Source organism: Nyctereutes procyonoides, unplaced genomic scaffold (genome assembly GCF_905146905.1).
Source record: "Nyctereutes procyonoides isolate TBG_1078 unplaced genomic scaffold, NYPRO_anot_genome, whole genome shotgun sequence".
In the NCBI taxonomy this organism is placed as follows: Eukaryota; Metazoa; Chordata; class Mammalia; order Carnivora; family Canidae; genus Nyctereutes; species Nyctereutes procyonoides.
Window position 1 is genome coordinate 33,581,574 of NW_026575140.1, and position 120,328 is coordinate 33,701,901.

The following is a 120,328-nucleotide window of genomic DNA, read 5'->3' on the forward strand; positions in this document are numbered from 1 at the left end:
AACACCCAGTGCTCATCCCGTCAAGTGTCCCCCTCCGTGCCCGTCACCCATTCACCCCCACCCCCCGCCCTCCTCCCCTTCCACCACCCCTAGTTCATTTCCCAGAGTTAGGAGTCTTTATGTTCTGTGTCCCTTTCTGATATCTCCCACACATTTCTTCTCCCTTCCCTTATAAATAACAGGTAGGGATCCCTGGGTGGCGCAGCGGTTTGGCGCCTGCCTTTGGCCCAGGGCGCGATCCTGGAGACCCGGGATCGAATCCCACGTCGGGCTCCCGGTGCACGGAGCCTGCTTCTCCCTCTGCCTGTGTCTCTGCCTCTCTCTCTCTCTCTCTGTGACTATCATAAGTAAATAAAAAAAAATTAAAAAAAAATAAAAACCCTTTAAAAAAAATAACAGGTATAGGGACACCTGGGTGACTCAGCGGTTGAGCACCTGCCTTTGGCCCAGGGCGTGATCCTGGAGTCCCCGGATCGAGTCCCACATCGGGCTTCCTGCAGGTAGCCTGCTTCTCCCTCTGCCTGTGTCTCTGCCTCTCTCTGTGTGTCTCTCATGAATAAATAAATACATAATCTTTAAAAAAATAAGTTATTTTACCAGCAAAAATAGGTTTAAGAATAGCAGAGAATTGCAATTTGGGACAAACAAGCCGCAGGAAACAACCGTAGGCTAGTCCACCAGGGGAGAGAAACATCTTTTATGGAGAAAGTTGGGAAGATTTGTTTTGCAGCTCAGACCCTTTGGAGAAGAGCAAGAGTTCTCAGTGATGATGGATTCTCATTGGCTGAGCTGCTGACCTACTAAGTTGCTTGAAGGAGATACAGTGCCCGGGGATCCCTGGGTGGCTCAGCGGTTGAGAGCCTGCCTTCGGCCCAGGGGTGACCCTGGAGACCCCGGATGGAGACCCAGGATCGAGACCCGCGTTGGGATCCCTGCATGGAGCCTGCTTTTCCCTCTGCCCCTCTCTCTCTCTCTCTCTCTGTCTCATAAATAAATAAATAAAATCTTAAAAAAAAAAAAAAGGAGATACAGTGCCCTTCCTCTCCTGATGCGGCCTCTGACCATTCTGCCTGTGATTGATGTCTAGTAGTAGGATGCCAGAGCCCCCCTCTTCTACACACCTGACTGCAATTTTAGTAAGGTTTCTTGTTAATTTCTACAGCTGGCTTAAATTTTCTCAGGCAGGCACTTAAAGGGGGTGGGTGGGTTAGGGTCATTTTAGGAATGTGGCCTGGAGCTGCTAGGAACTATGTTAGTGTTTAAGTCTTTGTAGGCCGAGGTTGAGGCCTAGTAGAGAAGTGGGCTCAGAGGAGCAGGACTAGAGTTTGGTGACGAAGAATATCTTTGTCACTATGTCATGGTTGTATTAGGATGATTGAATGGGGGTGTGTGAACCTTGCTTCCACAAATGCCCAATAAATGTTATTTCATTTTAAAAATGTCATTTCATTTATTCATTCTGGCATTGTCCACATTAATGGGCTTCACTGCCTCACTGCCCAGGTTACACTTCAATCATCCCAATTTTATGATCAACAATTAGATTGCAAAAATATTTGTGAATGTCAGTCTCTAGCTTCTGCTCCCACTACCCACCCAAACTGCTTTTGCCGAGGTCAGCAGTGGCCCTGATGAGTTCTTTCTGGGTGGATCAATAAAGAGTATTCAGTGAATACTCTCTCCCCCACCTCCCACTTGTTAATGACCCAAAAGTCACTAACAATCCACACCTCCAACCAGTAGCTGGACTGTTGGGTGATCCAGAAATAAAATTCTTTCTTTTTAAAGTCATTGGTGCTTGCTGGGGTCACCACTGTGTCCACTAAAATTTAAACAAAAATGGACTCTCATTTCCTTCCTGGGTTTAGTGGGAATCTCTAAGTTCCCCTCTGTGACCTAAAAGGTTAATTGGAGTTTACATCAGTCCTAGTCATTTTTCATCCCTTGCCTTGCTTCCAATGAATTAATTCAGGTTGTCCCTTTTCTATATATTACTGGACACAATTCCAATTCCTTCACTCCTTAAAGAATAACAGACACAGACTGTGTGAGAAAGAAAGGCTGGGGAGCAACTTTGGGTCTCAACTTCTCACACTTCATGAGGTTAATGCTAACTGTTATAGACTGAATTAGGTGTCCCCCTAAATTCATATGTTGAAGTCCTACTCTCTAGTATGTCACAATGGGACTGTGTCTGGAGATAGGAACTTTAAAAAAGTAATTAAGTTAAAATGAGGTCATTAGGGTAAAACTTAATCTAATAATATGACTGATGTCCTTATAAGTAAAGGAAATTTGGACACAGATAGGAATAGAAGACAGACCATGTAAGACAGAGGGAGAAGATGGCCATTTAGAAGGCAAGGAGAGGCCTCAGGCAAAATCAACCCTATTGAGGCCTTCATCTCAGACTTCCAGCTTCTAGAACTGTGAAAAAATGAATTTCTGTTGTTTAAGCCACCCAATCTATAGTACTTCATTGTGCAGCACTAGTAAACTAATATACCAATAAAAGAATTCCTTTTGTTAAGAGGAAATCTGGTGCCTGGTTTTTAAAATAACAAGGTGTCCCTCTTCCTCTATATTATTATTGTTCCTGAGACTCCAGGGAAGATCAACAGAGGAGCAATGGGGATAGGATGAAAGTGGTAATAACGATATGGCCATAGATAATAACATTTTGTCTCCTTTTTAATCCTGTTGGGTTTTTTAAAAGATTTTATTTATTTATTCATGAGAGACACAGAGAGAGAGAGAGAGGCAGAGACACAGGCAGAGGGAGAAGCAGGCTCCATGCAGGGAGCCCAATGCAGGACTCAATCCTGGGACTCCAGGATCACGCCCTGGGCTGAAGGGAGGCGCTAAACCGCTGAGCCACCCAGGCATTCCAAATCCTGCTGGTTGTAAGCAGAAATAATTCCTCAGTAATCCTTTTTTTTTGTTTTTTTTTTTGAAGATTTTATTTATTTATTTATTTATTTATTTATTTATTTGAGAGAGAGAGCACAAGTGGGGCGAGGGGTACAGGGAGAAGCAGACTCCCTGCTGAGCAGAGAGTCTGATGCAGAGCTCCATCCTGGAACCCTAGGATCATGACCTGAACAAAAGGCAGTTTAACTGATTGAGCCACTCAGGTGCACCCCTCAGTAATCTCTCCTGAACTATAGTTATAGTTTTAAAAGAATATACACAAAGCACTCACATTCCTGTGGAAATGTCTTTAATGGAGAACAATTGACAATGTATCAGAATTATAAATTATCTCCCTTTTGATCCACAAATTCCAATTTTAGGAATTTCACTTATAGATATACCCACACAGGTATGCAATGGCACATGCACAAAATTATTTATTGCAGCATGTGGCATATACTAGCAAAAGACTTGGGGTGCCTGGGTGGCTCGGTTGAGCATCTGCCTTCAGCTTGGGTTGTGATCCTGGGGTCCTGGGATCACGCCCCACATAGGACTCCCTGCTCAGTGAGGAGTCTGCTTCTCTCTCTATCCCTATCCCCTGCTCATGCTTCTCTTTCTCTCAAATAAATAAAATCTTTAAAAAACATAGCAAAAGATTGAAAACAATCTTAACATGCATCAACAGGGGACTGGTTAAATAAAGTATGGTACTTCCGTAAACTGAGCACTAGGCAGTTATGAAAAAAAAAAACCACACAAGAAGCTCTTTATGTACTGATATAATCTTCAAAATCTGTTGTTGTATGAAAAATTCAAGATGTGAAATAGCATGTAAAGAAAGCTAAAATTTGTGTTATAGAGGGAGATAACATTACTGAGGTGTGCATGTATGTATTTGGTTGTGGTTACATAAAATATTTCTACAATGAGGAGAGGAACTGGGAAACTGGGAATAGGGGTAGGAGGGAGAATTTTGAGTTTGACTTTTTGTCTTTTTTGAATCTTAATTCCTGTGTTTAGTATTATTTACCTCAAAAATAAAATGAAAACAAAACATGACAAAAATTAAATACATGATACAATAAAAATAAAATACACAAAGTCAAAATATTCAAACAGTACAGATGGATATGAAATTAAAAGAAAAATGCCCCTCCTTCATACTGTATGCATTTAAAAGAATGTTTATTGGTGTTTATTTTTTTTTAAGAGTTTATTTATTGGGGATCCCTGGGTGGCTCAGTGTTTAGCGCCTGCCTTTGGCCTAGGGTGTGATTCTGGAGTCCTAGGATCAAGTCCCACCTCAGACTCCCTGCATGGAGCCTGCTTCTCCCTCTGCCTATGTCTCTACCTCTCTCTCTGTCAGGAAGAATTAATAAACTCCCCTATGGGGAGCTTGATGCTGAACTCAGTCCCAGGACTCCAGGATCAGGCCCTGAGCCAAAGGCAGATGCTCAATCACTGAGCCACTCAGGCGTCCCTTAAAGAATGTTTATTTTATTTTATCCAGCATTTCTGGGTGTTTCTTGGCAGGATAATTTTTTTTAAAGATTTATTTATTTGTGTGAGGGGGAGCACACATGTCAGTGGAGGTGGGGTTAGGGGGGCAGAGGGATAAGGAGAGAATCCTGAGCAGACTCCCCACTGAGCAAGGAGCCCAACATGGGGCTCCATTCCAGGATCCTAAGATCATGACCCAAACCAAAACCAAGAGCCAACTGCTCAACCAACAGAGCCATCCAGGGTCCTTGGCAGGAGAATTTTTTGATTATCTAGTCCTCCACACTGAAAATGAAAATGTTCTTTCCTAACATTTCCAGCAACTTTTATTTTCTTACTAGTGTCTTTCCACTTCCATGGGCTTCTACTTTGAAACCAATATCCAGGGGACAGCCAGGTTTTGTTACATAATAATTAATCTGATCTTGAGACTTCTTGTTCTGTTGGGTTGGTAGCCCTGTCTTATTTACCAGTTACATCGCTAACTTTATTGGATAATCAGAATTTCAAAAAAGAACTATGCACTTAGTAAAAGCTTCTTCAGTGCTTGCTTTGTGCTAGGGATTTTGCTCTAGGGATAGGCAGGAAAGGGGGGGGGGATTCTTTGACCCTTCTCTGAGCAGCCAGGGATTTTACTAAATGGACCTACTCCTGGGCCAGTAGTTCTTTACCTAGTGTTGGGGGAGGAGAACTCCTTAGAATCACCTGGAAGGATATTTCTAAATGTTGATGCCTAGGCTTCCCAGAGGCTCTGATTTGGTACAAAATGGGGTCTGGATATGGATGTTTTGAACCTATGGTGATTTTTATTGGAGGTGGTATGGTGAGTATAATAATAATTTCTATAAGGCCTTTTGAAATCATGAAAATATCCTGTGAACTCAAGGTCCATTTGGTTCCATTTCCCTCCTGGGGTAAGGCTGCCTCCCACAGTATCCCTGAGGCCAGTCAGTCTCAATTTGAATACATCTCTTCACCCAGAGACAGGGAACTCAACCCCCACAGAGGCAGCATGTTGCAGCCTCAGAACATTTTTGTTTGCCCCAAGTCCTTCCTTTGATCTTTCCTTTGGTCCTTCCTTTGGTCCTTCCTTGTAGCGACCCTGTTTTCCCCTCCTGCCCAATGGTTTCTCTGCCAAGGAATTTCTGTGAAATGAACACCTGGCCTTGCAGTCCTAGGAACAATGATAGGTGGTTTCCTAGGAGTGAACTTCCAGCTATTCTGATGCCTTATGTCCCAGAGATCCATAAGGAGCTTTTATCACAGACCCTAACAACAGGAAGGTGCCTCTTTACACATACACATACCCTTCTAATTTTTTTGTGGTAGTTATGTCCTAAAAGTTGCTGTGAACATTAAATTAGTGATTACTGGGAAGCCTGGGTGTCTCAGTGGTTGAGCATCTGCTTTCGGCTCAAGTTGTGATCCTGGGGTTCTGGGATTGAGTCGCACATCAGGCTCCCTGCAGGGAGCCTGCTTCTCCCTCTACCTATGTCTCTGCCTCTCTCTATGTGTCTCTCATGAATAAATAAAAAAATAAATTATAAAAAAATAAATTAGTAAATACTGAACCATTGCTCTTAGGAAAAACACAGAGTTAGACTTTTGGATGTCTCTGGTTTTGTCAGCCTATCCATACATAACCTTCCTTGTTTTATGTTCTGTTTAACGGCACCTTATTTGTTATATATTGTTGATTCGTTAACATTGAACTCAAGGCCTCTATAACTCATGTCCGAACTAAGTTTATCTAACACCTATTTTCTTCATAAGGTATATCATACTTTTTTTTTAAGCAATTAACTATCTTGGTTTAATTAATCATATTTCATAGAAGCTGAAAACACTAATTTCTCCTTTATTTTAATAACTAAAAGCCTACAAATTACAATCTGCAAAATACTATATTAAAGAGTCCTTGGGGCACCTAGGTGGCTCAGTTAAGCGGCTGCCTTTGGCTGAGGTCATGATCCCAGGGTCCTGGATGGAGCTGCCACCACCACCACCACCACCACCACCATCATCATCATCATCATCATTGGGCTCCCTACTCTGCAGGGAGCCTCCTTCTTCCTCTCCTGCTCCCCCTGAGTGTGTGCACTTTCTCAACTAAATAAATAAAATCTTTAAAAATATTAAATTTTCATCTTCAATGAAATGAGCTTGGAAATAACATAAATTCCAAGACACCAATACTACAGTTTTCGGATTCACAGTAAGATACACAGAATTACATCTGTAATTAATATGAATGCCAACATTTCAAACAATAATTTCTGTTACATGGCAAACAAAATCAAGAAAGCAACCATCAAACAAAGGAGACCCATAGCTTCAGCCAATGTCAATCTCAGAATAGCATATGAGATTAGCTGCTACTTCAGTGAAAGGTTTTTGGCATAACCAATGATGAGGCTGCCAAAGACTGGCCCAATACCAGCTCCAGAACCACCCACTCTCACTGTTGCAGCACCAGCACCCGTACATTTGGCAGCAGTACCAATGTTTCCGCAGATCCCACGTTTACCTGTGTGCTACTGGCTTGGGACATACTACTACTATAAATTAGGAGTCCCTGCAGGGAACCTGTACTACATAAACTATTGGCAAAGACAAATCTCATTTCTGGGCATAATTTGCTAGAGTGAAACAAGAGTGAGTTTCAGATATTGACAAGGGTGGTCACATAACTAGTGAATGAATTTTGGTTATTTTATTTTGTATTTTTTTAAAAGATTTTATTTATTTAGAGACAGACACAGAGACACAGGCAGAGGGAGAAGCAGGGAGCCCGACGTGGGACTCGATCCCGGGTCTCCAGGATCACGCCCTGGGCCGAAGGCGCTGCTAAACCGCTGAGCCACCCGGGCTGCCCCAATTTGGGTTATTTTAGATACGGTAAATTAGCAATTAACTATCTTGGTTTAATCATATTTCATAGAAGCTGAAAACACCACACTCTTGCTGGTGTACGGCCCTAGGGGTTTAACACCTGCACTGACTCAGGATGCAGAACAATTACAACACTCGACAGATCTATCTCAGGCCAACCCCTGCTCTCAAGTCAGTCTCAGGCGCTGCTTCAGGCCACACTCCCTCTCATCATAGAGGACTTAAACCCAAATGGCTGTACTAGGTTATAAAGTGTTTTTCCGATGTTTGATACGGACTTGATCCCCCACCGCCAGGTGGGCCGGCGACCAGCATCCAGCGGGCAGGGAACTACGCAACACTCCCCTCCCTCAAAAGAGCGCGCCCTTCCGGCGCCTCTACGCACGCGCAGGCCCCCCCCCCTTTTTTTTCTCTTTCTCTCCTCACCGCGCGTGTCCCTCTGCCCCTCCCCGCCTCTTGCCCCGCCCCTCGCCGCTTCGCCCCGCCCCTCGCCGCCTCCCGCCCTGCCCCTCGCCGCCTCCCGCCCCGCCCCTCGCCGCCCCGCCCCTCGCCGCCTCCCGCCCCGCCCCTCACCCCCTCCTGCCCTGCCCGCTGGCTCGGAGCGATCGCCCGCGTCGCCGCAGCCTCAGTCTGTGCGCGCGCACCTCAGCTGCTCCCGGGCCGACCGCACTCGCCTCCGTCTGAGCCATGCCTGTGCCCTCTCGATTTGGGGCCCTGCGCCGGGTGTTCGTGGTGGGGGTTGGGATGACCAAGGTAAACGAGCCGCAGACCCCTGGAGGCGGGCTCCCTGGTCGGCTCTGGTCGGCAGAGGCCGAGGAGTCGGGGGGCCCCCGGGTGACCGGGAAGCGAGGAAGGGCAGATCAGGGCCTGGCGCTGTCCGGTGGTTTGTCCTTCCTCCCGGGAGGGGGTCGCAGGCATCCCACTGCCCAGCTTCGGCGTCTTGACTCTTGGCTACTCGGATGACTTGTGGTTTAGAATTGTCTCTGAACTATGACAATGTTTGGGGGTTGTTCCTGCGGCCATTTCCCCCCCTTTGTCCTTCCCTTTTCTCCCTGGATCAGAGGTGCTGAAATACACCCCAACATGACCCAAAATCCACACCTCCTTTGATTCTGAGTGAAATTCCAAGTGTGTGGACTGGACGAGGCAAGATCTTCCTTACCCTGGGAAGGAAAGCAGGCAGGGAATCCCCCCGCCCCCCCCCCCCCCCGTATACCCAGGAGACTCCCTTGTAGGATCCTTTTACATTAGAAGTGAAGATGAGGAGGAGAAACACTTAAAGTTCAGTATGTTGGCACAAGAACATTAGCTAAGTTGGCACAAGCGGCAGGTTTTCTGGATCCTCCGACCGCCTTTCTGTTCCGCAGGTGGTACTGTGCTTGGTTCTTAGGAAGCCAGGGGCTCCCAGTCTTGTTTCTTGGTCCCCCCACTGCTTTCACGTTCTGGTCATGCCACACTGCTGTTCGTTTCACCCCACACTGCTTTACATCTCTCCTGCTTTGCTTCTCTTGTTCTCACTCGGTGGCGCCTGAGACTGACTTGAGAGCAGGGGTTGGCCGGAAACCAGACTCTCACTGTACTTGGCTGACTTCAGATCTTCTCCAAAAAGTCTCTGATCCTTCTGACTTTCGAGGAGAGCCCTGCCTGTACTTACCTTTGCTTTGGTGCAGATATCCCCAGCTTCTGGAAAGCTCAAGTTATATCGCTTCACCTTCACAAAAGACCTATGCTATACCTTATTTTCATTAACTGAAATTCGAAGAGGATCTTTGGTTTTAGAAAAAGGCAAAAAGTGAAAATAGCATCCAGCATTTGTTTTGCAGGGAGTTGTTAACAGAGGCAGAGAGCACTCCAAACAGCAGCCAGAGTGGAACTGTCAAGCTCCTTCCTTGGAAATATCCTCAACATCTCAGCCTTAAGCTGCCATAGCTTTGAACTGCCTCTGTGAGCCTCTGTGCTTTATCTTGATTTATTTGGTGTGTTCGTTATCAAGATGTGTCCTAAGGTATCCGCAAAGCCTAGAGGTTATGTTTTGGGGTCTGAGAACACTCAAAAAATTTTCCATTAAGTTAATGGTAATTCCTTCTTTATGACATTTCAGTTGATAGCAGGGGAAACCTATACTTATTATATTATACTGAGGTTCTCTATTTATATGTTCATATTCTTCCTTAGCATGTAAATTCCTCCAGGGTGAGTACCATGTCTAGTTTGTTGCTGAATATGTAGCACCTGGAAAATGCCTGGTGCTAAAGATCCTGAATGTTAGTTGGACAGTACTAAATGGATATGCTTTGAAAAGAGAAAGAAGAGAAAGAGAGTTTCTTTTTTTTTTTTAAGATTTTATTTATTTATTTGACAGAGAGATAGACCCAGAGAGCACAAGTGTAGGTGGGAGCAATGGCAGAGGGAGAAGGAGAAGCAGGTCCCCCACTGAGCAGAGAGCTCGACGACGTGGGGCTTGACGTGGGGCTTGACATGGGGCTCGACGTAGGGTTCAATCCCAGGACCCCGGGATCATGACCCGAGCTGAGCTGAAGGTAGACCACTTGAGCCACACAGGCGCCCCTGAAAGAGAGTTTCTAAGTAGAAGTGCTCTTCCTGAGAAAACAGCCTAAAATCTTACCAAATGGGGTGAGAGTACATAATTTGATCAAAACATATAAGTAGAAAAGTCAACTAATCATTATGAAGCAGATACTTGGAGCTCATCCCATTGTTTCATAGGAGAGGGGACTTCTAATATAGGTGGACAGTAAAAGCCTTTTCAGTATGATATTGATGTAGTCAGATCCTGCGTTGGCTGTTGAGTATCTGATTATATTGGCTGTAGAGAGAAGCACAGAACTTTCTAACCCTCTGAGAAGGAGTTTGTTTCTTTTTCGAAGTTAAGAGGTGGGGGTGTGGGCGGTATTAGTTACAGTCCTGAGGGAAGAGACTGGGAATGTGAAGTGGAGGAAGACCTATAGATTTAAAAAGAATCAAAAGACCCACAAAATTTTGATAAACGGGCAAGACTAAACTGTACTGTCTACAGATAAACATTTGGATGATAAAATTATGAAATATCATAAGGAAGTGATTACGGTAAGAGCACAATAACTACCTTGAGGATAGAATGGAGATTAAGTTTGAGACTGAGAGCTTAGAAGAGTTTCTGCAATAGAAGGCAAAGTTCAGTTTTTTGGTCTGGGTCGTAGTGTCAAAGAAGGAAAAATAGACGCTAGGTAAAGCATCAGGACAGATTTCAGTCAGTAATATACTATTGGGAAAGGGAAGGTCCAGTGTGAACTGAATTCAATATTGATTAATTCAGAGGTGACTGGCTGTTTTAAAGGGGAAATGAGGGAATAGAGAGTGAATTGGAGCTCAGTAGGGAAGTGAAAACTTATAAGTAGTGGGAAGGGGGGGCTTGGTCTATGTGGAATCCATCTGGATTTGCTAACTGGTGCTTATTCAAACTTAGGCTCCTCCTCTCCCACAGAGACTTGGAGACAGAGAAGTATCTTCTGGTGTTTGTGGGAAAAATAGTAACTTCTTTTCAGTAGCATTGAGGCACTTTAAGTAGGGCTAGGGTCATCTAGGGATGTGAGCTGTTAGAAACTGTTAGTGTTTAAGTCTTTATAGACCAGAGTGGAGGCTTAGTCAAAAGGGCTCAGAGGAGTGTGGCTAGGGTAGAACCGGAGAAGAGAATCTTTGTCAGTGGTTCCAAGAATGTTTGCCTTAACAATAATTCCCTAAGATATGTTTATACATACATACATACATATACACACACACACACACTTTTATTACTTAAAAATAAAAACCTTTTAAAAAGGCTAAAACTTTATTTTTTTAGATTTTATTTATGCATTTGAGAGACACACACAGAAACAGATGGAGAGGACGAGCAGAGAGAGAGGGGAAGCAGACTTTCTGCTGAATGGGGAGTCTGATGCAGGGCTCTATCCCAGGACCACAGACAGGGCTTATCCCAGGACCCTGAGATCATGACCTGAGCTGAAGTCAGATGCTTAACCAACTAAGTAAGCCACGCAGGCACTCCTAAAACTTACTTTTTTTTTTTTTTTTACTATTACTTCTTAAAGCCTATTTATTTATTTATTTATTTATTTATTTATTTATTTATTTATTTATAAGTGGTCTCTACACCCAATGTGGGGCTTGAACTCACAACCCCGAGATCAAGAGTCTCATGTTCTACTGACTGAGCCAGCCAGGTGCCCCCAAAAGATTAAAACTCTTAAGGCAGTTGGGGGCACCTGGGTGGCTCAGTGGTTGAATGTCTGCCTTCTGCTCAGGTCGTGATCCCAGAGTCCTGGGATCGAGTCCTGCATTGGGTTCCCTGCTCAGTGGGAAGCCTGCTTCTCCCTCTGCCTATATCTCTGGCTCTCTGTGTCTCTCATGAATAAATAAATAAAATTTAAAAAAAATGAATGAGGCAGTTGATAACTCAAGAAAAAGAAAATTGTCCCATAAAGGAAGTGTAACCATAGCACACAACTTGGCCCAGTGTTAAATATTTACTTAATAAGGTAAACACTGAGTACTGATTTAATAAAAAATTATTCAGTTGTGTAAGCGGGATGGGGGATGTGTAAATGTGTATGTGCGGGGGCCTAAGAGACCTAATCTCCACTGGCCCTTATTGGAGATTGTGGTATAATTTCTTAAATTGATAAAGATATAATAGAATAGAATATTTATAAACGCAGCAGTTTATAGAAGAAAAAATATCTAAGAGTTAAAAGTGGATGTTTGGGGAAAAAGTAAGACTAGTGTGTGGAGAGTAGTCAAACAGGATTGCCATTTTTTATTTTAAGCCTTATTATAAGCCTCATGGTGCTTTTTGTTTGTTTGTTTTGCATTTATTTGATTAAAAAAAACATGCTAAGAAAATAGAACATTACCAGCACTTCAGAAATCTCCTTTTTGCTCTTTTTCAGTCACTGGCTCCTCACCTGCAAAGGCTTACCATTATCCTGACTTCTCACCTTTAACACTGTAGATTAGTAAGGACAAAGAACATGATATCAGAGTCCAGGAACATGATAGACGCTTAGTATGTTTTTGTTAAATTTAATAGATGAATGAATTTTTGCAGGGCTCTGTTGTGAGAAAAATCTAACTATATTTCTTCTATTTATTATCTCCTATATTTCTAGTTCCAGAAGCCTGGACTTGAGAATTTAGACTACCCTGACTTGGCAAAAGAAGCAGGTAATAAAATTTAGATCTTTGAACATTAGAGTTATTATATAGTCTATCTTGGTTGTAGAGCAGCCTTGCAACCATAAAAAGGAGCCTCAGTCAAGGAAGAGGAATCTATATAGGCAATTGCTACTGATTCATTAGAAAGGACAAAGGGCAAAGAGTTTGGGCATTCTTTGCTAGATAGCCAGGGCAAACAGTGGCCTGATATTATGTACTGTCCAACTGTTTGCTGGGACATCGAAGGGCTCTGTGGGAGTGTCCCGCCACCCCACATTCCCCCCTCCCCCAGTAATGATATTCATAGTTTTGTCCTTTAGATGTGCAGTGGACCTACAGAGATGAGTAAGACAAGGACCTTGCCATTAAGGTGCTTTAAGACTTTGGGATTTAATGTATTTATAGTTACGTGTACAGTTAGGACAGAAGATGTTAAGTATCAAAAAGCAGGTGTGAAAAAGTAGTAGCTTAGAGGAAGAAATAGAGGAAGAAATAGTTACTTCTGAATGGAGGGATCTGAGATGACTTGATGAAGGATTTGTCATTTGAATTGAACAGGGACTATTTAGAGGTAGATCTACTCTGGGAAAACTCTAAACTTAGTTTTGACTCACCTAAAGCAAATACTCAAAGCACTCTTTGATAAAACCTTTTTGTTTTTATAGGCCAGAAGGCTTTAGCTGATGCACAGATCCCTTATTCGGTAGTGGAACAGGCATGTATTGGCTACGTTTATGGTATGTGGTAAACTATATATTTTTTAAATGTTTCACCTAATCTAGCAGCAGCTTCATGAACAATTCAGAGGCATTTGTGAATTTTAACCCTCTAAACTCAGAATTCAGAGTCTTATTCCCATCATTCCTAGATTACCATTATGTGCCAGCCTAGTTAGCATATGTTTTTTTGCTATTGTTTATTGCCAAAACAGGAGGTAAATTAAAATACATTATCTTTGAAAAAGAAAAAAATTACCCATAGTTCTACCATGTAAAGATAATAACTGTTTAGAAGATAATATTTGCTCTTTTGTGACCTTAAAATTTGTATTTATTGACTTTTTTGTATTCAAGAAAATTTCTTCGTTAAACTTTTTCCTATTTAGGAAAACAGTATACACTAATTGTAAAACAAAAACAAAAACAAAACCCAACAAAAAACAGGAACACAATAAAACACAAGAAAAAAGTCACCTGTAATCCCATTGTCCAGTCCAGAAATTATTACCATTAATTTTTTGATGTAATCCGTTAGTGAATATGAATGCATGTAATTATGCATGCACATGGAATTTTCTCTGAAAGAAAACAAGATCAGTTAAATGTCTGTCTTGGGCTCTGGTGATGATCGCAGGGTCCTGGGATCAAGACAGGCTCTCTGCTCAGCAGGGAGCCTGCTTCTCCCTCTCCTCTGCCTACCACTCACCCTGCTTGTGCTTGTGCTCCCCCCTCCTGTCAAATAAATAAGTAAAAACATAAGAAAAAGAAAATAAATAAAATAAAACATGGAAAAAAGTTGTAGTCAAATTGAGTCTATGTGAGGCATGGCTTTGAAGCAATCCTTTGAAAGAAGAAAGAAAAGAAAAAGGAAGAAGAAGAAAGAAGAAGAAGAAGAAGGAAGAAGAAGGAAGAAGAAGAAGAAGAGGAGGAGGAAGAGGAAGAAGAGGAAGAGGACGAAGAAGAAGAAGAAGAAGAAGAAGAAGAAGAAGAAGAAGAAGAAGAAGAAGAATTAAAAGAGAAAGAAAGAAAATAAGATCTTGGAGCACTTAGCTGGCTCACTTAAAAGAGCATGCAACTCTTAATCTCTGGGTTGTGAGTTTGAGCCCCATGTTGGGTGTAGAGATTACTTAAATAAATAAAATTTTAAAAAAAAGAAAAAAAAAAGAGAAGATCCCAGCATACATACCTTTGGTAATCTACTTTTCTATTTTCTCATCTTCCCCATTAAGTCTTTCTTTATATTATTATTAATATTTTTTCGATTAATTTTTTTTCTGGAGTAGATAAAATATTTACATGGTACAAAAATACCAAAAATGGATGGTTATATAGTGGAAATTCTCACTCTTATTCCTGTTTCCCTGTCGCATGGTTCCCTTCCCTTAGATAGCCAATTTCACTAATTTCTAGTCTTTTCAGAGGTGATTTGTACATATACAAGTGGGTGTATGTAAGTTCCCCTTTCCCCTTTCTTTTGTTACACACATAGTAGCATAATAAACACACTATTTTGTATCTTGATTTTTTTTTTTTTTTACTTAGTAGTTCTTGGCTACTGCTCCAAATTGTATCATAAAGAGCTTCCTTGGTCTTTCTCTTTTTATGATAGCATAAAATTCCATTGCACAGATGTATCATATAATCCACTGCCTGTTTTGTTTGTTTTGTTTAAAGAGAGTGTGCATGCACTCATATGCACTAGAGCAGGGAGGGGCAGAGTGAGAGGAAGAAAGAGAACTTTTTTTTTTTAAGATTTTTTATCTATTTACGAGAGAGAGATAGAGAGAGAGAGAGAGAGAGAGAGAGAGAGAGAGAGAGAGAATGTGCAAGAGAAAGTACAAGCAGGGACGCCTGGGTGGCTCAGCGATTGGGTGTCTGCCTTTGCCTCAGGGCATGATCCCAGGATCCGGAATCGAATCCCACATCCGGCTCCTTGCGTGGACCCTGCTCCTCCCTCTGCCTATATCTCTGCCTCTCTCTGTGTGTCTCTCATGAATAAATAGTCTTTAAAAAAAAAAGAGAAAGAGAGAGAGAGAGAAAGTACAAGCAGAGGGGAGGAGTAGAGAGAGAGGGAGAGCCCCGTGCGGGATCATGACCTGAGCCGAAGGCAGATGCTTAACCAACTGCCCAGGTGCCCAATCCACTGCATTTTAATGGACAATTAGAATGCCCAGTCTTTTTGTAGCATTTTAGTTTATTTTTTTAAGTTTTATTTTATTTTTTATTTTTATTTATTTATTTATGAGACACACACACACACAGAGGCAGAGACACAGGCAGAGGGAGAAGCAGGCTCCATGCAGGGAGCCCGATGCGGGACTCGATCCCGCAACTCCAGGATCACGCCCTGAGCGGAAGGCAGACGCTTAACCGCTGAGTTACCCGGACGTCCCTTTTGTAGCATTTTTTTTTCTTTTGTAGCATTTTTAATGATTGCATGATTTTCTAGTTTTGGGGATTTACTACAGTTTATTTACTAGTTGTAATGATATCCTGTTCTTGGACATTTTATGTATTTATTGGACATTTAAAATTGTTTCTAATTTCTACTTATAAAAGGCTATAGTAAGCATTACTGTAGATGAATCTTTGTGCTTATTTGTGATTATTATTATTATTATTAGTTTTTGGAGATTTCAAGGTATAAAGAGAATCCTCAAAAGGAAATTTATTAGGTCAAAGGGGTTCACAATGTACTTATTCAAAAGAAGGTCCTGAACCTTGCTGTTTTCTCTGAAGACTTTTTTTAAAGATTTTATTTATTTATTCATAGACACACACACACACACACACACACACACACAGAGGCAGAGACACAGGCAGAGGGAGAAGCAGGCTCCATGCAGGGAGCCCGATGCGGGACTCGATCCCGCAACTCCAGGATCACGCCCTGAGCGGAAGGCAGACGCTTAACCGCTGAGTTACCCGGACGTCCCTTTTGTAGCATTTTTTTTTCTTTTGTAGCATTTTTAATGATTGCATGATTTTCTAGTTTTGGGGATTTACTACAGTTTATTTACTAGTTGTAATGATATCCTGTTCTTGGACATTTTATGTATTTATTGGACATTTAAAATTGTTTCTAATTTCTACTTATAAAAGGCTATAGTAAGCATTACTGTAGATGAATCTTTGTGCTTATTTGTGATTATTATTATTATTATTAGTTTTTGGAGATTTCAAGGTATAAAGAGAATCCTCAAAAGGAAATTTATTAGGTCAAAGGGGTTCACAATGTACTTATTCAAAAGAAGGTCCTGAACCTTGCTGTTTTCTCTGAAGACTTTTTTTTAAAGATTTTATTTATTTATTCATAGACACACACACACACACACACACACACACACAGAGGCAGAGACAAGCAGAGGGAGAAGCAGGCTCCATGCAGGGAGCCCAATGTGGGACTCAATCCCGGGTCTCCAGGATCACACCCCAGGCTGCAGGCAATGCTAAACCGCTGCACCACAGGGGCTGCCCATCCCTAACGACTTCTTGGAGAGTCTGTACCTTCAGGTGTTCCTATCATATGGCTCCAGCATGCCTGCCTTGGTGTCCATGTGACTTGGGAAAGGGAGTCAAAAGTGTATTCAGCTTGCATCACTGTTTTTGTGGAGCACCCTGCCATATAGGATCTTTTAAACTTTTTGAAGTTGTAGAACCTTTATATGAAGAGAAAATCATAGCCTTTTAATCAATTGGTGTTGTTTTAAAGATTTATATCTGAAGTATAAATGAAACATTGCTTCCTTTATCATGTAGTCCTAGCCAGTTTGAATTGTTTGCTATTACTTGGTCATTTCTCTACTCTCCTACATCTGTAACACGTAAAGAAAGTATACATATACCGTGTTTTGAGGACTTTTTATATTTGGAACGTAAGTAATGCTTAATTCTAAAACTGTTTCTGAATAAGATGTCAGTAGTTTACTGTTGTGCCTAAGCACGTGTGTCTGTGCTAGGCAAAGGCATAACACTGAAAAAAAAAAAAAACCCTAATATGGTATCATGTGTTACATTGCAGCTTCATAAATTCCCATGTTGCAGATATTACAGTTTTTGTTTCTTTTATTATACAGGTGACTCTACCTGTGGGCAGAGGTCTATCTATCACAGTTTGGGACTGACTGGAATTCCTATAATAAATGTCAACAATAACTGTGCCACTGGTTCTACTGCTTTGTTTATGGCCCGGCATCTGATTCAGGGTGGTAAGGATCACTTATTTGTCTGGTGTGCTTAAATAGATAAGAGGTTATTGCCCCCACCTTTCATCAGTTCTCTTTTCCCTTTCCTTTCCTTTTTCCTTTTTTTGCCTTTCTCCTCTCCTTTACTTCTCCTTTCCCCTTTCCTTCCTTTCAGTAGGCTCTGTTCCCAACATGTAGTCCAAGACAGGGCTTGAACTCACAACTCTGAGATCAGGACCTGAGCTGAGGGGCACCTGGTGGCTCAGCCATTGAACGTCTGCCTTCGGCTCAGGGCATGATCCTGGGATCGAGTCCCACATTGGGCTCCTTGCTAGAAGCCTGCTTCTCTCTCTGCCTATGTCTCTGCCTCTCTCTCTCTCTCTCTCACTCTTTGTGCCTCTCATGAATAAATAAAAAAATTGAAAAGATTTTGATTAGGATCCTTTAAACATTTTTAAAATTTTCTTTAGTATTGTAAAATTCAAAATTAGCTGTTTATTTTTCATTGAACCATATTTCCATATTAATAAAAAGTTTTGTTAGCATATTGGGAATCAAAGGAAAAATTAATACTTTCCTAATTTTTCCTCTTACTGAGAATCATGTAGGGGCACCTGGATGGCTCAGTCCATTAGGTATCTACCTTTGGCTCAGGTTGTGATCCCAGGATCCTGGGATTGAGAGCCTGCACTGGGCTCCCTGCTGGGTGGGGAGTCTCCTCCTTCTTCCCCTCTGTCCCTCCTCCCTGCTTGTGCTCTCTCTTGGTCTCTTTGTCTCAAATAAATAAATAAATAAAATCTTAAAAAAAATAGAATCATGTAAGAATTTTCCCTAATTTTTTGCTTATTAAACATTTTGTAGGGTTACAGCATCTTTTTCCATTTTATATAAATTCCTTAAAGTACTTAATGATACTTTGCTAGGTGTCTGAAAATTTAATTTTCCCTAATAGTTACATTTTCTTTCAAGGTGTGGCAGATTGTGTCTTGGCTCTTGGGTTTGAGAAGATGGAGAAGGGAGCCATTTTAGTAAATGTGAGTCTTATTTACTGTTATTCTGGAGTTGTTATAACACAGTGAGAATACTTTGCCCATCTGACTATTGTAAATAGAACCTGTTAAAAAGCAATATAAAGCATAATTTGGCATAGTTATTAAATGAGCTGATACAATTCACAATCTGAAAAATGACATTGGATACATATGCGTAAATTCTGGTATATTAGAGCCGTAAAGAATCAGAGAGATAATTTCGTTTAACTTTTTTTTTTTTTTAAGGAATTTTCTGGAGGAACAGTTTTTTTTTTAAATTTTTATTTATTTATGAGAGTCACACAGAGAGAGAGGCAGAGACACAGGCAGAGGGAGAAGCAGGCTCCATGCACCGGGAGCCCGACATGGGATTCGATCCTGGGTCTCCAGGATCGCGCCCTGGGCCAAAGGCAGGCGCCAAACCGCTGCGCCACCCAGGGATCCCTCATTCTGTAAATTTTTGTTGTTGTGTTTCCATTTTCATTCATCTTAAGATACTTTTTTATTTCTTTTTTTTATTTCTTTGACCCTTTGTTCAGTAGCGTGTTAATTTCCACTTGTTTGTGAATTTTTAGTTTTCTTCTTGTAGTTGATTTCTACTTTTAAACAATTGTGGTTGGAAAAGATGCTTGATGATTTCAGTCTTCTTAAATTTATTAAGACTTGTTTTGTGGCCTACCACATGATTTATTCTGGAGAATATTCCATGTGTACCACAGAAGAATGTATATTCTGTTGCTTCTGGGTGGAATGTTCTGTATATGTCTGTTAAGTCCATCTGGTCCAATGTTTCCTTATTGATTTTCTGTCTGCATAATCTATCTATTGATACAAGGAGGGTATTAAAGTTCTCTATACAATACTATTCCTGCATTGCTGTCCACTTCTCTCTTTAGGTCTGTTGACATTTGGTTTATGTATTTAGGTGCTCCTGTCTTAGGTGTATGAATAATTACAAATATTATGTTGTCTTGTTGGATTGACCCCTTTGTCATTGGGTGGCTGGTTTTGAGGTTTTAAAGCTGACTTAAAATAATAAGACCAAACATAATTATACTTTAATAAGTATATCAACATGTGAATCTGGAGGACAGCCAAAATAATGAAGTGTTTTTCTTTAGATTGAATATTTGAAAAAAAAAAGATTGAATATTTGAATCTTATGTGTAACAAATAGAAGTAAGTTTTAGTTTATCCTGTTTAATGACCTTTGTCACTTATTTTAGTCTTTAAGTCTGTTTTATCTGATATAACTATAGCAATCTCAGCTTTCTTTTGGTTTTCACTTGCATAGAAAGTCTTTTTCCATCCCTTTACTTTTTTTAATGCACATTTTAAAAATTTAAATTCAATTAATTAGCATGTAATGTATTATTGGTGTCAGTGGTAGAGGTCAGTGATTCATCAGTCTTATATAACACCTGGTACTCATTACATCATATGCCCTCCTTAATGTCCATCACTCAGTTACCCCATCTCTCCACCTCCTCCCCTCCAGTGATCCTCAGTTTGTTTCCAATGATTAAGAGTCTTTTATGGTTTGTCTCCCTCTCTGATTTTGTCTTGTTTTATTTTTTCCTCTCTTCCCGTATGATCTTCTGTTTTGTTTCTTAAATTCCACATATGAGTGAGATGATATGATAATTGTCTTTCTCTGATTGACTTATTTTGCTTAGCATAATATCCTCTAGTTCCATCCACTCCATCCCTTTACTTTTAATCTGTGTGTCTTTACATCTAAAGTGATTCTCTTATAGGCAGCATATGGATGGGTCTTGTCTTTTTATTCATTCAGCCACTCTGTCTCTTGATTGGAGAATTATTTTATTTATATTTAAAGTAATTATTGATAAGTATGGGCTTACTGACATTTTTTTTTAAAAAGATTTTATTTATTTATTTTGAGAAAGAGAGAGGGAGAGAGTGAGAGTGCATGGACAGGGAGGAGTGGCAGACAGAGATGGAGAAGCAGACTCCTTGCTGAGTAGGGAACCTGATGTGGGGCTTGATTCCATGACCCTGAGATCCTGACCTGAGCCAAAAACCAAGAGTTGGATGCTCAACTGACTGAGCCACCTAGGTACCCCTGTTTTTTTTTTTTTTAAGTTTTATTTTTTTAAATAATCACTACACTCAACATGGGGCTTAGACTCATGACCTCAAGATTAGGAGTTGCATGCTCTTCTGACTGAACTAGCTAGGCGTCCCTAAAACTAGAGCCATTGTTAGAAAAAGAGTTGAAGATAACTTTTAGCCTATTCATTGAAGATTATACTATTTATCTAATTTATGAGGTCAATCTGATTCAGTTCTCTGTTGAAACATTAAAGGATCTCTATAAAAAATTAGATATAGAATCTCTTAGTAATCATGAGAATGGCACAGAATAGGCATTCAAATCAATAAGAGCTATTTCCCTTTTTCCCTCAGGAAACATTTCAAGAAAGTGGAAAATGTTAGGTTGGGTCTAAAGACAATAAGAGATAATAATTATGTGAAATGATTATATCACAAATAAGGATAATTATAATAATAAAACAAAGATAATAAAAGAGAGGGAAAGATGGATCTTTCTGGGTATGGGACAAAGCATCATATGCCAAGTCATAGTTGGAATGATCATAATATGATATGTTCAGGGGCACATGGCTGACTTAGTCGGTAGAGCATGTAACTCTTGATCTCAGAGTTGTGGGTTCATGCCCTGAGTTAGGAATGGAGCCTACAAAAAAAAAAATAATAATATGTTCAGGAGATAGTTTGAAAAACTAGATTGGAGGGTAGCAGCCGGAGAACAGTACAAAATAAGATTATTAGGTGAGTCCCTAATAGGAGTACCTAGCATTTATGATATATGAAAAATAGATTTTTTTCTTAAGTGGTGAATGATAAATACCTTGATAACTTTTATTTGAAAATTATTAAAAACCACATCGGGGTCTAGAGTTTTCTCTATGGGAAAGTTTTTAACCTTTTAAGTTCAGTATATTTCTTCAGTAAATATATTACTATTTGGGTGTTTGTTGTTGTTGTTGTTGTTGTTGTTGTTGTAGTTTTTGAGGGCTTTGATAATGCCCTTTCAGGAATTTATCGATTTCATCTAAATTGTTGAATTTATTGACAAAAAGTTGATCATATTATTCTCATAGTACACTTTAGAGTAAGATCTTTGGATATGTCCTTGCTCTTTCTCTGATGTTGTTAATCTTTGTCTTCTCTCCTTTTCCCGTGATCAGTAAAATAAAAGTGTTTACCAATTTTATTGATTTTGTTAGAGTACCAGCTTTTACTGTCGTTGATTTTTCTCAATTTTTTCTCTTTTCTAGTTCATTCTGCTAATTTCTATTCATTCTATTTCATTCTGTTCACTTTCTAGTTAGATCTGTGATCCTTAATATTTCCTTTTTCTTACATTAGGTTTAACTTGCTCTTTATTTTTATAGTCTATTAAGTTGGAAGCTTAGGTCATTGCTTTTAAATGTGTCCTTTTTTCAAATGTAGGTATTTGATGCTGTAGAGTTTTTTAAAACGTTGCTTAAGGTCCTAGGACTTTGGGATCATGACCTGAGCCGAAGGCAGCTGCTTAACCAACTGAACCACATAGGCACCCCAAAGCTCACAACTCTTGTTTTCAGCTCAAGTCATGATTTCAGGACCCTGGGACTAAGCCCTGCGTCAGGGTCCACACTCAGCATGGAGTCTGCTGCTTAAGATTTTCTCTCCTTCCTACTGCCCCTCCCCATACCAAGCTCTCTCTCTCTCTCAAATAAATAAAAGAAATCTTAAAAAAAACCCAAAAACCTCTTGTGCAGCAAACCACACATTTTTTTTATAAAAAAAAAAGTCATACTTTTCATTTATTTCAAGTTATTTTAAAATTTCCAAAAAAAAAAAAAGGGATGCTGAGTGGCCCGGTCTGTCAGGCATCTGCCTTCAGCTCAGGCTGTGATCCCAGGATCCTGGGATAGAGACCTGTGTAGGGCTCTTCTCCCTGTAACCCTCCCCACCTCTTGTGTTCTCTCTCTCTCTCTCTCTCAAATAAATAAAATCTTTGAAAAAAATTTTACCCCAAAAAATAAAAAGAGAGAGGTAAACCAGGAAACACTCTTAACCCAAATAGAGAACAAACCCAAAAGAGAACTAATACCAAATAGAGAACAAACTGATGATTACCAGTGTGGAGCTGGGTGAGGGGGATGGGTTTAACGGGTGATGGTTATTAAGGGGGGCACTGGGTGTTGTATGTAAGTGATGAATCACTAAATTCTACAACTGAAACTAATATTACACTGTATATTAACTAACTGGAATCTAAAGACTTGAAAAAAAATTTCCATTGTGATTTTTCTCTCACCCGTGTGTTAGAAGTGTATTACATGGGACCCCTGGGTGGCTCAGCGGTTGAGCATCTGCCTTTGGCTCAGGGTGTGATCCCAGTTCTGGGATCGAGTCCCACATCGGGCTCCCTGCAAGGAGCCTACTTCTCCCTCTGTCTGTATCTCTGCCTCTCTGAGACTCTCAAGAATAAATAAATAACATCTTTAAAAAAGAAAAAAAAAGTGTGTTGCTTAATTTTTAAATATTTGGGCATTTTTCAGATATCCTTCTGTTATTTCTGTTTTAAATCTCTGTGGTCAGAGAATATACTTTTTAATTTACTGAGACTTACTGTTTGGCTCAGGATATGGTCTATTTTGATTAATAGTCTTTGTGCACTTGAAATACATATATATTCTGATGTTATTGGGTGGAGTGTTTTATAAAAGCTAAATTACATTGGTTGTTAATATTGATCAAATCTTCTATATTCTGGGACGCCTGGGTGGCTCAGTGATTTAGCGCCTGCCTTGGGCCCGGGGCATGATCTTGGAGTCCTGGCATCTGAGCTCACATTGGGCTCCCTGCATGGAGCCTGCTTCTCCCTCTGCCTGTGTCTCTGCCTTTCTCTCTGTGTCTCTCTCTCTGTGTGCATCTCTCATGTATAAATAAATAAAATCTTAAAATAAATCTTCTATATCCTTATTGATATTTCTGTCTGCTTGTTCTATCAGTTATTGAGGGGGTTATTGAGCTCTTCTGCAAATCTGTGAATTTGTCTATTTCTTTCAGTTGTATCAGTTTTTGTCTCATGTATTTTGAAGCTCTGCTATAAGATATATTAATATTTAGGATTGTTAGGTACTTGATAAATTGACTCCATCATTGTGGGATAACCATCTTTTATCCCTTATAATGGTTCTTGATTTTAGATCTATTTTGTCTGATATTAATATAGGCATTTCAGCTTTCTGTTGAATATAATTAGAATAGTATGCCTTTTCCCATCCTTTTGCCTATTTCTGTCTTTATGTGTTTTTTTTTAAATATTTTATTTATTCATGAGAGACAGAGGGAGGCAGAGACATAAGCAGAGGGTGAAGTAGGCTCCATGTGGGGAGCCCAGGATCACACCCTGATCCAAAGGCAGATGCTCAATCACTGAGCCACCCAGGGATCCCTTTTTTTTTTTTAAGATTTTATTTATTTTGTCTTTATGTTTCAATTAGATTTTTTTTAAATTTTTATTTATTTATGATAGTCACAGAGAGAGAGAGAGAGAGAGAGAGGCAGAGACATAAGCAGAGAGAAGCAGGCTCCATGCACCGGGAACCCGACGTGGGATTCGATCCCGGGTCTCTAGGATCGTGCCCTGGGCCAAAGGCAGGCACTAAACTGCTGCGCCACCCAGGGATCCCTGAATTAGATTTTTAAAAAAGATTTTATGGGGATCCCTGGGTGGCACAGCGGTTTGGCACCTGCCTTTGGCCCAGGGCGCGCGATCCTAGAGACCCGGGATCGAATCCCACGTTGGGTTCCCGGTGCATGGAGCCTGCTTCTCTCTCTGCTTATGTCTCTGCCTCTCTCTCTCTCTGTGTGTGTGACTATCATAAATAAATAAAGAAAAAAATATTTAAAAAAATAAAAAAAAAAGATTTTATTTATTCATGACACACACACACACACACACACACACAGAGCAAGAGTTGGAGACATAGGCAGAGGGAGAAGCAGGCTCCCCATGGGGAGCCTGATGTGGGACGCCATACCAGGACCCTGGCTGGGATCACCACCTGAGCTGAAGACAGATGCTCAACCAGTGAGCCAGCCAGGTGTCCCTGAATTAATTTTTTTTTAAGTTGAGGTATAATTGACATACACAGTTACATTAGTTTCAAGTATACAACATAATGATTCAATATTTGCATATATTGTGAGATGATCACCACAATAAATCTAGTTAACATTTGCCACCAAACATAGTTATTGACATTTTTTTTGAGCGCCAAATGAGCATTTATTTGGGATTAAAGAATTGCAGTGTGGGGAGCGTAGATTGAAGTAAATACCCAAATAGGATTCCCACTTGTAGGGTGAAAGCAACAGGTTTTTAGAGGAAGAAGAAGGGGACAATTACCTGAGTTGAATAAAAGAAGGAAAACAAGTTTTCTATGCATGTTTACAAGGCAAATTACTCCAGGTCATACATTAACTGTCGACTTTTTTTCCAGAAAGTTCATAACCTCCAGTCTAATGATGAAAGTCTGTTCTTTTGACCTCTCAAACATTTGCTTAAAATAATGACTATTTTGTCCAGAACGTTTTAGACAGTTCAAGCGAATGCAGATAAAGTGTTTTCTCTACCGTGGCTGCTCCAACTCCATTTTAAAACGGCTCTAGTCCTGTCAGTTTTCCACAAGATCATGAGGCAGATAGACTATTTTTTCTTATGATGAGAACTTTTAAGGACTTTTAAGATTTACAGTCTTAGCAGTTTTTGAATATGCAATGCAGTATTATTGACTAGAGTTACCATGTTGTACATTATATTCCATGACTTTTTGAAAGAATTTATTTTTAATTAATCTCTACACTCAATGTGTGTCCGGAACTGAGATCAGGAGTTGCATGCTGTACTAACTGAGCCAACCAGGCACATCCTCAATGACTTTTTAATTTTATACTGGAAGTTTGTACCTTTTGACTCCCTTCATCTATTTTGCCTACCTTCTACCTCTTGCCTCTGACAACTACCAGTCTGTTCTCTGTATCTATGAGCATATTTAATTAATTAATTAATTTTTAAAGATTTATTTATTTGAAAGCAAGAGCATGCACACATATGTGAGCAGTGGGGAGGGACAGAAGGGGAGGGAGAGAATCTCAAACAGACTTCCTGCTGAACATGGAGCCAAGCACATAGCCTGATCTTGTGACCCTGAGATCATGACCTGAGCTGAAATCGAGTCAGATACTTAACTGACTGAGCCACCCAGATGCACATTATTTATTTTCTTGGATTCCACATATAATCAAGATCATATTTGTCATTCTCTGGCTAGTAACACTTAGCATAATGTCTCAAGGTCCATCCATGTTATCGTAAATGGCAAGATTTTATTCTTCTTATTGCTTTTTAAGTTATCTCCTCTACACCCAATATGAGACTTGAATTCACAACCCTGAGATCATGAGTTGCATGCTCTCCTGACTAAGTCAGCCAGGTGACCCAAGATTTCATTTTTTTCATAGCTGAATAATATTCCATTTTATATTTATTCCCCTCCTGCTCTTTCTTTCTTCTTCTTTCTTTCTTCTTTCTTTCTTTCTTTTCTTTCTTTCAAGTTTTAAAAGTGTATTTGAGAGAGAGATAGTGGGGAAAGAGGCAGTGGGGAGGGAGAGAGAATCTTTTTTTTTTTAAAGATTTTTAAAATTTATTTATTCATGAGAGATACACACAGAGAGAGAGGTAGAGACATAGCCAGAGGGAGAAGCAGGCTCCATGTAGGGAGCCCGATGTGGGACTGGATCTCGGGTCTCCAGGATCACACCCTGGGCTGAAGGCAGTGCTAAACCGTGAGCCACCCGGGCTGCCCTGGAAGAGAGAATCTTAAGCAGACTCCTTGCTGATCATGGAGCCCACTGTAGGACTCGATCTCATGACCTCAGGATCATGACCCTGAGATCACGACCTGAGTGAAAACTGAGAGTCAGACACAACTGACTGTGCCACCTACATGCCCCCACCCTGCATTTTCTTTATCCATTCATCCATTGATGGGCATTTAGATTATTTCCATATCTTGGCTGTTGTAAATAATGCTGCAGGAAACAACATGGGGATGCATATAATTTTTAGAGTTATGTGTTTTTGTTTTCTTTAGATAAATACACAGAAGTAGCATTTCTGAATCATATGGTAGTTCTGTTTTTAATTTTTTGAGGAACTTCCATGCCTTTTTTTATAGTGGCTGAAATTTACATGTGTACCAATAGAGCATAAAGGTTCCTTTTTCTCCATGTCCTCACACTTGCGATTTCTCGTCTTTTTAATAAAAGCTATGCCAAGTGGTATCTTGTGGTTTTTGAATTAGATTTTTGTAGGCAACATATAGTTGGGTCTTGCTTTTTAACAATATATCAATCTCTGCTTTTAATTGGGCTTTTAATATCCTTTTCATTTACTGTGGTTATTGATATATAGAGTTTAAATTAGTGGGGTTTTTTAATAAAGATTTTATTTATTTATTCATGAAGAAATACAGAGAGAGAGGCAGAGACATAGGCAGAGGGAGAAGCAGGACCCCTGCAGGGAGCCTGATGCGGGACTTGATCCAGGACCCCAGGGTCATGATTTGAGCCAAAGGCAGATGCTCAACCAGTGAGCCACACAGGTGCCCCAAATTAGTGTTTTGTTGAAACTGATACTGGCTCATACCAGCTTGCAAGATCTGATTTTGCATATCTCTTTTCATCTTTGCTTTAAGTGATTTAAACTACCTATAGTGGAAATATTTATACCAAAAAAATTGGTAAATCCATCAATTAGGTCTCTCCCACCTTTGTGATCCTGCTATTAAACATTTACTAGGACAACATAATTTAAATCTATTATCTTGCTGCTTGTCTTCTTTCTGTTCAATATCTTCTTTGTTCTTTTTTTCTGTCTTCTGAGATTTTTTTTTTGTAATTTCGCTTTAGTTGTTATATAAGCTCATTAACTATATCTCTAATGTTTTGTCCTGCTTTTAGGATTTCTAGTGTATATCTTTTTTTTCCTATTCAACAAAAATTTTTCTTATTTTTCTCCAGTAGAATATTTTTAGTTTCAAAACACAGTAAATACAATAATTTAACTTTTCAAAAGATGTTTTAGGGGAGGGGCAAGATGGCGGAAGAGCAGGGTCCCCAAATCACCTGTCCCCACCAAAATACCTAGATAACCTTCAAATCATCCTGAAAATCTACGAATTCGGTCTGAGATCTAAAGAGAGACCAGCTGGAATGCTACAGTGAGAAGAGTCCGCGCTTCTATCAAGGTAGGAAACGGGGAAAAAGAAATAAAGGAACAAAAGGCCTCCGAGGGGGAGGGGCCCCGCGAGGAGACGGGCTGAGGCCGGGGCGAGTGTCCCCAGGACAAGAGAGCCCCGTCCCGGAGGAGCAGGAGCTGCACCAACCTTCCCGGGCGGGCGGAAAGGGGCTCGCAGGGAGCTGGGGCAGGACCCAGGAGGGCGGGGATGCCCTCGGGCTCCCGGGGACACTAACAGACACCTGCGCCCCGGGGGAGTGCTCCGAGCTCCCTAAGGGCTGCAGCGCGCACGGAGGGACCGACCGGAGCAGCTCGGAGGGGCTCGGGCGGCGGCTCCGCGGAGGGGGCTGCGGGGCGGGAGCGCGAATCCACCAGCGCAGGCCCCGGAGCACAGGGCGCCGGGACACAGCCCAGGATCCGGCCTCCCCCGGGACAGGCAGAGGCCGGGAGGGCCCAGGACAGCGAGGACGCTCCTGCCCCGAGCCGAGCAGATCAGCGGCCCCGCCCCGGAGCCTCCAGGCCCTGCGGACGGAGAACCGAGAGCCCCGAGCCCCGTAGTTCCTGCGGAGGCTGAATCCAGGCTTCCAGAGTTGCCATAGCAACTGCTGCTGTTCCTCCTGGGGCCCCACGGGGTAAACAACCCCCGCTGAGCCCTGCAGCAGGCAGGGGCTGAGCAGCTCCCCCAAGTGCTAACACCTGAGAATCAGCACAGCAGGCCCCTCCCCCAGAAGACCAGCTGGACGGACCAGTGATACTCCCCCGTGTTCCAATACAACTTGTTTTTGGCCACTCTGCACTGAGCAAAATGACTAGAAGGAAAACCTCACCTCAAAAGAAAGAATCAGAAACAGCCCTCGCTCCCACAGAGTTACAAAATCTGGATTACACTTCAATGTCAGAAAGCCAATTCAGAAGCACTATTATACAGCTACTGGTGGCTCTAGAAAAAAGCATTAAGGACTCACGAGACTTCATGACTGCAGAATTTAGATCCAATCAGGCAGAAATTAAAAATCAATTGAATGAGATGCAATCCAAACTAGAAGTCCTAACGATGAGGGTTAACGAGGTGGAAGAACGAGTGAGTGACATAGAAGACAAGTTAATGGCAAAGAGGGAAACTGAGGAAAAAAGAGACAGACAATTAAAAGACCATGAAGACAGATTAAGGCAAATAAATGACAGCCTGAGGAAGAAAAACCTACGTTTAATTGGGGTTCCCGAGGGCGCCGAAAGGGACAGAGGGCCAGAATATGTATTTGAACAAATCCTAGCTGAAAACTTTCCCAATCTGGGAAGGGAAACAGGCATTCAGATCCAGGAAATAGAGAGATCCCCCCCTAAAATCAATAAAAACCGTTCAACACCTCGACATCTAATAGTGAAGCTTGCAAATTCCAAAGATAAAGAGAAGATCCTTAAAGCAACAAGAGACAAGAAGTCCCTGACTTTCATGGGGAGGAATATTAGGGTAACAGCAGACCTCTCCACAGAGACCTGGCAGGCCAGAAAGGGCTGGCAGGATATATTCAGGGTCCTAAATGAGAAGAACATGCAACCAAGAATACTTTATCCAGCAAGGCTCTCATTCAAAATGGAAGGAGAGATAAAGAGCTTCCAAGACAGGCAGGAACTGAAAGAATATGTGACCTCCAAACCAGCTCTGCAAGAAATTTTAAGGGGGACTCTTAAAACTCCCCTTTAAGAAGAAGTTCAAGTAACTCTGAACGTGAATGGGCTTAATGACCCCATCAAAAGGCGCAGAGTTTCAGACTGGATAAAAAAACAGGACACATCTATTTGCTGTCTACAAGAGACTCATTTTAGACAGAAGGACACCTACAACCTGAAAATAAAAGGTTGGAGAACCATTTACCATTCAAATGGTTCTCAAAATATACCCTAAAAACTACAGAACACTTCTGAAAGAAATTGAGGAAGACACAAAGAGATGGAAAAATATTCCATGCTCATGGATTGGCAGAATTAATATTGTGAAAATGTCAATGTTACCCAGGGCAATTTACACGTATAATGCAATCCCTATCAAAATACCATGGACTTTCTTCAGAGACTTAGAACAAATTATTTTAAGATTTGTGTGGAATCAGAAAAGACCCCAAACAGCCAGGGGAATTTTAAAAAAAGAAAACCATATCTGGGGGCATCACAATGCCAGATTTCAGGTTGTACTACAAAGCTGTGTTCATCAAGACAGTGTGGTACTGGCACAAAAACAGACATATAGATCAATGGAACAGAACAGAGAACCCAGAAGTGGACCCTGAACTTTATGCTCAACTAATATACGATAAAGGAGGAAAGACGATCCACTGGAAGAAAGACAGTCTCTTCAATAAATGGTGCTGGGAAAATTGGACATCCACATGCAGAAGAATGAAACTGGACCACTCTCTTGCACCATACACAAAGATAAACTCAAAATGGATGAAAGATCTAAATGTGAGACAAGATTCCATCAAAATCCCAGAGAAGAACTCAGGCAACACCCTTTTTGAACTTGGCCACAGTAACCGGAGAAGGACAAACAGTGTATGTTCTCATTCATTTGGGGAATATGAATAATAGCGAAAGGGAATATAAGGGAAGGGAGAAGAAATGTGTGAGAAATATCAGAAAGGGAGACAGAACATAAAGACTTCTAACTCTGGGAAACGAACTAGGGGTGGTGGAGGGGGAGGAGGGTGGGGGGTGGGGTGAATGGGTGACGGGCACTGAGGGGTACACTTGACGGGATGAGCACTGGGTGTTATTCTGTATGTTGGTAAATTGAACACCAATAAAAATTAATTTATAAAAAAAAAGATGTTTTAATTTTAATCATCTGATGTTTATCATGACAAGTCCACTCCTTAATCCCTATCACCTGTTTCACTCACCCTTGCATCCACCTCCTCTCTGTTAACTATCAGTTTGCTCTCTACAGTTAAGAATCTGTTTCTTGATTTCTCTCTCTCTTTTTTTCCCCTTTGCTTCTCTATTTTGTTTCTTAAATTCCACAAATGAGTAAAATCCTATGGTACTTGTCTTTCTCTGACTTATTTCACTTAACATTTTACTCTAGCTCCATCCGTGTCATTGCAAATGGCAAGATTTCATTCTTTTTTATGGCCAAATGATATTCCATTGTGTGTGTGTGTATCAAATTTTCTTTATCCATCATTTGATGGACACTCAGGCTCTTTCCATATCTTGGCTGTTGTAAACAGTGCTGCATAAACATAGGGATGCATGTATCCCTTCAGATTAGTGTTTCTGTATTCTTTGGGTAAATTCCCAGTAGTGTTGGATCATAAAGTAGTTTTATTTTTAACTTTTGAAGGAACTTCCATACTGTTTTCCACAGTGGCTGCACTGGTTTGCATCCCTACCAACAGTGCAAGAGGGTTGCTTTTTCTCCACATCTTTGCAAATATCTGTTACTTGTGTTTTTGATTTTAGCCATTCTGACAGATGTGAGGTGATATCTTATTGTACTTTTGATTTGCATTTCCCTGATGATAAATGATAATAAGCATCTTTTTCATCTGTCTGTTTGCCATCTGTCTGTCTTCCTTGGAGAAATGTCTGTTTCTATCTTTTGCCCATTTTTTAATTGGATTATTTGTTTTTTGGGGTGTTAAGTTTTATAAGTTCTTTTATACTTTGGATATTGACCCTTTATCAGATATGATATTTGCAATTTTTTTTCCCATTCCATAAGTTCCTTTTAGTTTTGTTGATTGTTTCTTTTGCTGTACTTTTGTTTCCCTTGTCTCAGGGGACTTTCTAGAAAAAAAAGTTATTATGGCTGATGTTGGTAAAATTATTGCTTGTGCTCTTTCCTAGGATTTTTATGGTTTCAGATCACATATTTGGGTCCTTAATCCACTTTGAATTTATTTTTGTGTATAGTGTAAGAAAGTGGTATAGTTTCATCTTTTGCATGTTGCTGTCCAGTTTTCCCAACACACTGTCTTTTTCCCATTGGAAATTCTTTCCTGCTTTGTCAGAGATTAATTGGCCATATAGGGACGCCTGGGTTGCTCAGTGGTTGAGTGTCTGCCTTTGGCTCAGGGCGTGATCCCGGGATCTGGGATTGAGTCCCACATCAGGCTCCTTGTATGGAGCCTGCTTCTCCCTCTGGCTAGGTCTTTGCCCCCACCCCCTCTATCTGTGTCTCTCATGAATAAATAAATAAAATCTTTAAGAAAAATAAATAATTGGACATATAATTATGGGTTTATTTCTGGGTTTTCTATTCTGATCTATTGATCTATGTTTTTGTGCCAGTGTCACACTATTTTGTTGACTACTGCTTTGTAATGTAACTTGAAGTCCATAATTGTGATGTCTTCAGCTTTGCTTTTCTTTTTCAAGATTGTTTTAGGTATTTAGGGTCTTTTGGGGTCCCATACAAATTTTTAGATTGTTTGTTCTAAGTCTGTGAAAAACACTGGTGGTATTTTGACAGGAATTGCATTAAATGTGTGGATTGCTTTAAGTAGAATAGACATTTTAACAATATTTGTTCTTTCAATTCATAAGCATGGAATGTATTTCCATATCTTTTCTTTTCTTAAGATTTTATTTATTTATTTGAAAGAGAGAGAGAATGAGAGGAGGAGAGGAGGGAGAGGAGAGGGACAAGCTGACTCCATGCTGAGCACAGAGCCCAATGCAGGGCTTGATCTCAGGATCCCGGACACTTAACTGATTGAGCCACCCAGGCACCCCATGTCTGTCCATTTCTTTGTGTCATCTTAAATTTCTTTCATCAGTGTTTTACAGTTTTCAGAGTACAGGTTTTTCACCTCTTTGGATAGGTTTATTCCTAAGTATATTCTTATTTTTGGTGCAATTGTAAATGGGATTGTTTTCTCAGTTTCTCTTTCTGCTCCTTCATTATTGGTGTAAAGAAATGCAACAGATTTCTTGATGTTGATTTTGTATCCTGTGACTTTACTGAATTTGTTTATCAGTTCTAGCAGTTTTTTTTGTGGAGTCTTTCAAGCTTTTGATATATAGTGTCATGTCATCTGCAAATAGTGAAAGTTTTACTGATATGGATTCCTTTTATTTCTTTTTGTTGTCTGATTGCTGTGGCTAGCACTTCCAGTACTATGTTGAGTAGAAGTGTGGACGTCAGTGTCTTGTTCCTGACTTTAGGATGATGTTAGCTGTGGGTTTTTCATAGAAGGCCTTTATTATGTTAAGGTATGTTCCCTTTAAACCTACTTTGTTGAAGGCTTTTGTCATGATTGGATGTTGTACTTTGTCAATTTTTTTTTCTGCATCTATTGAAATGATCATATGGTTCTTATCCTTTCTCTTACTGATGTGATGTGTCACGATGATTGATTTGTGGATATTAAACCACTCTTGTAACCCAAGAATAAAGCCCAACTGATTGTAGTGAATTATTTTTTTAACGTATTCTTGGAGCACCATATATACCTTTAACTTATTCACAGACCACCTTTGAGTAGTATTGTGACTGTACACTATAGTATTATAAGAACCTTATAAAGTATTTTTTGTTTGCTTCTTCCTAGAAGCACATTTTACATCTCTCTCTCTCTCTCTCCCCCCCCTCTATATATACACACACACACACATATATATGTAATAAACTCTACAACAGTTATTGAATTTACCTTAGTCAATTTTTTTATTTTATTTTATTATTTTTTTAAATTTTTTTAAATTTTTATTTATTTATGATAGTCACACACACACACACAGAGAGAGAGAGAGGCAGAGACACAGGCAGAGGGAGAAGCAGGCTCCATGCACCGGGAGCCCGACGTGGGATTCGATCCCGGGTCTCCAGGATCGCGCCCTGGGCCAAAGGCAGGCGCTAAACCGCTGCGCCACCCAGGGATCCCAATTTTTTTATTTTTTAAAGATAATTTTAAAGTAGTTTTAAAGGTAACTTGAATTATCCACATAGTTATCATTTTCAGTGCTCTTTATTCCTTTATATTGATTCATATTTCCTTCTAGGGTCATTTTCTGTTTGCTTGAAGAATTTTCTTTAACATTTTGTATAGTGCTGGTTTGCTGGTGATGAATTCTCTTAGCTTTTGTATGTTTTAATAAATGTTTATTTATCTTATTTTTTGAAAGATATATTCGGTGGGTACAGAATTCTAATTTAGCATTACTTTTTAAAAAATTTTAGTGCTTTGGGCAGCCCCAGTGGCGCAGCGGTTTAGCGCCGCCTGCAGCTTGGGGTGTGATCCTGGAGACCGAAGATCGAGTCCCACATCGGGCTCCCTGCATGGAACCTGCTTCTCCCTCTACTTGTGTCTCTGCCTCTCTGCCTGCCTCTCTCTCTCTCTCTGCCTCTGAATAAATTAAAAAAATAAATAAATAAAAAATAAAAAATTTTAGTGTTTAAGGATATTGGCTTTCATTTTTTGTGATGTAAAGTCTGCTATCCTTCTTTTTCTGTTGTTGTTCCTATATTCTTTTTTTTTTTTTAAAGTAGGCTCCATGCCCAGTGTGGAGCCTAGTGTGGGGCTTGAACTCACGACCCTGAGATCAAGACCTGAGCTGAAGTCAGGAGTCCCTTACTTAACCAACTGAGCCACCCAGGCACCCCGAATTATTCCTATATTCTTAATATATCTTTTTCTCTGGTTGCTTTTGAGATTTTTTTTATCACTGATTTTAACCAATTTTATTATAATGTACTTTGATGAAATTTTTTTAAAGATTTTATTTATTTGAGAGAGAGCCAGAAAACACAAGTAGAGGGAGCAGGAGACTGGAGAGGGAGAAGCAGGCTTCCCACTGAGCAGTGAGCTGGATGGAGGCTAAATCTTAGGACCCTGAACTAAAGACAGATGCTTAACTGACTGAGCCACCCCCATACCCCCTTTGTTGAACTTTTATCATGTTTTTTGTGCTTGGTGTTAGTTGAGGTTCTTGGATATGTGGGTTATAGTCTTCGACAGATTTGGAAAAATTTCAGCCATTATGTCTTTGATTTTTTTTTTTATTTACTTGAGAGAGAGATAGTGAGCATGAGTGGGGGGAGGAGCAGTGGGAGAGGGGCAAGCTGACTGAGTGCTGAGCATGGAGATGATGCAGTACTCAGTTTCATGACCCTGAGATCATGACCTGAGCTAAAATCAAGAGTCAGATGCTTAACTAACTTAGCCACCCAGATGTCTCTAGCCATTATGTCTTAAAATATTTTTCTTCTGACTTCTCCTTCTCTCCATCTTCTCTTTTTCTGGAACTCCAATGACACATTTACTAAACTTGATTGTTGTTCTGTGACTCACTGATGCTTTGTTAATTTTTTTTCTAGAGTTCTTCTTTTTATGTTTTATTTTGTTATGTACCTAAGTTCACTAATTAGCTATATTGCCATGTCTGTTGTTAATTCCATTCAGTGTACTTTTAATTTCATATTCTGTACTTTTTTATCTCTAAAAGTTTCATGTGGGTCTTTTTTTTATATCTTCCATATTTTTCATTGTCATGCTTCTGCTTCTGCCTTCTTGAACAATTAGAGTATATTTACATGCTGTCTTAATGTGTCATTTCTAAGTCTATTTCTATTGATCAATCAATCTACTCTTTACAGGTTTTATTTTTCTATTTTATTACATATTTTATAATTTATGATTGGATGCTAGACACTGTACATTTTACTTTGTTGGGTGTTGAATTTTTATATTCCTTTAACTATTTGGGGATTTGTTCTGGGGCAGTTTCTTTTAGAAATGGTTTGATCCTTTTGAGATTTGCTTTTAAGCTCTGTTAGGTAGAATCAGAACAGCCTTTATTTGTGGGCCAAACTGGCCTGGACTTCCAGACAATAACCTTAGGATTATTGATAACCCATATGTTAGGAGATCTTTCTATTGTGGTTTGAGAATAAAAACTATTTCTGGCCTTGTGTGAGCATTGGGAATTGTTCTATCTGTTCCTACCCAGTAATTTTTTCCCCCTTATCTAAGTAGTTTCCTCATACTCATGTATTGATCAGACTCACTGAAGACTCAAGGAGAACACTCTAGATGTTCAGAGCATGTGCATATGCTCACCCTCTCTCTCACTTTATTTTCTCTGTGAATTCGAGATTGCTTGACTTCTCTAAACTCTGTTTATTCAACTTAGGAAGACTACTGGACTCTATGTTACTCTTCCATACTGTTTCCAGGTAGTAATCTGAGGACAGTCATAATGCTCATCTTATTTATTTTCCTTCTCTCAGAGGTCACTATACTATTCTTTCTACTTGACTGAAAATGATTGATTTTTGTATATTTTGTCCTGGTTTTTAGTTGGTTAAGGTAGAAGGATAAATCTGTTTTCTGTAATCCATCATGTCTAGAAGTAGAAGTTGTATATCACTGTTTTAATTAGCATTTCCTTTTTACTTAGCAACAAACATATTCTCTCTCTTTTTTAAAAATTTCTTTTGATAGGAAAAAAATTTCCATTTCTGGCTATCCAAATACATAATTATTTTAAAGGTTTCTGTGTTCAGACTCTGTAAGACCCATTTATATTAATATAGCCTTAGGATTGTTGAGTTGTTTATAATATCTAACAATAATTTTCTTTCTTTAAAACTATTTTTTCTTGGGGTGCCTGGGTGGCTCATTTGGTTGAGCATCTGATTCTTAACAGTTCAGGTCTTTTTTTTTTTTAAGATTTTATTTATTTATGCATGAGAGATATATAGAGAGAGAGGCAGAGATACAGGCAGAGGGATAAGCAGGCTCCCTCCGAGGAGCCCGATGTGGGACTTGATCCCAGGACACGAGGATCATGTCCTGACCTAAAGGCAGACGCTCAACCACTGAGCCACCCAAGTGTCCCCTACTTTCAGTCTTTATTCTCTTACTTGGATTTATTCTTTTTTATAGCATTATTGTTTACATTTAAAAAAAAAGATTTTGTGTATTTATTTGAGAGCAAAAGAACAAGTGAGTGGGGGAGGAATAGAAGGAGAGGGACAAGCAGACTCTGCACTGAGTGCAGGGCTAAGGTGGGGCTTGATCCCACAGCCCTGAGATCATGACCTGAGCTGAAATCTAGAGTCAGGCTCTTAGCCAACTGAGCCACCCAGGTGCCCCTATTTACATTCTAATTTATCTTTGTCTTCATCACCTTTTGCCCCCTCCCTGACACAGATGTAAATGCCAGAGGAGCAGAGCCTTTATCTGTTTTGCTCACTATTTTATTCCCAGCACCTTGAGTAGTATGAGTACCTACTGAATTCTTTCTTTCTTTTATTTTATTATTTTTAAAAGACTTTATTTATTTAATTGAAAGAGAGAGAGAGAGAGAGAACCCAGAGCAGACTCCAGGCTGAGCATAGAACCTGATGTGGGGCTCAGTCCCATATTGTGAGATCATGACCTGAGCCAAAACCAAGAGTTGGGCACTTAACTGACTGAGCTACCCAGACGCCGTGCTTACTGGATTATTTATAGATATTTTGTGAAAAAATTAATATCTCATTTGATTATTTTTCCTTTCCTTGTTTTCCTGTAAAACATTTCCTGACTAATTTTATTCACATTGCTTATTTTTTACTATGTGCTTAGAGTATGTGTATGTCTTAGTAACACTGTAACAGTTGAAAGAGACACTTATCATGTCAAGTACTTATTGATTTTTTTTTCCTCTTCCTTAGTCTTCACAGAAGACCAATCCACTTGATAAGCATGTTGAGGTCCTCATCAATAAATATGGATTGTCTGCCAAACCAGTTGCTCCTCAGATGTTTGCATGTGCTGGAAAAGAGCACATGGAAAAATATGGTATGTTAAAAAAATTTTTAGACCTATTGTTAGTTGTATGCATGTGATGAGAAACAACAGGAATTTATTCGGATCTGTGGACAATGCTAGGATATATAAAATATAAAGTGGTTTTTTAATTAAATTGAAGAAATAGTCCATATAGGATTTAGTTGTAAAAAAAAGTATATATAGAACATCATATGGGAAGTATCTAGAATGTTCCATGCCAAAAAATTGAAGTAGGAAAGATAACATAAATCTTGTCCCCTTAAATAAAAGCAAAAATGAATTATTGGGACTTAAGATAAAAAGCTTCTGCACAGCAAAAGACACAGAAAACAACTAAAAGACAACCTACAGAATGGGAGAAGATATTTGCAAATAACATATCAGAGAAAGGGCTAGCATCCAAGATCTATAAAGAACTTATTAAACTCAACAACAAAGAAACAAACAATCCAATCATGAAATGGCAAAAGACATGAATAGAAATTTCACCAAAGAAGACATAGACATGGCCAACAAGCACATGAGAAAATGCTCCACATCACTTGACATCAGGGAAATACAAATCAAAACCACAATGAGATACCACCTCACACCAGTGAGAATGGCGAAAATTAACAAGACAGGAAACAACAAATGTTGTGGAGAAAGGGGAACCCTCTTGCACTGTTGGTGGGAATGTGAACTGGTACAGCCACTCTGGAAAACTGTGTGGGAGGTTCCTCAAAGAGTTAAAAATCTTCTTGTCATTCTATATTGTTTTTGGAGGATATGGAGAGAGACAGATTTAGGTAGCCTTTGCTGTCCTCAGCTACCTGGAAGTCCTGTGTCCGGTGTGTTTTTAAGCTTATATCTTTTCTCAAGTTTTATATTATTCAGAATAGTTGGATAATTTTCTAGTCCAAACTTTGAGGTATAAATGTACAGTATTTTAGTTGAAACGTTGTTTTTCATCCAGTAGATTAATAAATTATAGAATCTTATGGGCTTTTATTTATTTTTTTAAAAGATTTAATTTATTTATTCATGAGAGACACACAGAGAGAGAGGCAGAAACACAGGCAGAGGGAGAAGCAGGCTCCCTGCAGGGAGCCTGATGTGGGACTCCATCCCCGACTTCAGGATCATGCCCTGAGTGGAAGGCAAACAGACGCTCAACCACTGAGCCACCCAGGTGTCCCTCTTACAGGCTTTTAAATTGTCATTTGAAATTGCTGTTTGTGAATGTGTACTAGACATGACTGCATAAGAATGTAGTAGCTTACATTCTGCTGTAGAATCAGCAGATTTTTATGGCTTCAAAGTTTGACTCAAGGAGGTTGAAAATTTTTTTTAAAGATTTTATTTATTTATTTATGAGAGCACACAGAGAGAGGCAGAGACATAGGCAGAGGGAGAAATAGGCTTCCTGCAGGGAGACCGATGCGGGACTCGATCCCAGGACTCCGGGATCACTCCCTGAGCCAAGGGCAGACACTCAACTGAGCCACCCAGACATCTCTGAAATGTTTTTATATTAGACATATCCTTTGAATAGCCAAAAATCTGAATTAGCAGTTCAGGATCAGTAGTCAACAAGCCTTTCATTAGTACCCAGGCTTAATAAATATATAGTAAGTCACTGGCGGAATATTTTTTAAAGAGTTGCTATCTTCTATAGATTAATTGGGTCCTAGGGTAAGAAAAAATGAAAAGAAGAAAAGACATCAACACTTCTTGAATATCTCTTATGTCAGACGGTATGCCAAGTGCTTTTATAGAGTTCATTTGCCCCTCTTCCCTCATCAATCCATGAATGAATTACTTGTAAATCTAATACATGACAATAAAGCATTTGTACTTCTTGCGACAAGGAACTTGCCACCAACTGAGGCCACTCTATTTTTTGGATGATTCCAATCATTACAGTATTCTTTTCCACTTTGAACTCAGATCTCTCTATAGTTTCCACTCATGGTCTTGTTTCTGTCTTCTGAGGCTCACAAGAGATGCGCCTCTTTTACCTTATAGCTCTTCAGATATCTGAAGCCAGCCAGACCTTGTGCTTAACTTCTCTTCTCCTTAACTGTTTCTCATCTGACTTGTTTCATGAGCCATCATCACTGGTCTCATTGCAGATACTGTGATCACCTGTGAGCTTTGCTGGTAGTTATAACACAGTTAAATCATATTGAGCTTGTAGTCAAACAGAACCTCGGAGCCTTTTTCATAGTTTCTTCTTCTTTTCCCAGGTTGTTTTGGGGTTTCTGGAATAGAATTGGTCATTTAATTAATTACATTCTGATCCAACCCATTAATAAGGTTAATAAGCCTTGTTGAAATCTATTTGGATTCAGCATTATAAAGCAGTCCTTCCTGGGTTCAGGTTTGGTGAGCATATCTTTAATTTCCTAATCCAATTTTTGGTAGACATACTAGCCAGAGCATGACTGAGGTTAGAGATTAGCCTAGAGACTTTTCTCCAGGTTAATACGCATTAGTCAGGGCTGGTGGTTTCACAGCATGTGTTCCGTGGGACATTAACTTTGTATGGTTCTCTAATGACATGAGTCAGATAAGTTGGGAGATGCTTCATCCTTTAACCCCCTTTTAGACAGTAATAATACACATGTAATAATAGTAAAGGCTCTGAATGTCTTGCTATAAAGAAATCTGTTTAACTTTGTTTAACCCAGTATTATCTAAACTCATTTGACAGAAGAACCCTTGTTTTTTTAGTAACATCAAAATGCTCTCCGCAAAGAAAAACCAAAACCCACCAATAGTATTTCCTTACCTTGTCCCAAAAGATGTCCTAAAACATTTCATTGCCTTGCTGATACACAGATACTATGTTTTCATTTGATCTGCCAGTCAAATCAATGAAAAAAAGATATTAATCTGCTATGGCTTGTTCTTACTGAATCCATGTTGGCTGCCTCCTGATCATCACTCTTATTGGTAAAAGATCACTGGCATGGACTCTACTTTCTTCAAGATTTGCTCAATTATATGTATATCATTTCTGCTCTGAAGATCATCCTCCTGACAGAGAAGATGAGATGAAGCAGAAATGGGGACTCTTCATTTTCCTGTGCCATGCATTAACATAACATTATCAGCTCCTATCAGTGGACTTTTTTTTCTTCCTTAGTCTTTCTGGCTCTAAAGCAGGATTCAGAACCTATCTTGTGCTGCTTTGTCTTTTTAAAAGTATTTAAAAAAAAGGGGGGGGAGTGCCTGGGGGACTCAGTTGGTTAAGTGTCTGCCTTCAGTTCAGGTCATGATCCTGGGGTCCTGGAATCAAGCCCTGGGTCAGGCACCCTACTCAGCAGGGAATCTACTTTGCCCTCTCCCTCTGACTCTCCCCCTTGCTCGTGCTCTCTCTCTCAAATGAATAAAAGAAAAATCTTAAAAAAATAAAAAGTAGTGGGGGCCCCTGGATGGCTCAGCCAGTTAAGCATCTGCCTTTGGCTCAGTTCATGATCCCAGGGTCCTAGTATTGAGCCCTGCATTGGGCTCTCTGCTCGGTGGCAAGTCTGCTTCTCCTTCTCCCTCTCCCTCTGTGATCTTTCTGGGTCTCACTCTATCTCAAATAAACAAATAAAATCTTTTTTTTTTAAGTAGTAAAAAAAGCCTTGCTTATTTTACTTTCTTAATGTATACTTTTGTTTTTCTGACACTAATCTTTAAGCTTTTTGTTAAGATATTTAAAAACATAACGTATTTTTTGTTAGGCTATAACTTTTCTGAAGACCCTTTTGCCTTATCATGAGGAAGGAGAAGGATCAGGTCCTGGAGGGTATGATTTATAAAATTCACTTAGTCTAGGGGCATTGAGATGCTTTGGCAGACTCCTTGAAAAATTTCTGGCAGTGCTTTCCTGCTTTATATCCACTGTGAATCCCAGGCTATATTTTCTGGTTTTTGAAATTGGACTCTAGTTATACTAGGTAGACTTGACCAGTTTGAACTGTTTTCATTTCATATGCTTATTAATAGATTCAATTCATTAATTATATTCAGGTTTAATTAAAGAAATATTTATGTGATAAATCTGTTGAAGTTGTCCGTACTCATAATTTATACAAGGGAAAATGTGGAAATATTTAATGGGACACTCAGTCCATTGCAACATTTGTTAATAAGCAACAGGAAGGCATGATAGCACTAATAGATGTTTGTTTTCTCTACAGGAACAACAGTTAAACAGTTTGCAAAAATTGGATGGAAAAATCATAAACATTCAGTTAATAACCCGTAAGTATTTTGGAAATATGAAATAGTGAAAATTTGGGTTATCCTGCTGTGTAATGCACAACTTTATACTTGAAAAATAAATTCAAGGAACGCCTGGGTGGCTCAGTGGTTGAGCATCTGCCTTTGGCTCAGGGTGTGGTCTTGGCATTCCGGGATCGAGTCCCACATCAGGCTCCCTGCATAGAGCCTGCTTCTCCCTCTGCCTATGTCTCTGCCTCTCTCTCTCTCTGTGTCTCTCATGATAAATAAATAAAATCTTTTTTAAAAAAAAACAGAGGAGTAAATTCAGAACCTCAAAAATATTAACTAGAATGTTTTATTGTTTTTCATATAAAAGGCTTGTGCCCAAGTAAACTTTTGACTATAGTTTTAGTTTGGGGTCTGTTTATATTTAGAATGCCATTTAAGTTTAAGAAAGAATGTGAATGGTTGGTGTTAAAGATGTAACTGGTCATACATTACAACTGCAGTAAATGAAGTTTATTGTGATAATTCTAGTTGAAAATAACCATTTTAAACCATTCCTTAAAACTTTCCTTAAAATGTTTGTAAATAGCCTATCAGTAGCCATATAAATTACTTTCTATTAAATTATTTGTATTGCTTTAGTAATGTGTTTTAGTCATGTTAGTGTCATTAACTTTTATTCTGGTAGAATAATATGATTATTTATATCCTAAATGATCTTAAGTAAAATTAAATCCTGTGTATTACGGATCATTCATCCTTGAATCCCTAGAACTTAGTGCAATGCCTGGTTCGTAGCATGTTCTTAATGGTTGCTGATAAAATTGGTTCACTGGCAATTGAATAAGTGCCACATAACTATAATTTCTACGAAAACAATACCACTAGGCAATGAAAGAGTAATAGCTAGCTTTATTAAATGTCAACTCTGTGTCACTGTGCTAGGCATTTTTATATGCATTTTGATTTAATCCTCTCAAGGACCCTATAAGGTAGATATCTTTATTCTCATTTTATAGATAAGGAAAACAAGGCTTACAGAAATAAAGCAACTTAAAAAAAAAAGAAAGAAATAAAGCAACTTGCACAGGATCATTCTAAGTAGTGGTAAAATAATGTTTATATTTCTTACTACTAGATTATAAACTCCTTGAGGGCCAGACTCATCTCTTCCTGTTCTTTTTGTTTTGTTTTGTTTTAAAGATCTTATTTATTTATTCGTGAGAGACATAGAGAGAGAGGCAGAGACACAGGCAGAGGGAGGGAGAAGCAAGCTCCATGCAGGGAGCCTGACGTGGGACTCAATCCCAGGTCTCCAGGATCACGCCCTGGCCTGAAGGTTGCGCTAAACCGTGGAGCCACCAGGGCTGCCATCTTCCTGTTCTTAATGCTTAGCATAGAGCTTGGAGCATGATAGGTGCTCAGTAAATTGTTTCTGAACTATTAAACAGATTTTGTCATATTTACTAACATAAAACCATGACAAGAAATATTTTATACCCCAAAGGATCATTACCACATATTTCTAATACTACATACTACTGCCAATTCTCCTAATTTTAATTAATTAATTAATTAATTGATTGATTGATGATTTTTAATTAAAAGATTTTATCTATTCATGAGAGACACATAGAGAAAGTCAGAGACATAGGTGGAGGGAGAGGCAGGCTCCCCACAGGGAGCCTGATGTGGGACTCAATCCTAGAACCCAGGATCACAACCTGAGCCAAAGGCAGATGCTCAACCACTGAGCCATCCAGGTGCCTCTGATTACCCTAATTTTAAATTGATGTTTGAGGGATGCCTGGGTGGCTCAGCGGTAGAGCATCTGCCTTCGGCTTGGGGCGTGATCCTGGAGTCCCAGGATCAAGTCCCATATCAGGCTTCCTGTGTGGAGCCTGCTTCTCCCTCTGCTTGTGTCTCTGCCTCTCTCTCTCTCTGTGTCTCATGAATAGATACATGGAATAGTTAAAAAAATGTTTTTTTAAATAAATAAATTGATGTTTGAGTTCAGGGCATACCTAATTAACAAATAGTATCTAATCCCATGCCCTGGATCAAAGGGTATTTTATGAAAGATATAAGGGTATTGCAAAAGCTTTAGTGATTTTTCATTGTTTATATGATAAAATATGAATTGCTTCATATGACATAATAATATGGCTATAATTTGGCTCGCTCTATTTTGCCAGTCTTATTTCCTACCGCTTTCTGGCTGTTCCTAATCTCTAGCCTCACCAGTTTGTTTTTTCCCGAGTATAGTACACAGTACTCACTTTTGTGTTTTTAGTTATTCTTTTGCTTTTCTTTTGTTTGGTAGATATCTACTTACTCATCAATCCCCAGCCCAAATGTCATTACTTCTCTTAACATCTTTTTTTTCTTTTAAGATTTATTTACTTATTAGAGAGAGAAAGAGAGAAAGCAAGTGCAGGAAAGGGCAAAAGCAGAGGGAGAGAGAAACTTGAGCAGACTCCTTGCTGAGCTCAACACGGGCTTGATCCCATGACCCTGAGATCATGACCTGAGCTGAAACCAATAATTGGATGCTCAACTGACTGCACTACCCAGAGGTCCCCTCTTAATACCCTTTTTAAAGCTTCCTGGGCTTAATTGTTTCTCTTCTCATGAGCTCAGTTACACTGTCTGTAGAACCTCTATTATAACACATCGCACTACCATACTTAGTTATTTTTAAGTCTTTCTTCTTGATGATGGTGGTTCTTGAGCAGACATCCTGTCTTGTCCTGAAGTGAATAATCTTCACTATCTGGCAGGTTATTGGAACATAGTATTCCAATATTCAATATTCAAACATATTCAATAAAATTTCGCTGTCACTGATTGTAGGGTTTGGATGAGTAGTCTTTAGACCATCTTTATGGGCGTCCCACCCTGTTACCTATTTCTCAGAAGGTTGAATTACAAAACTATTTTCAAATGTTTTCTCACAAATTATAAGAATACTTAAAGGTGGGACACCTGGGGTAGCTCAGTGGTTTCGCGCCGCCTTTGGCTCAGGGTGTGATCCTGGAGACGTGGGATTGAGTCTTGTGTTGGGCTCCCTGCATGGAGCCTGCTTCTCCCTCTAACCTGTGTCTCTACCTCTCTCTCTGTGTCTCTCATGAATAAATAAATAAAATCTTAAAAAAAAATACTTAAAGGCCGTGAGATTCTGTGATAAGTAGTGATAGAATTAGGGGATAGCTCATGCTATGTGAGCCCTCAGACCTGAGAGCTATATATTATATATATATAATTTTATATATGAAAGTTACAACTTTCTCCTAGTTGTGTGTACTTAGATGCTCCACAAGTGCCTCAGAGTCAACATGTCCATACGGAATGTATCATTCCCCTCAACCCTGTTTTTCCTTCAGTATTCTCCATGAATGACATCAGTATATATCAATATATACCTAATTATAGAAAACTAAAAGTCATTCAATTTTTTTTAATGCAGACTCCACACCCAGTGTGGAGCCCGACGTGGGCTGTGGAGCCCAGTGTGGGGTGTGGAGCCCAGTGTGGGGCTTGAACTCATGACCCAGAGACCAAGATTTGAGCTAAGTTCAAGAGCTGGATGCGAGTTACTGAGCCACTCAGGCACCCTGACTAGAAGTCACTCTTAACTTTGCCTTCTTCCTCAGTGTCCCATATGAGTTGCAGATGAGTTGAGGATGAACTGAAGCCTAGTTATTCTGCCTCCTTACTCTCTTGAATTCATCCCTTCTCTCCATCTTTCACTTCTTAGTTTCCTACTTTAGACCCTTATCATTTCTTGCCTTAATTATTGCCCTAATTTCATAGTTTAGTTGCTTTTGGTGATGTCCTTTACCATCCCTTCTCCATTTTGTAGCCTTCTTATTTAAATTTAAGTCTGATTGTCACATATCCTTTAGTAGTTCCTCATTGTTTTCAGTATAAAATGTAAATCCATATACTGGCCTTTCATGATCTGATTTTTGTTTATTTATCTTACTCTGTCTTCTTCAGCTTGCATCCACATTTCCTCCCAGACTTTGTGCCCCAGCTTCAATGAACTACTTTAAACTAAAGAGGGTTTGTGTGTACTGATCTTTTTGCCAGGAATTCTCTATCTCCTACTTTCTTTTATTTGCTTCCAGAGAGGAAGCTCCCTTTGGTATCTGGGTCTGATGCCCAGCCTCTGTGCTCCCATGGCACCTTGTATAACATTAAAAAAATATTTTATTTATTCATGTATTTGAATGGAGGAGAGAGAGAGGAGAGAGCATGTGTGAGCATGGAGGGAGGGGCAGAGGGAGAAGGAGAGAATCTCAGGCAGATGCTATGCTGAGTGTGGAGCCTGATATGGGATTCTAATCGCACAACCCTGAGATCATGAACTGAGCCAAAACCAAGAGTCAGATGCTTAACCAACTGAGTGCTCAGGCGCCCTTGTTTTGCTTTTAAGGAACTAGTATTTAATAATTCTGTAGGGGAAAGAAAATGGTATTCTATTTTAACCTCCAACTGATCTGACACCTACTGGATGTACTGTAATTCAGTTTTGTCACTAAGCACCCGAGTTCATGCAGACCCCTGAATTAGTCCTCCACAAGACTGCCCTCACTTAAGACATCAGCCACAAGTAGGGTCCCCAGGTCACCTGCACTTCTGACCAACTGACAATAAATTCAAGGGTTTCCATGACCCCTTAGGTTCAACAGTTCACTAGAGTTACTCACAGAACTCAGGAAAGTGTTATACTTGTCATTATAGTATTATTATAAAGGATACAACTCAGGAACAACCAAATGAAAAGGCACATAGGGTAAAGTCTGAGAATGTTCCTAAAGCAGAGTTTCTGTACCCTCTCCCCATGGAATCAGGACACATCACCCTCCTGGTATATGAAGGTACTCACCAACCAGGAAGCTCCAGCATGTTTCAGTGTCCAGAGTTTTTTATTGGGGCTTTATTAAACTTGATTAAATCATTGGCCACATGAGTGAACTCAATGTCCAGCCCCTCCCTTCTCCTTAGGGGTCAAAGAGGCTGAGAAGTCCTAATCCTGTATTCACATGGTTGATGTTTCTGGTGACCAGCCCCCTGTGTCCAACCTACTCCCCCCTCAGTTAAACAAGGGGCCCACTGTGAGTCACTACCCTATTAGCATAACAAAGACACTCCTGTAACTCAGGAAATTGCAAGGGTTTTAGAATCTCCATGCTAGGAACCCAGGACAAAAATTAGACAAATTTTTTTTATTATACAGCATATGGTACTTTGGAGTTCAGATTTTTTAAAACTTCAAACAACTTATATTAAAGGTTGAAACTGCTCATAAAAGCCTGTCTTTTGGTTGTAAAAAGAATATTTACTTATTATTCTCTGACTTCTGGATTAGAACATTTTCAAAGAAATTGTAATTGCTACCTCATATTCTATAACTACTTATTTTGTGTTTAGGAATTCCCAGTTCCAACAGGAATTCAGTTTAGACGAAGTGATGACATCTCGAAACGTTTTTGATTTTTTGACCATCTTACAATGTTGGTAAGAAAACCACATTTTAATATTTATTCAGTATTCATTTTTTAAAAATATATTTATTTATTTATTTATTTGAGAGAGAGAGAGAGACTGGAGGGTGGAGAGGAGCAGAGGAGAAAATCTTCAAGCAGGTTGCCTGCTGAGTGCGGAGTCAGACATGGGGCTAGTTCCCACGACTCATGAGATCATGACCTGAGCTGAAACCAAGAGTTGGATGCTCAACTGACTGAGCCACCCGGACACCCCCACATTTTAATATTTAATAGAGAAAAGTAACTGCTCCCTCCTCCCACCTTAGGTAACCTTAGGCTTTGTGTGTCTGGGTAAATCTGTATCTGTATCTGCTTTTATAGCACTCCTGCTAATGTAGTCCTCACTCTGGAATGAGGACCTTTACTTCCTATTAGTACCTGGAGATAGACCATGTTTTCTCTTGGAAAATTATGCATTTTATTTCCTTCTTTCATGAGTTCTACCAACTTCTTAAAAATTGTGTTTTATTCATTTAAATATGGCTTAGAAGGCCAGTGGAGTCCAGAGTTTCTCCCTTGAGCATTTTGTTTTCTCTGCTGTATGCGTTTACCTTAGGAAATGTTACTCACTGCTAGTAACTAAGAGTAAATGTGAAACAAGAAAAACAAAAACCAAGAAAAACAACCCTCTAATAATGATAAATAGTTGCAGCTTGGAAAGTGCTTGACAGTATCTGTCCCCCAGAAGATTGAATTAGTACTGCAGAGCTCCTGCCTGTGCCCAGTTATCACCTGGAAGATATGGACTGGGATGCCGGTGAACAAACAGGGTCAGCTTTTATCTGTTGCAATATGAAGATCTGCCCATTTATTTTTCTAAAAAAAGATTTTATTTATTTATTCATGAGAGACACAGAGAGAGAGGCAGAGACATAGGCAGAGGGAGAAGCAGCCTCTATACAGGGAGCCCGATGTGGGACTTGATCCCGGGCCTCCAGGATCACACCCTGGGCCAAAGGCGGCGCTAAACTGCTGAGCCACCCGGGCTGCCCGGTCTGCCCGTTTATAAAGACCAGCTGAACTCAGAGAAGGCTTTTGGTGTTTGCCACTTTCCTTCAGAGCTTGCTATCAGGAAAATATCTGTTTTGGGGAGATCTCAAGAGTCTTAACTAAACCACTTTCTGGTTTGGACTTTCTGGTATCTCGTATTCTATTTTTTCCCAGTTTTCAAAAGGATTCCAAGGCTGGTTATTTGGGAGATAGCAAAGTTGGAGCTAGTTAGGCCTATCGTAGAATTTTTATTGTAATGGGATAGAACTAACCTTGTGGACTCCTCAGGAGTCACCAGAAGATGCCTGGTGCATCTGCAGAAGCAAATCCAGGATTCTTTGGAGTAAGAACTTCCTGGGAGAGACTCTTTGAGCCCAAACAGTGACTGGTACCATTTCAGTTTTTTTTTTTTTTAAGATTTTATTTATTTATTCATGAGAATACACAGAGAGAAAGGGAGAGGCAGAGACACAGGCAGAGGGAGAAGCAGCCACTATTCAGGGAGCCCGATGTGGGACTCGATCCTGAGTCTCCAAAATCACACCCTGGGCTGAAGGTGGCGCTAAACTGCTGAGCCACCCTAGCTGCCCCCATTTCAGTTCTTGATGGAGGTTCAGGCCTCAGTTGGGAAGCATGTGTAATCTTTAACTGTAGGTTTCACAAAGACAACAGTGCAATGACTAGCGAGCACATTCAGCTCTTCCTTCTGCATAGAAAGAACAAGGACTAGGTGTAAATAATTATTTTTATTTCCTCTTAGCCCCACTTCAGATGGTGCTGCAGCAGCAGTTTTGGCTAGTGAACAATTTGTACAGAAGTACAACCTGCAATCCAAAGCTGTGGAAATTTTGGCACAAGAGATGGTAACTGACTTGCCAAGTTCATTTGAAGAGAAAAGCGTTATTAAAATGGTATGTCTGAGATTCAATTTTATTTATCAATTGAGGGATTTCTGTTTATTTTTTTTAAAGATTTTATTTATTTATTCATGAGAGACACACTCTCACACACACACACACACACACACACACAGAGGCAGAGACACAGGCAGAGGGAGAAGCAGGCTCCATGCAGGGAGCCAGTGTGGGAGTCGATCCCGGGTCTCCAGGATCACACCCTGGGCTGAAGGCAGCACTAAACCACTAAGCCACCCAGGCTGCCTGAGGGATTTCTGTTTAAAAATGTCAAGATGACATACTGTTACTAGCTCTAGAAGTCGAGAAAATTCAATATTATAACCCATCCTTGTCACGCATGCATTTTTAACTAACTAGACATGCTATTTTGGTGGGGTTTAGTTTTTTTGTTTTTTTAATTTTTGAGTTGGCTAGATATGCCCAAAACTCCTTTCTTAAGAGTTAAGGGAAAAACAAGGATATCGTTGGGGAATTTTCTTGACCCTTAGAGCTTTAAAAATCCTGATTAAAGATTGAGTAAACATGGAGGAGGTTAAGAAAATGAGAATGCAGAGCTAAGTTAGTTGAATATTTGAAGATACACACATATATTTAAAAAATGCAGGGGATCCCTGGGTGGCGCAGCGGTTTGGTGCCTCCCTTTGGCCCAGGGCGCGATCCTGGAGACCCGGGATCGAATCCCACATCGGGCTCCCTGCATGGAGCCTGCTTCTCCCTCTGCCTGTGTCTCTGCCTCTCTCTCTGTGACTATCATAAATAAATAAAAATTTAAAAAAAAAAAAATTAAAAAAAAATAAAAAATGCAAATGTGCATAACATACACACATATATACCAATCATAAGGTAATTAGAGCTTATGATAAAAATGATATTGCAATAATGCTTTGAATTTGAAAATGGGTCTATAACTTGCCCAAGATCACAAAGCTGGGATGTGGCTGAGGTAGAACTTCTCAGGTTTTCTGATTATAGTACATTTATGCCACACTTTTATTCCTAGGAGAAAAATTGAGTTTTCTTGTTATTATCTGAGACCAAAGAGGTGTTAAAAGCAAGGATTTGGAAAAATGGAATCCTACATGACTTTTTTAAAAGAGGATTGTTTATTTTCATGTAGAAATTCCTCATATTTTTTAGTGTATCAGAGTCATAATGATCTATTGGTCAATATCTTCCAGCCTATTTACCACACAACACATTGTGGTTTGATAGAGTTTTTGTAACTGCAAAAGATATGGCCTGAGGAATTACAAATCCTATTTATTTATTTATTTATTTATTTATTTATTTATTTATTTATGATTTTATTTATTTATTCATGAGAGACAGAAAGAGTGAGAGGCAGAGACACAGGTAGAGGGAGAAGCAGGCTCCATGCAGGGAGCTTGACATGGGACTTGGTCCCAGGTCTCCAGGATCACGCCCTGGGCTGAAGGCAGCACTAAACCCCTGAGCCACCTGGGCTGCCATAAGTCCTTTTTATATATCTTATTTAAAATTCTGTTCTTGGGATGCCTGGGTGGCTCAGTGGTTGAGCGTCTGCCTTTGGCTCGGGTCATGATCCCGGGGTCCTGGGATCGAGTCCCGCATCAGGCTCCCTGCAGGGAACTTGCTTCTCCCTTTGCCTGTATTTCTGCCTCTCTCTCTGTGTCTTTCATGAATAAATAAGTAAAATGTTAAAAAAAAATTCTATTCTTTAGGGCACCTAGGTAGATCGTTTGGTTGGGTGTCCACCTTCGACTGCGGGTCATGGTCTCGGTCCTGGGATTGGGCCTGTGTTGGGCTCCCTGCTCAGTGGGGAGTCTGCTTCTCCCTCTCCCTCTGCCCTGCCCCCAACTTATGCTTGCTCTCTCAAATAAATAAATAAATAAATAAATAAATAAATAAATAAATAAATAAATAAAATCTAAAAAAAAATTCTGTTCTTTATAGTACAAAATTTAATTTGTATATTCTCATCCTCAATATTCTTTTATTTGGACTTCTATCTAATATACAATCAACCAAGATTTCAAAATGTGCACTCCATTTTCAGCAACAAAGATTATGCATTTAATCTCTTATAAATCTTATATAAAAGTCCCAGTATTGATGCACTTAATGTATTTATATGTGGTTTTGGTTTTAGGTTGGCTATGATATGAGTAAAGAAGCTGCCAAAAAGTGCTATGAGAAATCTGGCCTGAAACCAAGTGATATTGATGTTATAGAACTTCATGATTGCTTTTCTGTCAATGAACTCCTTACTTATGAAGCACTGGGACTCTGTCCAGAAGGTAATATCTTTGGTGAGATGCAGATTAACTTAGCAAATTTCACTGAGGAAATTTCATTTTGCCACTAAAAAAGGAATTCACTAATTGCCTTTACCTCAAGAAATTAAAAAAATAGAGATATCATACGATCCATAATGTCACTAGTATGTATTTACCCAAAGAAAGCAAAATCACTAATTTGAAAAGATGTTTGCACCCCTTATGTTTGTAGCAGTGTTATTTGCTACAGCCACAATATGGAAGCAACCTAAGTATCCATCAATAGATGACTAGATAAAGATGTGGGGTGTGTGTTGTGGGGGGGGGTTAATTTGTGTATATGTACACAATGGAATATTACTCAGCCATAAAAAAGAATGAGATCTTGCCATTTGTGACAACGTGTCATTAAAGTTATGCTGGTCTCATAAGACAAATTGAGCAGTGACCATTCATTCTGTATTTTCTGAAAAAGTTTGTGTAAGATTAGTGTTAGTTCTTCCTTGACTGCTTCATGGAATTTACCAGTGTAATCAAGTGATTTTCAGTTTTCTTTTTGGGAAAACTTCTGAGATGTTAAAATTGGTTAATAAATATGGGCCTATTCAGATTTTCTGTTTCTTCCAGTGTCTATCAATTTTTATAAGTTCTATTTTTAAAGAAATTTACCCATTTTATTTAAGTTGTCAAATTTATTGACTGAGATTGTGCAAAGTATTCTCTATTTTTTTAATGTCTATAGGATCTAAGGCGATAACTTCCTTTTTATTCCTTGTATTGGTGATTGATGTTCTTTCTCCCTTTTTTTCTTGATCTGTCTAGCTAGAGGTTTGTCAGTTTTATTAAGCTTTACAAAGAGTTAGCCTTGGTTTTGTTGATTTTCTTTATTGTATGTTTTTTTCATCTCATTGATTCCTGCTCTTTATATTTTCCTTCCTTCAACCTACCTTGGTTTTACTTTGGTTTTCTTTTTTTAAGTTTTTTATAAGAGAACCTTAGGTCTTTTGTTTTAGATCTTTCTCCTTTTCTAATATAAGTATGTAAAGCTATACATTTTTCTCTAAGTGGTATTTTAGCTACTTTTCACAAAATTTGATATATTTCATCATTATTCAGTGCAAAATATTTTTCATGTTTCTTATAATTTTGTCTTTGACCTGTAAATTATTTGTAAGTATGCTGTTTAATATCCAGGTATTTGGAATTTTCCTGGATATCTTAAAATCTTACTGTTATTGCTCTCTAATTTAATTCTGCTGTAGTCAGAGAATACCCTTTGATTTTGATCCTTTCAGATTTCTTGAATTTTATCTTATGGCTCAACATATGGTATATATTACTGGTGAATTTATCCATCATATGCACTTGGAAAATAATGCGGATTCTGCAGTTACTGGCATATGTTCTAAACATGTCAATTAAATTGAGATGATTGACAGGATTTTCAGATCTATGTCTCTAGTGATTTATTTGTTTTGCTCTATCAGTTGCTGAGAGAGGGGTGTTAAAATCTCTTATATTAATTGTGGGATTGTCTCTTTCCCCTTTAGTTCTGTCAATTTTTGCTTCATTTATTTTGAGATTCTATTATAAAGCACATTTATCGTTGTATGTCTTCCATTTTTTCATTATGAAATATCATTCTTTATGTCTGGTTATATTCTTTGTTTAGAAGTCTGTTTTATCTGGCTAAAATATCCACTCCAGGGGCACCTGGGTGACTTAGTTGGTTGAGCATCTGACTCTTGATTTCTGCTCAGGTCATGATCTTGGGGTTGTGAGATCAAGCCCTTCCTCAGGCTCCTCATTGTGTGTGGAGCCTCAAGATTTTCTCTCTGCTTCTCCCTCACTCCCTCTCTCCCCATCCTCTCTCTCTCTCTCTCTCTCAAAAAAAAAAAAAAAAGCCACTCCAGTCTTCCTGTGCTTACTGTTTGCATGATAGATTTTTTTCTGTTTATTTGCTCTTAACATATTTATGGTATTAATCTATCTGCATAAGGTAGATAGATTTGTAGGCAATAGTGTATTTTTTATCATTTGTCAATTTCTGCCTTTTACCTGGATGTTTAAGCCTATGCTGTCTGATATAGTAGCCACTAACTGTCTGTTATTATTGAGTCCTTGAAATGTGACTAGTCCAAATTGAGATGTGCTGTATGAAGTACACATTGGATTTTGAAGACTTACTATGAAAAATAGAATGTAAAGTATTTTATTATTAATTTTTTTATTCCTTACTTGTCGAAGTGAAAATAGTTTGGATATATTGGGTTAAAATATATATTAAACAAAATATGTATTAGAAAATTTCAAAGTGCATATGTGATTTGCATTATATTTGTTTGAGAGTGTGATTTAGATCATTAATGTTCAATGTAATTATTGATACAATAAGACTTAGGTTGACCATTATCTGTTATTCATTGTTCTCTCTGGTTTTTGATCTTCTGTTCTCCCTCTCCTGCTTTTTTGGATTATTTGAATATTTTTAGTATGACTTTTATTTTGTAAATTTGCTTTTTGGCCGTATCTCTTTAGTGTTTTTGTTTTTTATTTTGTTTTGTCTTAGCTGATACAGGGTTTTTTAACCTCAACACTGTTGATGAATGAGATTATTCTTAGTCATGGGGTTTGTGTATTGTAGGATGTTTAGCAGCATTCCCAGCTTCTACCCACTAAATGCCAATAGTACTTCCCCACAGTTGTGACCATTAAAAATGTCTCCAGACATTGCCAGATGTCCTCTGGAGGAGCAAAATATTTCAGAGTTGAGAACTGCTGGTATAGGTGTAATAGTATGCATACCTAACCTTCACAGTCTCTGTAGAGTTAATATTGTACTACCTCACATAAAATGTAGAAATCTTGCAAGCATATATATACATTTACCAACTCCTTTCTGCCTCACACCAACTCTTCTGTTATAATTGTCATATGTATTATATCTATGTACATTCAGTATATGTGCTACCGAAGCAAGCACTCTATGTACATTCAAAATCCCACAATGTTGTAATTTTTGTTTCAATAATTGCACATATTTTAAAGATCTTAGAGGACAAAATTTCTTTATATTTACTCAGATATTTATCATTTCTGTTCTTTCTTCTTTCTTTTTTTTTAATAAAAGATTTTATTTATTTATTTATGAGAGACAGAGAGAGAGTCAGAGACATAGGCAGAGGGAGAAGCAGGATCCGTGCAGGGAGCCTGATGTGGAACTTGATCCCAGGACTCCATGATCACGCTTGAGTCAAAGGCAGCTGAGCCACACAGGCGTCCCTCTTTCTCCTTTCTTGAAGATACAGGTTTTTCTTCGTTATGATTTCTTTCAGCCAAAATAATTTATTTTAGCATTTTTTTATAAAGCAGATTGTCTGGAGATGAATTCTCTTAGTTATCTTTCATTGAGAATGTCTTTACTTAGCATAAATTCCTAAAGGAGATTTTTGTTGGATATAGAATATTCTGAGTTGGCAGGTGTTTTTTTTTATTTTTATTTTTTTTGTAGCACTTAAGGTGTATTGTTTTATTCTCTGGCCTACATTGTTTTCAATGAGAAGTACATTTAAGCAGTCAAATGTGTTGTATCTAGGCTTGCTTTTCTTTTAATTTACTCTGCTTGAGATTTTCTGAGCCTCTTGAGTCTGTAAAATGTCTTTTGCCAAATTTGGGTAGTGTCTAACCATTATTTCTGTAAGTATTTTTTTCTGTTCCATTTTTTTCTCTCTTCTCCTTCTAGGATTTCAATGATGTGTTTATTAGACCTTTTAATATTGTCCCACAGGTCCTTGGGGTTCTGTTCATTTTAAAATCTTGTTTTTCTCTGTTCAGATTTGATCATTTATACCTTTATAATGATATATATCTTTAAATATACAGACTCCTACTTCATCCTCTTTCTGCTCTTGAACCCATCTTTAGTGAGTGAGTTTTGTATTTTATTTATTTCTTTTAAATATTTTATTTATTTATTTGAGAGAGAGAGCGCGCGCACAAGCCAGGGGAGTGGTAGGCAGAGGGAAGGGAGAAGCAGGCTCCCCTCTGAGTAGGGAACCGGATGCGGGGCTCGATACCAGGACCCTGGCATTATGGCCTGAGCTGAAGGCAGCTGCTTTACTGATTGAACCACCCAGACATCCTGAGTTTTTTATTTAAAATACTGCATTTTCAATTCTAAGAGTTTCATTTGGTTCATTTCATAGGTTCTATTTCTTTGCTGAGAACTCATATATTTTTATTCATTTTTAGTGTGTTTTCTTTACCTCTTAGTCTATTTTTGTCTTTGTCCGGTAATTCTATGATCTGGGACTTCTTGGGCTTTCTATCTGTTGATTATCTTTTCCTTTCCCATGAGAATTGGTCAACTTTCCTTTTCCTAGTATGTATGTATGTATGTATGTATGTATGTATTTATTTATTTATTTATTTATTTATTTATTTATTTATAGAGACACAGAGGCAGAGACACAGGCAGAGGGAGAAGCAGACTCCATGCAGAGAGCCTGATATGGGACTCGATCCTGGGTCTCCAGGATCACGCCCTGGGCTGCAGGCGGCCCTAAACCACTACGCCACACCACGGAGGCTGCCCTCCTAGTTCTTTTCTGTATTAATTTTGGATTGTATCTGGGACAGGTGATTGTTACATTGTATATAGATCCTTTAGAGAGTGTTGTTTTTGTTTTAGCAAGCAGTCAGCCCACTCGTGTTCAGATACCTTCTGTCTTGACTTCTGTGAGTCCTGGTTAAAGTCTTTGTTGTCCAAGCATTTGCTGTGCTGCTTTGGATCTCTCCCATGTATGCTTAGCTCAAGAGTGAGTCCAAAGACTTTCTTTTTTTTCTTTTTAAGATTTTATTTATTTATTCATGAGAGACACACACAGAGAGAGAGGCAGAGACACAGGCAGAGGGAGAAGCAGGCTCCATGCAGGGAGCCTGACGCGGGACTCGATTCTGGGTCCCCAGGATCAGGCCCTGGGCCAAAGGCGGCACCAAACCCCTGAGCCACCCAGGCTGCCCAGTCTGAGACTTTTAAGTCCATACATAGGAATAAGGGATCCTTTTCTCTGGCTCTTTCCACTGTGAGCTTTCTCTCTTACTCTCTGACCTGGTATGGATTTCTTTTCCTGGTCCCTCTGGTTAGAAAGATGGGGTTTTTGTTAGAGGTAGTGCTGTCCTGCTGCCAGTCTGCTCCAGGACTGTGCTCACCCTTGGACCAAAGTTGTTGTGAGAGCCTAAAATGAGAAAACTTGGAACTCACCAAGGGGGTTCTCCAAGTTTTAACTCCTTCTGTTATTATTCTGTTTTTGTTTACTTTTCAGAGTCTTCAGCTAGTTGTTTTTTGTATTTACCCAGTGTTTTTAGTTGTAAACAGTAGGAGACACAGGCTATAGTGAATCTATATTCCTTGGTGGAACTGGAACCCAATTTCAAGGTTTTAAATATGTATACACTTTGATATATGATGATGATTTTTAAAATTATATCCCTAGCTTAAACCACTTCCCTGATCTCTAGGCTCATATGTTTAACTGCCCAGTTTTCAGGGATTTTTTGGATGTCTCATTAGCATCCCAAACCTAAGTCCAAACTGAACTTCTGATGTGACCCAGACTTCTTCCTTCCTCAGTCTTCCCCATTCTCCAGGTAGCTCCAGTTCCTTTCTTTCTCTCACAGCTCCCATTGAATCTGTTCCCAAGTCCTGTTGGCTATGGACTCTGCTGTCTAAGTATATGCAGAATATAACTATATCCTATCTATTTTTTTAAATCACTAACAGCGTAGTCCAGACCACCATTATTTCTCCTGTACGTTATTGTAGTGGTCTCATAACTGGTCTGCTTCTGCCTTGTCTCCTTACACTCTGTTCTCTATAATGAATCTTTAATGATCCTGTTAAAAGCATAGCACAGATTGATGTCATTCCTCTGTTCATCTCATTCAGAAGTAAAAGCCAAATGTGATCTTTTCTCTTTAGTTCCCTCTGCCGTCTCTCTGACTTCCACATCTCTGGTTCTTTTACTTTGCAACAGTTACATGAGCCTCCTTCTTCAAACACTCTAGGCCTATTCCTAGCTCAGGGCCTTTCTTCAAATATCTCCGTATTGTTTGTTCATTTATTCCTTTTAGATCTTTGACCAAATTTCACCTTCTCAGTGGGAGCTTTCTCCAATTACTTGTTTTAAAATGTGAACTCCTGGGCAGCCCCAGTGATGCAGCGGTTTAGCGCCGCCTGCAGCCCGGGGTGTGATCCTGGAGACCTGGGATCGAGTCCCACATCGGGCTCCCTGCATGGAGGCTGCTTCTCCCTCTGCCTGTGTCTCTGCCTTTCTCTCTTTCTCTCTCTCTGTGTCTCTCATGAATAAATAAATAAAATCTTAAAAAAAAAAAGTGAACTCCTTACACGTCCTTTCCTGCCTTTTTTCCCCCCATGGCACTTACCACAACTCTATTATATATCTTACTTACATTACATATTATCTGTCTCTTCCTCACACCTCTCCTGACAATGAAGTAAACTCCATGAGAGCGGGGATGTTTGTTTCATTTACTCTTGTATCCCTAAGTTCCCAGGGCAGTTTTTGGCACATAATAGGCACAATGATTGCCTTCCATTTATTTTCTTACCACTTTTAGATGATGAGCTCAAGCAACTTCCTAGTAGAATCTTCCAATATTTAATAGAATTATATATATTATCAAAGAAAACACGCAGTGAATTATTCATTTCTTGGGGTTGATTTGTGTCCAGTCTGGTAATACTTGGTACAGTAACAATACTTGGAGGAGTTTTAAAAGCTGTAATAGCAGATAGAATACCTGTTATGACCAGAGCCTTGTATCAGGTTCTTTGTCAGAAATATATAAAAAAAAAATAAAAGAATGCCTCAATAGGTGGTTTTTAATCTACAACCTAGATTTAAAGTAAAATTAGAAGTGTTAGTCGTAGGGATGCCTGGCTGGCTCAAAGGAGCATGCAATTCTTGATCGTGGGATTGTGAGTTCAAGCCCCACATAAGGGATAGAGGTTACTTAAAAAATAAAATCTTAAAAAAAAAGTGTCAGTCATAAAAAATTCTTTTTTTAAAAAAAGATTTTATTTATTCATGAGAGACACACAGGGGCGGGGGGTGGGTGGGTGGGCAGAGACACAGGCAGAGGGAGAAGCAGGCTCCATGCAGGGAGCCTGACGTGGGACTCAATTCCAGGTCTCCAGGATCACACCCCAGGCTGAAAGTGGCGTTAAACCGCTGAGCCACGGGGCTGTCCCATAAAAAATTCTTACATGTATTTTAATTTACCAATGGAGAAACTCTTTGGTTTTTGAAGGCAATAAAATATATTGATTAAGGAAAGCTATGGAGCCAGGCTACCTAATGATTAACCCTAGATTGATCCCCTACTGTTTCCTTGGGCTGGTTACTTAAGTTCTTTGTGTCCGTTTCCTATAAAATGGGAATAATACCTGCTTTCTCGGGGTTGAGGATTAAATTATGTAAATATATGGAAAATAATTACAACAATGCCTGACACAGGGTGAATACTTAAAAGTTATTAGCTACCTCTGATGGTGCCAGAACCACCTGTATCATCTTTATTTGGGATTCCACTTCATTATATTCTAGCTGGAAGAATATTTTATACAATGCATTCATTTTAATTTACTTCTTAACAACCTGGAAGAATGACCAGAGAATTGATAGGAATGTTGAAATCATCAAGCATGCAATTTTCATTTTCTTTTAAGCTTGCATTTATGTCTTAACAGTATTTTCAGCCATTGCCCTTCATTTCATGCCCCCTGCCCTTCCGCCACCCCCTACATTGTCCCTTCCATCTACAAAGAATGTTTATATAACAGTGCAGCTGAAAATGGAAGTGGGGGCACCTTGGTTGCTCAGTTGGTTAAGTGGCTAAGTGTCTGCCTTCACCTGGGGTCATGATCCCAGGGTCCTGGTGATGAAGTTTTGGAATATAGGTGAGGTCCAGAGCCCACGACCAAGAAAGAATTCTTGAGACATCTTTGGTGCAAACTGGTGGTTTTATTAAAGCACAGGGACAAGACCTCTGGGCAGAAAAAACTGCTGCCTCGGGCCTATGAGGGGTGGCTGATTATATACCTGGGAGTTGGGAAGGTTTTGAGGATAGCTGTACTCTCTAAGGAATTTTGGAAGCAAGGTTTCCAGGACCTTGAGGGGGCTAATTGTTGGGAAAAGGTCACTTATTATTGTCTAATAAAACTTGAGTTATGAGACCCTTCAGATGTGTATTGGTGGGCCATGTGTTTGGAAGATGATTGCCAACATTTATCTTGGGAGCTTAGAGATAAAGGAAATTTCTAAAGGAATTTTTGTATGTTAAAGTAGACTTACAGGCTCCTGGGGGTCAGGCTAAGATTGCCTTTTTCCCTTGGCAAAGTATAAACATTGAAGCAGTTGAGTTTGTAGAGGAATGTCTCTTTGTCTGTTTCAAGGACTTGTCAATGTGCTTTGTCCCCAGCTAGTCCTCTGTTCCCTCATCACTGGGTTCAAGCCCCTGCATTGGGCCAGCTCCCCACTCAGTGGGGAGTCTACTTCTCCCTCTGCCCCTCTCCCCTACTTGTGCTATTTCTCTCTCTCTCAAGTAAATAAATAAAATATTTTTTAAAAATGGAAATGAAGGGATCCCTGGGTGGCGCAGCGGTTTGGCGCCTGCCTTTGGCCCAGGGCGCGATCCTGGAGACCCGGGATCGAATCCCACGTCGGGCTCCCGGTGCATGGAGCCTGCTTCTCCCTCTGCCTGTGTCTCTGCCTCTCTCTCTCTCACTGTGTGCCTATCATAAATAAATTTTTAAAAAAATGGAAATGAAAATATTGGGCAAAATGATGGATTTTTTTAAAGATTTTATTTATTTATTTATTTATGAGAGACAGAGACAGAGAGAGAGAGAGAGAGAGAGGCAGAGACACAGGCAGAGGGAGAAGCAGGCTCCATGCAGGGAGCCTGATGTGGGACTCGATCCTGGGACTCCAGGATCACGCCCTGGGCCGAAGGCAGGTGCTAAACTGCCGAGCCACCCAGGGATCCCAAAATGATGGGTTTTTAAACTAATATAATTATATTAGTTATAGTATTGTATCCAGTTTCATTCTTCAGGTTCTCTGAGTCTCTATTTTAGTTGTAGCTATTTTGGAAGCCAGAGAACTCTTAGGAACTATTAAGAGCTCTGTTTCATGCATGAAATGTTCTGAAAATATAAATCTTTATTACTCATAAATATTATTACATAATAATATTTATTATGTAACTTTTTTCTTTTTTTAGAAAGAGGTCGTGAGCAAGAGGGGAGAGGCAGAGGGAGGGAGGGAGGGAGGGAGAGAGAGAGAGAGAGAAAGAGAGAGAGAGAGAGAGAGAGAGAAAGAATCTTAAGCAGGCTCCATGCCCAATGTGGAGCCTGATGCTGGCTCGCAACCCTGAGATCAGGACCTGAGCTGAAATCAAGAGTCAGCTGCTTAACCAACTGAGCCATTCAGATGCCCCTATTGTGCAAGTTTTAGAAGTGCTTTTATGAATTTGATATTTGAGCTGGGTTTTTATTATTTATCTATTTATTTGACAGAGAAGGTGAGCACAAGCAGGGGAAGTGGCAGGCAGGGGGAAAGGGAGAGGGAAAAGTAGGTTCCCCTTGAGCAAGAACCATCATGACCTGAGCTGAAGGTGGATGTTTAACTGACTGAACCACCCAGGTACCCCAATGTTTGAACTATTAAGAAATGTTTGCTGGGGATCCCTGGGTGGCGCAGCGGTTTAGCGCCTGCCTTTGGCCCGGGGCGCCATCCTGGAGACTCGGGATCGAATCCCACGTCGGGCTCCCGGTGCATGGAGCCTGCTTCTCCCTCTGCCTGTGTCTCTGCCTCTCTCTCTCTCTCTGTGTGACTATCATAAATAAATAAAAATTAAAAAAAAAGAAATGTTTGCTATAAGAAATTCTTGGCTATATTGAAATTAAAAAAACAAAACATATTATTTGGTCCAATGTTTTTGTTTGTTTGTTTGTTGTTTGTTTTGTCTTGTTTTTTTTAAGGCTCCATGCCCAGTGTGGAGCCCAAGGGGCTTGATCTCACAAACCTGGGATCAAGACTTGATCTGAGATCAAGAATCAGATACTAGGCAGCCCGGGTGGCTCAGCGGTTTAGCTCCACCTTCAGCCAAGGGCCTGATCCTGGAGCCCCAGGATCAAGTCCCACGTCAGGCTCCCTGCATGGAGCCTGCTTCTCTCTCTGCCTGTGTCTCTGCGCCCCCCCCCCATGTGTGTCTCATGAATAAAATAAATAAAATCTTTAAAAAAAAAAAAGAATCAGATGCTTAACTGAATCACCCAGGCACCCCTGGTCCAATGTTATTTTTAACCTTTATGAATATTATTTTTCCTTCTCTAGGACGAGGTGGAGAACTGGTTGATAGGGGAGATAATACTTATGGAGGAAAGTGGGTCATAAATCCTAGCGGTGGATTAATTTCAAAGGGACATCCACTGGGAGCTACAGGTAATTCTACAAACAGATTTCCTGATTTTTTGTTATCATATTTCACATAAGTATGAATGGTTTAGCCATTGATTTGAATGAAAGATCGTATTCTCTGAACATGGTAGCCAGTGCTTTAAATGATTGTTTAGTCACAGTATTTTAGAGTTTCTTTTTTTTAATTTTAATTTATTTTTTTAAAGTTTAAGTACAGTGTACTTCAATAATAACTGATGAGACATTGAATTAGTTGAAACTTGAAATTCAACAGTATATATATATTTTAAAAGTTTGATTACTTTTAAATAGGTATAAGGTTTAACTTAAAATGTTTCAAATAGAGATCTTGCTAGACCTGCTAGATAAGAATAATTCGAAATGGGCACATTATTTGCATATAGTTGTAGATGTCGTTGGTTGTTACATGTAGATTTTTTTTCTTGAGAGAACCAGACTAGAAGTTATGAAATAAGAATTTTACTGGGGCTCTACTGCTGACTGGCCATGTGACTGTTTTGATTAATTAATTTGTCAATTAATCACTTTGACTTTTAGTTTCCGTAATTGTAGAATGAAATTGTACAGTTTATAAAATAATTTAGCACTAATATCTGGGATTTATTGTTATGAAGATAGGTGAGCTTTGTATTTTTTCTTATTGTCATATATTAATTAAAATTTTGATGAATTATTGCAAATTCCAAATAAAGAAGTTAGAATTAATAGTGTATCCATTACAGGAATTAACTTTGGTTTGTTTCTGTTTATCACTGAAATTTAGTAATGGAGAAAATAGATGCAGATAGATAAAGATCAAAAGATAAGTAGACAGGTATGCATACATAAATAGTTGCAGGATAATGTGCCACCTTGCTATTTATTTTGTCTTATTTGTTCTTTGGGTCTTTTCTCTTTTTCATGCTGTATTTTTGGTAATTGGGTATTTTATAGTATTTTATTTTCTCTCTTCTACTGAATTATTTGTTTTTCCTATTTTTTAGTGGTTGCTCTAGGATCTACAACATGCATCTTTAAATTAACCACAGTCTACCTTCAATTAATGTTATGCCATTTCACATATAATACAAGGGGTTTTTACAACAACATATATCTATGCACTTCTAAATATGTAATAAACCCCACTGTATACTGTTGTTATTATTTCTTTAAACAGTCTAATATATTTCAAAGTAACCTGAAAATGAGGGGAATGAGAGTATCATTGGGAGTGATGGAATAACAACATCTGACAAATGCTCTCCTTTATAAAAGTTCTGAGAACACTTGCAAAAATTGTCAAGATCAAGTTTGGAAATTAACCAAAGACAACAATTTGGGGGAACATTTTAAAAAACAAACAGTCAGATGACTCTCCATAAGAATACTAAACTTTATGGCATTTTGACTTGTTCTAATACTACTCCCCTTTCTTCGGCTCCATGGTAGTCTTGAAAAGAGCAGCCTGCAATCATGGTAAAAACCAGCAGCCTGGCCGGCACTGGAGGAATCATAATGGAGTTGGAGCTCTTTCAAAGCCCCATTCTCAAAAAATTGTCATTATCTGACCTGTCTGGCAGTTGCCTGGTAAACCATTCTTAAAAAGCTTGTCTTTTTGTAACCTGACAGAGAACTTGTGTGGTGCAAAGAGTATTTTCTTCAGAGTCATTTGTTAAGAACAGTTAGCAACAACTGGCTTAACCACATAGCTGCCTGAGGTACTGATAACAATTGGCCAAACAACCCAATCAAAAAACTTAAAGAAAAAACTGAATTAGTTTGGTAAAATCCCTAGGTCAACAACAACAAACTCTGGGAAAGGGGAAGAATGTGATTTCTGGATTTGCCATGTTATATTATATAAAATATTAGTTTTCAAAAAAAAACTATGAGACATGCAAGGAAACAAGAAAATATGGCCCATACACAGGAGGAGGAAGGCAGTCAATAGAAACTGAAGTAGCTCAAATTACGGATTTACTAGACAGAGACAGTCATCTACTTAAGTGTGTTCAAAGAACTAAAGGAAACTATATATAAAGAACTAAAGGAAGATAATCACAGTTTATCACCAAACAGAGAATAGCAATTACTAGGTAGAAATGATAGAAAAGAACCAAATAAATTCTGGCTTTGAGGATTATAGTAAGTGGAATGAAAAATTCACTAGGGGAGCTTAACACCAAATTTAAGTAGGCAGAATAAAAAATAAGTGAACTTTAAGGTAGGTCAGTTGAAATTATCCAGGCTAAGGAACAGGAAAAAAAAAATGAAGAAAAATGGAGCAGAGCCTCAGAGACCTGTGGGACCGCAGCAACTCTAACAATATATACACAATAATAGCCCCAGAAGGAAAAAAAGGGACAGAGAAGGTATTTGAAGGAGTAATGGCTGGTAACTCCCCAAACTTGAGGAAAAAAACATTTATATTCTTGTTCAACAACTTCAAATAGGACTACCTCAAAGGGATTTATGCTTAGACACATCATAGTCAAAGTGTTGGAAGCAAAGACAGAATATTGAAAACAGAGAAGATTCATCCTGCAGAAGCAGTCCTCAGTGAGGCTTAACAGGGGACTTTGTTGTTGTTTTTTAAGATTTTATTTATTTATTTGAGACAGAGAGATATCGAGAGAGAGAGAACATGAGCAGGGGAAGGGGCAGACGGAGAGGGAGAAGCAGACTCCCCACTGATCAGGGAGCCTGATGTGGGGCTTGATCCCAGGGCCCTGGGATCATGACCTGAGCCGAAGGCAGACACTTAACCATCTGAGCCACCCAGGCATGCCTAACATCTGATTTCTTTTCAGAAACCGTTGAGGCAGTGTGATGAAAGAAAGTGCTAAATAAGAATTCTGTGTTCAGTGAAACACCCCCACTTGTTTTTTAAGATATTATTTATTCATGAGAGACACACATAGGCAGAGGGAGAAGCAAGCTCCTTGCGGGGATCCTGAAATGGAACTCAATCCCAGGACTCCAGGATCACGCCCTGAGCTGAAGGCAGACGCTCAACCGCTGAGCCACCCAGGCGTCCCTGATGCACCCTTTAAAAATGAAGAAGTGAAGATATTCTCAGATAAAAGTTGAGAGAATTTATCACTAGACCTCCCCTATATGAAATACTTTATAAAGTCATTCAGACTGAAATGAAAGAGCACTAAACCGTGGAATAAAGAGCATATGAAGTAAAGAGCATTAATAAATGTAACCAAATTGATAAATATAAGAACAATATAAGTGTATTTTTCAGTCAGTTTCTCCCCTCCTATCCAATACTATGAAGCAATAATCTGAGTCAATAGGCATACGTTGCAGAAAGATATAATTTGTATGACAGTAACAACACGAAAAAGAGTGGAGGGAGCAAAGCTAATGTTTTTGTATATTATTGAAATAAGTTGGTATTAATCCAAACTAGGTTGCTATAAATTAACGTATTTTAATCCCTAGAGCAACCACTAAAAAATAACTTTAAAATATATAGTAAAGGGGATCCCTGGGTGGTGCAGTGGTTTGGCGCCTGCCTTTGGCCCAGGGCGCGATCCTGGAGACCCAGGATCGAGTCCCATGTCGGGCTCCAGGTGCATGGAGCCTGCTTCTCCCTCTGCCTGTGTCTCTGACTCTCTCTCTCTCTCTGTGACTATCATAAATAAATAAAGAAAAAAATATTTAAAAATATATAGTAAAGATATATAGTGAAAAATTATATAGTAAAATGGCAAGAATGAAAATGATATACTAGGAAATACCTATGTAACACACAAGAAGGAAATAATAAAGAAAAAGAGGGTTTGAAAAGACAAAATTTTAAGAGGATAAGGGGACAAGCAACAGACAGGGAGAAAATATTTGCAAAAGTTGTAGCTGCTAAAGGACTATTATCTAGAATATACAAAGAACTCTTAAAAGTAAATAATGGGAAAATGAACAATATGATTAAAAATTGGGCAAAAGACCCAGATACCTCACCAAAGATGATATACAATGGCAAATATGCATTTGGAAAGAGCTTCGACATTATGTGTCATTAGAGAATTTCAAATTAAAACTACAGGATACCTCTACATACATATTAGAATGTTCAAAGTCCAAAATGATGACAACACCGAATGTTGGCGAGTTTTTGCAAAATGAAACATGATGAGCACTGACTAATGTGTAGAATTGTTTTTTTTGTTTGTTTTAAAGATTTCATTTATTATTCATGAGAGCACAGAGAGAGAGAGAGAGAGAGAGAGAGAGAGGCAGAGACACAGGCAGAGGGAGAAGCGGGCTCCATGCAGGAGCCTGATGTGGGACTCGATCCCAGGACCCCAGGATCACACCCTGAGCCAAAGGCAGATGCTCAATTGCTGAGTCGCCCAAGTGTCCCTAGAATTGTTCAATCACTATATTGTACACTTGAAACTAATATAACTCTGTATGTTAATTATATTGGATTAAAAAAACTTAATCAAAAAGATATGAATCATCCCCCATCACAAAATTCAGCAGCTGTCCTCATTGACATTCACCCAAATGAGTTGAAAACTTACGTCCACACAAAAACTGCACATGGACGTTTATAGCAGCTTTCTTTTTAACTGACAAAACTTAGAGGCAATCAGAATGTCCTTCAAAAGGTAAATGAATAAATAAATGCTGGTACAGCCAATGTAATATTCATTGCTAAAAATAAAAAAAATAATAGTTAATCAAGTGATGAATGGACATGGAAGAACTTTAAGTGCATATTATTTAGGTGAAAGAAGCCAAATTGAAAAGTTTACAGGCTATATAATTCCAAATATATGACATTCTAGAAAAGGCAAAACTAGGGAAATATAGAAAGATCATGGGTTAGGGGAGAGGGAAGGAAGAGTAGGTACAGCATAGAGCATTTTTAGGGCATGAGATTGTTCTATATCATCCTACAATGGTGGCCACATGTGGTTATACATTTGTCAAATGTATACAGCAGCAAAAGCCAGTTAGCAGGCTCTTCTTTCACTGCAGTGAAGCTACTGTTGTTTTCAAGACTTTTAAACTAACAGAGCCCAAAGTTTCAAGAATGGCAAGTAAAATTTTGCTAGTGGATCATCAGGGATAATAGTGATCCATTTTGTATTCGGGCTGTTGAGAAATAGCACCATCAATTCAGAACATGTTCAATATATATTTTTTAAAGATTTTGTTTATTCATGAGAGACACACAGAGGCAGAGACACAAGCAGAAGGAGAACAGGCTCCCTGCAAGGGAGCCCAGTGCGGGACTTGATCCCAGGACCTTGGGATCATGACCTGAGCCAAAGGCAGATAGGTCCTCAACCACTGAGCCACCCAGGTGCCCCAGCATGTTCAGTATTTTAGAGGATATGACTCCAGCCCTGCAAAGTATTGCTGGCACAATTACAGAGTCTTCAAAAGGCCTTTACATTATTCAGACCAACTGCTTCAGGGTGATAGAATACATGGTAAGCCCAATGAATGCTGTGAGCAGGTGTTCTTTCTGCATTTCATTCATTGAGGCTGTTAAACGAGCTTCTTAACCAGAGGAAATACTATGTGAAATGCTATGTTGGCAAATCCAGGACAAAGACCAAGAATACAGTCCTAGGGGATATAAAAATTAAAGGTGTAAGTGGGGAAGAGACATTTAAGAATAATGAGGAGACCTGGTCAGTTATCCAAAGCAGGAATGTTTCAAAAGTGGTCAGGTCAGAAAAGTTAGATTGATAGAGTGAAAAAAGTCCTTTGGATTTGGCTATTATCAAGGTATTGGCAATACTGGAACAATTTTATTGAAATATTATACATGAAAATACATGGGAATACAAAAAGAAATAGAAGTGGGAAAGTAGCAACAATAGCACAGATTAGGAACAGTGGCTGTGAATGGAAAAGAAGATGCAGGGGATGTACCTCGGTTGCAGGTGTGTGTTTCATATGAATGAAGTCTTGGATTTGATCCTAGCCTCTTCATTCTTTTCAGTATATAACTTTGTTGTTCCTAGTTTTTGTTGTTTGTTTGATCTGCAAAATGAGAATAAAATGTAGTATCTACCTTACAGGGTTGTTCTGTGGATTAAATGAGGAAATATACATATTAAAGCATATAGCAGAATTCCCAAAACAATAATTGCTAGTATTCTCCTATTATTTCTACAAAAAGAAGCCAAATGGATCTAGTTAACTGTTTGTAGCTAGTAATAAAATCCATGTTTGTATCACAACATGAAAAATAATTTACAACCATTTTGGGGAAAGAACAATCTTTAATTTATAAAGAAAATAATATTTCTTCCAATATGACAGCCTCAAGGCATCCATTTCTCTATGTAAATTTTGATCCCAGTGCTACACAGATATTATAAAGTGATTTTTCTGCATTTGGTAAATATACTAAACTGCTTTCTTTAGCCCTCAAAAAAGTTGGGTCATACTTCAGTGTTTATTTTTTGCTAATGGGACATAGAAAAATCTGAGTGATAATAAATATTTCTGCACTATTGTTATAGGAATCTGAGTCCCAGCCCTTAAAGGGATAGCACAACATACAGCTCTGTGGAGATACAGCATAGAGCAGAAGTTTGCAAAACACCTGGGGTATATAGGAGGAAGATTTGCCTACAAATCTTAGAGCATGTGCTAGAGGGGCAGGGTTCTTTGGGAGACTTCTCTAAAAACAAAAGAGTTGGCAGGTGCCATTTCCCTCCCTGGCCCTCACCCCCAACCTAGACACATGGACACCTGTGAACTAGTATAGTGCCAACACTCTCCACCTAGCTTACTAACTGTAGACCTAGTCCTCACAGACCTGTCCCCTCCAACCTAGCTAGCCTCAGTAAGAATTTTACAGGATGACTACAGGTCCCCTTCTGCAGCAGACCAGCACAGACCATGCCAACACTGCCTGCCAAACCCCCACATTTTCCTCTGGATCAGCCTTTTCCCATACACCGTTGGCTGTGGCCCATCCAAAGTAGTGCTACCAGCCTGGCAGTGTGCAGGCAGCCCCAAAAGGGGCCAGCACCACTCCAAAGCTACTCTTGCCCTGGGGAGAGGGGAAGATAACCACACACACCAGTCTAACTATAGCCCCAGCAGTGGGCTAGGGGCAGACATCTGGTCACACTGCAGGTCCTGCCCACCCATGTTTCCCAGGAGACAACATAGGGAAAGTGCCCCGCAGTTTGGTGCTACTGCATTTCTGACAAATTTCTTGACTCAACTAAGCCCAAGGTGGCTCAGGACTGACCCACTAACAACACAGGCACCAAACCCTGTCTACAGCAGGCAAAGAGAGTCATTACTGAGGATAGGACCGAAGGCAAAAGCATCTCAGCTACAACAGTACAATGCATGCAACATACATAAGAGACACCAGATTCTGGTAAATAGGGGACATTGCATTGGAGAGCACAATAAGACCTTTCCTTCATAAGGCTGCTACATTCAAGAGTAGGAGATGTAGCTGACTTTCCTGACACATAGGAACAGACACAGAAAAAAATAAAAAGAAACAGACACAGAGTTAAACTAAATAAGGAGACAGAGGAATATGTCCCAAATGAAAGAACAAGACAAAAATCGCAGCAAGAGACCTAAACAAAACAGAGAAAAGTAATATCCCTGATAGAGATTTAAAAGTAATGGTCGTAAAACTACTCACTGAACTTGAGAAAAGAGTGGAGGACTTCAGTGAGACCCTCAACAGAGATAGAAAACATAAAAAAGAACCAGAGATAACTCAAAACTGAAATTAAAAATACACTAGATGGAATAAATAGTAGATTGGGGAAGCAGAAAAATGGATAAACAATGTGGAGGACAGAATAATGGAAAGCAATCAAGATGAAGAGGAAAGAGAAAAATCAATAATAGTAAAAGAAAATAGGGAACTCAGTGACTCCCAACAAGTGTAATAATATTTGCATTATAGAGATCTCAGAAGAAGAGAGGAAAGGGGACAGAAAATTTATTTGAAGTAGTAATAGCTGAAAACTTCCCCAAGTATGGGGAAGGAAACCAGCAATATAGATCTAGGAAATACAGAAGGCAATAAAATCAATGCAAGGAGGAATGCACCAAGATACATAGTAATTAAAATGCAAAAAGTAGTGATACAGAGAAAATTTTAAAATCATCAAGAAAAAAGAAAAGTTACATACAAGGGAAACCCCTGAAAACTGTTAGTTGATTTTTTTCAGCAGAAACTTTGCAGACCAGAAAAGAGTGGCATGATATATTCAAAATGCTGGAAGAAAAAAAACCTGCAGCCAAGAATATTCTATCTATGAAGGCTATCATTCAGAATAGAAAGATAAAGAATTTTCCAGACAAACAAAAGTTAAAGGAATTCTTGACCACTGAACCAGCCCTACAAGAAATGTTAAAGAGGACTCTGGGTGGAAAGGAAAGACCATAAGTAGGAATAAGAAAAGTAGGAAGCACAAAAGCAGTAAAAATAAGTATATCTATAAAAATCAAAGTATTCACAGAATAAAAGAATGTGAAATGTGACACCCTACACCCAAAATGTGAAGGTGGGGAGAAGAGTAAATATTAGCTTCAAACTTAATTGACCATGACCTTAATAAGACTGCTGTGTGCATAATGTTATATATAAACCTATCGGTAACCACAAATAAAAAACCAGTAATAGATGAGCAAAAATAAAGAGAAGAGAATCCAGGTATATCCCTAAGGAAAGCCAGCAAATCATGAGAGAAGAAAGCAAGAGAAGAAAGGAACAGAGAACTACAAAAACAAACATCAAACAAGTAACAAAATGGCACTAAATACATACCTATCAATAATTACCTTATGTAAATGGACTAAACAGTCCACAATCAAAAGACAAGGTGATGGAATGGATATAAAAGCAAGACCCATGTATATGCTGCCTAAAGAGACTCAAATACTAATTTGAAAAGAAAAATGCACCCCTATGTTTGTTGTAGCTGTATATACAAGAGCCAGATTATGGAAGCAGCCCAAGAACAAACAGATGGTTATCAGAGTGCAGGTGTGTGTGTGTGTGTGTGTGGGTAAAACAGGTGAGGGGATTAAGAGTAAATATATATTTTTAGAGATTTGTTTATTTGAGGGAAAGAGAGTTCAGGGGGTCAGGAAAGGTAGAGGGAAAGAGAGAGGTTTTTTTTTTTTTAAGATTTAATTTATTTATTCATGAGAGATAGAGAGAGAGGCAGAAACATAGGCAGAGAGAGAAGCAGATGCGGGACTCAATCCCAGGACCCAGGGATCATGACCTGGCCCAAACCACTGAGCCACCCAGGTGCCCCAAGGGAGAGAGTCTTTTTTCTTTTTTAGGGGGGCTGGGGGGAGAATCTTTTAAGAAGACTCCATGCTGAGCGCAAAGCCTGACATAGGGCTTGATTTCACAACCCTGAGATCATGACCTGAGCCAAAACCAAGAGTTGGGCACTGGCTGTGCCACTCAGGTGCCCCAAGAGTAAACTTACCTTGATGAGCCCTGAGTAATGTGTAGGATTACTGAATTACTGTATTGTATACCTCTAACTAATATAACACTATATGTTAACCCTACTGGAATTAAAATTTAGAAAAAGACCAAAAAAAAAAGAATTGCAGCTTACATTAAAGATAGTGATTTAAATTCTTTTAGACAGCTTCTTCGCTCTCATATGAAACACTTCTTTTCATCAGGAGATGAATGTGGCATTTCAGGTTGCTTTTATCGACATAACTTTTTTCTCCCCTGAAGGAACATATTTTTATTATAATTAACTTGTTTGCCATTCTGAGATATTTTTGTTCTGCCATTCACTGAAACACTCAGAAATCATGCTTTGTAGTAATAATATGATTTTTCACATCCATATTCTTTCTTAAAATTGAGATGTAACTTTCACGTAATAAAGTACACCATTTTCACAAAACACAATTGTTTATAGCAGCATTATTTATAATAGCCAAAAAGATGAAAACAACCTAGATGTCTGTCATCAGCTAATAAAGGGATAAACAAAATGTGGTATATTCATACAATGAAATATTCTTAAGCATAAAAGAAATGAAGTACTGATAGATGCTACAACATAGATGAACCTTGACTTCCCTCAGACATCTTCCCCATTCTCTAAACCCTTCTCCTTCAATTAGGCTAAGACTAATACAAATTTTTCTTGTATCAATAGTTCGTCCTTTGTTATTGCCAAGTAGTATTCCATATACCAGTTTGTTTATCCATTCTCCTATTGATGGATATTTGAGTTCCTTCTTGTTTGAGGCCATTATGAATAAGGATGCTATGAACATTTTTTGTACAAACCTATTTATGGACATACCTTTTACATTTCTCTCAGAGTAAAATGGGTCAGTCAGAGGGCAGATGTATGTTTAACTGTATAAAAAGCTGCCAAATAGTTCTCCACAGGATTGTCATATGGTTTTTAATATTCTAGCAGGATGACAAATGTTAACATTTAACATGTCTTTCTCTTCCTTTCTACCCTTAGTTCTATTCCTTAGAGTCAACCTCTTTTATTATTTTTTTGGTATTTTCTCCCAAATTGTTATGCTTTTAGAAATGTATATTTCTATGTGTGATTTCTATGTGTGATTTTTACAATCTTTCTTTTTTGTTGTTATAAAGTATAGTTGACACATAACGTTACATTAGTTTCAAGTGTATCGCATAGTGATTGGACAAGTCTATACATTGTGTTATGCTCACCACAAGTGTAGCTACAATCTGTCACCATACAATGCTATTACAGTACCATTGACTATATTCTCCATGCTGTATCTTTTATCCCAATGACTTATTCATTCCATAACTGCCTGTCTCCCATTCTCCTTCACCCATTTAGCCCATCTCCCCACCCCCTTCCTCTGGCACCATCAGTTTGTTCTCTATATGTATAGGTCTGTTTCTACTTTTTACTTGTTCATTCATTTGTTTTGTTTTTTAGATTCCATACATAAGTGATATCATATGGTATTTGCCTTTCTCTGTGTGACTTATTTCACTTAGCATAATGCCTTCTAGGTATTGTTGTTGTGAGTGGCAAGATATCATCCTGTTTTATGGCTGAGTAATAGTTCATTGTATATATGTATATACCACATCTTCTTTCTCCATTCATCTATGGATAGACACATGTGCGGCTTCCATATCTTGGCTATATACAACCTTTCTATATGTATGTGTTATATATATGTATATTTACCACGTTGTAGACGGCTTTATTTACATCTTAAAAATCTTTTTATATTATCACTTATAGATATTATTTACTCTTTTTAAATGCCTGCACAGTATTTTCATTTTAAGAAATTTACCTAGCCCTACCTAGTAGACATATTTGTGGTGTCGATTTTTCTATTATAAACAATGCTGCGATAAGCATCTTTGGGTCTTTGCATACTTTTGCATGTAGATCAAGATAAATTCAAAACAATGGACTCACTATGTCAAAGGTTAGTATATCTTTAAAAATTGGTAGACATTGCCAAATTTTTTCAAAAAAGATAATACAATGTATAGTCCCAACAATAGAGTGTACTTATATTTTTAAAAATAATGTAATGTTTTATTCATCAAATTCGTAAAGTTTTTGTTTTTGTTTTTAGATTTTATTTGTTAATTGGAGAGAGAGAGCTTGAGCATGAGTGGGGAGGGGGAGAAGGAGAGGAAGAAGCATACTCCCCACTGAACAGGGAGCCTGATGTGGGGCTTGATCCTAGGACCCTGAGATCATGACCTGAGCTGAAGGCAGTTAACTGACTGAGCCACTCAGATGCCCCAGGAACACTTTTTTTTTTAATCTAATGTCAACATTAGATTCTTTTATCAAATGTAAGAAATTTTGTCAGTCTTGGCAGTTCATCTGCTTCTTAACCCTGGCACTAAAAAGCTAACATAAAACACCTGATATTTTTATTGATTGATTGATGGTTGGATCGATTGTTGTTTCTTAACTAGGCTCCACCCCCAGCGTAGATCTCAATGCAGGGCTTGAACTCACAACCCTGAGATCAAGACCTGAGCTGAGATCAAGAGTCTGATGTTCAGCTAACTGAGGCATCCAGGCACCCTACCCTTTCTAATATTTTAGTCAATGCTGTTGGTAACATATTCCTTTTATCATCGATCATTAGGGATAATGGTTAGTGGAGGGGTAGCATTTTGGGAGGAAAACGTACTGATTTTGCTGATTTGATTTGTAGTCTGAATAGGGATAAGGAATTATTGAAGTATAAATGTTTACTTGCTACATATTTAGGATTTGAATATAGTTCAAGTAAATCTGACACATGGCCATTAGCTATAGTCAAGAAAGAATTCAGATTCTTGGAAAATGTATCAGAATGACAGCTCTGAAGTAGTTTAAATATTTTGCCCTGGTTACTTGGATAACAAATTGCAATAGGATTCTAAGAAAATCAGAAAATAGTTAAGTGCTTCCAAAACATACCAACTTATGATGGGGTGGGGACAGTGTGTAGTGTTCTTCTACAAATGGTGTTAGTTTAATTGTAAGATATTGCTACTCTGGTGGGAACTCAGTGTTGGAAAATTAGCTTTAAAATTAAAGCTTCATGATATGGTTTCCAATTTTAACTTATCCAGATCTGGATGAAAAAATGCTTCTAGTTGCCATAAAACAGTACCTGTAATAGGAAAAAATAGGGTTTAAGCATTTGAGGTGAATACTTTGTTTATTGTTAGTTCAAAATCATGAATTCCTTTTGGATCTATAATTCTTTCTTTCTCTTTCTTTCTTTCTTTCTCTTTCTTTCTTTCTCTTTCTTTCTTTTCTTTCTTTCTTTCTTTTCTTTCTTTCTCTTTCTTTCTTTCTTTCTTTCTTTCTTTCTTTCTTTCTTTCTTTCTTTCTTTCTTTCTTTCTTTCTTGATTTACTTATTTCTTTGAGAGAGAGAGCAGTGGGAAGGGCAGAGAAAGAGAGAGTCTTAAACAGGTCCTGCACTCAGCATGGAGCCCAATGTAGGGCTTGATCTCATGATCCTGAGATCATACCTGAGCTGAAACCAAGAGTTGGATGCTTAACTGACTGTGCCACCCAGGTGCCGCCCTTTTAGATTTTCCAATTAAAAAAATCACATTAAAACTTAGATTTTTAAATTGTTAGTATTCAAATAATAGTATCATATTTTATTTGTTTTTAATGTGCTTTCATAGATATTGCATTAAAGTTTACTGAACACTTGTTTGAAATGAATAAATAAAATTTGACTTTAGCTTATTATTAGCTATCCCTGTTTTTGAAAATGTATATTAATATTTGTGATCTGCTGAAAAGGCATGAAAGTGATTTAAGACAAAGCTTCTTAGAAGGGATTGGTGTTTTGAAGCTGAAAGTTGGTTATTTAGTTTGGCCTTTTGTGCTAATTAAGCCTGGCATTTAGTGCCTTTTCTGTATGGCTTTGACCTAGTTTTAGGTCCTGATCCTCCATTTTTCAGTCCATGAGAGTTCGACAAATGCTTATTGTGTGCCTACTTTATCATTGGGTGATCTAAGTGATTGGTTCTCAAATATGGCATCTACTGATGTACTGATTCGGAATCTCCTATAGCTTTTAAAAATATATGATACTCCTGCCCTCCCTTGGAAATTCTCTGTCCTTTTTCTGGTTGAGCCTAATGACTTGTATGTTTTTAAGTCCTGCCAAGAGCTTCTCCTGCACAGCTGGGTTTGGGATCTAGGGCTAGGATATGCAAGAGAACATTGCCCTCAGGAAGGATACTACAGACGAGTAATGTGATCATGCAAATAATCATTATGCAAGGCACAATGCACAAATTCAGGCAAAATATAAACTAGAACTATGAGGAGAAGAAAATGGGAAAGAAAAGTAGCAGGATAAAGATTTACTAATTGCCTACCACAGGCCAGGTTTTGTGCTAACATTTATATCTAGCTGGGTGTTTGGGTGAAACCAAAATGTTGAAATGTTTAAGTTAAAATGAACTGTTTGCTTTTCCCAGATATCTTTAATTCCTCACCTCTGCAAACTCTTATCTTTGATGTTTTCTGAATAACAACAACAGCAAACATTTACATGGTGCAAAGTGCTGGGCACTCACTGTTCTAAGTATTCTTCATGTAATTCTCATGTCTAATTTTGTATTTTATAAAAGTGGAAAATAAAAGCACAGAGTAACTTGCCCAAAGTCACCAAACTAGTGGCAAAGTTAGGATTCAGACCCAGGCAGTGTATTTCTAGAGTCCAAGCTCTTAACCACTATACTGACTAATGCTTTTTCCTCTGGAGAAATGCCCATCTTCAAGATCCGTCTCAAGTGTTACTTGCCTTATGATGCTTTCCCTAATTTCTTTATCCTTTCCATAGATTGAATTAATATTTCTCTTTTTTGAACTCGTTATACTTTCTCAGTACTTCTTTTTTGACATTTGTGGCTTTTAAAAAAATCTCCCCATTTGACTGAGCCTGTAAAGGCATAATCCATATTTCCTTCGTCTCTGTATCCTAAACAGTGCTCAGTACAAGAGTTTGCACATGTAAAGGGGATGGTTGAATAAATTATAGTTCCTTTAACATCTGAAAGGTGGCATGAAGTAGAGAGGATAAACTTGTCTAGTGTGGGAAGAATTAGGAAAAATTCATGGGAAGCTAGATTTGGGGCTGATGTAGGAAATTACTGTCTCACATAGCTTCCCAAAAGTGGAATTGGTTGTTACCTGAGAGCATGTATTTCCTTGCCCAGAGGCTGTGTATGAAAAATACAAGTTACCAATTTGATGTGAATGTTGTAAGGGGAATTGCCTATTTGTTAGGGCCTGAGATTTGATGAGATCTTAGATCCTTTCTAATTTGAAAATGTTCTGATCCTACAATGTGATATAATTATTTGTCCTACTGAATTCACATTGTTCTTGATATATTTAATGGTACACATTATTCTATCATGATTTTTGTTTACATGTTTTAATACTTTTGTAGGTATTATAAACATAGGTTTTATTTTATTTTTTTTAATTTTATTTTTATTTTATGATAGTCACAGAGAGAGAGAGAGGCAGAGACACAGGCAGAGGGAGAAGCAGGCTCCATGCACCGGGAGACCGATATGGGATTCGATCCCGGGTCTCCAGGATCGCGCCCTGGGCCAAAGGCAGGCGCCAAACCGCTGCGCCACCCAGGGATCCCATAAACATAGGTTTTAAAGATTTGGATGAAAATGGAAAGAGAGTAAATTAAATTTGAGGCAGGAGACCAGACCTAGCATACTCAAATTATGGCTTTCCTCTTCTACTCTGTAAGAGGTCACCAAAAGAAATACATCCTAGGATGATGACTGGCAAGACCTAAATCTAATACTGACTCTAAAATGTCAGTAAGTCAGTAAGGCCTAAGTAGCTTTTTATCAAAGCATCTATTTTAGCCTTTTATCATGTTCTACAGGCTACGTAGCCTTATTCCCATTGTTAAGAACTTTGCATTTTTGCCATTGTGATGTGAGGAAAGTTAAGTTTTATCATTAGAGTAATGAATACTCTCCAGTGCAAGGGGAAATGAAACCCAAGTGAAGAGTGTTTACTCTTGATACCTGTTGGCAGGTAGAGATAGCTAGGAGCAGGCTCTGACTTTTATTGCTCTTGCCAAGTAAAAGGAAGGGAAAGGAAAATTGTGCCTATATATCTCACATTTTATTTTATTATTTTAATGGCTTTATTGAGGTAAAATCAACTTATAATCAACTGATTTTAAAGTGTAAAACTTAAGAAGTTCTGACATATATATATATATATGTATTTATCTGTGAAACTATCACCACAGTCAAGATAGGATTCTCTTTCCCTCTGCCCCTCCCCCTGCTTGCTTGCTCTCTTGTTCTCTCTCTAAAATAGATAATCTTTAAAAAAAATAAAATGCATTAGCATCATTTAATTGAGTCTTGCTCCCCCCCCATTCTTAGAATCTCTGCCTTTAATTGGGTGTTTAGACTATTTACATTTGATGTGATTATTAATATGCTTAGGTTTGAGTTTGTCTTGTTATTTGTGTTCTCTCTGTCACTGCTATTTGTTACTCCCTTTTGCCTATTTTTTTTTCAGCCTTCTTTTGGATTACTTTTTACTCCATTTTATTTTTATCTTATTTGAAGAGATTTAAATAATAAAAGAAGACCTTATTCATTTACCCATATAGTTACTACTTCCAGTGCTCTTCATTCCTTCGTGTAGATCTTTTTTTCTATCTACTATCATTTTCCTTCTGCCTAATGGACTTCCTTTTTAACATTTCTATGGTGTGGATGTTGCAGTATGGTAGTGAAATCTTTCAGCTTTGTGTGTTTAAAAATGTTTTTATATTGGGGGATCACTGGGTGGCTCAGCGGTTTGGCGCCTGCCTTTGGCTCAGGGTATAATCCTGGGGTCCTGGGATTGAGTCCCACATCAGGCTCCCTGAATGGAGCCTGCTTCTCCCTCTGCCTGTGTCTCTGCCTCTCTCTCTGTGTCTCTCATGAATAAATAAATAAAATCTTAAAAAAAATAAAAATGTTTTTATGTTACTTTTGGTTTTGAAATATATTTTGTATTTGATAGCATTCTGGGTTGGTAACTTTTAGAGGGAAAAACTGCTCTTCCATAAATATGCACTCTTTGGTGCATGCTGAGTCTAGTAAAGTTTTTTGCTTTTGAAGCTCAGCAACGCTTTTCTTTCTCAAAAAGCCAGGATCTGATAATAGAAAACCATGCCTTTTTTTATGTTGTTTATTTTAAGGCCTTTAGATGTCTAATGTAAACTAAAGCTGAATTATGACTTTTTTGTACTTGTCTGTCTTAATGGTATAAAGAAGAGTGATGGGGTCAAGGAAGCAGGAAAAGAAAAAGACCTCAGATAGTATCTCAACATGTTTTTCCCTAGTCTTTCCATTCTGAGGTTTTCCATTGCACTTAGTACTTATCTTTATTAGCACTTTATATTACATTGTCAATTCTTTATATATTTAATAGTGGAGTGCTTGGTTTATATTTGAGTTGTTTGTTTTCAGTAGCAACCAGACTATATGTAGTGAAGTCCTAGGCTAATGCTTTCATAACTGCTATGCCTTCTTGCTAAGTGGATTTCTGAGGTCAACTTTTGACTTCCACCTTCACAGGTCCAGATTCTAGAAATTCAAGAAATCCCAGTTTATTATGAAAGTAGACAACTGGAAACCTCAAATAATCAGTATGCTTTCGTACACTCATCTTTTATCAAAAGCAAATAAATGACAAGACCTTCTTCTCCTCCTGCTCTATTTCATTCTGCCTGCCTCCTTACCTGCCACTCCCCATTATGATAATGCTACCCCCATAGTAGGCTGTATTGTAAATGCTTGCATCTTTATATTGCAAGACTATGAGCTTCATAAGGGAAAAAAGTTGCCTACTTTGTTTATTGCTGGATCTTCTGAGCCTTGAAGAGTGTCTGGAACATATTAGGCCATAAAATATTTGTTGGATGGATGGTTAGATTAATATTGGTTCTTTGCATGTTTTACTAAGATTATATGTCAGTTTTTTGTGTGTATATATATATATAATATATACAATTGTTTTCCTAAATTGTTTAACATTTTCCTAAATTTTTCCTAAATTGTTAAACATTTTATAAGTGTTTTAAATAGAAACATAGTGCTTTGTTATATGAATGGATAGTTCATAATTTATATAACCATTCTAGATTATCTAGTTTTTCACTGTTACAATATGATGAAGATAGCCTTTTCTGTAAAACTTTGCCTATTCTTATTTCTGTAGAATGGTTTTCAAGGCATTTTCAAGGCTCTTAATTTTGTACATTGCTTTCCAAAAAGGTTGCACTGATTTGAACTTTCGCCAGTACTGTATGGAAGTGACTGTCTTGGTTGTCTCCCCAGCATTGATTAGCCCTATTTTAAACATTCTTACCTAAAACAAAACAAACAAAAAAAGCATCCTTACCAATTTGGTTAAAAAATGGCATTTTTCTGTTTAACCAAAGTAAGGTTGAGTATTTTCTCAAATATTACGAACTATGTATATTTATTATTTTATGAAGAAAACTAGCTGTATTTTTCTGCCCATGTGTATATAAGATGCGTGTGAATACTTTTTGCCTTTCACATATTCATTAAATGGTTGAGCTTTCTATAGGGCAGATTTCTAGTAAAATTAATTACCCCAAAGTTTCACATTGATCTTCTTCATTAATATTCAGAATGTTCACAATTCAAAAAATCATTATAGGTTGTAGAGTTACCTATTATAAAACAGTGCTTAAGATATATATTCTGTAAATACACAGTTACTGCTTGGAAATAAGAAGTTGCAGTTAAATTTCTTGAGGAGGTTTGGGTTTGTTAAATAGCAAAAATTCAACTGACTAAATTTTAAAGACCTAATTGGCTTTAATAAATGATTCATGAATTGGGCATCATCTAGCAAATGGGGGGGGGGCTCTGAAGGGTTGTACAAAATGGAAGGTTTTTACAGGAGAGTGAGGCAAAAAGTTCTTAGCAAAAAGATTGTTCCAGCAAGAGTGCTTTCCCTTAGGTGGAAAAGCAAAGGGTCTTATCATGCAGGCTACCTCATCTTGGGGAGATGCAGAGGGCCCAGGTGGCAGACTCCGCGGCACTGATCAAAAAATTCCTGACTAGTTAAGACTGCATTTCTGGGGGAGGTTGAAACTACAATTAGATGAGGACTTAAGCCTTGGTTTGTGAACTCAGTCTAAATGACAGCATTTTGGACCTGTGGTTTTCCTTGGAAATTGTCACCGGTAACTCAGGAATCAGAAAATGTGATTGGGGGCAGAAAATGGTTCAGTGGTTTAGAGCTGCCTTCAGCCCAGGGCATGGTCCTGGGGTCCTGGGATCGAGTCCCACGTCGGGCTCCTTGCGTGGAGCCTGCCTGTGTCTCTGCCTCTCTCTCTCTCTCTCAGGAATAAATAAATAAAATCTTTTTTTTAAAAAAAAAAAAGGACATGTGATTGGGTATGTAGATGGAAGAACATACATTGTAGGTAGACCTGTATAGCTCTGCCTGCATGATGGAAATCAGTGTATCCTGTTAGAATCTTCTTAACTCAGGTACCCTTGAATAGTTGGTCTGGTAGAAAGACAAATGTAAATCAGGAGACAGGGGTTCTATCTAATGTCAGTTCTAGAGGAGCCTGCCTTGTAACCATTCACAGTTTACTTAATTTTCCAGGATGACGCCCTGGGCCCAGGGCAGGTGCTCAACCTCTGAGCCACCCGGGCGTCCCAACAGGTTGGATTTTTAAAGAGTGCAGGAAATTTCTTAAGCCTGAAGAATATTGTCTAGGTACAGATTTGGGGGGGGGGGGAACAACCCTACAAAACTGGCTGCCGATACTGTCGTGGCTTTTAAGCGAAGTTCTTATTTATGCAAACATTCTCTCGGCCTGCTACTCAAGAGCCGCGGTCCCGCGTGGGCTCCGGTCCGGCCGGAGGAGCCGGCGGGGCCGCGTGCTAGCGCCGCGGAGCCTGACTGCTCGGTGCTCGACTTGTCAGGTCTGGCTCAGTGCGCCGAGCTCTGCTGGCAGCTGAGAGGGGAAGCCGGAAAGAGGCAAGTTCCTGGTGCAAAGGTTGCTCTGCAGCACAATCTAGGCATTGGAGGAGCCGTGGTTGTGACGCTCTACAAGATGGGCTTTCCTGAAGCTGCCAGGTAAGTGGCTCTCTGGGTGTCGCCTGCTAACGAGCCTTGATTTTTTTTTTTTCGTAGCCGATGATGTTGCACAAGTGGAAAGTCCGTATTTTATCGTCCAGAACTCAATGAATACCACAGGGCTCTGCTTTGGTGGTCCCGGCTTTAAGGTCTTTGAACTGGCGATTAGCTTTTAGACTTAACCAGCCTTAGGAAAATTTTGTACACAAAGGAGGCAGTACCGGTGCGCCCGGGTGGCTCGGTGGGCTGAGGGAGGGACTCTTGGTCTGAGCTCAAGTCCTGCTCTCGGGGTGGTGAGTTCAAGCCCTCCACTGGGCTCCATGCTGCGTGTGGAGACTGCTTAAAACAAAAAAACAGACCCCCCCCCCAAACCCCAGCACAGTCAAAAGAGAGTGCTGACCTAAAAATACTCGTCTTAGACCTGACAACCAGAGTGATTCACTTTTTACGATTCCCTTCTCAGAATTGCTTTCTCCCTGCATAGCCTCCCAGGTTTCTGAGATTGTTTGGAGAAAGTTATCAAATATGCTGATTGGAGGGATCCCTGGGTGGCGCAGCGGTTTGGCGCCTGCCTTTGGCCCAGGGCGCGATCCTGGAGACCCGGGATCGAATCCCACGTCAGGCTCCCGGTGCATGGAGCCTGCTTCTCCCTCTGCCTGTGTCTCTGCCTCTCTCTCTCTCTCTCTCTCTCTCTCTCTCTCTCTGTGTGACTATCATAAATAAATAAAAAAAAATATGCTGATTGGATCTCTGCACATGTATGACTCTGAATGCAGCTAAGGCCTCACTGCGGCTGGAAGCCCTTTTCTTGGGCTCTTGCTGGTTCTCTTCCTGTCCTCGTCAAATGCCCGTGCACCTCCACTCCGCCAGCGCTTTCTGTTCCAGGCCTTTCAGGACCCCCAGCTTCCTCGCTCTGGTCTCTTTAGTGCTCACTCATCCTTCCCACAGGCAAAAAGTCCCTCTTCCTTCCCAAGGCCTAGCTGTCCTCCTTGCATGCTTTTGTTTCCAACTGTTCTGTAACTTCGTTCCAAATATTAACTATACCTTCTCCCTTTTGAGTCTTTTCCTCTTTGCTTTTCTACTGACTTCTTTCCTCTGTTAGCAAACATGGTCAGGTCTTACATATGATAACATTTTTTTTCTTGCCTCATTTTCTTTTGCCATGAGCCTTTTATACTGGGCCACTTTTTTTCCTCCCCACGCTGAAGTATCTATCTTAGTGTCTATTTTTTCTACATCACCACTGAGATCAGGTAAGGCTACCGGTGATTATGAAATGTTCTTGTCTTTGTTTTCTTTTCTTGTTTAACTTTAACCCTGCAGTAGCTGTCAACACTAACTAGCCCTCTTTTTTTTTTTTTTTCTCTCCTGGAAATTCTTGGTAATTATTTATTTATTTTTCACACTTTCGGTTCCACAAAGGGTATGTGACACACTTCTTTTCAGAATCCGTTATACTCTTATGTTTTACAAGCTCATAAGTCTCTTCTCTCTGTGCTTTCACTTTTCTTTCTCTTCCTGGAATGTCATTTCTGTTGTGAGTTCTATCATTGAAGGCCCATCTCCAGTACCATCTTCCTTAAATATCCACAGCACTCCGTTCCTTTGGACCCATATTCAGTTTGGGCTTAGTTGTAGCATATCCACACTTTTATTCCCCTTATTATATGAAATCCTTGAGGTCTAAGACTGTTGTGACTTCTTTCAACCCCTGTAAGGCTCTCTGTCATAAAGAGTGAATGTTTCTTGAATTGAATCAAATAAAAAGGTGATAGGATGTTGAATTTTTGAATTTTCCTCCTAAAGATGATCATCAGTCTGTACTGTCTTCCAGAATTCCATCTAGTTCATATTTGGAGTTGAAAACACTCAGTAAAAGCCAAACTATAAAGAGCTAACTGCAGTATTAGAATAGTATCTAATTGGCTCAGATTAGAAGTTTATGAATCGGCGGCAACAAATTCTATTTTAAACATGGGATTCTCATAGTATCTTAATTTCAGGAGACTAAAAAATTGGGAGATTGAGTTGTTCAAAATAACTACAGTGTTATTTGTAGGAAAGCAGAAGTATGAAAAGAAAATCCAGATGATATACAGGCTTCCCATGCTGTCCAAAAGTAGAGCGTTCCTGTGAAACTTTTCTTAAGCCAAAATGGTGTGAAGGAAAGAAGTTATACCATTAACCTATTTGGAAAAATTCTTGAGTGTTTCCCAGACCCCAGAATGACCTCTTTTATGCTTTTCTGTTAGGACACATCTTGCTAACGGATGCACAGAATAAATTGAGAAAAAGCACAGATGCTCACAGCCACAGCTGTGGCTCCTGCTGAGTGTAGTTCTTGGGGAGAGAACATGGGGGAGGTGACTCTCCATGTACACACTGCCTCTAAAATGGCTTGCTACAAAACAAACGTTAAATGCTATTACCTCTTTTTACCTTTTTTTTTTTTTTTTAAACCAAAATCCTCTTTGGATTTCTTTTGGTTAGCAAAAACAGGTATACTAATGTAGGCCTTTCGTAGAAGCGAAGTAACATGAACTTTTGAAAAGCAGGGATACCTGTACGCATGACTAATAAGAATTAATGACTAATAAGAAAATATTGAAGGTAGTATTGATAGTTTTAGTGATATAACATAACTCACTCTAAAGGCCAAAGCTGGGAAAACGATTCTTGAATCTAATGGTACAAATACAGTTTTAAACAAGATCATTTTAAGGTCTTTTAGGGTTCCCAGACCCAGTTCCAACATGGAGAATAGGAGTTCCCACTACCTGTCCCCCAACACCAGGCAATAAGTTTTTCAAAATGCTGTTGAAGCCCAAAGAAAGAAATTATTATGGAGAAGGTAAATTTAAACCAGATGACTAGGATTGCCCAGCAGAAACTTAGAGGAAGGGTATTCCGGGCATGTACATAGATAGGTACAAAGATTTGAAATACAGGATTTGATGAGTGGTTGTACTGTGTGGGTACAGAGTAGATTATGTGTGTGCCTTGGTAGATGGGCAGAGTCAATAGTTGGCTGGTGACAGGAGGTACAGTTGTAACCAGATTGGATTATGGTTTTGAAACCTTAAATCCTCTACTCAGGAATTTGGAACTGAGCCCACAGAATGAGTGTTATCAAAAGATCATGTGGTTATATTGCCTTTTAAGCAGATCAGTCTGGCATTACTTTGATTTGTATGGTGCAGAGACCAGAGGCCAGCAGTCCTTAGGGGAGGCAGTTGTAGCAGTGTGTGTGGATAAGAAATGTTCAGTGCTGCAATAGGAACAGAAAAATAAGAAGGAGAGGTCATATTTAAGAGCTGTGACCAATTGCATTTAATTTATAATTAAACTTTTATTTGCTTTCACTTAGATCAATTTTGAACAGTTTTTCTTTTTTCTGTTACTACTTTCTGGTTTTGAGCTTTATCTTGGATAAATTGAGGCCTGCTATCTTCATCTGTTCAAGTTGCTATAACAAAATTTGTGCTTGGCCCCCAAATTCGTATCTTTCTCATGCCATCAACTCAAAATGTCTCTATTTCCCTCTCCTGTGTACTCTTTAATTCACTGTACTCTGACTTCTACCTTCCCCAACTTCTTCAGATTGTTTTTGTCGAAGTTCCCTGTACTCTCCATGGTGCCAGATACAGTGGGTATTTGACCTTTGGCAGCAATTGGCATAGTTTAATGCTCCCTCCCAGATTCTATCTCCCTTCTCAGCTTCAGCAACACCATGTTCTTCTGGTTTTTCCTTTTGTATCATTGGCTGCTGCTTCCTCTTTAAATAATGGAGTACCATATGGTGTTGTCCTGGGCTCTCTTCTTTTTCTGTAATTCTCTCCAGGCAAGTTTATCATTTCCCATGGATTTAAATACTTTCATTATGTTGATGGTCACCCTTATTTTATATTCATCCTCAGTCTCTCCTCTGAGCTCCAGACTCATACCCAACTGCCTTCTTGTTTCACAAACATTTCATACCTCCTGTGCCTCAAATGGAACTTTGATCCCCTCCCACTACATTCTTCCTTTTATCACTATATGGCACTGCCATCCCCTCAGTTATTTAGGAAAACTGAATCATCCTTGCCCTTCCCCCTCACTGTGAGACCCCCTTCATTTCCCAGTAGTAAAGCCTATGGATTCTGTCTCTAAAGTATGCACTTTTTCCTCTCCATTTCCACTGGCAGACTGTCCCCACTGTAGTCCAAAACATCACTTCTTATTGGGACTATTCCAGTAGCCTTACTATTCTCCCTGCCTCTGTTCTCACACACACACCCTCCCCAGTTCATTCTGCACACTGTTACAACAGAGTAATCACAAAACAAACTACGGTTGACCCTTGAACAATGAAGAAGTTAGGGGTACTGGCCCCCTGTACAGTTGAAAATTCCCCAAAGCTTTTGATTCTCTAAAAAGTTAACAACTACTAAGAGCCTACTGTTGGTTGGAAGCCCTACCGATAACATAAAAGGTCAGTTAACACATATTTTGTATAAGTACTATATACTGTAATCTTACAATAAAGTGAGCTAGAGGAAAGAAGGTGATATGAAGAAAACCATAAGGAAGAGAAAATACATTTACAGTACTGTACTGTAATTTATGGGAAAAACCCACATGTAAGTGGATCCATGCAGTTCATACCCGTGTTGTTCAAGAGTCAACTGCATCTCACTTCCCTGCTTAATCATTTCAGTAGCTTCCCAAATTCCCTACTTTAGCCTTTATGATCTGCCCAATTTTTCAGTTTCATTTTCATTATCACTCTCCCCCCACTTGTGTTGTAGTGACTGCTTTTGTTGTTCTTTAAACATACCAAGCTCCTTTCTCAGGATCTTTGCAGGATCCTCTTTGAATGGCCAGCTCCTTTTCTTCTTTTAATAAGATCTTAGCTTAAATTCAGCTGCTCTGATATGTCATACCTGACTGTTCTACCTAAAGTAGGTTCTTCCTATTACTTGCAATTATTTTGTCTATTTACTCCTTTTTCTACTCCCACTAGAAGAATATAAACTCAGTGAGAACAGGGCCTGGGTCGGACATGTCCACCCTTATACTCCTACTACCTTGAACAATGCTTGCCATGTCAGAGGAATTATCTAACATCCTCCTCTTCCTCAGACTCCTCAAGTTTCTGTCTGTATCTAATATTTGAAGCTCTGGAGCCTATTCTAGTCATGCTATCACTATATATCACCATGGGCCAGGGGCTCTGCTAGGTACCCTCCTCCCACCCCAGGATTCTCTTCAGTTATGTAAAGTCATTGGCCCTCTCCACTTTCTTTCCTACCTCCCCACCAGAGGTTCACAGAGGTCAAGTAATTTACTCAGAATCATATAGCTAGTATGTGAAGAAACCCTTGAGATTCAAACCCAGGCCTTTGTAGCTCTAAAGACTATGTTCCTTCTGCTACATCAGGTCATTCATCTATAATTGTTCCCTAACTATCAAACAACCAATAGGCAGACAGTTGTTAAATTCATATCTGTGTCACAGGTAAAATATAAATCTTGAGCCCAATCTCTGCTTATCTAATCACCATCAGTTCTTGCCTGGACTATTGCAGTAGTCTCTGCTTCCCTGTTTTGCAGCTTTATAGTTTTCCACCTGGCACCCAGATTTGTTTTTTTAAAACATGTAACTTAGATCTTGCTACTCTGTAGCTTATGCCATACAGTTCTTCTTATTATACTTAAAATCCAAACTCCTGGGATCCCTGGGTGGCGCAGCGGTTTGGCGCCTGCCTTTGGCCCGGGGCGTGATCCTGGAAGCCCAGGATCGAATCCCACGTTGTAATCCCACGTTGGGCTCCCAGTGCATGGAGCCTGCTTCTCCCTCTGCCTATATCTCTGCCTCTCTCTTTCTCTGTGTGTGACTATCACAAATAAATAAAATTAAAAAAAAAAAAATCCAAACTCCTAATAATAATAATAATAATAATAATAACAACAACCACCTAACTTTATTATCTTGCTCTGTGTGTTTCTGTGACCTTAGATCCTTCTACGCCTCTGCTCTGCGCCAGTCATACTGGCCTTCTTATAGTTCTTTTAACTGCCAAACTAGTTTTTTCCTTAAGTTTTTTATGCTGGAAGTTTAGAACTGGCTTCCCCACCTAAATCTTTATATGGCTAGCTCATTTACATAATTTAAAAGCTAATATCACCTCCTCAGAGAAGCCTATCTGACCAGGCTATCTAAAATAGAACACTGTAGGGGAAGGGAGGGAAAAATAAAATAAGATGAAATCAGAGAGGGAAACAAACCATAAGAGACTCTAAACTATAAGAAACAAACAGGGTTGCTGAAGGGGAAGTGCATAGGGGGATGGAGTAACTGGGTGATAGGCATTAAGGAAGGCACATGATGTAATGAGCACTGGGTGTTATATGCACCTGAGGAATCACTGAACTCTACCTCTGAAACTAATAATACACTATATGTTAATTCATTGAATTTAAATAAAGTAAAATTTAAAAAATAAAAATAAAATACCCAACAGACACATATTCTTTCTCTATATCCTCTTAACCTGCCTTATTTTCTTCATAGTTTTTTTTTTTTTTAGGTTTTATTTGTTTATTTATTTGAGAGAGAGAGAGAAAAAAAAAGAATGAGTGGGAGGGAAAAGCAGAGGGAGAAGGACAAGCAGACTGTGCTCTGAGTGCAGAGCCTGATGTGGGGCTCAATCCCACAACCCAGAGTCATGCCCTGAGCTGACATCAAGAGTTGAGTGCTTAACCAAATGAGCCACCTAGGTACTCCATTATATTTTTCATAGTAGCTTCCTTCCTTCCTTCATTTATTAGAGAGACAGTGCGTGTAAGAGTGGGTGGAGGGGCAGAGGGAGAGAATTTTCAAGCAGACTCCATCTCAGGACTCATGAGATGAGACTTGAGCCAAAACCAAGATTTGGATGCTCAACCAGCTGAGTGACCCAGCTGCCCTTATATTTATTTTTTTGCTTGTTTGTTGTCTCTCTCCCCAACTAGGGTAAATTTTTTTGGTTTACTTTATTTTTAAGGACAATGCCTAGTGTCTAGTGAGCACTCAGTATTTGTTAAAAAAAAATGGGAAGAAAAGCTTAATTGTTTTATGGACTTAATTATGATTTTCTTTGGTTAAGAGCCACAGCATCTCTGTTCTTAGGGATTTTTGAAAATTACTAGTGTTAAATGGTGAAAACCTTGTATCTGTATGACTCCATGGATTGAAATTGGTTCTTTTCTCCATTTTCTTACAGAACTCATCAGATTGAGGCTGTTCCAACCAGCTCTGCAGTGGATGGATTTAAGGCAAATTTTGTCTTTAAGGAGATTGAGAAGAAGCTTGAAGAGGTAAGTAAGATTTTTATAAAATTCTACCAGGAGGACTTTGAAGCTAGAGGAAGCAGATAATAGATTTCTGGTGTTTCTGTGAAGTGATACAAGTTAAAAATTTATATAATATTGTCAAGTAGTGAGTGTCTTTTGTATTTCTGAGTGTCTGTTATAGTTTCTTTGTAATTCTGGTAAGAGTGCATTTCAGAGATGTACAAGCCTCCATACTTGAGTTCTATAAAGAGCTATGGTGAAATGCTGTGATAATCTGAACTAGAGGAAAGGCTAGTCCTTGTTACTCTCCTCAGTCCTCTCTTTGTCAGGAAGATAATAATTTTGGACCAAGGTCATATGTAAAAGGATTCTCACTTATTTTGTGTAATTTCCCTTTAATTCAAAAGAATTAAAATTGAATTTTTAATTCAAAGACTTTACTTAGAACCATTAAAAAAGAATGTTTAAAATGTGTCTTTAAAAAGTACCTAATATCAACACTCCTTATAAAAAATCTCTCGTGCTTCAGTTTTTTCAGAGTAGTTTTTTTCTTGTAAAAATAATGCTAATTTAAAAGAAAATCACACAATATAGAACATATGAAAAAGAAAGTTAAAAATCTCTTGAATTTCCATCACTTAGAGTTCACTAAAATGTGAACAGTGGTTGACATTGTTTCAGACATCTCTCTTTGTATATGAATATGCAGTTCTACATAACTGGGATCATATGATACATGTTGGGTTTTTAAATTATACTCTGTATACAAATTTATTTTTATGTACAATAATTAGTTCTTGATAGATAATAATCATACAAAGGCAATCTAACAATAACTTTTATTAAAAAGAGAGCTATTCTTTTTTTTTTTTAAGAACTATTCTCTTTAAGCAAAATTACTACTTATATCATTGTTTCAAACCTAAAGGCATCTCAGGATATTATTACTGATTTTAATTTTCAAACCAAGAAGTCACAATTATAGTCACAGTTACACAATTCCAATTATACATCTATTAAGCTGACCAAAGTGGCTGAAATAAAAGGATTCAGAACTGGTAAGCTGTGTATTTCATTTGTGCTACAGTGTGAAAGGCATACATTGTGCGTATCTTCTAATTTATTGTAGCACAAAGAACTTATTAACATCTAAGGTGATTGCACTGTAGGTGGAAAACAATCAATGTGACTGATGTGTCTTGAAAAAAGACCCTGCGTTTCTGGGATTTTTGTGATCAATAACCTTCCTGAGGTAGAGGGGGCTAGGTTTGCCCATTCTGGGCAGGCAGGCATTGGCTCAGGAGCTGCAGACCTGTCCTGCCACCGTCTTGTGGGGATACACCTACATGGGGGTTAAACGTTTTTTATAACCCGCTTTTTTCTCTTGACAGTGTTCCATGCACATAAATATAAATCCTTACCATGAGTTTGAATGACCACCTAGTACACTTTGATTTTTATGTATCATAATCTATTTAACTAGCTTCCTATGGTGAACATTACTTGTATTTAAGTTTTTGCAAGTAAAGTAGTGGTATAATAAATTTCCTCTTTTTTCATCTTTAAATATTTAATGCCATGATCATCTTAGCATGAGTAATTAAAGGGGGAAATCGTTGAGTTGTTGGATATGTATATTTTGCATTTTGGTATATATTGCCAAGCTACCCACCAAAAAGAGCATACTGATTGACAAACCTCATAACAATTCATGGGAGTGACTGTTTTTTTCCTCCTCCTTTCTCTGGTGCTTTGTGTTGGCTGGTTTTTAAAAAATCTTTGCCAATCTAGTAGGAAAAAATATCTCATTATTGGTTTGTTTTTTAAGTAATCTACCCCCAACATGGGGCTTGAACTCATGACCCTGACATCAGGAGGCCCATGCTGTAATGACTGAGCCAGCCAGGTGCCCCTCTCATTATTGTTTAACTACCTTCATTATATTTGTCCACTAAACTGAAGTTGGACTCGGTAAGGGCTCAACTTGAATTTTTTTTCTTGCCAACAACATTTGCCTGCAGAGCAACCTATGGGATAATTGCTTCTGCCAAATTGTCCCATTTTTTTCGACTTTATTCTGTCAATAAAAATAATTAGAGAATATCTGATAGCTATGTGTCAGTCACTGAATACTTCATTATTGGGGTTAACAAAGAAGTGCTGTTTTTATTTCACAGTCTTAGCTTTGCAGTTGTATCCCTCCTGCTCCCATTTTAATTCTTTTCTCCTCCCTCTTAAACCTCACTTGAGCAGACCTTGTCCCCTTGTTTCCTTCCCACGATTGTAAGTTTCCTAAATGTTTGTAAGGACTAGAAAGTGAAAGTCTTGGAATCTTTTGTCAATTCATGCATTTTCTGCCTTAGCAAAGGAAATCTGGCCAGAGATTTTATTTCCACTTTTGTCTTAGTTAGCAATACCCTGTTGCCCTTTTTTGAATTCTGTCTTAACTTTTTGTTCCAGTTAAGTTTGAGACAGAACCTACTCCTTGACCTTTTGCCTACTCAGAAAGAAATACTTTTTTTCACTCAAGGAGCAAACTTAGAACTTTCTTAGTATTAATGAACTTTAGTTCTACAACAAATGTGTATTTTCTTTCCCCTTTTAGCTCTCTCCTTGTCCATTTCCTTACCCTGTCTCACATCTTCTTCAATGAAAAATGTTATTTTATAAAAGGATCAGTTGATTTTTTTTTAAAGGAGGACATTTGATTTTTTTATTATTTTTTTAAAGATTTATTTATTTATTTATTTATTCAGAGAGAGAGAGAGGCAGAGACACAGGCAGAGGAAGAAGCAGGCTCCATGCAGGAAGCCCGATGTGGGACTCGATCCCAGGTCTCCAGGATCACACCCCAGGCTGCAGGCGGCGCTAAACCGCTGCGCCACCGGGCTGCCCGGATCAGTTGATTTTTAAAAGTAACAGCAAGTGCAAATTAGTCTACATCTGTTTTAAGGAGGTGGGGAGAATTTCTCTCCAAGTATGCTAAGTAGAATTTCTAAATACTTGCTGGTGTTTTCCTGCTCTAACTTGTTGGTGTCTGTTCCTGAGGCATTATGCAAGCAGATGGCATGGATGCACCTAGAAATAGTCATTCATGGGCTGCTGGCCCCAAAGGAAGCCTGGCTCTTGGGTGGCCCACCATACTAGGATAATTAACCCACTCTTCTAGATTGTCTTCATGGAAACTTGAGGGATAAAAGATCTTAAGGAATGTGGAGAAGACTTGAATTTAAAATTCATTTATGGAGACACACTGCTTTCATAGGCTCACATTGGAATATTGATGTAACCTGCTTTGCAGAATGGTATGGTCAAACGACAAGAGCACTGAATTTGCAGTTAAACCAAACAGGGATTGAATTCTGGTTGTACTACTTACTAAGCATGTGTCCCTGCCTTTCAGGGAACAGAGTTTAGTGGGAAGACAGACATGGGGAAATTTTCCCCTGGAAAAAAAAAATAACTGTTTTAACAAGAAACATGGATACATGTGCAAATGGCTATCAAAGTGTCCAGTAGAGATAGAAGAGCCGTCCCAGAAGAATTAGCAAGTGAGTGGGGACTTCACGAGGTTCGAGGTTCGGGTGGAATGTAAATAGGAGGTGAGTGAGCTGGGACAGGGCATAAGCAAGAGCATGGGAGGCTCATATGTTTACGGAATTCAAGATGATCAGTATTGTTAGAACCTACAGCCTGAGGAGGATGAAAAAAGTGACTGAAGGTAAGAACAGATAAATATCCCTCAGATTATGACAAATCTTGAATGATATGTAAAGACAGACTTCCTCTTGTAGGCTCTGGGGAGCCACCTTTAAGAAATTCACACCTGAAAGTGTTAGATGGCTTATGTTAGTGTGTTAGATGGGTTATATTAGTGTTAGATGGATTATGTTAAATGGATTACTTGGCAATAGGAGACAGAATAGTCCGAAGCATTCTTAACCTGTATGAGCGTTAGTTTTTTCTGCTCAGTGAGCTGATATTAATATCTGTCCACCTACTTACAAGGTTTTATGGAGATTAAAGAAATAATGTATATAAAAGGATTTGAACACTTTATAGCTCTAAAAAGATTATAATTGTCGTTAATAATTTCTCCTAAAGCTAACTTAGAATGATTTGAGTGAGATATTTTAAGGGAAGCCAAAATAAGAATTCCTCTTTAAAAATCTGACAAGATATTTTGGTTTCTTGGTTTAACTAGAAAATAGTAATAGTTAATTCCAAGACACCCACGTGTAGGAAATGCCCCCATGATAGTCAAGATAGGTAGGCCTAGACTAAATATTTTTAGAATAGCTTCTTTGGAGTCTAAGACACATGGTTGTTTCTGAATAGGTTCAGGTGTGTTATCTAGTATAAATAAGAAAAAGATTGACATGCCCATTAGGATAACTAACATTAAAAAGACAAAAGCCTGGGGTGCCCGGCTAGTTCAGTCAGAAGAACATGCAACTCCTGATCTCCAGGTCTTGAGTTCGGGCCCCACATTAGGTGTAGAGGTTACTAAAAAAAAAAATTAAATAGTCTTAAAAAAAATAAAATAAAAACACAAAGGTCTGTGCAGTGTGCAAAAATTGAACCTTCATTCATTGGTGGTTGGATTGTAACATGGTGTAGCTACTTTAGAGAACAGTTTGGCCAGTTTCTCAAAAGGTTAAACATTATCCTATGATGCAGCAGTTTTACTTTTAAATATATACTTAAAAAGAAATTTGTACACAAATGCCCATGAAGTATTGTTCATAATAGCTAAAAAGGGGAAGCAATTAACAACTGATGAATGACTAAATGAAGTGTGCCACATCCATACAATGGAATGTTATTTGGTCATAAAAATTCCATGCATCAGCATGGATTGGAATGACCTTAAAACATTTTGCTGAGTGAAAGATGCTAAGTGAAAGTCACAAAAGACCATGTATTGTGTGATTCCATTTATATAGTATGTCCAGGATGAGCAAATCTACAGAGATAGAAAGTAGATTGGTGGTTGTCAGAGACTAGCAGGAGGGAAGTAGAGGGCAGTGATGGCCAATGGCTATGGGTTTCTTTTGGGGTGATAAGAACATTCTAAAATTAGAAAATGGGGGACGCCTGAGTGGCTCAGGGGTTGAGAAGCCCGCCTTCGGCTCAGGGGGTGATCCCGGATTCCCGGGTTTGAGTCCCGCATAGGGCTCTTTGCATGGAGCCTGCTTCTCCCTCTGCCTGTGTCTCTGCCTCTCTCTGTGAGTGCCTCTCATGAATAAATAAATAAAATCTTAAAAAAATAAAATTAAATTAAATAATGGTGCTAGTTGCACAACTTTGAATATACTAAAATACCACAGAATTGTATACTTTAAAACAAACAAAACACAACGAAAAGAAAGAACTTAGGCCAGGTTCTCTGCTTACATAGAAACAGAGGTTAGGGCAGCCCCGGTGGCACAGCGGTTTGGTGCCGCCTACAGCCTGGGGTGTGATCCTGGAGACCCGGGATCAAGTCCCATATCAGGCTCCCTGTGTGGAGCCTGCTTCTCCCTCTGCCTGTGTCTCTGCCTCTATCTCTCTGTGTCTATGAATACATAAAAATAAAATCTTAAAAAAAAAAAAAGAAACAGAGGTTAGTATCTGATATCAGTCTATGTAAGTTCCTCAGGAATAATAATTATTTGAGTATTTCAGGTACTTATACCATAGTGCCTGAACATAGTAAACACTTCAGTCTTTTTTAAAAGAATGAATATTAGACAAACCATAAGAGACTCTTACTTCTCGGAAGAAAACTTAAGGTTGCTGGAGGGGAGGAGGGTGGGGGAATGGGGTAACTGGGTGATGTGATGAGCCCTGGATGTTAATATGCAGTGGATGAATAACTGAACTCTACCTCTGAAACTAATGATATGTTAACTAATTGAACTAGTTGAGCTATTTGTTAACTAATGATATGTTAACTAGTTGAATTTAAGTAAAATAAGCTAAAAAAATAGAAGAATAAATATTATGATACCAAAAGGAAGAATCTTATATCTAAATTATTGCAGGGATGTAAGGCTGAAATAAAGAAGGTGGGAAATAAAAACTACTAGAAATTATAAGAGAAAAAAATTATAAGAGAATTCAAAAGGTAGCCAATTCCAAAATATTCAACGATTAATATGTTATTTATGTATTTGCCGTAACCCACTAACCCCACCCCCACCCCCAAATAAAAGACTTTGCTCTCAGAACCATTTCTCTTTAAGTTCTGATTGTGGGAAGCCAGAAACACACGTAAAAGAATTTACCTGCAAAAAAAAAAAAAAGGGAGTGGGGGTTCCTACATTTAGACAGGCCAGAGTGAATCTTTCAGAAATTGAGATAAAGGAAAGCTACTTCAGTAGACCATGCTGCTGTGCTACCCTCATTCTCTCTTTTCTTCTACCAGTTGTGTTGGGAAAGCCATTTTTAACAAAAGATTTGGCAAATTAGGGAGTTGTTGCCTTTCAGATTTTTCTGGGTAAAAGATCCTGAAGGAGCTTGGGGACTGCTGCTGGCCCAGCTGCTCACATCATATATCTATTTAAACATTCAATGTAGAGAAAAAGGCTGAGAAACAAACTTAATACAACTCCCAGAATTTTGGTTTTTTATTTTTTGTTTATTTTTTCCTGTCCAGGAAGGGGAAGAGTTTGTGAAGAAAATCGGTGGTATTTTTGCCTTCAAGGTGAAGAATGGCCCTGAGGGGAAAGAAGCTACTTGGGTGGTGGATGTGAAAAATGGCAAAGGATCAGTGCTTCCTAACTCAGGTCAGTGCAATAATGACTTCATTAACAGGAGGCTTGAACAAATACACAAGGGAAAATGGGGATCTGCTTTGGTGTTTTCCAAAAGGGCTGGCTTCAGAGGCATAGGACCTTGTTAAAAGAACTAGAGAATCCTTAGGGAAAGGGATAGGTCACAGCTACCTCTTCCCAAAGATTGGGAGCCTCCATCACAGAGTTGCCAATTTTAGGCCTTAGAATTTACACAGACTTGGGTTGGGGTGCTGGCCTTACCACTCACATATTCTGGCTTTGAACAAATTATTTAACTTCTCTTAGCCCCAGTTTTCTCATCTGTAAATGAGAATAATAAATGGTACCTATATCATAGGTTGATGGAAGGATTAAGAGAATTATCTCTTAAGTATCCTATAAAGCACATGGTCCAGCATATGGTTACATGGCCTCAAAAGTCCTATCTATAATCACTATCCATTTCCTCTCATCCTAGTCTTTCTTGAACCTACTCTAATCACTTTTTATCCTCATCACTGTTCCAAAACTATTCTTATCCAGGTCACAAGTGACCACCATGTTGCTAAATTTAGTGGTTAATTCTCAGCCTTCATGATATATTTGTAGGCTTTCCTTTTACTCATTGGCTGTTTCTTCCTGGTTTCTCTTCCTATTTTCTCCTCATCTCCAAATTTCTTAATGTTGGTGTACTCCAAGGTTCAGTTCTATCTCTATTCACTCCCTGGGGATCTCCTCGAGTCTCTTGCATTTATTTATTTATTTATTTTATTTATTAAAATGATTTTATTTATTTATTCATGAGAGACACAGAGAAAAAGAGGCAGAGGGAGAAGCAGGCTCCATGCAGGGAACCTGATGTGGGACTTGATCCCAGGTCTCCAGGATCGCACCCTGTACTAAAGGCAGCACTAACCCACTGAGCCACCAGGGCTGCCCAAGTCTCAGGCTTTTAAAACCATCCCTACACTGATGACTCCCAGATATCTTCAGCATGGACTCAGCCACTGAACTCTAAGGTGTATATCCAACTGCTTAACTGACAAGTTTACTTGGATACTTGATAGTTATGCTGAAGCTAATATGTATAAAACTAAACTCCTGATTTGCTCCTACTCCCCTTTAATATTCTTCCCACCATCTTCTCAATCTCTATAAATTGCTTCTCTGTCCTACCAGTTCCGAGGTCAAAACCTTGAAGTTCTCATTGACTCCTCTTTTGCTCACATTGAGCAGTCTAATCCATCAGCAAATTCTGTTTTCCTCTACTACCTTGGTCTAAGTCTCTATCATTTTTCTTTTTGCCTGATTTTCCTGTTTCTAACCTTGCCCCCTGTAGGTTCTTCTCCACACACCAGCTGGAGTGATCAATCGGTCGATTGATTGATTGGTTTTTATTTTGGGGGGTGATTTATTTAATTAATTTATTTTTTTTTTTTGGAGTGATCATTTTGAAACTTAAGTTTGATTGTGACCTTCCTCTGCTCAAAACCATCCACAGGCCTTTAGCTCACTCAGTAAAAGCCAGAGTTCTTATCCTGGCATCACACGATCTGGCCCTTCTTTTCTTTTCTTTTCTTTTCTTTTCTTTTCTTTTCTTTTCTTTTCTTTTCTTTTCTTTCTTTTCCTTTCTTTATTTTCTTTTCTTTCTTTTCTTTTCTGATTTTATTATTTATTCATGAGAGAAACAGAGAGGCAGAGACACAGGCAGAGGGAGAAGCAGGCTCCTCACAGGGAGCCTGATATGGGACTCGATCCCGGAACTGGGATCATGCCCTGAGCCAAAGGCAGATGCTCAACCACTGAGTGACCCAGGTATCCCTGGCCCCATTTTTCTCTGTTTTACTCCACTCTCCCTCACTTTGCTCCAGTCACATTGACCTCCTTGCCATTGCTGAAACTTGGAGTGTTCCCAAGTTAGAAGCTTTCTACTGTGTTCCCTCTGCCTGGAATCGTCTTCCCTTGGATATCCTCACAGCTTGTTCTCTCATTTCCTTTGGATCTTTGCCCAGATGTCACCTTCTCAATGAGTACTTCCTTAACCTTAATGCTTTTATTTTATTTTATTTTATTTTATTTTATTTTATTTTTATTTTTTTAACCTTAATGCTTTTAAATCACATCTCTGTTACCATTCCTGATTGTCCTTTCCTGCCTTATTTTTATTTATAGCACTTACTGCCATCTGATGTACTCTCTAATATTTTGCTTATTTCCTTATTGTCTGTCTCACCCATTTGAATTGTAAGCTGCATGAAGACAGAGTTTTTTGCCTGTTAGGTTCATTGTGGCATCCCCATTGCCTACAATAGTACCTGATACGTGGCAGGCCTTCAGTAAAAGAAATAGTTTAAAAATGTACAGCAAAATGAATGAATGGTGCTCAGTAAGCATTCAGGAGGTTACATTTTATATGTTGTATTATATGTATTTCATATGTTCATTTCTCACAAAGAGTCTGGTATTATTAAGAAACATGATTTATGAGGACCACTTTTTTGAGAGCTTAAAATACTGTGCTATGAACTTTGAGAGTGATTTGATTTATAATCAATCCAGTTAAAGCTTTTTAAGTAGAAAAGAAAAGTGAGGGCTGTATTTTAGAGGATGAAGCAGGTGTATTAGATCTGATGAATTGGAAAGGGAGAAATCAGATGCAGAGAGAGCAATTGGGGAGATGGACGTTGCCATGTCTAAGTGAGCAAAAAGGATAGCCTGAGTGTTGGCAGTGAGAAAAAAGATGTTGTTACATTGTAGTTACCAGGGTATTTGGGGTGAAGTTGATGGAACCCGGCAGCTGTGTAGGAGAAGGAAGTCTATCAAAGATGGGAGAGTTTTGTTACTGATACATTATTGAGTGGTGCATGATATCAGGAGCACAGAGGGAAGGCTAGCAAGTGGCAAGGAGGGACGATACTTGTTTCTCTGAGAGGGTAGATAAATATTCAGGGGCACTCTGAGGTAGAAAGGATGTTGGCAGAGCTCTTGGAATAGAGTTTAGAGCTTGGAGAGAGGAGAAAATGTTATGAGTAGTGCTTTTGAATAAGGAATCAATTAGAATAGAAGAAAGGCAGTAGTAAGGGCATCTTATATGGGCAGCATGGTGGTGTTGTGGAAAGTTCCCGAATGATATATATAGTCACTTTTTTTCCCTTCAAATGGGTAGGCAGAAAAAGAACTGTAAGTTTGCATTTTATGAGCTGCCATTCCAATGTGGTGTAGGAAGAAAAACAATGCTTTGTCTAGATTTAAGCTTTTATTTTTTTTAAAGGTGAAATTTTATTTTATTTTATTTTTTTTATTTATTTATGATAGTCACAGAGAGAGAGAGAGAGGCAGAGACACAGGCAGAGGGAGAAGCAGGCTCCATGCACTGGGAGCCCGACGCGGGACTCAATCCCGGGTCTCCAGGATCGCGCCCTGGGCCAAAGGCAGGCGCCAAACCGCTGCGCCACCCAGGGATCCCTAGATTTAAGCTTTTAAAAATAAAAAGAACTTTTGGAAAATAGTTATTTCAGGATTATATTCTGATATGCCCAGGCAGATGATAAGGCGATATTCTAAAAAAATTTGTTTTTTGTTATTGTTTGTCATGAAAGATAATATGTTTGTGGAAAGTTATTATATAATTTCAGAAAACCTTGTATGTACCCTGGCTGTGAGCTCTCCCCATATTAGGTGCCCCATCCCATACCTGAAGGGATTTTACCCCTGGAGCAAGGTAATTTCTGCTGAAACTGACACTTGTTGGCAGCTAGGAGTGGTGTTGAAATATGGACTTACCCAGTAAAAGCCACCATTGGAAATTGCCAGCTTCTTTTACATCAGCCAACAAATGCCCATTTGTTAGGGATCAGGTATGTTAAAGCATTAATAACCTGTCCTAGTTTGAACTACCACCTTAAAGAGAATTGCTAGTTCTTTTGGCATGTACACAGTGTTGAGAGGTTTACTTACTGTTGACGAAGTAAGATTTCCTTAAAAGTATTTCATTTGCTTATATTCTAAGAGTTTGGTAATGATTTACAGGTGCTTATATTAAGGACTTCTAGGTTTTATGCATTTTCCATAATCTTTTCCTCCTGCCTGGTGTCTTTGTCTATGAATTCCGCCCCTCCCTCTGCTCTTTTAAAACAACTCATATAGCATATCTCTAGGAAGCCAACTTTGATTCATCTAACATGACACAGTATCTTTCGTTCATTTTTTCTGCCCTCTCAGCATCTACTTGAATTCTCAACGCTGCCCCATTGTGGGCAACATGATCTAGAAGGGCTCAGGATCTTGCATCCCCAAGGTACAGTAGAAATTGCATAGCCTTCGGAGACACTCAAACTGAGTTCAGACTATAGCTGTGTCACTTACTAGGTGTATACCTTCCCTGAGTCCAAAGGTCTTGTCTAGAAAATAGAATAATTTCTATCCATGGAGCTGTTGTGGGGATTGAATGAAATATATAAAGCCCTTTAGCGTAGCAAGTGCTCAATAAATCATTGCTTCCTCCCCCGTACATATATTAAACATTAATTTAATCAATCAATCAATTAATTAATTAATGTGAGACTTGTCCAAGACTCTGCAAAAGGACTTGGGGAACTGAGGAAGCATCTGGATTCATCAGATCCTGATGAACTGGTGAAGGCCCAATTAAAACTGAGCTGTCAGGGCACCTGGGTGGCTCAGCTGGTTAATCATCCGACTCTTGCTTTCAGCTCAGGTCTTGATCTCAGGGTTGTGAGTTCAAGCCCTGTGTTGGATGTGGAGCCTACTTAGAAACAACAACAAACTGAGCTATTCAATGTTTGTATCCTTCCTATAATGATAGGAAGCCATAGAACTTGGGAGTAATGAGCTTCAGTAGCAGGAATCTGCTTTCAGATCTAGCTCAATCTAGCTGTGTGATTGTGGGCAAGTTGTTTGACCTCTCTAATCCTCATAGAGTTGTTGTAAAGATCAAATGAGTCCATGTATGTGAAGCGCTCAATAGATGCTGATCTTACAGCAGCAGCAGACTTCATTTTCCTAAACTTAAATTTTTTTAGAGGTGGGAAGAGAGAGAAGCAGCAGGGGCAGGCAGATAGAGAGGGAGCGAGAGAGAATCTTAAGCAAGCTCCATGCCCAGCACAGAGCCCAACATGGGGCTTGAGATTATAACCTGAACCAAAATCAAGAGTTGGATACTTAACCAGCTAAGCCAACCGAGTACCCCTACACTCACTCTTCAATGACCAAGAGTCCTTTCTTGGAATATTCGGATCAAGTCCAACTATAAATCAAGTCCGAGGATCTCAGTTTGCTAGCTTTTGTTCCTCCTGTTCTTTGAGGATATAAATCTACGTGAGAACTGAATTTTCGAGACTGTAAGTCCCTTCGTTTTCAAAGCTTCAAACCTTTTTTTTTTTTAATAGTAAGAAAATTTTGTTAGAAGCAAAAATGGAATAGCTGTTGAATCTCAGTCTTTTAGGGGCTATCCCTGAGTTTTAAGACATATAATAAAACTTACAACTTTCAATCATGTTTGAACTATTTGATAATATGGGTATGCTGTGCTTTCATAACTTAACTGCTCTCTTAGCCCGTTGGGGCTGCTGTAACAAAATACCACAGACTGAGTAGCTTATAAACAACAGGAAGTTGTTTCTCACAGTTCTGGAACCTGGAAGTCCAAGATGGTGGAAAGGGCTGGGGGTCTCTTCAGGGACTCTTATTAGGCACTAATCCCATTCATTAAGGTCCACCTTCCTGACCTCCCCACCTGCTAAGACCATCACATAGGACATTAGGATTTCAACATAGGAGTTTTGTGGGGTACACAAACATTCAGACCATAGCAACCCCTAATCTCTTAATTAAGGCACAGATTATCTGATTAGCTATTGGGCCATGATTTGATCATCTTTTGAATGCTACATAATCTACTTATTCAATGGATTGATTGCCCTTATGTGTCAGGCACTCTTCAAGGACCTGGGATATAGCAGTGGACAAAACTGACAAGGGCCCTGGCCCTGTGAAGTGTCTGTTCTAGTGGACAGATACAGACAGAAAAACATACAAATAAGTAAGGCAGTTTGACATAAATGCAATAAAGAAAAGTAAAACAGTAGTAAGCTAGAAAGCAACTTGGTTTCAGGGAAAGGCCAACTTTAATTTGAGGAGGAGCCAACTGTTAGAGGACTATGGTCATATTAATTTTCTAAGACACTGCTGACAGATTTTTTTTTTCTTGGTGAATTTTTCCTTTTGCACTTGAAACTTACTTGTCCAAGGTAGACATGGTTGATTTAGCAATGAGATATTAGTCTTTGTTGTATACTTTTTTATTCATTGTACTTTGATATTAAAGTTAATATTTTTAGGGGCACCTGGGTGGCTCAGTCTGTTAAATGTCCAATTCTTGATTTCGGCTCAGGTCATAATCTCAGGGTCATGAGATGGAGCCCTGTGTCAAGGTCCACACATGCTTGGTGGTGTCTGCTTCTCTCTCTCTCTCTTTCTCCCTCTCTCCCCAATCCCCATTTCTCCCCCTCCCTCCCTCCCTTTCGTTTTCCCTTTGCTTTTACCCCCTCTTGTGCTCTCTTTTTCTCTCTCTCTAAAATAAACAAATCTTTAAAAAAATTAGAAAAGATAGAGAAACAAAATGGAAAAACTACTCTCCTATAATTCCACCATCTATGTTAGGAGTTGATAAACTATGGCCTGTGGGCCAAATCCAACAACCTACCACCTGTTTTTTTGTTTGTTTTGTGGAAAATTTGTATTGAAGTCTAGCTTATAATAAAAGGCATAAATATGCAGTGTACAGCTTGATAAGTGTTTACAGATGAATATATCTCCCAGATCAAGCTGCACAATGTTGCCAGCAATCTAGAAGCTTCTCTTACGCCCCCTGCTAATCTCTCCCACAAGAAACCACTATTCCAGATTCTGTCACCGTAGATTGATTTTATTTATTTTGGAAATTCATTTACATGGACTCATATAGTATTTATTTTCTTAGGTTTGTCTATTTTTTGCTCAGCATCATAAGATTCTTTAATATTGTTGTATGTAGCAGTAGTTTGCTTTTGCTATGTGAATGCCCCAGAATTTATTAATTCCATGGTTGATATATCTTTTCAGTGTTTCCATTTTGGGGCCTTATGAATAAAGCTGTTATGAACATCCTTATATAGGTCTTTTAGTGGATGCGTGTACTCATTTCCACTTGGCACGTAACCAGTAGAAATACTAGGTCATAAGGTACATTAGAGCCAAACAGTTTTTGATGTGAATATAGTATTTTACATTACCCTCCACATTCCATGAGAGTTTCTTTTGCTCCACATTTTTGATAGTACCTGGTACTAGCAGTTGTTTTGTTTAAGTCAGATTCATTGAGGTATAATTTAATACAGTAAGATCTACCCTTTTTAAGATGTATAATTCTATGAATTTAGACAAATGCATATAATTGTGTAACCATCACTAAAAATCAAGAGATAAAATATTTCCACCACCCTGAAAAGTGTTCTCATGTCCCTTTGTAGTCAATCCCCTCCTCCCACACTCAGGCCCTGGCAACCACTACTCTGATATCTGTCCATGTACCTTTACCTTTTCCAGAATGTCATACAAATGGAATCACACAGGATGTAGTTTTTGTTTTATTTAAAGGTTTTATTTTTAAGTTATCTTTATACCCAAAGTGGGACTCTAACCTACAACCTTTGAGATCAAGAGTCACACGCTCTACTGACTAAGCCAGCCAGGTGTCCCCAGTATATCGTTTTTGAGCCTGCTTCTTTAACCGAGATTCATTCACTTTTTTCCAAAGGTCAGATAGTTACTGTTTTATATCGGGATAGTACATTTCATATTTCAACCAAAAGACAAAAATGCAGTTTAATTTAAACAGAAAATAATGGCATCTCCCAGATGCCTTATTTCTAAATCAACCATATATACCAATTCTGTTCCTTTCCCCCCCTCACCCCCCCAATTCCAGCCCATAAGCTTTGCCCAAAGTCTTGAGTCTTCCATGCCATAGGACATCCGACATCCTGGACTTGTGAAGCACATGAATGTAGCAATTAAAACACTTGAGAGGTCTAGCAAATGGCATTTGAAAGGGACCTCAAAGTGCAGTATATCTTTTTAAACATGTTACAGACTGAGCTGGTTCTTTGAACACTATCACTCTGCTTAAATTTGAGAAGCAGGCTTTAAAAATGCAAAGCATGTAAGTTATATTTCAGTGCAGATCTTCAGCTGGTCATTGGAAAAGATTTCAAAAATAAAAAAATATACTTAGTGTCACCTGCCCCTCCCTCCTACCCGAAGCTAAAATGAAGGAAAAACCAGAACAAAACAAAAACAAAAGAATTGCAGATGACTTTGGAATCCTTTAGGAATCCACTACTTCCGATTAAAAATGTTTAATACATTGGAGAATCATTAAAATGAAAAAAAAAACACAAAAGTCTGCTCTTCATGTATAGAATAAGCTGCTGTGTAGAATATGTTTGAACTTTGAGTTCTTCTGGAAGGCTCTGGCGACATTGGGAGGCTGGGGGCGGTGTTTCTTTTTGTGGCTGAGTAGTTTATCCATTCATCAGTTGATGCAAATTTTTTCCCAGCGTTTGGCCATTTGAATAAAGCCACTATGAGCATTCACATACAGTTTTTTCTGTTTGGACTATGTTTTCATTTCTTTTGGTTAAACACCTAAATGTGGGATTGCTAAGTCATGGCACGTGTATGGTTAGTCTAAGAAACTTCTAGACTTTTTTTTTAAGATTTTATTTATTTATTCATGAGAGACACATAGAGGCAGAGACACAGGCAGAGGGAGAAGGAGGCTCCTCACAGGGAGTATGATGTGGGACTCCATCCCAGGACCCCAGGATCACGCCCTGAGCCGAAGGCAGATGCTCAACCACTGAGCCACCCAGCTGCCCTTTCTAGACTGTTTTTTAAAGTGGCTGTACCGTTTTACTGTCCCTCCAGCATTGCATCAACTTTTCAGTTGCTCCATATCCTAACCAGCACTAGGTATTGTCTTTTTATTTCCTTTTTTGCCCATTCATTCTAGTAGATATATAATAGTATCTCATGTTTGCTTTTAATTCGCATTTCCCTGATGAGTAATGAAGTTGAACACAGTTTCATAGGCTTTTTTGGCCATTTGGAGATCTTTTGTACAGTGTCTGTTATTTGCCTGTTTTTATTTATTTTTTATTTATTTTATTTTTTGCCTGTTTTTATTTTAGATTATCTAACCTTTCCTAATTGAGTGATAGGAATTTTTTTTAATATAGTCTGGATACAAGTTTTTTTTTTTTTTTTTTTGGCAGATACATGAATTGTGTATATCCTCTCCTTCTCTGTCTACTACCTATTTTGAAAATTTTATTGGCACACAGCCACACTCATTTGTTTATATATCATCAATGGTGGTTTTTGCACTACAGTGGCAGAGGTGCATAGTTGTGATAGAGACCTAGTAGCTTTCGGCAGAGTCTAAAATACTTAGTGGCCAATCTTTTACAGGAAAAGTTTGATAACTCCTGCTATAGATAACTGTATACTCTTTTTTTTTTTATTACTATATAGCAACTGACCACAAAGGTAGTGGCTTAAGACAACACATGCATCTATTACCTCATAGTTCCCGGGGCTGAGTTGGCTGCGCGTAGCTGGGTCCTCTGCATAGGGTTTTACAGACTTCAGTGAGGGTATTGGCCTGGGCTAGGTTCTCATCGGGAGGCTTGACTGCAGAAGGGTTGGTGTCCAAGTTTACTCCGGTTGCTGGAGATTCATTTCCTTGCAGCCATGGAGAATGATAACTTGAGTTTTTTTACTGGCCATAGGCCAGAGTCTGCCCTCAGCTCCTAACAGCCAGCACCACACCACATGGTCCTTTGCATATATGCACTTCACAGAACAGCAGCTAGTTTATTCAAGGCCAGCAGGAGAGACAGAGAGTCTTCTAGCAAGACAGAGTCTTATATAGGATGACATCCCATCTCCTTTGCCACATTCTCTTGGCTAGAAGCAAGTCACAGGTCCTGCCCATATTCAAGGGCACATACAAAGGCCTGAACACCAGGAGGCGGGCATCACAGGGGTCACCTTAGAGTCTGGGTGCCACAGTAACTATTATTAATATATTGGTATCTAAGTTTATAGATGTTTTTTCCTATGCATATATAATTGAATATCTGTTTTTAAAGCAGAAATGGGACCATGCTCACAGTTTGTTTTGTAACTGGCTTGTATGACAGTATCATGCATGGTACAGTGTAACGTGAACATTTTTTCAGGTCAATAAATGTAGATCCACATCATCTAATGATTGCATTGTATCCCATCATATGAATATGTAATTCCTTTTAAAGATTTATTTATATATTTGCGAGAGAGCACAGGCAGGAGGGACAGAGGGAGAGGAAGAGAGAATCTCAAGCCAACTCCGTACTGAGTACAGAGCCTGACACAAGGCTCAATCTCATGACCCTGAGATTACTACGTGAGCCAAAACCAAGAGTCGGACACTTAACCGACTGTGCCACCCAGGCACCCTGATAATTAATCAATTCCCTCTTGTTAAATATTGAGGTTGTTTGTAATTTATGCCACATTTCACCAGGCTGCCATAGAAGAGTACATGAGTAATGTTTTCCCCGCACTGCTCCAGTACTGGAGGTGAATACCTGAAACTGAATACTCTCCTTGCTCTTCCTTCATATCTGTTTTAGATAAGAAGGCCGACTGCACAATCACAATGGCTGACTCGGACTTACTGGCTTTAATGACTGGTAAAATGAATCCTCAGTCGGTAAGTATAAAGGGGCTTATTTCCTCCTAGTAGGTGGGTCTTTGAGTCCATTCCATTTCATCTCCTGCCTCAGCCTTATACCATAAAGTGCAAAGTGGTCAAACTGACAAAACTCAATGTTCCATAAAATGTTACTTAACAAATGACAAACATTTGTGGCACAAGCCATGTGCCAGGCACTGTTTTGTGTCTTGTGTAAAACCAGATGAATTAGAAAGAGTTCTCCTGCACTGGACAGTCACAATTTGGTACTAGACAAATCTTTTTTTTTTTAATTTTTTTTATTTATTTATTTACTTATGATAGTCACAGAGAGAGAGAGAGAGAGGCAGAGACACAGGGAGAGGGAGAAGCAGGCTCCATGCACTGGGAGCCCGATGTGGGATTCGATCCCGGGTCTCCAGGATCGCACCCCGGCCAAAGACAGGCGCCAAACCGCTGCGCCACCCAGGGATCCCCGGTACTAGACAAATCTGTAAAAGAGTAAGTGTATCCGAATATCCACAGTGCTATGCCTAGCTTATGGACAGCAGTGGGCGGAGCCATGTCTCCCTGGACCATCAGAGAAAGTCTCACAGAGGAAGAAACACTTAAACTGAGTATAAGAGTGACCAGAAGTTAGCAGTGCACAGATGGAGAGTGGGAGCAATCCATGGGGAGGGAGCAGTGTGAACAGTGTGAACAAAGGCGTGACCTTTTGCATTTCATCTCTCTGCCCATGCTCTCTTTGTCCAAACTGCCTTCCCTGACAAACTCCTTTTCTTTCCAAATTAGCTTACATATTATCCCCAAAGACCTTCTTACAAGTTGCTGGGGGACTGTAGCCAGTCCCTCTTCTGGGCAATCAATTGGAAGAAAGCTTAGCACTTGTCACATGATATTAGTCATGATGTGCCTATTTCCTTTCCATTAGATTGTGAGTGTCTCAAAGGAACAAACCACATTTTGTTTGTCCTCATGTCTCAAGATCTTAGCACGGTGTCTGACATTTTTAGGTTTTCACTCAACAATTGCTTAATTTGTATTCGTCTGAATACAATTTGATTAAATTGTATTTGTCTGAAATGTATTTATGTCTCTTGTGGATTTTCCTGGTCCCCAAATCATCAAGGGTCTTCCTATATCATTAGCCAGTGTTGAACAGACTTGATACACTGAGCTTTCATTAGCCATGGGGGAAGAAGAAAAAAAAAAAAGAAACTGAGGTGCTGCTTTCCATTGTAAACTTATTGTTTTGTTGCCTCAGCCTGATTTGTTTTAGGTCTTATTCCAACAGCCTCCTGGTAATTCAAAGGATTGGATAAAACAACAATCTGACACACACTAATATTCCTTTTTAAAATGCCTTCGCCAAGCAACTAAGCCTATTGTAGTTGATGCTTTGACAAGTGAGAAACTTGCATCTGTGATGTTTCAGCTTAATATACACCATTGGCATTGACATCTCTACCCTCAGAGCCTGCTCCAAAAATTCTGGACACAACAGAGGCCACCAGTATAGGAGCTGGCTGTCTTCTTCCTTCCCACCCACTGTTCCTTGTTCCACTGTGCACTCTCCATGCACTCCCTTGGCAGGGTGATCAGACTTCACACATAAGCTACCCTGGTTCTTGGTTTATCTGTTTACCGCCCATTTTGGAGGGCAAAGTATCAGCATTTTCCTGAGCACCTGTTAGCACCCAAAGGAATTAAAGATAAAAATGGCAGATAATTCTATTAATATGCTAATGGTCTTCCCTTATGCTTAGAGGATTTGACTGGAAACCGTTAAATGCATTGGAAATTATAATATCAGTGTTTGGCTACAGTTGAAACAAAGCAGTGTGCTCTCCAGTGTAAAGCACACACAATACCTAGGGGCCAGATTAAAATGATCCTTGTGTTTGGATATTGTGAAGACTCATGTTTTCTCTATAATAATTAGTAAATAAAAAGTCACTTTCTCTTTTTATTTTAAAGAAAGGAAAGATGGGGAGTTTCTCTTTTAGGTGCTACTGGTCCATATTTTTTAAGGACATATGTTAAATATATCGTGTTCTGAGACACCGGACCTTTAAGTCATCAGACAGAGAAGGCTGTGTGCCATATAGAAAGGAAATATTTAGTTTGTCCAGACAGAGGAGGGGGAAAAAAAAGGAATTAGTCACCCTTACCAGGAGGTGTAGACAAAGCAGAGTTCTGTGCATTCCTAGGGATAAGGTAAAAGAGCTCCTACGTCTTTATTATACTTGCTTAAAAAGCTAAGACTACCAAAAACTTGTTGCATGTAGCTCTTCCTTATTTTAACAATTGAGTTAGAAGACTGAGATCATAGCAGGGAAATCATGCTGTGTTTGCAAATTCGCTATCATTTCTCTAAAGTTTTCCCGGGATTTTGTTACATGATAAATTTAGCAAACATCAAGTGATCAGTGATCTAATCACAGGCAATTGTTAAATGGAGCAAATTGTGGCTCTGCACTTTAGGGTTGGTTTGATTCTTCTTAAGCCAAAGATTAACACCAGCACCTCAGTCTCAGCAGGCTGCCTGTCCTCCCTCTGTAGGGAAAAATCCTTTATCATGTAGACCTAGAAAGGGGAAAAAAATTTGGTGACATTTCATCCACAGTGTATTGAACCCTTAGAGTATCTAAGTGTGTTATGAATGTGCTTTTTCTCTCAGCAGACTACTGAAAATTTCGGTTCATATATTTTTTTTCTGTTTTTAAGATTTTATTTTTAAGTAATCTCTATACCCAATGTGGAGCTCCAGTTCACAACCCAGAGATCGAGTCACGTGTTCCACTGACTGAGCAAGCCAGGGACCCCTCAGTTCATATTCTTGATCCACATGTAGTATTTTTCAACAAAATCCATCTATTTCAAACCCACTTTGCCTATTATTTGGAAAATGTACCATCGGTGACGAAGGCAGATAAAGGTAGACTCAATTTCTAAGAGAAGACATTTAGGAGAGATAGTCGTGTGACTGCTCTTAGTAAAGCATGCCTTTTACAAAGCCTTCCTTTTGAGGAATCTAGTTCTAAATCTATTCCAGAAAGCCAAGTTTCATATTTTGAAGAAAGTTTAAGAAACCTGGATAAATAAATGATCTCAGGGCTGGATCGCCTAGAAAGATCAGCAATCACAAAAAACACCAAGTAATAAATTTTCTTTCTTCTTACTCACAGGCCTTCTTTCAAGGCAAATTGAAAATCACTGGCAACATGGGTCTGGCTATGAAGTTACAAAATCTTCAGCTTCAGCCGGGCAAAGCTAAGCTGTGAAGAACTCTCTTTGCCTGCCTTTGAAAATTAAGATGAGATATATAGATATATATATCCATATATTTCATTGTCAAGGCTTGGACGGAAACTACACACTGGCAAATAGTGTGAGATTTGTCTTTAGGTGGGTGTGACCAATCTTGTTTTTCCTAAACTGGGGTGGACAGAGCCTAATAGTGTACTACTGCTTGCTGAATTGCATAGAACTGTGCATTATAAAGTTAATATGGTAATTATGGTTTGGGGTAAAACTGAGTTTCAGAATAAAATTAGGAACAGCAAAATCTAAAAACTATGTAAACAGAAGCTCTCATTTTGCTTATAAAGTATGCTTAAAGATCATTCTGCTAAAGATTCAATTTAAGTTTTCCTTTGGAGAACTAGGGAAGAAACCGAATACCAGGAGCTGGCCAATAATTAGTGTTGTGCACTTAATGACTTTAATCTATTTTTCATTAATAGTTTTTAAAATTCTGTAGCGGGCTGTTTAAAAAAAAACTTAAATTTTGCATTTCACGCCATCAAAATGGTACTTTCTTCCCAAATCAAAGTAAATCTGATCAGAGCCTGGGGGTGGTGGCGGGGAGTCTACAGCTGAATGCAGCCTATTTTTAAAATAAAAATATTTTTTAAATGAGTTTCCTTCTTGAAAAAAATCAGTGTATTGGTCAAAAAATGCTGTTGTTAAAAATAACTGAACAAATAAAGTTTGCTTTGAGATGCACAGGTTTCAAAGTATAATCTCGTATTTAATTCTGTAAAGCTCTCAGTCCCTTGTTCTCATTTTCCTTTTTCATATAAGTTTAATTAATTATGCACATTTAATTTATCTTTCTTCCTGTTTTTCTATCTAATGTACTCAGTAAGATACGGAGTAAAATAATGCTTTTGGAAGAATGTTTAATAGAAAATTAAAATAGCTTTTCCTGATCTCCTTTGTGTTTATCGTGTATGTTCTTTTTGTTCAGGGTCTTCTCACCAATGGAGATTAAGAGAAACATTGGGGGATTTAGAGTCCGTGTTATTCAGGTGTCATCTACTGGTTACTCTGACATAATGACTAATTCTTGACTGGGGAAGCAGGGTGTTGTAGTGGAAAGAGCACTTGGCCAGGAGACAAGAGTCTTGCTTCTTTTAGGCAAACAAGTAACTGCCTGCTGGGCCTGTTCACTAAACTGTTAAAATTGGGGATTAAGTAGATGGTCCCTTCTGCTCTGATAATCCTGTGAGTCTACTCAGAACCCAGCAGAACTCTTCTGGAAGTTATACAGACTCTACCTTTCTGCTGTTAACATGTTACTTCACCAAAAGGCAGTCAGAGCTAAAAAAAGCCAGGGCTCATTTGTCAGATATCCAGAGCCCGTGCTAATCAGATCAGGACTATGGGTCTGATCCCCTTCGACCATTCAGCTTTACATGTTCTGTGACCAGCAGAGAAGCATCTGGTGATGAGGAAAGACAGCACATTAAACCAATGTAAATTGATCTCGAGTTCTTTCTTCTTCTTTTTAAAAAAGATTTTATGTATTCATTTGAGAGAGTTTGAAAGAGCACAAGCAGAGGGGCAGAGGGAGAGGGAGAAGCAGACTCCCCTCTGAGAAGGTACCCCATGTGGAGCTCCATCCTGGGACATGGAGATCATGACCTGCGCCGAAGGCAAATGCTTAACCAACTGAGCCACCCAGGGACCCCATCTCAAGTTCTAGAAAATGAACTCAGAATTCAGACCTATTTCCTAATTGTAGTAGCTTCTTACTCTGAGAAGAAAAAGACTTAAAGAAAAAAGTTCCAAAAAAAAAATGTCTGATTTATCTGTAGTTTGGTTTTGCTTTATTATTCTGCTATCACTCGTCCGAGGGAACAACAGACGCGTGAAATAGCCTCTAGGATGAACCAAAAAAAAAAAAAAAAGACAAACACAAAAAAAAAAAACCCTGGTTCTTGGGTAGGAATGTATTTGTATATATGCAATTTATATATATAATAGAAACTTAATGATCAAATATAGTTAGTAGCAGTTCAATTTCTAGAGAAGGAAGCATCATGGTTTGGAGGAAAGGTTAACAGGTCTGGGCTAAAACTGCTGCTGTTACTGGGTTGCCACTTGAGCAGATTGAGTCTCAGTTGCCTGATCTATAAAGATATTAATATTGACCTCCTTGGATTACTGAGAATCTAGAGAGAGAGAGAACATAAGTACCTATTACATACATCATAGGCACTCAGTAAATGTGAGTTGCCATGCTAGTTCCACAGCTACTGCCACGTCTTGCCTCTGGGATAGGTGATATGATGTCTATATTGTTTTCTTATGTCCCATTTTTGGAATCTTTTCATTTCACTTTTTAAACAAATATTTATTGAACGCCTACCAAATAGAGGGTAATATATTGAAGGTATGATGCTAGGCACTGGAGGTGGTGATGAGCTTTTCCCCTCATGGTGTTTACAACCTAAAGGGAGAGACAGTTTATCAAAGATGAATAATTATTACAGACTGATGTGCCATGCAAGAAATGGTCAGGGTGCTGTGATGAAGAATCACAATGAGGGGCCTTCTTTGATAAAGTAGTTAAGAGAGACCTCTCTAAGACCAATATTTAAATCTTTTTTTTTAAATTTTTATTTATTTATGATAGTCACAGAGAGAGAGAGAGAGGCGCAGAGACATAGGCAGAGGGAGAAGCAGGCTCCATGCACCGGGAGCCTGATGTGGGATTCGATCCTGGGTCTCCAGGATCACGCCCTGGGCCAAAGGCAGGCGCCAAACCGCTGGGCCACCCAGGGATCCCTAAGACCAATATTTAAGCTGAGGTGTAAAGGTTGAGGAGTGAGCCATGCAAAGAACAGTGCATGAAAGGGTGGGGAGGGGGTCCATGTGAGTGGTGTCCACTGAGCTGGATGGACAGGTAGGTCCACGAGGAGGTTGGATAGGCAGACACAACCAATTGGATTGGAATTTGTTAGTTACGATAAGGCACTTGATCTCTTGAAGATATAGATTTACATCCATTTATTTCTCACTCATGCTGCATATCCACTTTGCCATTATATCATAAGTCTAGAACCCAGGCTAATGGAGTAGCTATCACCTGGAGCATTGTGACCATCAGAGGAAGGCAGAGGAAGAGAAAAAGGTGAACTACACTCTGGCTCTTAAAGTTTCCACCCCAAAGTGATACATATCACTTTTGCTCCCATTTTATCATCCGAAGAAAGCCATATACTCCACATAACTTCAAAATCTTACCAGGTACCAGAGGGAGAGAATAGAGTTGAATATTTGTGAAAGAACTATGACCATTACAGAATGGCTTTAAGCAGTGTAATGACATGACTTAAAATTTAACTGTGGCTGCTGTGTAGAGAATATACCCCGAATATACCCCTTTATTGGGGGTGGAAGGCTGAAGATTGGATGTCCAGGTGCAAGAAAATGGTGTCCTGGACTAGGGTGTTGGAGGCAGAGATGGATGTGGAAAAGTAGGCAGAGGGAGGGCTGACAAAATTTGATGACTGGGGGTAAGGGCAAGAATCATTTCCAGGTGTCCTGACTGACTGATAGGATGAGGGGACAAGTGGGTTTTAAGGAGAGCAGTTGAAATAATCAGCTCTACTTTTGAACCTGTTAACTTTGAGATACCTGAGAGTTTTCCAAGTGGAGATATCAGAGAGGCAGTTGGATTTATAAGACTGGAGCTCAGAGGTGAGATCAGCTTGGAGATACACATTTGGAGGCCATGGGCATCTGGGTGATATTTAAAGCTATAGGAATGGCTGCTGTCAGCCATTGAGGAGCTTGGTGGAAGTGGAGGAAGCCTTGAGGAACTTCAGCTTTAGATATCAGGTAGAGGAGGAGGATCTGGCAAAGGGGATGAAGAAGAGGGGCTAGAAAGACTGAGAAGTTTCTCAAGAAGAGAGTATATATATTCAAAAGGTGGGAATGGTCATCTATGTCCTTTGCTCTGTAAGGTCAAGTAGAATGATGTCCGAAAGTGTGTATTGGATTAGGGTTGGCAACATGGAGGTCACTGGTGATTACTTACAAAATCAACTTCAGGGGAGTAGGAGGGATAAAAGCTAGATTGGAATTGGCTTCATAAAGAGCTATGAATAATAAGAACAGAAAAGTTCCATTTGGTAGTGATATGCTCCGTTTCCAAGTGATTAATACAGAGCAAGCACATTAGCTAATGCTTTTAGTTCTAAGTTAGGTCATCTCGCGTACCACGCATCTTGCAACAGCAACAACAGCATCTCGCTGTTCTCCCTGCCCCCCACCCCCACCCCCACCATCCGCTTGGCAAATTCCTTTTCATCCTTTTCGTGCCTTAGCTTTCAGGAAGCTGTCCCTTTTTGCCACAAGTGGAGTTAATCGTTCCTTTGTAGTAATTTGTTTCAGTTTTCCCTGAACAGAGACTGCATTTCTTGTATCCATTTCCTCCAGTACAAAGTCTTGGCTTGCTGTCATCAAGTATATGAATGAGAGTTGAATAACAATTTAAAAACAATTCACAGGGGGGCATTTCTGAGTAACAGAAATGCATTCTCTACTACAATGACCTTCATGGCCCTAATGATGGAAGAGAACATTAAGAGTTCTCCTTTAGGGGGGCCCTGAGTGGCTCAGTCAGTTAAGTCTCTGCCTTCAGCTCAAGTCATGATCCTGGGGTCCTGCGATTGAGTCCTGCTTTGGACTCCTTGCTTAGCAGGGAGCCTGCTTCTCCCTCTGTCTGCCGTTTCCCCTGCTTGTTGAAGGAAGGAAGGAAGGAAGGAAGGAAGGAAGGAAGGAAGGAAGGAAGGAAGGGAGAGAGTTCTCTTTTAGTCTGACTTAACCCTGCTCTTTCTTTGAAAATATTTGCAGCTTAGAGCAGTCTTTCAATTTAAGATTGTAGCAGCCCAAAGTAATAAGAAAAGTCAGTTTGTGGTTTGATCACAGCTTTTTAAAAAGTGGCCTACTGGGTTCTGTGTGCATTAAAATCATTAGCCTTGTTGCTGTACTTGTCCAGATTAATTCAGACTCTCAGATTTCTACAATCCTTGTTGAATATGTAAACAATAACAGAGAACATGATTAGGAAGTGGGTGGGGAGGTAGGGCCTGTGGAAGAGTCACTGAATTGTGATCAGAAGAATCTTGGATCAGGTCCTTTCTGCCTCTGGGAAGCTAAATCAGAGTAAGGCACTTAGACCTCACAGTCTAGTTTCTTCCTGTGCAAAAGGAGGACACTGTTAATTCTTTTCTAATGGTCTCATTGAACCGTGAACACCTTGAGGGTAGAAACTCTGTTATTCATCTCTGTGTTTCTTGTATTAATACAGTGTCTACCAGAGTAAGCATCAATAAAGTTTCTCAAGTTTTGGACAATGATCATTAAAGTTCTTTTTAAATTGTAAAATCCCTTTGAAAGTTTCAATCACATATAAATATAAACCCCTTCTGTTCTCCCAATATATGTCACCTTAGAAAAAATAAATATGAACTTAAATCCTATACTAATAGCCTTATCATCCGAAACATTAGCAATTACAGAAAATAATACTTTAGAGAAACCTGGTATAAAAAAGTTGGGGTCCATCAGATGTGAGTTTTGGTCCTAGCTCTGGCACTTAAACAGCTTCGGGACCTTGGGCTAATAATAAGGACTCTGAGCTTCCTTCTCCCTTTGTAGAAAGGGAATAATAATTCTCCCTTGCTGGCTGTGAGGATTAGCAATTATAGGTATAAAATGTCAAGCCACACAGTAGGTACTTAACAGATGGTTCCTAATGTTATTTGAGAAATTTTTTAACAGGAAGGAATTGATTCATTGGAACATTTTGTGATAATCTTTTGAGTTCAGATAATATGCTAGCTTCAGGATTGGGGACAATTTGCATATTTTTGTGGACTGTCCACATCCTTATATTTTCTTCAGGAATCATTAAAATTTAATAGTCTCTGTAACTTAGTGAATGAATATAGAATTCTTTAGTTTGACTTTCAGAAGGTTTGCATTTCAGCCAAAGATCACAGTTGTAGCTGCCCATGGCATAACTGCTTTCTGAACACAAAGAATTTACTGGATGTTATAGACCAGAATAAAAATGGTAATCAGCCAGACTGTAAATCAGTAGGTAAATTAATCTGTGGGACTGGGTTTGTTTAGAGACCACACTGATATGAGTTAGGAATTAGGGGTATAGTACTAAACAGCTAATAAGGGCCCTGAAAGAATGATGTGCTATCAGGAACCACAGCTGTGTCTGGCCAAATTTTAAGAGTTTTTCTCAATAGAGAGTTACAAAATCTACTGGAAAGGTCCAGTATTAATATCTATCTGGAGACTGCTGCAAACAAACAGCTCTTTAGTTCTTGGTTAGAACAGAGAATATGCAGCCAGATTTCTGGCCCTTAAGAAATGTGGCGTCTGATTCTATTTGGCAGGAAGTTTAATCTGGTATGGAATTTTAACCAGACTTCTTGGAGGAATACCTTTTTAATGTATCATATCCAAAACTTATTGCAAAAAGTGATGTCCATTTAATCTATCCTATTAATAGTCATTTAAATACATTGTAAATAGTCACAGTGCTGTTTTCAGCAGCATGTAGTAAGCATTTGGCCTTTTATTTACTGATTTTGTGGTCATAAACTTTTATGTAAAATTGGGGGAAATTCATTGCAGTCTGCTGTTTATTTAAGCTGCAGGCTGAGAAGCAGTAAGTGCTACAGTTTTCTTACCAACTACCAAACAGCAGGATGTTTTCTTTTTCTTCGTAAAATATTGTAAAGTTCACCTTTTAGAATACAGCATCTTCTGTAGTGTGCAATACACTCTGTTCAAGATTAGACACCTCATTCGAACAGAAATAAATGGAAAAGAAGTTCAGATGTGAAGATACAACAAGCAGTATAAGGGAAAGACTTAGGCAAGCAGACAAGAGCCTTCAGCTTAGCAAAGTGATGCCCAAGGGCAGGGGGTGATAACAGTTCACAGATATTCGCAGATGGAAAGACCAATGAGAGGGAGGGGCTGTGTTGCCTAGTTATTAGAACTAAGGGGAAGAACTATAAAAGGGGAATTTCAGACTAAAAGTCAGTTGAATTTCCTGACAAATAAAAACTGGTCCAGAGTGGACAAAAAGCTCCAACACAGAGACGTCCCTAAACCAGACTGGCAAAACAGGGCACCTGTGCAAGATATACCTTAACAGTGGCTAGAAGAGCATCCGAATGGGAGAAAATACTTCGTCGACAGCCACTCTTTTGAGGATTTCTCCTTTTGCCATTGATCAAAATCTTTTCTTCCATGTGTCAGAAAGAAGACTAGGTATTTTTATACTTCCTTGTTTATAACTTCACTTGTTCTGTGACTTATTAGATAACTTTGGAAGACACAGAAAGAAATGAATATTCAGAGCTTTTCCGTTTTCATAGTGTGAAAGCAGCCTCAGTTATGTTTGTTTTTGTCTTTTCTGAAGTTCATTTTACTTAGCTCAAGGCCGTAGACCTTTAAAGCCACAGAATGGCAGCTGCAGCGTAGGAGACCACTCTCTCTGACATTGGATCCTGAGTGTGAATTCTGACTCAAGCACTCATTAGCTGGTCACCTGAGCAAGTTTCTTATCCTCCCTGAGCCTCAGTTTCCTAAAATAGGAGGCAATAATACCATCCTGCTTGTTGTTGAAGATTAAGTGAAATGACATATGGGAAATATGCTGTTGTACCGTGTACTGGTTTCAGTTATTAATGTTTGTATTAGTTTTCTATTTCTGCTTTAACAAATTACCACGCATGTAGTGGCCTACCTTGACCCACGTCCATTGTCTCATAGTTCTGTAGCTCCGAAGTCTGGGTGGGTTTGGCTGGTTTCTCTGCTCCAGGTCTCTCGAGGCTAAAGTCAAGGGATTGGCTGCTTCAGGCTCTGACCTGAGCGCTCTAGGGGAGAATGTGTTTCCATGCTCACTGCGGTTGTTGGCAAGATTCAGTGATTTGCTGCTGTGGGACTGAAGTCCCCATGTGCGTGCTGGCAGCCTAGGGTTCTCAGCTTGGAGAGGCTGCCTGCATTTCCTTCACCCTTAACGGTAGCCGAGTCCTCATGTTTCACCTCTTTCCGATCTTCCCTTCTGCCTCACCTCTCCTACCTCGTACCTCCAGCCACAGAATGTTCTGTTTTCAAGAGCTCATGCGTTAGGTTAGGCTCACAGGATAATCCAAGATAATCCCCCTGTTTTAAAGTCCATAACCTTAATTATATCTGCAAAGTCCCTTTAGCTACATAATGTAACATTCACAGGCTCTAGGGATTAGGGTGTGGGTATTTTGGGGGGTTCATGCTGCCTACTACAGTCATGATATTTTAGGACTGGAAAGGGACCTTGCAGAACATGAGATGAGGTCCCTTCCCTGAAGCCTTTACAGTCCAATGGGGGAAAGAGAGGAAAAACATACAGCAAAATGAGTCCAATAATAAAAAGTTTCTATGGGATGTTCTAGGAGCCCAAAAGACCTTTTCTGTATCTGACTTGGCCTGTGGTTCTTCCATCATAACCTGCTTGTTCTTTGATGTTTTGTCTTTTTTTTTTTTTTTTTTAGGCTTTATTTATTTGACAGTGAGAGTGAGAGAGAGAGCGCGCACAAGCAGGGAGAGATGGAAAAGCAGGCTTTCCTCCAGGCAGAGAGCCCCATGGAGGGCTCGATCCCAGGATCCTGGGACCATGACCTGAGCCAAAGGCAGATGCCTAACTGAGCCACCCAGGCACCCCAGATATTTTGTCTTTTATCAAGATCCTTCCGATGGAATCCCTATACACAAAACACCACCATTGATTTGATCTCTAAATGTTCAGAAAACAAGCTGCTCCCAGAGCTCCCAGAGTAGGGACTCTGCTACTTAATAAGGAAAGGTCTTGAGCCCTTGGGTCAAAGTAAGAAGAATTAGTTTCTTTTCTGATGATGAAGGTATAACAACACCTTATCTCCCCTTTTCCTCACCAACACCCCATGAGTGCCCTCTTGTCTTTCATTCCTAGCTCTCTCAGTCTTTACTCCCCTCCTTTGAGTTTTCTTGTTTCTTACTGTTTTGAATTAGAAGGCACTTATCCCTGGATCAAGCAGAGATTTCTGGTTAATTCTTGCCACGTGTCATTTGTTTTAATAATGTTTCATAGATGTTTAATCAGGTCTCGGTAACAGTTTTGCAATGATAACAGCTGCCATTTATTGAGCACTTACATGTGCCGGATACTGTGCAGGGTTCTGTACTTCCAGTTTCTTACTTACTTCCAATTTTTCATTTAATTTAGACAGTCTGCGAGGACTAGGTACTATTTGAACCTAGCTGGGATTTGAACCCAAATCTAAGTCCAAAGCTTGTTCTTGACACCATGCAGTAGAGTAATATGAACATGAGCTGAAAATGAGGCATAAAGGAGCCAAAGCAGCATAAGTGGATTGGGAACCCTCAGTTTCAAACTCAACTCTTTACCGCTGTTTGGAAAGTTAGAGGATTTCCTTCTAGAGTGCCAGGATCACCTCCATTTTCCACCAGAGACACTCAAAGTGATACCTCCATCTTCTATTTCAGACATCTGATTTTAGTGTGTCTACAGTGCTGGACAGCTACAGTGTTTGTGTGGGCACCAGCTTGGCATTCCACAGAAAAGCCTATTTCTCTGGGGGCGGGGTGGGGGAGATACGGTGTGTGGTGTGGCTGGCCCCAGCAGTTACAGGTAACAGAAAATACCTTCCCCAAAGGATTGGGGTGATTAAGATATTTAAAGATTTCACACAGTGCCTGGCACTTAGTAAGTATTCAGTATGTGCCAGTTCTCATTGTCCTAGAAAATTTCTTTTAGTTTATGGGTATTCAAGTCAGAAGAATCTTCTAGCTCCACTTGAATCTAGGCTCAATGTTGAGAAGACAGGAGATACATCTCTGGGTTGGCCCCTGTCCAATCCTGTGTGAATCATACCAGCTCTCAAGTTTGAGCTCAGAGAGAAGTGAAATCTGAAGCCAAAGAAGGCAAAATGTTTCCCTTTCTCATGCTTGCTAAGTTTTTGAGTTGTTGATGTAATGGAATCAGACAGCTCTGGGTTCAAATTCAGTCTCTGCATTTGCCTTCTCAAGTTACTTGCCCATGTTTGTCATGGAAAGAACCTGGGCTGTGGAGAAGGGTAAACCTGGCCATTTTACTCCATAAACCACTTCTCCTTTGTCAGGTGATCTCCTTCCCCGTGAATGGGGCCAAAAACAATCCTCTTTCAGGATAGTCAAGCTTAGAGAGTAATGTATGTGGTCCAGTCTGGATGCAGCAGCAGAAGCCCATGAAAGATGCTTTCCATGAGCCATTCATTAATTCATTCATTAATTAATTCATTAATTCATTCATTCATTCATTCAGGGTATTAGCAATTTAGGTTGAGCAAGTGGTCCCAAGTTTGAGTTATTTACCCTTCTCCCTGTCCAGGAGGAGGGCAGCCAGGTAAGGTGGCTGGGGGTGCCCTGCCCAC

At 39.2% G+C, this 120,328-nt stretch overlaps 1 protein-coding gene across 1 annotated transcript; it reads left to right on the forward strand.

Annotated features, from left to right (window-relative positions):
* Positions 1–7,907: 7,907 nt before the first annotated feature.
* Positions 7,908–110,560, forward strand: SCP2 (sterol carrier protein 2). Its single transcript, XM_055305047.1, has 16 exons — positions 7,908–8,061; positions 12,477–12,531; positions 13,188–13,259; positions 17,318–17,449; positions 18,395–18,459; positions 37,467–37,593; positions 41,757–41,820; positions 47,224–47,310; positions 49,090–49,240; positions 51,375–51,522; positions 61,923–62,030; positions 81,521–81,674; positions 88,922–89,015; positions 95,632–95,761; positions 106,489–106,568; positions 109,739–110,560. The coding sequence occupies exons 1-16, from the start codon at positions 7,996–7,998 to the stop codon at positions 109,832–109,834; spliced, it is 1,629 nt and encodes a 542-aa protein (XP_055161022.1). The 5' UTR covers positions 7,908–7,995; the 3' UTR covers positions 109,835–110,560.
* Positions 110,561–120,328: the final 9,768 nt, after the last annotated feature.

What these genes read in the sequence shown, in the direction of transcription:
- SCP2 (XM_055305047.1), top strand. Translation starts at nt 7,996, where the DNA reads ATGCCTGTGCCCTCTCGATTTGGGGCCCTGCGCCGGGTGTTCGTGGTG. An exon ending in ATGTATTGGCTACGTTTATG is followed by an intron (nt 13,260 to 17,317) that starts GTATGTGGTAAA and finishes TTTATTATACAG; the next exon opens with GTGACTCTACCTGTGGGCAG. An exon ending in GGCTTTCCTGAAGCTGCCAG is followed by an intron (nt 81,675 to 88,921) that starts GTAAGTGGCTCT and finishes ATTTTCTTACAG; the next exon opens with AACTCATCAGATTGAGGCTG.